Source organism: Leptidea sinapis, chromosome 18 (genome assembly GCF_905404315.1).
Source record: "Leptidea sinapis chromosome 18, ilLepSina1.1, whole genome shotgun sequence".
In the NCBI taxonomy this organism is placed as follows: domain Eukaryota; kingdom Metazoa; phylum Arthropoda; class Insecta; order Lepidoptera; family Pieridae; genus Leptidea; species Leptidea sinapis.
The window spans coordinates 13,759,047-13,896,052 of NC_066282.1; the positions used below are offsets into that span (position 1 = coordinate 13,759,047).

Here is a 137,006-nt window from a genome sequence, read left to right on the forward strand (position 1 = left end):
AAAATATTGTTGAAACTGTATTGTAGGCAAACAGACGGTAGGCTGCAGTGCACATGTAATTTCTATATAGTACCTTAGTTGGGCTAGGTACCAAGATAATAAAGATTATAATTTATAGACTACCACAATAATTCTTAGATGATACGATGATATTCTAATTATAATTAATGAAGGTGAATAAAAGATAATTATTAGTACAAAAATTAGTGTTCTTTTAATTTAAACATCATCATTTTAATTTCCCCTATCACTTAATTGTGAGTTTTCTAATGTCAAGTCACAATTCACAAATAGGTAATAGCCGATAGGGGATGGTGATTCGACAATTTTTTTTTATTTATTTAGTGGCACGGGATGCAAGTCCATCGGCCAGTGTCATAGTGCTGCCATTGTGTATATTCCATATTTCAGGTTAGATAAGTTCATAAACTTGACTAATTTGCATACAAAGTTTTGGTAGCATGTTGGTGTAATTTTAATCAGTATTGAATATTTCTTTAATATAAATGTAAAGTATCATCACAAACAGTGAGAACAATCTCCACCATAATAAGGAGTATGGCAGGCGCGTGTGTCATTCTGTGATTTAGGTACGAAAACATACCTACAGACGCGAGGAATCGTAGAGGAAGATACGCGCTGTTTTTATTCTAGGCATATGTGGATATTCTCCTTCCTGTGTTTATTTGATTTGAGTAAGAGTTTTGTCAAAGATGTGGATGCGTAAAAAGCAGTGTAAAGATGAGAACCTATCGACTGGAATTCGGAGTAAGGCAGGGTGAATTGATTTTAACTACGCTCTTCAATATTTATGTGATGACCTTATAAAGGGCCTCAATAGTTCTAGAGCCGATTGTTATATAGATGGCGTTAGCGTTATGGTTATTATATTACGCTGATAACATGGTGTTAAGGCTTCCGATCTGTTAAACATACTCGACTATTCATGGTCTTTATTACAACAGTAAAAAGTGCCAACTGATGGTTTTTGATTATGATAGTATATTGTAGATTAATGTAGTTATGTTTTAGATTGAAGTATTTTGATAGTATACCGCTAATAAAGCTAAATGATAGCACACTTCGAAGAGTGGAAATAATTTAATAGGTAGGTTCAGCAAGAACCATATTAGAATATGTTTAAGTCCATATTCTATTTGCAAAATGAAATGGGTGAATGTGCAGGTGTGCGAACAGAAAAAGACAACAGCACACAATGCTAGGTGATATTAATAGGTACTATGATTACATTATTTATACATACTGACATTATTTATTGTAAATACATTATTAAGGATTTATTAAGTCTTATAATAAAATTGAAGTTTTGAATAGTATTTTCTTTACATTAATAGAGAAGATGGTCGAAAATTATCTAACACCTGGGATCAAATAATCTCTGAATTAAAACCCATAACTACACATACCAAAAATGAAGAGGACACTGTCAGTAAATTTTACCATAAACCATCTGTGTACAGCAAATACCACCTCCGAGGAAATAAATGGCGCTAAACTTCATAATGACAACTATGACAAATACTATCTTTGACTCACTTCATCTGCAGTCCCCCTGAAAACGAGATCTGGAAAGGTCTTGAAACGTCGGGTTAACTAAAATAACAATGTAACGTTTACGCAAACATCTAATGTAAAACCGTTACAATTACACGCGTTTTAATCCTTTAAAAGTGTTTTATTTAAATGAAGTTTTGAAGTAATGTATAAATAAACTCAGGCCTATGCTATTTATTTCTTCCAGACGTAGTTATGCTACGAAGGCATCGACCTTAAAACCCATAGATTCCTAACAAAGGCAAATATTCAGTTACCACTTGATCTGTTTATTGTTTGACTAATAACGATATGTTCGGATTTTTGATGACCGATATTTTATTACTGATAGTTTAACCAGTGGCTTCTTTGTACAGAATGCTGGCTAGATGGGTGGGACCACAGTGGTGCCTTTTTCTGTCCCAAGTGTTTAAGAATTATTGTTTCGATTGATTGACGACGAAGCTAGTGAAATTACTGAATTAGTGGAATTGTGTAATGAACATCTTACGTCTCAAAGTGATGAGCCACTATGTGGTGATGAGATTACCATCTACCATGAGGTCTTACGACTTGCTCGTCACTTTTTTTCATAAAAATTTATTTACCAAGAAACCTAAGTATCTACTCTGTTATAAGTTTGATGTACAGAGGATTTAGGATTGGTGATTTATATTTCATTGTAATTGACAATTGCAACACACAAAAACTTTAATTTTAATCCTGGAACTTAAACTATTACAGATATTTATAATCTGCTCTGAGGCTTTAAAAATTATTCTTCACTAACTATAATATAACGAAAAAGTTAAACCGTCAATTAGATATTATACATACAACGTGAAACCCCTATTATCATACGAACGATTATTAGAACTGGAAGAATGCTTAAATAAAATTAACTATGATATAATGGGAATTTCGGAAGTTAGACGACAGGGTCACAAAATAGAAGAACACAGCACTTTTATTCTTTGTGACATGGGGTCCACACCCAGTCTATACGGGGTGGGATTCATAATACACAAGTCACTTAAAAATAATATAGAAAGCTTTATTGGCATAACAGAACGAGTAGCAATTTTCAATATGGTCATCATCGAAGGTAACATGATACCAATAATACAAGCATACTCACCCACAGAAGAAGCAAAAGATCACGAAAAGGACGAATTTTATAAGACCATAGAAAAGGCATAAGAAACAGCACACACACACACATTATTCTAATGGGAGACTTCAATGCAAAAGTCGGAACCCCCAGAAAAAACAAACATATTATTATGAGAAAATACGGAAACGGTGTAAGAAAAAAAAATGGTCATAGACTGGTTAACCTCGCCCTAGAACATAGGCTAACAATTATAAATACTTGTTTCAAGAAAAAACAAAACCGCAGATGGACGTGGCGATCACCAGACGGCCAAACCAAGAACGAGATTGATTACGTCCTCTCAAATCACCCAAAATTATGCCAAAATATAGAAGTTTTGAACCTCAACTACGCATCAGACCATCGCCGACCATATCAGGTGTAAAATCAAGCTTACTACGCAAAAGAAAAATAGAACTAATTTCACAAATAAGAAAATAAGTCAACTTAAAAACATAGATGAAATAACAAAATACAAAGAACACCTAATATGCTTTCTTTCGGAGACACCCAGTCAACGCACCAACCATGAGAACAAACCTGTGCAGAACGCCTACGATAAAATAAAAAAGGCCATCCAGCAAAGTCATATCCTTACGAAAAGTAATAGAGAAGGTAATAAAAACCACAAAATATTACAAGAAAGCACTCTAAAATTATTAAAAAGAAGACAAGAACTACAAAAAACTAAAAATAAAACACGCTCAATGAAAAATGAACTCTCCGCACTGTATAAACTTATTCATAAGTATATCAAGAGGGATTATGCAAAATATAGACAAGAAATAATAGAGAAATATCTTCAGCTTTACGGTAGTTCAGGAAGAGCATACAAAGAACTTAGAATAAACAGATCTTGGATAGAAGGACTAAAAATCCTTGATAAACACATATATAATAGAATGGATATTGTCAGCACGGCAACCGAATTCTACTCAAACCTCTATAGAGACAATACACGAATTACCACTACTGACAAAACAGAAACAGAAACTGTAGACTGCCACTCTATACAACCAATCCAAGAATTTGAAGTAATTAACTCAATAAAGAAACTGAAATTCGAAAAGAGCCCTGGATCTGACACAGTCACAAATGAAGCACTAAAATATGCCTACCAAATATTAGCAACACCACTAACAGTACTCTTTAATATTGTACTTCAAAGTTCTGAAACGCCGATAGAGTGGTCTGAAGCAGATATCATACTTATATATAAAAAGGGTGACCCAAACTCTACGTACTCTACTATCGACCACATTCACACCATCGAGTTAATTATAGAGAAATATTAAGAGTTCCAGAGACCTCTATACATAAGTTTCATCGACTATCAAAAAGCTTTCGACTCGGTTACACACTTAAGCATATGGGAAAGCTTAAAAGAACAAGAGGTGCCAGATATATACATAAACGTTATTAAAAGTATATATAATAACAACATAGGAAGAATAAAGCTTGAAACCTTAGGCCCCGCCTTCCATATAGAAAGAGGGGTAAGACAGGGGGACCCGCTTTCACCCACTATTTTCATATCCATCCTTGAAAGCATCATGAACAAGTTGGACTGGAGTAAAACAGGACGCAATATAAAAGGCGCCTACTTAAGTCACCTTGAGGTTCGCCGATGACCAGATACTTTTGTCCGAGACAGCCAACGAGCTGCATTCTATGATAGAATCTTTACAAAAAGCGAGTATGAAGGTAGGACTGGAAATGAATCTAACGAAGACTACGATAATGACTAATACACGAAAAAGACCTATAACTATCAATGGTAATCCCTTAGAATATGTGGAAGATTATATTTACCTGGGGAAAAGGATAAGATTCGAGAAAGGCAGCAAAACCAGAGAAGGATTCAACAAACCTGGAATAAATATTGGAACCTAAAAGATATATTTAAAAGCTACTTACCAAAAACTCTCAAAGCTAAAGTTATGAACACATGTCTACTACCAAGCCTAACTTATGGAAGCCAGACCTAGAAATTCTCACATGCATAAAATTAATACATGTCAAAGAGGCTTAGAGCGTAGCATGTTAAACATAAAGAAAATGGATAAAATACGACACACAAAGATAAAAGGCATCACCAAAGCTACAAACGCTTTGACCTTCGCCCAAAAGCGGAAATGGCAATGGGCTGGACATGTAGCGAGAATGGCTGATAGAAGGTGGACCATAAGAGTTACCCAGTGGAAAGGTCCTTCAGGCAAGAGGAGAAGGGGAAAACCCTTAGCCCGCTGGGAAGATGATCTGAAAAGATTAGCTGGCATAGACTGGTGCTCCATAGCACAAGACCGACAAGAATGGGCATCTTTGGAGGAGGCCTTTACTCATACAGGGGTTCTTGTTAACCCATAAATTGTTTATATTATATTTTAATTTAATGTTACACATTACTAAAAAAATAACCAAAACTAAATTACAAATACAATGTAAATTGGTGTTTACTGTAAAAAAAAACTATTGTTAACAAGAAATAAAAAGGCTTATTATTATTATTATTATAACTATAATATGAAACCGAAAGCTGATTATTATAGTGAAGCGTGACAATAAAAAGATTTTTTATTGGAAATATACTTGGTCACTCGTGATTACGGCAACACCAAGTTTTAGTTGTCATCTATCATTTATCTCTTGTCAGTTGTCAGTGACTGATTCGCCAGAGTTTATTGATAGAATAACAAAAATAAATTTCTGAATTTGCATGTAACTAGTTGTAGTAATAACGTATTAGTGGCAAAATAATTTCTGTAAAATCTGAGCTTAGAGTGGTATTAGTTTCATACTTTCATTAATGATATGATACATTTCATGTTCTAAGATTAAATAGACAGTATAATTCAAATTACATCTAGTGATTTTAATCGATTTTTCTCGTGATGTGATATTGTCAATAATTGTGCAAGATGAGTCTTTCTATACGTTTTTCAAGTTTAATTTTGTACTTAATAGTGTCATGTGATGCCTCAGGAACCGATATAGCTCTTGACGCCAAAGCTACATTGCTACATAGAATAGACAGTTTAAATTTGCTTATTTATACATGTCTTCTGACTTTAACGGTATTGACTATTTGGGTTTTTAAACATCGTCGTGTGAGCTGGCTACATGAAACTGGATTAGCTGTGATATATGGTACGACATAATAAATAGTATTACTTCAATAATATGCTTTGCAAGGCCAGTCAGAATATAATAATGATTACTAAAGCTACCTTTTTTAATATATCTATTGGATGGAATCAATAGAGTATTAAAATTTGATATATAAAAAAATTGAATCTAATTTACCTAACTAGAGACAAGTAACCCTGTAAATGAGTTATTATTCATATTACTTCATAGTTTTACCGTATTTTTCATAAAAAGTGATGATCAGCATTATCTCAAAACAAAGACTAAAACTTTTAATTCAATAATTTTCACTCTTAATAAATTTTTACTTGTAATTCATTCCAAAATATTGCATGTATTTGCAGCAAATACATCTAGAATATTTTATAATTTACACTACTGTAGTAATGCAATTAAACAAAATATTCCAAGTGCTGTAAGAATTCTGAATGATGACTGTTTTGTATTATCATGGCACTTGATTCTATCTAATGTTAAATAATCAAAAAATCTCTCTGTTTTAGGGCTCATTGTCGGTGCAATAATTAGATATGCAGGCAGCACCAATGAACTCACATACATTGATGCTCACCCAGATCCTGGTAGCAAGTACAACTTATCTGTTCCACCAGATATGGTCAGGTTTCATTTTCCAGATAAAATACAAATAACAGGAGGTAAGTATTTATTTTAATATTATTATTATCAATCTGATATATATATCAATGATGTTCTGTACATAATTTAGACAAATAACATCATATAAAAATGTAACATATCACAAAATGATGTATGTAATGTAAAATATAATCACCATAAGAAACTTCGACTGCTGTATACATTCATTGCTGAATTTACTCCAGTTGTTTAAAATATGTTTGGTCAATGAGCAGCAGTAGAAAACATTTATTCAGTTCAGGTTTGATGTGGACATTGATAGTTTACACATGACTAAGGAGAAAAGTGTGCTTACATTGTCTTTAAGCACACTTGTACTAGTCAAGGAGTCTTGTTTAAGAGTAGTAGGTATGCAGTCCTGGAGAATCCGTCCCTGGGCACCCACAATTAGGGTCTGTACTTAATAGTTGTTGCCCAGGCTGCCCACCGTATTCTGGAAGGGGTAAATCTGAGCTGACTCGGGGCAAACAGAGCAGGAGGTTGAAATCCTCCTCCTCACTCGCTGCGGACTTCTGCAACATTAGGGGGCTTCACTCAAATTTAAATGCCACTTTCACCTGGAGACGGCGAAGACGGCCCTGCTCTTTTTAACCGCGACACAGATATCCTCCCTGGGTGATTCATCTTACCTTTCATAACCGGGGTATAATTAGGAACACTACTTGATACCACGGGCTGGCATTTGTGTTTACGTCAGGGAGGATGTCTGTTCTCGACGCCTGAGTTTTCTTGAAGGACAGGACCTATCTGACTGCAAACAAATGTCCTTATAATATGTGCATAGAATGTCATCGTAATATATACTTAAACTTAATTTTACTGCAATAGTATAATCATTTTTTATTGTATATAATGTGTAGAAAAGCTCAGAATGATACTCCCTTGCTACTTTAGACTACTTCAGACTACTTCTTGTACAGTAACTATAGAATTAATTGTTGTAGATACACCAGTCCCTAACAAAACTTATGCATATAGCTTCAGGGGAGAGATAGTAAATGTTGAACAAAATGAAATCGACTTGAAGGCAACATTTGATCCTGAAATATTTTTCAACATAATATTACCACCAATCATATTCCATGCAGGATATTGCTTAAAGAGAGTAAGTATTTACATTTCAAAACTTTGTGTTATTTCTGAGTGATACCACTCACTTCTGGCATTAAATATACAAATTTAATTTGTACCAAATTTTATGGACAATGTGGGACTCTAACTGCACCGCTTGGGTTCCATTCGAGCACATTGACTGTAAAATCTTGGTACACCTTGTTCAACTCTCAGGTTGTGGCACCACCACCTACAGCATCTATCTTACAGTTGATAACCTACTCAACCCCAATAATTGCATACTAGGAAATTGAATTGAGATGTCACTCTTGCAAATCTAAACTTTTTCTAATTTTTAAGTGGACATTCAGATGGAACCCGAGAGGTGCAGGTTTGAGTGCCACATCATCCATAAAATTTTGGTGTAAATTATATTTGTATATTTACATTTCAAAAATAGTAATAAGGTTTATGTTAATATATTTCCACTCTAACTCTTGTGCATGTCTTTTTTATGCTGGCAATTAAAAGATCAGTGTTGGACTTACTTGAAGGTTGTGCTGTGTTGTTGATAGATGGTTTTGATTTTTTAATTAACTGCAAAAGACCCGAACTCAAGTTTTGAGAATTTAGTGAATAATTAAATATGCAGGTAGTGCAAAAAAGAAGGTTCTGGTGCAAGGTGGTTTAGAATGGCAACCTTGTGGGGAGAAGTGCCCAAGATGAAGACCAAAAATGTGCTATAAAGCAAGCTAAAAGATTAGACAGGGCAATTTGGGTGCATGTATGACAGGTATACAAGGCACCAGAATAAAAAGACCTACACCATATAAAATAATATTGTTGTGCTATTCCTTTTTGCATTAGTTTCTCATAGAGATTATTATTAACGAAAATAAACTGAAGAAAGCTGATCATGTGAATGTTGGACTCATACTATGATCCAATATTTTGTGATATGACATATGAAGTGTCCTCTTCCATCATACAAGATATAATACTACATTCTCTTTAAATACTTTTGTATTTGCATAGTGGTCATTCTGGAATACACCATTATTGTTTTTTTTTATTGTTTCTTTATATAGTGGCAATATAAAGATATAGTCAATATATCAATTGTTTAATGAGTATTAGAAATAGTAATAAATTTCCCATTAGTTGTGTAAAGAACACTCATACCTAGGTAACACTGAAAATGTTTAGAAAATTAAAAACGGCTTAATGTAGAAAGTTGCCAATACGTTTATTGTTTTTCGAAGTAATCTCCGTTCCTCTCTACACATCGTCGCATGCGATGGAACCACTGAGAAAAGCAGTGGGCCCACGCAATTCTTCCTTAGGGGTCTCTTTTATGGCATTTTCGTACGCTTTCACCGCATCTTCAGGGCTCGTAAAGCGAATACCTCAAAGCTAATTTTATGTTTAGTTCTTGGGAATAAATAAGACTTACACGGCGCCAGGTCAGGACTGTATGGCGGATGACTCATTATCTCGACACCTGCCATAGTCAAATATTCAACAGTCCGTTTTATGGAGTGCGCTGAAGCATTGTCGTTGTGAAGGAGGATCCTGCTTTGAGGGCGCTGCTGTCGAATTTTTTCCAAGACAACAGGCAAACATCGATTGACATACCAGTCTACAGTAACTGTCCTAACGCGAAATGACCTTTCCGACCAATGAATGAGGCAATCATCTTTTTTCCTTGACTTCTTCCTTTCTTTACTTTAGTACCGATCCTCGAAAGGAAACACCCACTGAGCTGATTGTCTTTTGGTTTCGGGTACGTAGCGATATATCCAGCTTTCATCACCTGTGACGATGTCAAATACAGCATTGGACTCACCGCCGTTGAACTTTTCTAACATTTGGCGACACCAGTCCATGCGAAGGTGTTTCTGGTCGTCGGTTAAAGTATGGGGAATCCATCTGGTACAAAGCTTCCTGACGCCTAAATGTTCGTGTAATATTTTTTGAACTTGACTCATACCAAGGCCTAGACTTGCCCGTATCTGCTGATAGGTCACTCTCTTATCTTCCTCTATCATGCGTCGCACGGTACTGATGTTATCTTCAGTAGTCGCTGTTAAAGGACGTCCTTCACGCGGATCGTCATTAAGATTGCTACGTTCACGCTTAAACTCGTTAAACCAATTGTAAATAGTGGCACGAGATGGGCCTTCATTAAAAAATGCTAATCGCAGCCTATCATAACTTTGTTATTGAGTAAGCACACAACGAAAATTTTCTCGCGTTAGGTTCACATTCACGTGTAACAAGAGTTTTAGATTTGCCGCCAATTCACAAAAACAAATGACAAATGCAATACACTACATTAGGTTACCAAAGAGTTCTAAAATTGAAACTTAAAAAAGTTTTCATTCGCAATCTTTCTAACTGGTCAGTTCTAAACATTTTCAATGTTACCCACGTAATAGATTTTATGTCAGATTTAGCTATGGCACCTTCAAAGTAGCTTAGTCTTTGAATGTTAAAAAGTAATTTATTTACAGAAATATTTCTTCCGCAACTTGGGTGCAATCTTGACATTCGCTATGGTGGGCACAGCGCTCTCTGCCCTTGTGATTGGGTCACTGATGTATGGCTGTGTACAGTTGATGCCAGCATCATTGGCGTCTAGTTTCACATTTCTGGACACATTGTACTTTGGGGCGTTGATATCTCCAACAGATCCCTTGACTGTTCTTGCTATTTTCTCTCAACTAAAGGTAAACAACATATTTACAATTAATTTGTTTTGTAGATTTGATAATTCTAGACTATGTATTGTGTTTAATGAAACATAAACGAGAACAAAAGCTATGGAGCTCCACATAATAATTTAAAACTATGTAGCTTCCAAATAATAATTTCATTTCTTACTTTAAAATTTTTAGTTCTTCAAGGAGTTAAATTAGCATTGCGAGATGTTATGATTTACACATAATTCAGGACTTCTTCTTCTTTATTTTATATAATTACTTACTATTTATTTGCCAGCGTTATTATTTCATTATAATTTAATCTGCCAAACTTTGTTAAGGGCAATACATGTATATAGTTTATAGAATTAATCTGTAGTATAGAAATGCTGTAAAGTTTGCTTAAAATAAATAAATCTTATATCTTTAAACGAGCAATACTTGTATATATATATAATCTGAATACTCGGAAACGGCTCCAACGATTTTCATAAAATTCAGTATGCAGGGGATTTCGGGGGTGATAAATCGATCTAGCTAGGTTTCAATTAAAAAAAATGGTTTTATCCATGTTTGAATGAGAAACAGCTACAATAACATTAGAATACAAAGGTAAATTTCGCCACTATATACAAGACTATTATAGCTCAGATGGGACATTGGGTGATCCGGAAAGCAGAAGACCCCGGTTCGAATCCAGATGTCCTATTAGTTTTTTTTTGTTCAAGTTTTGTACATTCTTAAAAATCTGAGCAAGGCTCGGTCGTCCGGATATTAAAAATAAAATTTTCAAATGTTTGTGTGACTAGTGTTCTTACTTTCAAAAAAAAATCATCACTAAATTTAAATTAATCATAAATCCTTTATTTTGCTAGAGAATATGTAACAATGGGTGTAAATAGTTTTAAGGTATCAATGTTATCGGCCATTTCTGGCATGCCAAGTCTGGACTGTAAAAATATTACCGCGGTGCCATGAATAATGGTGAACTAGATTTATATCTACTCTAGTCTAGTCTATCTAACTTGTCTTGCTTATGATGAAGTGGAAAATATTCTGATCAGACTGACATGACAAACACACGCATTGTATAGATGGACCCAATTAAAGGTCCAATTCAAACCCACATGCACACACACAACACACACAATTAATTGTAAATTTGGTTTTTAATCATTCTGTTTATTTCTATATTGTTTACTAAATAAAATGTATCTGTTAATGAAGTTGCGAGATATTCCCAATACAAGTGTCCTAAGACAACTTACTGGGAAGTCTCAACCACTAAAAAATGTATATGTAATCTTTGAAGTAAACGAAGTTTATTTATTATTATCTGAAATCATAATAATTAAGTATTTCTATAAGCATGCCAACTATTTTAGAATTTTAAGTGAAGTAAGTTCAACTGAGATGGCACACATAGTATTCTATTCTTTCTACTGTCGCGTCTGTGGTAGACGAACCATAATTTAGGCAATGTCACGTTAAAGTTAACTACCAAGCTATGAGTGTGTGTTTTCTAATTTTATAGTTAGCAATCGAAAAATAAGATTAAACAAAGCTTATTGCTTATTATACCTGAAATAAATATACTGTTAAAGGACATAAAAAAATACTTACATTCTTAAATATATGTGCTTAGTAATATCTACAACTTAATCTTGCTTTCTGGGCAAGGGATTTCTCATATAAGTATATAAGATATCTTAAACATGATATTTTGGTAAATCAAATCAAAATCACTTTATTAATCTATGTCAAGGAAATGATACTAATGAATATAAAAAGTTTTTTTTTATTTGTATATATCGCCACTTCGGAAAGGGTTGAGCTTAAATGAGAAGTATTGGCAAGAAACTCATTGCCACTCTTTTAAATCAACATTTATAGCTTCATCTATTTACAAATCAGTGATGCAACAAAAATAGGTACTCAAACGTCAAATACTCAACGCCGTACACGAGTAAGTCAAAAAAGTAATGTTAATACGTAAAAACTATTCCCGACTCGTGGTCACACCAGTTTATCACACCAGTGTGACTACGAGTATTTTTTTTTCCTCGTCGTCACACCAAGGGTTTGACTACACCTTGTTGGTAATTGATATTATAAGTGATGTGTCAATTTCTATTCTAATGATCTCGACATTCTCGATAGTTTAGATAACGAATGACTATGCACGGAAAATGTTTTTTTCCTCGTCTTCACACCACGGGTTTTACTGCACCTTAATTAACGTAGTATTTACGTAAAATGGCCTAACGATATATAATTATTAATAAGTTTCGTTTGCGTATTAATAATCTAATTATCATTTTAAATATTCTTTATTAACTTGGGCTTTTTTCAATGTCAATGTCCACGTCCTCTTTTAAGACAGTTAATAGTTTATTAACTATCACACAGTTTTTGTTAATTATACTGTTTTATGAGGAGTGCCTGCAATGAAACTTTCATGTTTGAACCCGTATTTCTTCATGTACGTTGAAACATCTTTTACTCTGCCAACCGAGGCACTAAAAACAAGAGTTATTAAGTACAATGGATGCGTCAATCCTCACACACCGCAAATAGATTTTTTTTTATGGATTAGGAGGACAAACGAGCGTACGGGTCACCTGTTGTTAAGTGATCACCGCCGCCCACAATCTTGCAACACCAGAGGAATCACAGGAGCGTTGCCGGCCTTTAAGGAAGGTGTACGCGCTTTTTTTGAAGGTACCCATGTCGTATCGTCCCGGAAACACCGCACAAGGAAGCTCATTCCACAGCTTTGTAGTACGTGGAAGAAAGCTCCTTGAAAACCGCACTGTGGAGGACCGTCACACATCAGATTGTGAGGATGATATCCTAACATGTGGCGTGTCGTGCGAAGGTGGAATGGATAAAGGTATTTTGCGATCATTTAATTTTATTATCATCTTATTAATACCTAGATGTTACAATGCTACTAATAGTGGCGTAGAATGTACTTAGGTACCATTAAGAGGTCAAGGAAAAAATATCAAATCAACGGAGGCGTGAAGGTCTGAATCTCCTTTAACAATTGGCAATCATGTGAAACATTAATGAAACAAATATTTTTTTGCAGGTGGATGTTAATTTGTATGCAATGATATTTGGTGAGAGTGTCTTGAATGATGCTGTGGCTTTAGTACTTAGCGGGTAATGTATTTTATTTACGTTTGATACACTTATTGATCTTACACTAAACATTATATAATTACTAGCTGACCCAGCAAACGTTGTATTGCTATATAAAGTATTAAAAAAAATTGGGGTGTATTAAGTAGATGCAACCGATTCTCAGACCTACCAAATTTATCGTACTACAATTATTGTAAATATTGATCCATTGCCATCTTGCAACACTATAGCGGATTAGTGGATGGAACAGAATAATATTAAAATCGCGATACAAAAGTAACTGTTGATCGTAGATGGGTGAAAATTTGAAGTTGTATGTATTTTTTAATGCAGACTCATACTCAAACAAATTTAAAAAAAAATCGTGTGGACCCTTAACATTTAGGGGGATGAAATAAAGATGTTGTCCGATTCTCAGACCTACCCAATATGCTTTCAAAATTTCATGAGAATCGGTCAAGCCGTTTCGGATGAGTTCGGTACCGCACACCGTGACACGAGAATTTTATATATTAGATTCATATTCATTTCACTTTTCACCAAATCCTTTGCACAGGATGCCGTCTAGATTAGATTACCACAACGGCCTATTTCTGCCGTTAATCAGTAATGTGTAAGCATTATTGTGTTTCGGTCTGAAGGGCGCCGTAGCTAGTGAAATTACTGGGCAAATGGGACTTAACATCTTACGTCTCAAGGTGACGAGCGCAATTATTGTAGTGCCTATCAGAATTTTTGAGTTTTTCAAGAATCAAGAGAATTGGGCAGGGCGTATCGCAGGGCTGCACATCCTGCTCGTCTCGTCCCTTACTGTCAAATAATATAATATAAAAAAAAAACTGAAAAACTAAAGTTCGAAGTGAAATATCAATTAAAGTGTGTACAGTATTCACAAAATAAAAACAACAACACGTTAGTTAAAAACGAAAAATATTGAAAAATAAATAAAAAAAACATTAAGCTAGTTTATGAAATAATTTTCAGATTTTTATATAGAGACTGAATCTCTTATAAACCTAGACCCTTTATTATATAGGAAGATATCGATACTCAGGGGTGTGCATATCATATAGGGAATAAGGAAGTGCCTACTTCGTTACAAACTTAAATAAATATAGCACAAAGTTAATTTAGTTTAATTTGGTACCGTTATTTTATAACCAAACTTCTATTGATAGATTGCTAGATACTAAACACCTACGGTAAGCAATTATTCACATTCCAAAGCTCAACTAAGTACGAATAATTAAATCCACAGTGCCTACCTTACTAGAAAAACAATGCACGCCCCTGTCGATAATATAATGAATAACCCCCTTATTCATAATGGTCCGCTGACTTTAAACAGTCGCTTAGGAGTGTTTTTTCTCATTCTGGCTTAGGTCAATAGAAGAAGACAGAGTCAGAATTAGCAATGCTTTAAGGTAGCAGACTATTATGAATAAGGGGGTAAGTAGATAACTAACCCTGTGAATCAACAATATAAGTTGTATTTCTTTCTCCCTCACACTGCATACATGTATTAAGAATAATGATTAGTTAATAATATCGAAAAATATTCCTACTTCACGTGTGACAATGTTCAATAGACATTTTGACGTGTCACAAGGTTTATACGACTCGAGGGTCGTCTAATAATCTCATGATGCCCCATATTGTAAGATATAAGAATAATTATGGAAAACACTAAGAATGTGTATTGAACTGTGTTACTATCAATCGTCTTATGTGGTTTTAATTATTGTAATTAATTAATTGATATGTTATCAAGTAGGCACCTAGCATAACTTGTAGATATTGGGAAATAAAACCTGTTTATATTATTGACAACGAAGTATTTTAATAATCCTATTTGTATAAAAATAAATTTATTAAAGATAAGACGGATAAAGATACACATTATAGAATTAAACAATGTTACTCCATCAAATCATTAATGAGCATATGCCATTTATGGCCGTTTAGAATAACCTATCTATCCTTAGTTTAACTTACTAGAGGTAGACAAATCTATCCGTTTACGCTTACTTACATTTCAATAACCTATCGAGTATCGACACATAGCATTGGACAATAGCTAATAATATAACTATATTGGACATTACTATTGATAGATAAGATCTTGTCATTAAACTGTGATACCAATGTATCCGTAACTAGAGATACGTTATTGAAAACGACCGTTAGAAAATCGCTTGTCCCAACCATTATCCGTTATCCGTCAGTTGGTAACTAACAAAAACAAAATATCAATAGAAAGAAAATTAGCTATAGATATTGTAATATATGTATCAATTACAGAGCAATACAAAACTATGAAAAGAGATATTCGGTGGACGGTGGATTTGAAATAACGGCGTTTCTGGCAGCCATCGGTGACTTCATTGGAATATTCAGTTTGTCACTTCTTGTTGGTGCTTTCATCGGTTGCTTGACAGCATTGATATCCTTTTTATAACTTATATAGCTGATCTGTTTGTCGCATCGCCAAACTTTAAGATTGCTCTGAAGTTACAGCGCACACCTATCGCTCTGAGACTCAATTTTTTAACTGTATAAATAATCGCAACAACGTCAGAGCGAACTAGAAGCTTGGCGAGGGCCAACCCACAGACATGGATCCAAATGGATGCCGCGAGTGTATGTACTTCGCGTGTCATAAAGACGACAAAAAGAGGAGCAATGCTCTTCCTTTGACGTTTTTTTTATGATTTATAATACATTGCCGATTTTAGTAATAAGCAATACCGACTATTGATGTACTGAAAACGTCAACTAATGATGAGGTAAGTGGCTAAACTCAGCTGCTGCACTGGCAATTTTAACGACGTCACAGTAGGTACAAAACAAAGGGCACGCTTGGTTTTCATACAGACGGAGGGATTTGCGTTATCTACTTGGATGTATATCTGTGGGTTAACCCTTAAAAATAATTTATTTTTGTTGCTAACAAATAGCATGTATGGCTTATATGGTAAATGGCGTGTAGATTCTGTAATAGTGCAGATGAAACCCCGTTATACAATATCCTATCTATAAACGTAGCCTCATTTGGGTTGTCCAATTCTTCAACCACTTGAGATACCTTCATGAAAAGAATAGCTATAGTTAACAGTGGCTATCACAGTAGATCTCATTGGTCGCAGTGAAACAGGGCTGCACTGAACTGTACTAAAGCCGCTTTACAAACCCACGTAACTTAAAGAGTATTTGAGTACCTACTGATCACGCATCTCGGAGGGCGTTACTAGCTTCTTCCGTTTCACCGCATACAACGAGGAGCGGCTCGAATCATCGAAGATCAAGTCATCTCCAATCGGCTTGATTCTTTGGCATTGCGTAGAGATGTTAGTTCTCTCTGTATCTTCTACCGCATTTTACTACCAGCAGCCATTCCACCACCGGACATTATGTCAAAATGCGAAATTCCACCTACATCATGTTATCGTCTGGAATTCTACAACTGCGCGTTTGCGAGAAATTTCTTGCCTTGCACATCCACTCAAAGGAATCAATGATCGGCCGCAGTTTTCCCGAACCAATACATCTTAGAGAAATTCAAGCTTAGAGCATACTTCCACCTTAAAGCCGACAACGCATTTCTTGACCCCTGCTGTTGTGGATCACTTAGGGTATACGGGCATGAGGCTCATATAAAAAAAAAAAGGCTATAAAAAATATTGTTTAAATGTTTGGCCGGTGTGTTCCTTCTCTTAAATCGAAGTGGTAGCAAAATAAATAAATTCCGAGGAAGCCTGTTTCGGCTTTAGTATATTAATATTAATATTGACACACTTTTCACACAAATTATCTTGCCCCAAGTTAAGCATATATAGCCTGTGTTATGGGTTGCAAGACAATGATATATTTACTACAATATACAGTTTACTTAAACATACATAAATTCATATAAACATACATAAATACATTTAAACATCCATGACTCGGAAACAAACATCCATATTCATCATATAAATGCTTGCTAAATATATTGCTAGGGATTCGAACCCAGGACCTCTAGCTTAGTAGGTAGGATCGCTAACCACTCGGCTATACAGGTCGTCGTATCCCCATACGACGTTGCCCGTATGGGGGGATACGAGCAAGAGGCTCATATATAAAAAAAATTAAAGACTATAAAAAATATTGTTTAAATGTTTGGCCGGTGTGTTCGTTGTCTTAAATTTCGATTTTTTTATGGAATAGGAGGACAAACGAGCGTACGGGTCACCTGGTGTTAAGTTATCACCGCCGCCCACACTCTCCTGCAACACCAGAGGAATCACAAGAGCGTTGCCGGCCTTTAAGGAAGGTGTACGCGCTTTTCTTGAAGGTACCCATGTCGTATCGTCCCAGAAACACCGCACAAGGAAGCTCATTCCACAGCTTCGTAGTACTAGGAAGAAAGCTCCTTGAAAACCGCACTGTGGAGGACCGCCACACATCCAGATGGTGGGAATGATATCGTAACTTGTGGCGTGTCGTGCGAAGGTGAAATTCGGCGGCAGGAATCAGGTTGAACAGCTCTTCGGAACACTCCCCGTGCTAAATGCGGTAGAAGACACACAATGAAGCGACGTCTCTACGCAACGCCAAGTGATCCAGCCGTTCACAGAGTACTGGGTCCCCGATAATTCGAGCTGCTCTGCGTTGCACGCGGTCAAATGGATCGAGCTGATACTGGGGTGCGCCAGACCAGAGATGACAGCAATACTCCATGTGAGGCCGGACCTGCGCTTTGTAGAGCGCTAGAATGTGGGCTGGCTTGAAGTATTGCCGTGCTCTATTTATGACGCCCAGTTTCTTTGAAGCCAGTTTGGCTTTGCCCTCCAGATGGCCACGGAATTGGCAATTGCTCGAGATTTCGAGACCCAGTATTCCGATACTAGGCGAGGCTTTAAGGGAATTGTTCTCGAAGAGCGGTGATACGGCAAATGGGGTTTTTTTTGTGGTAAACGCGCAAACTTGAGTCTTCTGGGGGTTACATTGGACAAGGTTCAACTTACCCCATTCCGTGACCTTCTCGAGAGAGGACTCGATAGAAGACACAAGTTTCTCCCGGCACTGGTCGACGTTTTCCCTAGAGAGACCTGCATGGCCCGTGTAAACGGCATCACCAGTGCTGTCGTCTGCATAGCAATGCACGTTGGCGGTGTCCAACATATCATTGATATGCAGAAGAAACAGCGTGGGAGATAGCACACAGCCTTGGGGCACTCCAGCGTTCACGGGCTTGGGATTCGAGCAGAAATGTCGACAACGACCTGTATGCTGCGCCCAGTGAGGAAGCTGGAGGTCCACTTGCATAAGCTCTCGGGAAGTCCAAATGATGGAAGTTTTGCGAGGAGCGCCTTGTGCCATACACGATCAAAGGCCTTCGCTATATCCAGACCAACTGCCAGGCCTTCCCTCTTGCTTTCAATAGCCACCGCCCATCTATCTGTTAGGTATACCAGAAGATCGCCAGTCGACCGACCATGGCGAAAGCCGTACTGCCGGTCGTTGATCAACTGGTGACCCTCAAGGTATACCAAAAGCTGGCGGTTAATTATGCTCTCCATGATTTTGGAGAGTAGGGAGGTAATAGCAATAGGCCTGTAGTTCGCCGGATCCGAACTGTCTCCTTTTTTTGGGATCGGATGGACAAGGGCTGACTTCCATGAGTCAGGGACTACGCCTTTTGAATAAGAGTGCCGGAATAAACGCGTTAGCACCGGCGTCAACTCAGGGGCACACGTTCTAAGCACGGAGAAATGCCATCCGGCCCGCTCGACTTCCTGACGTCCAACGAAAACAGAGCTCGCCTAACAGTTTCTGTCGGAACTGTACTTCAGGCATGGAGCTCTGACACCGCGGGATGGTTGGCGGTGTTTTTCGTTTTCGGCAAGAGTCGAGTTGGAGGCAAAAAGAGTGCACAGGAGATCGGCTTTCTCTTTTGCCGTATGGGCCAGGGTGTCATTCCTCATGTGCAACGGCGGCATGGACGGCTGGTTGAAGTTACCAAGAGCAGCTTTTGACAACGACCAGAACTTGCGTGTTCCGGTCGGGTAACTGGAAAGATGCTCGCCAATTTTGACGACGTGCTTCGATTTCGCACGGGCGATTTGCCGCTTAAAAAATCTGGAGGCACGGTTATATTTCCTCTTCAGAACTTTGTAGTTCGGATCCTTTGAGCCCAGCGCCGCAACCCAAGTTCGATACGCCTGTTTTTTTGCAGTCAGATGCTGCTTTAACTGACGCATCGAACCAGGGCTGTGATCTGCCACCGAGCGGTACTACAGAGCTTGGTATAAAAATATCCATGCCCTGCAGTATCACATCGGCTACTGCAACGGCGCAGGCACTAGGATCATCCGAAGGGAAACAAACCCTGCCCCAAGGGTAGGATGCAAAAAAGGAGCGCATCCTATCCCAATCTGCTGACTTGTAGTGCCAAACGCGGCGGTTCGCTGGTGGTCTGCGAAGTTGGCGTCGGATAGGCACTACACTCCTGACCAGGCAATGGTCGGACGTTCCGAGAGGGGCGTCGACAGAGACCTGGTAACCATCGGGATGTGTAGTCAGTAGAAGATCTAATAAGGACGGCATGTGGCTATCCACATCCGGGAGCCGCGTCGGCGACTCAACCATGGCCTCCGGTCCTCGACACTAACCTATGCAAAACATAGCGGCACTAGGCCGCTACTTCACGCCGGTATTCTGTGCGAGTGTGGTAAGTAACCCGGACGAGTCTGGCCCGATTGTGCTGACGTCATAAGACAGCAGCGTGACTCTCCCACTTTCAAAAAGCCCGTAGTCGCCTCTTACGACACCCTTGGACCTGGGTCTACCCTTTTCTTTTTACCCCGGGGCAGCACAGGGCAAATTTAACCTAAAGAAAGAAGTGGTAGCAATTAATAAATAAATTCCGAGGAAGCCTGTTTCGGCTTTAGTATATTAATCTATCAATATAGTTGTACAGTACATTGAGCAATTATTATTTCTTGTGGTTGTCCTCATTAACTTAATTATAATATGAATATGGATGATGTAATTATTTTCGTATATCTATCGCAGGAATTTGAATATTCGTTTATGTGGGTACTGTTAAATTTTCTCGAATTTGGCACGTGGTTAATCCGTAGGTAATAATGTTTCTCGCAGTCACTTCTAGTAGTGTTCTGTAATTTGTGTTGTGACACATATCTTAGGCGTAGATCTAAAGAGCGTTACTTAGATTGCTCAGACTTTACTTACAAAAACTTAGGTGAGTGTAATAAAACGCGAACTTGACTTTTCCATTGAGCTCTCTAAGCTTAAGATCAGTGTAATTTCAGCTCTCAATATGAGTATAATAACGAAATTAAAGAATATGCTATGCTTATACTCAGCTAAGTTTCACGTAAGTAAAGTCTGAGCAACGTCTAAGTACGCTGTATTATTATAGATCTCAGCCTTAAATTGAACGAAATAAGTTTACATTGACATTTGGTGTCTAAAATGCATTTTATAAATTACTAGCTGACCCAGCAAACGTTGTATTGCCGATATTAAAATCGCTATACAAAAGTAACTGTTCATCTTAGATGGGTGAAAATTTGAAGTTGTATGTATTTTTTAATGCTCACTCATAATCAAACTTAAAAAAAATGTCAAAAAAATTTGGCGTGGACAACCCTTAACATTTAGGGGGATGAAAAATAGATGTCCGATTCTCAAACCTACCCAATATGCACTCAGAATTTCATGTGAATCGGTCAAGTCGTTTCGAAGGATATTAACTACAAACACCGCGACATGGGAATTTTATATATTAGACAAAACATACAATTATTCAAAAGGATAGGGCGAAATTAAAGTACATCAATTTCTCTCAATTTGTTTTGAATTTTTTAAGTAATAAATAAAAGCTTGTTGTTAAACTTGCGGGACATCTAATAATTAAGTCATCACTGCCTTCCACAGGCTTTCTCTGAACGTACCCATGTCATATTATCGAAGGAAACTGGGCCGGGAGAATACCATTTCAATTTATGGTTGTGAGTGGAAGAAAGTACTTCAAGATGCGTGCTTTGTCCATAGCCGAACATTCATCGGAATAGCACATATCCAGATAGTATACTTATATAAGTTGATATGTATATATGTGCCTGTTGAGAAGGGGACAGGCCGATATCTTAGGCTGAGGTCTATAAGACCGAACTAAATTCTCAGACTTTACTTAAATAAAACGTAGCTAAGTATAAGTTTAGCATGATCATTGATTTCGTTTTTACAGATAGCCCAATGCAAAACACTCGGCTAAGTTTTACGTAATTGAAGTCTGAGTAGGGTCTCTAGATCACAGCCTTAGTGTCCAGTCATACATAAAAACAACCAATCAAATGTTCCAGTTGCAAACTGACTATTACTTGCTTACGCCATGAGGACGATTCAAGGGACAATTTTTAGTCCACTGTTTTAACGCTTAGTTATAACTGCTAAGCTATATTTATCCCAATAATCATAACAGCTCAGGGTCACAACAGCAATCAAATCCTTATAAATAGTTTAATGAATCAAACAGAATTCCGAATGTTTTCCTTAACTCAGCGCGTACATGACAAAGTACACACACGTTCGTGATTGGCCGTTGCTGGAGTCGGCTCTATTCGTGCTCATGTCGTACGCTGCTTTTCTGATCGCCGAAGTTTGTGAACTAACAGGTGAGTGAAAGTCAAATAAACTTTAATTAATTTGGCTAAGGCTTACCCCGTTATTCATAATAGTCTGCCAACTTAAAACATTGCTAATTCTCACTCTGTCTTCTTCTATTGACCTAAGTCAGAATGAGAAAAAACACTCTGTAGCGGCTGTTTTAAGTTAGCGGACCATTATGTATAAGGGGGTTAAACTAAGCGCTTTTGAATCGTCACTATAAATATCTCTATTAGATTTCTGAATCAACCATATGTTCGGAAAAAGCAGAACTCGTGAGAAGAACATACAAGAAACTCAACGGTCACTGTATTCAATCAATAGAGTATTTTACAATAGCTGTAATATATAAAACAAATTAGTTCTTAATGCGCAGCATCCAATATATGAAACGTGTTTAAATAATATCAAATATATCAAAAAAAGTAATAAATAATAAACTGTATCGAAAAAAGTTATCGTTTATTGGATGAATCAACCTTTAGAGCTTGAATTCATTGTAAGCATACTTCATAAACACAATGGTCGTGATTACTGTCATAGAAACTCGTAGCTGTCACTGCTGTTTTTAGTATTTAACGTTTAAACCGTTAAATACTACTGGAAAGTGATTCTAGAGAATATCTGCTAATAGCAGCCCAGTATAAAGAGAGGTCTGTCCCCAAACTTAAAAAAAACTTAGTACCAGGTCTGTGGACTTACCAGAATGAAATAAGGCTGCTTACGGGCACAATAAAAGAAACTTAGAACATTTATACGTCTAGATAGACTATGACAGCTGTGAAACGTCGAATGTAATTGAGGTTGACTGTTAACCTCTATTTTGCACAATGCATGCAAACTAACACAAAGTGACATACAAATTAATAAATTCAATCCTGAGCGGCACTGCGTTGTAATGGGCAGGGCGTAGCAAATACCATCAACTGAACGTCCTGCTCGTCTCGTCCCTTATTTTCGTGCGCTAGTGCGTTAGCTAGATTAATAATATTCAAAATACTAATGCAAAACTTGGCTCTTTACCAGTTGTCAATCAAAATCGTTTTTTTTTATGGAATAGGAGGACAAACGAGTGTACGGGTCACCTGGTGTTAAGTGATCACCGCCGCCGACATTCTCTTGCAACACCAGAGGAATCACAAGAGCGTTGCCGGCCTTTAAGGAAGGTGTACGCGCTTTTTTTGAAAGTACCTATGTAGTATCGTCCCGGAAACACCGCACAAAGAAGCTCATTCCACAGCGTTGCAGTACGAGTAAGAAGGCTCCTTGAAAACTGCACTGTGGAGGACCGCCACACATCCAGATGGTGGGGATGATATCCTAACTTGTGGCGTATCGTGCGAAGGTGGAATTCGGCGGCAGGAATCAGGTTAAACAGCTCTTCGGAACACTTCGGTTACAGTCGAAATAGATGCGCTTACCCTTTCTATCTTGACGTTTCTCCGTTAGAGATGTCTCTGTCTCGCACGCTATGTTTGTGTATACGCTAGCATATAGTTGCTTAACAACCAAGAGCGGTTGAAAAATCACCAAAATCGCCTTACATAATTAATGGATGCTCTTTTTTTTTATGGAATAGGAGGACAAGCGAGCGTACGGGTCACCTGGTGTTAAGTGATCACCGCCGACCACATTCTCTTGCAACACCAGGAATCAGAAGAGCGTTGCCGGCCTTTAAGGAAGGTGTACGCGATTTTTTTGAAGGTACCCATGGGACATGTCGTATCGTCCCGGAAACACCGCACAAAGAAGCTCATTCCACAGCTTTGTAGTACGAGGGAGAAAGCTCCTTGAAAGCCGCACTGTGGATGACCGCCATACATCCAGATGGTGGGGATGATATCCTAACTTGTGGCGTGTCGTGCGAAGGTGGAATCTTCCCATGTTATGACGGATGCTCCCATGCCTTGATGGTCAGGTTGATGACCCGATTTTTCTCTCCCTTCCAGATATTATAGTGCATTGAAACTTCAGTAGGCTCAGTTTAACCAGTGGGAGGCTGATTTGCACAAGATGCCGGCTAGATTATGGGTACCACAACGGCGCCTATTCCTGCCGTGAAGCAGTAATGTGCAAGCATTATTGTGTTTCGGTCTGAAGGGCGCCGTAGGTAGTGAAATTACTGGAGAAATGAGACTTAACATTTTTCAGGAATCCTGCGTGGCACTGCATTGTAATGGGCGGGGCGTATCAATTATTATCAGCTGAACGTCCCGCTCGTCTCGTCCCTTATTGTCATAAAAAATTGTTATTACTTATAAGCTTTAATTAACTTTTTAATAATTATTATTATTACTTTATGATTATTTCCAGGTGTTGTAGCAGTACTGTTCTGCGGTATTTGCCAAGCACATTACACGTACAATAATCTGTCTGCGGACTCCAGGAACAGAACTAAGCAGCTGTTCGAACTCCTCAATTTCTTAGCGGAGAACTTCATCTTCACATACATCGGAGTGTCCATGTTTACGTTTCCGAAACATCACTTCGACCCCTGGTTCATTATTGCTGGATTCGTATCCTTTTTAACTGAAGTAAAGAACAAATTAAAATTTGAAAAATTAAATTTTTACAGTAACAGATGACAAAACAAATTTATTATCTGCTATTTTATGACTCTTTCTTAACTTTCGTGGAACTTTCTACCATTGTTTTTGTATTGTTTTCTCGCATTCTTTTCGAATGGACACGTGTGCCTGTGTACCTTGGGACTTACTCAGTTATAGTCGAGAAACTCGCGTTAGTGAGAAACCTCTATAAGCGAGAATGAGATTGTGCTCCCTTGAACTCTCGCTTATCCAGGTTCGACTGTACATGGTAAATATGTACGTATTTTTTCGAGTCTTTATGTTCGACTTATTTTTTTAAAATATATTTTTTAAAAAAATTTGAACTTTTCACGACTTAATAATTTCTTAAACGTATATCCAGCTAACTTCGATACTGGGGCGGGCTATCAATATATACCCACTATCATTCCTATTGAACCTGGGCCGGAAGCCTCCAATACCAATGAATTTCCAACACATGCTCTTCTTTGCTGGTAAGTTGTTTATAAGAATCTAATTGATTGGTGCACAATAGTAGATTGTTAATCGAGGGTCAATTCCCGGGGTATTTAGACGCCCGAGCGCAGCAAGGGCGGCTATAGTCCGAGATGAGTAGAATAAAACTATTTGTTTATCTAAACTATTCAGATAATATGTAATAATATTAGTAGTACCTATTTAAAATAATTGTCAAATTAGGACAATTTATGTCGACTTTTTGAATTTTATATATGGATCTCACCGCGTAATTGTTGCGGCTTATTACGCTCAAAGAAGTTTGTGCTAAGTTCACACTGGCTGTTTAGAAAGTCACATGGCCGCAGCATTTTTTTTAATAGTTTTTCTTTTACATAAAACTCTACACAGCTGACAGCAGTTCTATTTTTAAAGCTCATTCCGGCCCTTGGGTGGGTAGTAATTTGTATGAGTTTTTCCCTCTCTGTGGAGGGAAGCAACATTTTCTACCCAACAATACTTTGCGAGTATGAGAAATGAAAATATATTTGTTATTGTATTTTATTATGGGTCTGGATAAAGTCTTGTATGCAACTGTTGATAATTAGGTATTAAAACACCCATGTGTTACTATTATCACATGATATGCCCACATTCATGTTTTAATACCCCTTATTACACAACAGTTGCATAAATAACTATTAAAGGTGCTTCCAGTGACTAAATATGAATATTACAGGTAACGGAATTGCCAGGCAAAACAGAATGAGAGCTTATTAAATTTTATTACCTACCGTACTGATATAAAGGGAAGTATTTAGGTAAAACTGCAGTTTATGCAATTACCTAATCTTTACCCCCTCATGTATGCAATGAGTGTATATACCTATATAGAAGCAAGTTTCGCAAGCACGACCTGTGCTTGCGAAAGTGTTTAGTCTTTAGCTTGTCAGTAGAATAAATTCAACAATAATAATAAATAAATAAATAAAAAACTTTTATTTGGAGCAATTTAACAAAGATAATACAAACAAGTAAAAACGATGATAGCTGCAAAAGTATAAACTGCAGCGCAGCTAACAACACCCTTCTCCGAATACAATAAGGACTGATGTTCCATGCACAAAGATCTAAATAGTAAACAGAGTACGGTAATTGATAACAAGACATTAAAAAAATTGTACAGGATATGTGATTTGAAATGTATACATTATTATTATTATATTATGTGTTTAGTTTTGGGTGAAGTGTGTAGGTGAGTGTTAGAGATATGTAGGTATATAGTGATTGTGAAGTTTGTTACATTTGTGCTGTGTGTGGTTTTGTTAGGTGTGTGAGGGAGTGATGACAATGTGGCAACTCTTTATCCAAAATGAATTAGTAATAAACTGTTTTGTACTAAAAAGGACGCGCTTTGTCTATGTTCTGCGAAAGTAGTATTTCTTCTTAAATAGAACCAAACTGACATACTTACCGAAAGGAGACACTTCTGCTGAAACAGTAGACGATGGTACCTGACGGTTGGATGTAGTTGCACCATACATTAGTATGGTGCAATATGTTAATAGGTAGATAGGTGTGTTAACAACAACCAATTAAAACAACACGTTTATTTCTCTGGCTATCATAAAGGCCGTTACTTGTAATCTACTACTTATTTGATATTTTGGAGTAGTATTCACACGATACGCAACAAATTATTATATCATCCCCACTAATGCATGTGTGGCGGTCCTACATAGTGCGGTTTTCAAGGAGCTCGTTCCAAGAACTATAAATCTGTGGAATGAGCTTCCTTGTGCGGTGTTTCGGGGACGATACGACATGGGTACCTTCAAAGAGAGCGCTTACACCTTTTTTAAAGGCCTTCCTCTGGTGTTGAGCACTTACATCAGGTGACCCGTACGCTCGTTTGTCCATAAATTACATTCATAAAAAAATATATAGCGTGTGGTACTGCCTTAAGGAGTTATTAATTATCGGAGTGAATGTTACGTAGAGCGACCGTTAGAGGCGCTGACGGAAGTTTGAAGGTCGCTTCGCCGGGCGTTGAGAAATGCCCGCGTTCGCGCTGTTGGTTATGTGTTTTAGCTATTTTAACTCTTTATTGTGTGTAATATCGTTTCTCGTGTTCGTACGAGTAGTATTGTTAACTTTAAACTTATATTACTAACGGACCAATGGGAGGCTCCTATGCACAGGATGCCGGCTAGATTATGGGTACCACAACGGCGCCTATTTCTGCCGTGAAGCCGTAATGTGTAAGCATTATTGTTTCGGTCTAAAGGGCGCCATAGCTAGTTAAATTACTGGGAAAATGAGACTTAATATCTTATGTCTCAAGGTGACGAGCTCAATAATTTTAGTACCGCTCATAATTATTGGGATTTTTCAAGAATCCTGAGTGGCACTGCATTGTAAAGGGCAGGGCGTATCAATTACCATCACCTGTACGTCCTGCTCGTCTAAGTGGATTCCAACTGTACCTACCCATGCTATAACAAATAACATAATATTGCAGGTCTGCGAGGGGCCATGTCTTTCGCTCTGGCCATCCGCAACACGGTGTCAGAGGCGCGGCAGGCCATGTTAACCACCACATCACTCATCGTGATCGCGACCGTCGTGCTGCAAGGGGGCGCGGCCACACACGCGCTCGCATATCTGCGGATACCTACCGGGTAACTTATATATTTTCACCTCTCCAGCACGAAAAGGGCGCTATTGCGACGTGAAAACTCGCAGCAAAAACGCTTCTGCTGCGAGCGTGAGGCAAAGTGATTTAAATTTCGAACCCCACGTGACCATACATCCGGGAATTAATCCGCGTTAAAAAAATAGACTATGCGGTCCGGTGCGTTCCGAAACTCATTTTAGCCTTGCGTATTATCTCATTCTCACAAAAAATTATTATCTTAATTGATTCTCTTACTGCAACCTATAACACTTTAAATCACTCACTACCTCAGTAGTCTAAATCTAGTAGAATCACTCGCTACGCTCGTGATTTAAAGTCAGCACTCGCAGCAAAAAATAACTTGCTCACTTGTTGAACAAATAGCTATTTTTGCACTGCCTTGTATTTTGACCTACTTGCTTATTAAGACTGTAGGAAAATGAAATTAAGATGGGTCACTATTCAATTTCATCGATAGTACATATGTTTGTCACTGAACACCACATAAAATGCTTAATCGGTTTTTCATAACTCTTGGAATCTCCCTTTAGGTTTAACAGAACTTCTTTGATAACTTTGTGTTTTTATTCTTCTTCTTTCATGCAGTCAAGGTCAGAGCGATGAAAGTGACGCACTACCGTACAGAGATGTCAGGAATGTAAGTATTCATTAACATAGTTTATTAGATATGTATATTTTGATGCACGGCACTATTAAAGTATTATTATTTAAAAAAAAAGAAATAGGTGATAGAAATAGATAATATATAATTCTGTAACTATTCTAGAGATTTTTAAAGGTGTGTTAAAGGCTTTAATAATTTTCTGTCTTTGGTAAAGCTAATATTTATATTATCTTCTCGCTTTGTAACATTGTGCACTCATGTAGTGTTGGCATACAAATTTTGACATGTTATGTCAAGGTCGTCATTGCACATTCATACTGTGTCAAAACCAAATCATTCGTTATCGATTCGCACCGATTTTGGGATATGTTCGCTGAATTCAACACCTTCATATATGAGTATTAGAGTTGCAATTGCTGTTTTATGCACTATCTACTAAGCTTCTCGAAAAGGACGCGACAGGACAGCGTAAAATTATAAAAAGAAATCGTCCGACGGCACTTTTCCCCGATCACAGACCCAATAGCGAGTGTAGTTCCTATAGTTTTTTCCCTGGACTGTAGCGATTTAAGTAACCAACAACGAAACACTTTAAAAATATATTTATTCAGGCACAATAACAAGTCAATCGTTTGGTGGTATAATAATAATAATATAAGGTTTCTATAACATAAATGAATTTTTTAATGATACCACAGACTGGGAATGGAGCGAACGCCCTCAGGCTTTTTTTCATTATAAATTTTATTCTACGATTCTTTCCAGTTCTAAGAAATGTACTATTTCGAATAGGTGGTAATTTTTGGCGTTCAATAAGTGATTTTAAATCCTATTATGAAAATAAAATATATGAATTTGATTTCAACAATACATTAACGCAGATCTAAATTGTTTGTTTTTGTTATTCTTGTAGACAAAGCTTATTTGTGAATATTAGAGTTCCTTAACTAGTGCGACGGTGATTTCTCGCACTAAAGTTAAAATGGCCGCTTGGAGTTGAATGTTTCTGATCGCCTAGTGAACTTTTTCAACTTGTTCAACTTTGCATTCTCTAGTCGAATGTATGATTGTTTGATCACAGAGAGCAGTGCATCTAATTTCCGCACCTGAAAGTGTGGCGCGACTAGTATATACAACAAAACATATAATAATGATATATATAACTAATTTGATAATCTCAGCGCTGAATCCGCTTTCGAGACCCGAAATGATCTTACCATGAGTTGATAATCGCAATCGCACCATCGGTGGCACAAGTGCATTAGGACATACTATCTTTAAGCTGAGATCTAAATAGCGAACTTAGTCTTTGCTCTGACTTTACTCACGTTAAACTTAGCTGAGTGTGAGAAAAACGTGAACTTGACTTTTGCATTGGGCTGTCTGAGACCAGATGTCAATTGACTATAAAAACGTAATCAACGATTGCGCTAAGCTTAAACTCAGTTAAGTTTTTCGTAGGTAAAGTCTGAGTAAGGTCCAAATACGCTCTATAGATCCTAAAAGCCTAAGTCTCATTGCATTACGCTACGATTTAGATTATGCGCCTACTGTGACAGGCAGAGTTCAAGTTCCGTCGCTAATACCTTATAACTCTGGTGTAAAAGATATAAAATTCGTCTGAAAATGTTTTACGAGTGTGAAGCACCGTAGACGCACATCGACGACGATTTCGACTCCACCACGTTGCCGTTCTTTAGTAATCTTGTAGCATTTGTTCTTCATTTTATCGTTTGTGAGTTTTTTATATCAAACATCAACATGTGTGTGGTTTTGGTTACCGTCATCGGTGTATGTATTTTTGGTCCTTTGAAGCCGTGGGCTTGTGCTGTCGGATGACTAACTTGCGTATTTTTTGATAGAATAGATCTATTTTATTGGAGCCCAATTATAATAATTTCAATCAAAACCTACACATAAATCAACGCTTATTGTAGACGATAAAATTAATATTATGTGTTTGTGTGCATATATGCGTACCGTACCTCAAAAGTGCCGCGCATGTGATTAACAAGTAATTATTGTGGCAGCTGTACCAGGCCACGGAGTTCGGCAGCCCGGTATGTATATGTTGTGGGGGATAGCTGGTCTTAACGTCCGTGTGCTTTCATTACTGACCATAATCCATTGTCATATTCCATATTATCGGGATAACGTTACATTTAGTAATGAATTAAGCATATTGTATTGCAAAATTGTGCTATAGGAACCTTCCAGAGGTTGTTATAAATCATCGAAGACATTAAATTATACCTATAACTTTATTCATGTTATTTACATATGACTTAATAATTAATAAAGCTATTTATATAAATAATAATAAAATAAAACTTAAATAATCTAACAAAATTAATTAATTACAAATAGAAAATATCATTAAGATCGCTATCGGCAGGTAAGGTGCCCATGAAGCTGGCAACGTTACCTCTTTGTATAGCCAAACTTATCCTTTGACAGAGGTACGTATCAGATCTTGGGTCACCTGTTAAATTAGACATTATATAAATTAAAAAAAAAACACTAACTTTTTGGGTTTTGGATCGCAAAATTATCACAGAAATGCTTACTACCTTACTTAATGTGCGTGGGAACCAGAAAAATTTCCGTATACATAAAATATATGCTGTATTATTATAATATGATGGAGGTCTAATTTGTTAATTTGTCAGCAGCCGCCTGAAATTAGTTTGAGTCTTCAAAATATGGACGAACGAACCGCAAACTTCGACCGGGTTGGTACAAGCATATTTTATAGCATGCGGAAATTTTGATGGCTACTAATAATACTTACATACTATACCTTTTATGGCATATTTAATATACTTTGCATGTTTGTTCTAATACTCCTTATTTCTTAAACATATACATATAATATGTCATCAAGTACAATTCATTGCAGCATATGCATGCAATATATATTGAATCAGCAACAAATTCATACTATAATAATGCTTAGTTGCATGTATTTTTTTTTCTATTTATTTGATTTCAATATCTAGACTGGCCGCATGGTAGTTAAGTGGGGCAAAGGAGAAAACGGAGTTAAAATGCCTTGGCAACTAGAGTTCCCTGAAGTATGTAACTTTTATTCTTCTTATATTTCACTCATTTTTATTTTTCCTCATTTAATGTCTATTATTTATTCCACTGGTATTTTAAATAAACTCGTAACTACCTTACAAATTAACTTAGTTTAAAGTTACACCTGAGTATAAGGCAAGAATATGCAAAATATTTACTAAATAGACATTACATTTGACATTTCCAACGTTTAGTGCTTCCCGCGTTTATTTGCAAGGCTGCCTAACAATCGGAAAACTTCAGATTTTTTTTTTAGTTTATTTAGTGGCACGGGATGCAAGTACATAGGCCAAGAATTATTGTATTGACAGTGTTGTCAGCGATATAGTTAATATTTTGCATATTCTTGATTTATTCTAAGGTAGAACTTTATACCAAGTTTATTTGTAATGCCGAAAACGTTTAAAGATATCCATTATACTTTATTGTACCTTTGAGAAGTTCGTAATAGTCACAAGTTCTACAATAATAACTATCATAAATGTTACTTCCATTGAAATACTAAAGTGTAATGGATGCTATAATAACCTATTGTTGTTAGTTGATGTTTGAAACCTTACGAGTCAAATTATATTATTAAAAATAATCCTTCATCATGATTATTTCATAAAACATTTAATTTATAACCGCGTGTACCATGTTAATTTGAACTAATACATTAATGGCCATTTTAAACTGGGTTTACTTTCTGGCTATGCTTAATTAATTATATATAATATTTCAATATTGTTGAAAGGGAAATATTGTCGTTCGTGAGATATGAATACATTTTTACATACAAAATTACCAATTTTGTATTTTCCGAAGACAATCTTTTTCTTTATCCGGCGTCCCGCTGTGTCATTGAGTCGGTTCACTTCTAGGGCTCACAGATTATATAACTCTTATTTCTACATAAAGCAGCAGTTACTTCTGCGTCTATCGTTATAGTGCGTGAGAACTGTATTGAGAACCAAAGAGGATGTAAATACTACGTAATACGAGGCAGGACAGCCTAAGTAAAAATTGAAATTTAGTTTAGTATGAAATGTGTACTAATTAAGTAATTACAGTATGGCGATTGGTGACGACGTATAATCCGGCTTCGGCTATCTCCGTTTTTACAAGATTGTAGCCGTCATCTGTATTGTCTGCACGTTTCAAACAATCGAGTGAATCGCTTTTTTCGTCAACCTTTTTTATTAATATATAATATTTTTTTTCATATTATTCTTATCAAAGGACTCGCAACGTGGAAGTGGTGACGCTGGCACAGAAAAGGCACGCCTCGCTAAACTCTGGGGGGCTCTAGACTCGCGCCTTCTGAAACCATTGCTGACCCATTCTAGACCACCGCTCACGGAAACTATGCCGGCTTTCATGGGACCTCTGGCGCGGCTGTTGACTACCACTAGGCAGTTCAGTGACGGGGTTAGTACAAATAATATTTTTATCTTTTATTATAAATAGAGTAGGAGCTCCTGTTACCGCAGTTAAACTACCTTAATATGACAATAAAGGTCAAGACGAGCAGGACGCTAAGCTAATGGTAATTGATACGCCATTGTTATTACAATGCAGTACCGCTCAGTATTCTTGAAAAACCCCAAAAATTCTGAGCGCACTCATTTGCCCAGTTATTTCACTAGCTACAGTGCCCTTCAGACCGAAACACAATAATCTGATCAATGGACGAATCTCTTTGAGCGATAGTGGAAGTATCGAGAGAGCGATTGTATCCAAGAACAAATTTGGCACCCATTATAATATGTGTATATCTGATGTCATTTTGACTATGATTTCCCGCCATCTTACCGTGGGTGTTTCTAACTGACAATAACAAACTCGCGAACACAGACTACAAATGTTTCAACATTTCTTATGTCAAAATTAGCCGACTATAGAGGTGTACATACTTATTGATAAACATGGAATAGCATAGTTAGCTACAATCTTAAACAAACGACCTCTAGTCTCTATGCGACCACTTGTTTCCTTTAATATGCTCCGTTATTTCCCATTCAATTTTAATTATTTTTTGTATCTTTTGGAGCAAAATATTGCCGAGTACGAAACCTTGATTTTTGAGTTTTATACTCCTGATTTTAAGTCGGAGCTGCAATTGTCCTTATTGCACTTAACACCGGGTGACCCATACACTCGTTTGTCCTCATTTTCCATAAAAAAAAACGAGTAAGTTATATTTAATTTATTTTTCTTTTCAGCACAATGGTTTGCGCAGAACTGACTCTGATTCTGACCTGTGCATCGATGAGGTGCAGTCAGCTCCGTCAAGTATTGATCCTCAGGTGCTTCTCACTTATATTTCCCATATTAATTAAATGTACCGGTACAATGGGGTGTATAGAAACTTCTAGAAGTTCCCTAGGGAATGGACAATGACTTTTCATTCAATTTAGTTTATAATGGAGAAAATTTCTCACCAGCTATTAAGCCAGAAACTAGAGAAGAGCAAGATAACGATATTTTTAATACAATATCATCATCATCATATCAGCCGGAAGACGACCACTGCTGGACAAAGGCCTCCCCCCAAAGGTCGCCATAACGGTCGGTCCTGCGCTGCCCTCATCCAACTTATTCCGGCGATTTTGACTAGATCATCGGTCCGTGTGCGTTTGGTTAATCGAACCAGAATAGCACCACCCCATCTCCCATGGGTGTCGTAAGAGGCGACTAAGGGTTACAAAAAACGGAGGATGGGCAGCAGTCTCTGTACAAGAAAGCACCACCATCAACTGTGATCGCCAACCCGCCTGCCAAGCGTGGCGATTATGGTAAAAGCCCCCCAAATAAAAACATGACAGATAATATCCATACATACCAGAAAACAAACAATTCATATTTCCATCATACAAATGTTTGCATCTACTTGGATTCTTTCCCGGCCAGGGGGGTTTAGGAGACAAAAGTTTCACCTAGTCACCTTTTAAAGAAATACTACTTTAGCTGTCCGATAATAAAACTGCGTTGGATTTGTAACACATTGATAGATCAGTTTACGACCTGTACGATTTACATACTCTTATTCAGGGCTGAGGCGCGCGAATAATATACTTTTTATTTGTGCCTGTAAGGACGAGGACCAATGACGCAAGAAAGAATTTTCTACTTGCTTTGCTTAATTAGACACCTAGGTGTAATATAATAATAATTTTATTTCAGAAAATAATTCCATAATAATTATCAGTAAATGCCCTTAATAAATTAATTTAGAATATAATTATAATTAAACAGACATATAAAGCCGTATAAATGCCTTTGCCTTTATAATTAGCGCATCGTAATGACTAACAATGGTTTGCAGAATGATGTTAGGGCTACCCCGCAACCTCTTCAACATGTATGTTTCTCTTGTTTATCTAAAAAAAAATATAAAGAAGAAAGAAAAACATTTATTTCACAAAACACTCACAGGTTACACTTAATAAAAAAAGATAAAAGTACAAAACAAACCAAAAAAGAATGTATTTAAATAGAAGTTGATTTAATGTTAGAGAGTTCCTGTGCAGTGCAGGAAATGGTCACCGAGTCAGGATTATCTGTGACACGGCCGTGGCTATGAAACAGCACTGATTTTCAGCGGTGCCTGTTTAACTTTATACTTCTCCGTGTTTGAGAAAACGTATATACCATTCAAATAAACGATGAAAGAAATATATGTACATAATAAATATAGAGTCGCGATGGGTGATTAACAACCCACAGCTTATCTACCTCGAGGTTTCCGTACGCCCATACGTATGTTTTCAAACCTAACGTGTACTAGCTTATTAATAAACGCAATGTAAAGTTACTCCGAGTTTAAAATTACTTCTCCCTGTCATGTAATTCTGTAGTGACCAAGATAACATAAAGATAAACTTGACATCGGGTTGTCACAAGGATTTGGCAGTTATTATATGGAATTCTACCAGTTTTCTATCAATTTCATTTGAATACGAACAAACCAACTTGTTTTTTTTACACCCCATTGTACAGTATTTGTTGAATGTTTATTTAATTTTATATTTTTGGTTTCAGCTTACATTTAGTGTACGGAACGGATATGGCAATATATGAAATTTTTAGTTATAGACATCCCACGGCTGTGATATAAGGTCTTATTTTTTAGGAAACTTTAGAAAATTAATACTTTTCTCTATTATTGCACGCAGCAATTTTGGCCAGGACTTGTGGATACGCGGATTTCTGTCGACGGAATAACAGGGAGTAATATATAAAAAATGCTTTTAATTTATACTCTATGTGCCACGAATTTTAAATTCTAATTTTAAGATTATTCACCTGCGGGCCTACCATGAACTCTTATTGCGATTCAATTGGCAACCTAAAATGAACTGCTTTGCTATTTCGTACCACGACGTGATTAGAGCTATCTAATTTAGGTTGACGTCAAATCAACCGATTAAATCGCAATGATTAGTGATTCAGTTTAGGTACCTAAACTGAACTGCATCGGAATCGCATCGCTTATTAAAAGTTGATGGTAGGCCCTCTGATATTTATTTAAATGTTATTCAAATTGTAGCTTCAAAAGTAAAAAATATAAAATTTGTAGATAATATTTTAGTACTTAGTTTATTTGACGTCTATATAAAAGACATTCTATTATGTATGAACAGTTTTCTATTGCAAATTTCTTAAAATATGTACATCTTAGGTGTTTTAGTAGCTTTTAAGGTTTTTAGAAAATGTTTTAACCACGTAACGTGTGGAACCACGGGTGTTATCGGAGAAGGTAACCGCACCATAATGCAGCTATAACTTAAACTTCTACTTGATTGTGCAATATATAATGCATTTATGATAGTATGTATTCGGTGCTGAGGCACGGGGCATTGAAATGACCTGACCAGAAGTTTTGTTTTTTTTTTCTTTCATATTTATGAATTGTATGTAATAATGCAGCTAACTACTATTTAGTAGTTAGCTGCATTATTACAATGACTATTAGGCTGGGTTGCAACATACTAGCTTTTACATTTACCCCCTCATTCATAATAGTCTGCTAACTTAAAGCATTGCTCATTCTCACTCTGTCTTCTTCTATTGACCTAAGTCAGAATGAGAAAAAACACTCCTTAGCGGCTGTTTAAAGTTACCGGACCATTATGAATAAGGGGGTTAAGGATTAAGTCAAATTTAGCTTTAACAGTAACGCTGACTTTTACACATTTTTACATCCTTCTCGTATTCCTTGGCATAGTTAAAGTTAAAAAGTGAAATATCAAGTCAATATCCAGGTCGCTATTTAACATTAACAATAGCTTTACGGCCGTTTTGAATAACGTATCTCTAGTTACGGATACATTGCTGTCACCGTTTAATGACAAGATCTTATCTATCCATAGTAATGTCTAACATAGTTATAGTCCAATGCTTTATGTCGATAGGTTATTGAAATTTAAGTAAGCGTAAAACGATAGATCTCACCTCTAGTAAGTTAAACTAAGGATAGATAGGTTATTGAAAACGGCCGTTAACCGGCGAAGATTGGACGGTTACGGTTGAAGTTATAACGTCATCTGAAAATTGTCAAATGGTGCAACCCATTTTTTGCTTAACCGGTACTTTAACATGTTTGTTATTGCTAAAGTTAGTTGGTGCAACCCAGCCTTAGATAATTTATACGTCTAGATAGAAACTCTTGCTGTTAGGCAACGCATAACAAATGGCCAGGCTATTACTTTAGTGTGCATGACAGCTCTACAGCTCAGCTGTCAGTCTATCTAGAGAGTAAATTATTTGTGCAATTACTATGATTGTATGCTAAATAAATTAGGCAAATATTCTTCTAGCAATTCGGGAGTGGTCTCCCGAAATGTAATGTTCCTATGAGTCCAATTAAACGAAATATTCTTATAAAACTGAAGCAGGTACAGTGTAGACTTTATTTAACGAAAAACTCCTTAAAACGTCCACATTATTTCATTTTGGTTGTTTAATTGTACATTCTATGTAAAGTTATATGAAACGAGCGTGTGTTAATATTTTGTCGTCTCTTTCTATGTCTATGTGTGCGAAGAGAGACAACTATTTAGTTGCTTTGCCCCTTCTTGATTTGTGTGTGTATTTTCTGTGTATTATAGGTACAGTATCTTAACAGAAGAATAAAAGCAGTAGCTAAATAAACAAACGGAACAAACTCAAACCGTTGATATATTATTTTTGGTTCGGACACTCATATTGAAATATAATGTTTTGAGTGACAGCCCTATTGTGAAATATGCAACAGCATTGAACCCCACCCTCCATTGAATAGACGTAATAAAATAAATACAAAAACTTTAGAGCTAAGAATATTGTTAACTTTTATGCTCTAATGCGCGTGATAAAAGTAATTTGCGGTTTAGTTTGTCTTAAATGTATCCAATTATTGAAATACATCAGGGTTGAACAATATTAAATTTGTATCAATATAGAATGCGCATAAAATGTTATTTGTTTTTTGTTTCGTCTCGTGAAAGTATATTATGTTTGTTTTTTAAAATTGGCGGCCATTTAGTAGAAATTTACGGTATTCACCCTTTGTTACCACCATTAAGCCTTATAATACCTACTTATTATAACTTACTAGCCGTCAATACTGACATACGGAGCCAACTTAGCTTGGCTTAGCGGCACTAAATTAAATGAAGTTATTCAAATACTGGGACGTAACATAGTCTTTAAGGGATGAGCCCATGGCGTGGTTCAGTATGATGAACATTTTACTCGATTTGTTACATTTTATGATTAAAAAAGAGTATAAATTATTGTAATTTCCATTCATTTTGTTGAATTCAAAATAACATCTATACTGAAGACAGTCGTGTCAGGAGGTACTACCCGTTACATTATCTCTGGACCTGACGTCGATGACGTCACATTCTTGCTTTGTTACGGTGTGCAAAACAAGCATCACTAGGATATTATTATTAATAAATAAACGATTTATTTTTTCAGTATTATATATTGATGTAAAGGTGTTGTGTTGTGATGCTGATTATTATTATTGTAATGATTAAAAATCAAAGAAAGAATCTGGGTTAAATGGGAAAAAATATTTATTTTTCTGGCAGTACTAGAAATAGAATAACAGAAACTACAGAACTATTAACAAAAAGCGTAACAATTAAAACTACAAAAAAAAGCAGTATCACTGCTCTGAATATGCTATGCTGAAACTGCACGAAAATATCACCACATGTATTATGTAACTGCAAACCGTACTGACTCAACAGGACAAGCACGAGGAGGTAAAAGCGGAACGGGAGGGGAGGGGGGTTAATGTTCCATCGAGGTCCAGAGATAATGCGGCCGTGTAGAAACGTTTCTTGCTTTTTTCTCCCCTAATTACTGTAATTAGTAGGTAGTCTTTATGTAGAAGTACATAAATATATATGTAGTGAATTTACTTTTTTTCAAACAGAGTGCATTATAACTTGCACCGCATCTGTAGTATGTTGCCATCGGCAGTGTGCTGCAGAAATGTAAATATTTTGTAGAAAATCTTAATAAATCACTCCTATTATACATAACTACAACCTGTTTCTATCGGTTGTATAACTATGATGGAATTATATTTATTTATCTTATAATTATTATGAGAATGTTAAAAGCTTTTCGCTTTTGTGTCTTTGTTATCATTTAATATTCAAAGTGTATATATATAAATATTGCTAATATAAAATTCCTTCTGTGAGTTTATGTGGGCGAACGCTGAAAAATAATTATAATTTTTTCACATTATTATCAATAAAGTATTTTAAATTTGTAATTAATGAGAAGTGATAAGATAGCAATTGTTTGTTACAGAAACATAGTTTTATATATATACATTTTTAATATACTTGAATACTACTTACCACTGAATTTTTATTGAAACAAATTTGAAATATTTAATAAATTTTTCTCTGAGAAATAGTGTTTTAATATGCGTAGTAATATTGAATTCTACTTATCGAACCCGAGGAATAGATAAACAGATATTATGTAGAGCAATGACAGTCTATCTAATATATAAAATTCTCATGTCGCGGTGTTTGTAGTTAAACTCCTTCGAAACGAAAACTTCATTATTTTAAAACCTTTAAATTTAGCACTTCATAAATACTTAGCCTAAAAATCTATTTTTCTGCTGCACAAAAATAGAATCAATATCAGCAGCATTACCCCACAAAAATATAGCATTTGACATAATGCTGTGAAATTAAAATATTACACTAAATGTACTAAAATAAATCAATCTTGCAGTCTCAATGTGTGTTAGGGAAAAGGGTTCGAATCTTTTTTACTACGCGACGTATGAAACAGAACTAAGTCTGCTCACTAAGTTGCCTATATGAGGGCTCTGTTGGAGTTTGGCATCTAACGTTATGTCAAAAAAATAGCGATATCAACTAAATGTATCTAATAGCCCATTTTCAAGCTATACGACGATTGAAACTTATTTAACGTAAGGTAAATTAAATGCACTTCGTTTTATTACCATTAGGTAAGTAATAAGTTATTAGCTTATTTACCAATGTACAACTTTAGTGAAAGCATTGTTGACATCATCAAAATTTGGTATAAAAGGCATTTCTCAAAATTGATTCCTTTAGAAATCTTTTTGATGTCATTTCTGACACTACCACCGCTTCGGAAACAATTAATGGCGCTCTGAGATAGAAGTAGCGGTGTTATAATAAAATATACAAACAAAAAACACAGGTGAACAACGCAACTGCATTTGTAGTCTTTATATGAACAATAAATGTATACACTTTTATAATAAAGTCCCAGCCACTGTTCAGTCATAAATTTACATGTTTTATTAAAAAATGGCTCTGTCCTAAATCATACTATGCACAGCTGAATATCTAAGTGATCCGACAGCCTCGGACTAGATTATGATTATTTTATAGCAATAGCAATGACATTACAATATTGTAGATTTGATTAAAAAAGAGCGCAAAATAAATGCTGGGAGAGCTTCTTGCGGGGCTTCTTCTCACTCAGAGCGCCATTTAGTTCCGAAGCGGTAGTAGTGTCTAGTATTATAGAAATGACAACAAAAAGAATTCTAAAGGAATCAATATTGAGAAAAATAAATAACTCTTAATCACTGGATCGATGTTTTTCATCTCCGAATCTTTATCACCCGTCGAGATTGAATTTGTTGACTACTTCTGTCTCAGTTCTGTGCTACACTTATCCTACATGATCCTACGCTCTCTATAGCATTCGCATAATAAAAACACATTTATCCTCCTTTTGTGCTGGTTTGCCGCGAAAGCAGAATGGACGCGGAAAGCTGAATCGACGCGTACACGTCTCCATACAAAATTGTTGTTTTCTATGGACAAATTAGCTGAAAAGAGCTGAATAAGAGCGCGTAGTCCCGAAGTCAGGGTTCTGTTGAACCACAAATCGTCCTCCTTCCTAAAAAGCTTCTGGCGTATCATCTCACTACTTAACCCGCACACCTGCTGATCCCTGAGGCTATAATCTAAGCGCTATTAAAATTCGCAATATTTTTAGTTGTGAATTAGTCCGCTATCGATTCATTACTTAGTTGATGCCGCTGTCGAAACATATATTTCCGATAATACAGAAGGTTGAGGCTGCATACGGGCAGCTAATAATCCCACTGGCCTCTTATATAAAAGTCCTGAAGGTTTTAAAGGACTGGCTAACGTAGAATAGTTCATAAGCTTCCTCACCCATTACTGATATTGATGTCGGTACCTTCAACTGGTCTTGCTCTTTATTTACTAAACTCTACATTTCCAGTATTTCAATATATTAATAACTTTCCGTTTTTATATTAAACTCACGCGCTTTTCCAACTGTCATTTTATCCGTTAAACAATCACACGCTATTTGATTAACTTTTTTTATCCTCGTCGCCATTGTTAAATAAAATACAGAGTGATCGTTATCGCTAGTGATGTGCCCAGTACGGCTTGACTTGCCTACGCAAATACCAATTTATTTTGATTAGAGTACGCCTGACACGCTTCTAGTACCCTAGTACCCAATTCTATAATATCTTAAATAGCTTCTAAAAAGATCTCTTTTTAGTGTAATAAAACTTAAAGAATTTGATCTCATGTCTAACCAGACACCAGGAACCCTGAGTTTTTTTTTATTAAAAAAAATATATTATTGTTGTGTACGTAGGTACATGTTGTTTAAACTCCATTTCGATTTTTTCCTTGTTATTTCTGAAAATTGGTAGCGACCCGAATTTCTAGAGTAGTGTTCTAGACTCGAGTCAACTCAAAAACTCGAGTACTGGGCTTGAACCGCGAGTTCGAGTCATAATTCGAATACCTTATATATCGACTGGAGTTGACTCGATCCACCAAAACAAAGACTCGGCACATCACTAGTTACCACGTTTATTTGTCGACTAACCGGTTAGTTGCATCGCGCGCGCAGGTACATTCGACAAATAGCTATGTACTTACATACATAACAGTAACAAAATCGCTTCTTTGAGGTTGAACACGTCGAACGAATCGAAGTCAAGGAGACCACGCACACATATACGCACCAGAATAATCGACCGCCTCATTTTTTAAAACAATGAACAAATAGTACTCGCGCGTTGCTCTATCGTATGCAACTGATAGAATGCGAGCGCATCATCCGCGCGCAATTTGATGACGTCATGCGAATTCGTCTAGGATTATTGCAAATTCGGGCGATTCGACGCGGAGAAGTTTGTGAGGTTTCATGAGATTTCAAATACAGAATTCTAAAATTCGTTTATTTCGACGCATTCGGCTCGGATAAGCGTGCGTTCACCTTTAATATGACTTCGCCAGACTTAATAGCACGCAATAGTATAGTTTGATGTGATTTGTGTGGGGGTATGAAATGCCTGACTTTGAGGTCATGTAAAGAGGCATTAATTAAATCATGTGTTAACTTTCCACAGCCACCTAAAAAGCCAGAACCAACAAAAAACAAAATTTCATATAAAAAAGGAAATTAGAATTGAAAACAATTTAGCAAATATACACTCATTTGTTTATATCAATAGAAGCTTGTCTATTTAAAGATTCTCTTATTTCAGGTGTTACTTTAAACATTGGCCCATGGCCAGGTATGATCCAATTTGCCATATTAGCAATCATTAACCTATTCTTCCTTTGTAGGACGGGATTTTCACTCCCTGCTTCTTTCCATATAGAATCTTTCTCTATGTCCTCTGATTTCTCAAATAAATCACCTAAAAATCAAAACATATTATACACTTTACATTTAATATTTTTAAAGGAATACTTGCTGTGTGTTCCGCAAACAACTAAATCAGTTTTGCCAATAACAAATAATCTTAGAATATGTTTGTCCATGTCTGTCCGGGGCAAAAATCTGTCTGAAAATGACTGAATACATTTATTAATATTAACAAGAGGTCTGCAGTTGTCCAGTTCACTAAATGTTGTTGTAGTCTACATTTAAATCAGCAAAAAAAATATTAAAATTAAATATTGAGCTACATCGGATTTCTCATCTATAATTGTTTATTTTTAATTCAAAACGAGGGTAGTGTTTAGTTATTTTTCCACTTTCTTTGTTGTTGACATTCCCTATGGTTTCAATTTTACTACTCAAATTCTTCATTTTATTGCTAATAAAGTAGGTTTTAGCTGCATTACATACAATTTCAAATGTCTTATAGTAAACCTTCACATATTGAAAAAAATTAATCTGTATTTTGTCATACCATACAATTCATACAACTTTTGTTGACCTTTAAAAATTCCGGGGCCTCTCATCACAATTACAAAATCTTTACATGAGTATTAATAGATTTAGTTTTAAATATGTTTATAAATTCAGTCCTTATAATGTTAAATATGGATTGATATTTATCATTAGGATTTTGATTATGTTGCAAGGTTCAGTTTGGTGATCATATTTTCTTTGAACCTATGTATTCTACTACCATTTGTAATAGGTTTGCACATTATCTCAGTTGAACTCTTCTTTTTATCACCATCTTGAAATATGGCCACAGTGGTCCGATATTAAGGTACTAATAACCATCCTGATGAACAATGAGGCAGCAGCAGCTAGTATACAAAAAATTTACATGCCTGCAATTGCATGGACTTTGCGATCTTCACTTGTTACTAAAACTGTTACATCTGAAAGTGTATGTCCAGGTGTTGGAATAACTTTGACATAATCATTTATTATATATTCCTCTCCTGTAATTAAAGTTTTAAATTTGAATGTTAAGTTTCTTAATTTTTTCCATACAAAGGTTACTTTAATATTATAATCATTGATTCATACCATTTTCAAAGGGGTGAATATAAAATTTGTCTTTGTGTGATATACTGAAACCAACAATGTGAGTTGCTTTAAGAAATAAATTATTATTTCCAATATGATCTGAATGTCCATGTGTAGAGACAACATAATCTATCTGGTCTGGGTGGATATTCTCTTTTCGGAGGCCTTAAAAATTAAACAACATTAAGGTTTTCTGTGTCTACATTAAATTTGAATAAGGCATGAGCTTTAATATACTCATATCCAACCTCTTAATATAACTTCAGAATCCCATGCAGTCATTGTATCTATAATTATATTATGTGTTCCTTTTATTAAAGTGCATGTACAATTTGCAAACATTTCACCATTATTCATAAATGAATATCCATTGTGTATTATTGTTATTGCACACATTATGATTTCAATTTATATGACAGTTTATTTTAATGAATAATTTAAAGAGATTATATTAGTTTGAGCAGCAAATCAAAATCAATATACAAAATATAACATCTCAGCCTGGCGGAACTCTCTATTATACTCACACTTCACAGACTAATATGATGCTTATACTGGAATATGTATGGCATTGCACTAAAAATAATGGCGTCAAACGCTGTCTCGCTCTAACATATATTCGACTCTTTTGTTTGTTTTGAGTGTCATGTGATATGTCATTCATTCAAAATAAAAGTGATTGTTAACAATTTTTGTTACGAATTTTCGTTTTCTTTTACTTTATTCGTGTATTATTCAGGGTAATGTGTATAATTATTTATATAATAAATGCGTAAGACTTTCTAAGCTATACCATGTAATTAAAAATGTTTAAAATATGTGGTTTTAAATCTGGCTGGTCTGATGTCAGTAAGAGAATTTTCATGGCTAAATTCTTTTTGATAAAGTAGGTAAGCACTTATGAACAAATAATAAACTAATAAAGAATGCTTAAAATATAAAGTATTGATTTAATTCATCTAGAATAAAAATTATTATAATATTATAATCTATCTGTAGTGTTTGACACTTTTTTTTATCGATTGTCGATATTTTAAGTTATTATTTTTATTTATTTAATTTTTATGGTATTTATATTTTTTGATTAATTTTTTATTAATTATATTGTGGTAATGATGTGCAAAAAATATTTAAAGCCTTAAAACTAGGGTTAACTAACTTTTGCTAATATGTATTCTGTTATAATTTCAGATTCAAGACCCTCGCCTACGACTTTATTACAACATATGAAAAACGATTATGTCGGCATTAAGCAAAGGTTTTCTCGATCATGGTACATCACAGTGAAATAAAATACTAATAATTTCTTAGTTTTATTACTCACAATTACTAGTATAGAATTCAACTAAAACTGAACGTAACTACGAAATGCAATTAAGAAAGACTAATTGCATAAAATAATAAAGTTTGATACATAATAAGGATATTAATTCTAATACAAATTAATTTAAACATTTACATAGTAAATTAAGTATTTTAACATCTTCAAAACATTCAAACAGTCAAAATAGTGTCTATTAAATATCAGACCTTAATAAAAAACGGTTTTATGTTTACAAATAGCTATTTGTAATTAAATCCTATATATTTCAGATATATCTATAACAATTATATTCAATTTAATGATAAACTAAAACACTCTTATAGCGCCCATAAATACAAATGACTTTCTAAACCGAAACTACAACGCAAAACAAAACTATTAATAAAATATTAATTGTTTTTTTCTTTGAGATAACTAAAACGTATCCCTTAGTTTAAACTAGTTAGACTTTGATTATGTCAACATTAAAATTAACAAAAGAGAACCTTAAAATTAGACATTATTTATATGTTTTAATTTATATATATATTAGTTAATCATCGATAAAAATTAAGTATTGATTCCAACCCTATATATTTATTATATTGTCAGCTCTGATATTACGTCATGAGTTGTTTATGTTGGTATGCAGATTTAGTGCAATACAATACAAGCGACATTTCTCATTATTTTCTATGGCACTCCCGTCTCTTGAACGTGGTGTTTAAATTCTCTTTGTAACGTCTCATCAACTTCCCTATATATTATTATACTCTTTGCATCAACTGAACAGAACACTTTTACCAAAGAGAATTTAAACACTAACTCTTAAAAGTCAGTTAGGTATGTAATTCGAGATCAAAATGTAAACAAAGAAATGTCATTGTCAAAATGACAATTCAGAGATTATCATTATGTTTTTATTTGATAATGGTTACCAAACATAAAGTAAATTATTTCCACATTAATATTCCCTATCTGATTCGGGTTCTGAAAAGCTTGATGTCGACGAATCGGATTTGAAAAGTTTGATAATTCAATTTTTCTCTATTTACAATTTCTAGTAACTGAGCTTTTATCATATCTTCGTCATTATTTATATTTTTGGATATGAGCAGTTCAATAATTTGCGCTTTCCATCGGACAGTTGTCGGGTTCGATTCTAACCTTGGGGAGAGGTAAGGGACATTAAAAAATATACCGAATTGGTTTTTAGCTTTGGCAGTATGCTCTTTAACCACATTTCATAGTGAGCGAATTTTCAGTGATTTTTTTGGATTCGAACTTTTATAATGCTCCAAAACCAAAACAAACCCGTTCTCGCTGCCTATATGAGATATTCAAATTCAAATATTTTTATTCAAAATAGGATGTGACATCACTTATTGAAATTGAAATTCAAATATTTTTTATTCAAAATCGGATGTGATATCGGATCTTATTGAAAGTCAAAAACTACCACCGATTCCAAAAAGAATGCCTAAGGCCTGAGAAGAATGGGCGCAACCAACAGACGCCTTCCTTTTCTGGTTCGCTAGTGGATGTGCAGGTGCAATACTTATACTTCAATATTCAAAATCTCTCGTCCAAGCAATATTCAAGATCTCCCGCCTTTTTCTGGTTAGTTCCAGTGGCACAAACGGGCGCTAGTATGGAGTTGCCTTTCGTCGTCAGAGTTTTTTAGTTTTATTTTATTCAGGGTAGCTCTATCTCTTTCTTTAGCTGTCTTTGCCGGTTATTTTTAGGTTAATTCTAAAATAATACAAGAAGGTACAAGAGCATTCAGCAGGTATATATACTATGTTTGCCATGTAGGTTATTTTAATGTTTTAACGTGCGCAATTTGATAAAAGGTTAGACAAAATTGCGCACAAAATATTTAATTCACTTTTTAAGCTCTTGTCTCCAGCACAAGAACTTGGTGTATAGTCTTTTTGTTATGAAACAATAAGAAAGGGCTTCCACTTTGAGCGTTAAGAAAAATGTCAGGAGATGTCCAACCAAGGAAAAGGAAAGATAAAAAGAGAAAGAAAGGTACACAGACAATTATTTCTGGTAACTAGTAACTTAAAATAATACGGAAATAAATTTCAACTACAACAATTTCAGACGATCTGGGCTTAGAGGAACCTCGTGGTACTTCTGCAGCACTTGGCGAGGGTGATGTGTTCATCCATTCTTACCAAGATCATGGAACTGGCGGACACTGGTGTGCTAAAATCATATTCTTTTCTCTAATGGCTGTGTTAATAACTCTGATTGGCCTCATTATCTTGGAAAACAGAGGATTGAGCGAATGTAAGTGTGTTCATACCTTCTACTAACTACTTGAAGCTCTTGATTCATACTTTAAACTGATTGTTGTGGTAAACACCAAAAGTTAAAATAGTACTAATATAGTAATAAGTACACATATATCCTGTATATTATAAACATCAATTCCCTTTTTCATGCTGAGACAATCAGGCAGATATAAAGAAGAATATATAATATTATATTGCTTTTGAGGGGTCATGGTAGTGCTTCCTCCTATTTTCCAAATTCTATAATTCTAAATAGGTGTTGTTATTAATGAATTGAATGTACCTTCATTCCAATGAAGATAAGCAAACAGTTAATCAAGAAAAAAGCTGTCCAATTATTATGTTTTTTAATTTATAGTGGAAGCAAACTCAGTTGAATCTCGTTACTCTGGTGTACTAGAAGGTTGGATTGATGATGGAATAGATGACCATCACGATGAACACACATTAGAATTGAAACATCCTGTAAGTAATTGTGCTAATTTATCTTATTATACATAGTTTTAATCATATATACGTAATAGTTGTATAACATTAATATTATATAATAAAAATTATTATATAATATTTATATAGGTCCTGATATAAATTACCCAAAATATAATAAAAAATTATTTTTATCAAACCACCACTACACAATGAAATAAAAAACAAAACATAATAGATAATATAATTCTTATGAGAGAAATAAAGATTCATAAGCCAAACACAATAAAATAAATTAAATAATACCATTCAATGACTGTCACATCTCAGTGTAAGCTGCTCTGGAGTTGTGCTGATGTTGCGCCAACAATTAACTTCTGGAGTAGTAACTGATATGTTTTATAGATAATATAAATACAATGGTATTAACATAATAAAATCTGTAAATATACTAGACATAGTAGCCGGTGAAATTACTGGGCAAATGAGACTTAACATTTTGTGTCTCAAGGTAATGTGTGCAATTGTAGTGCCACTCAGAATTTTTGGGTTTACAAGAATCCTGAGTGTCACTGCAATGTTCAAGATGTATCAGTTACAATCAACTGAATGTCCTGCACATCTCGTCCCTTATTTTCATAAAAATAAAATAAAATAAACAAGAAATGGCAATTAAGAATATTCATACTATCTTTAAGTAAATACTATTAGTTGCTAAACCTTGTGTGGCATTTTTAATAATTATTTCTTATGGATGGCAAAGGATGAAATTGCTCAAGGCCACAGGAGGGTTTTGGAGTCTTAAATTCATAATTATTTGTAATTTATAATAATGTGTGTCATAGCTATCCATCACATTTGCTACCCAGCCTATAAATTTTATACCGTAACTCTTTGGTTGGCTGTTTTTTTTCCATTTAGTATTTTTTATATGTGTTTTTTATTTTTATTTTTTTTCTATTTCATTCCATTCTACATTATCTTGCTTAGATACAATATGTAATAGGCATAATAATTGATAGAATCTGGTGGTTATGTCAAAGTGCAGGGTTAAATTATGAGCAGATGTATTATTTTTTCAACTTTGTTACATCTGTAAAGATGATGTCATATCTCAAAACCTTTAAATTCACTTTCTGATTATTCAAAACATATCTGAATAATTATTGCTATTACAATACAAGTAATTCTGACAAATTTTTATTTGAAATTGCAAGTTTGATTTATGTAATATAGGATGGTGATGATGATGAGTTTCATAATGATAATGGTGTTGATAACACTGGTGATGAAGAAGATCTAGATGATAACGATGGTGAGAGTGAAGAACATGACAATGATGTTGATGAGGATGATGTTGAAGACAATGATGACGAAGATAATGTTGAAGACAGTGATGATGAAGATGATATAGAAGATCAGACCATAGAACAAGAAATTGATCAAGAATTTGAGGTGACTTAGGCATTTAGAAAATAACATTTTGAATTGAGAATATTATTATGAACTAACACTTGTAGTCAATAATTCTTTTAAGATATTTTCTATTGAGCAGGATGAAGAGAACAAATTCAGTAGTTATCAAGAGGAGGATGAAGATACTAACAATATAGAAGAAGAGGATGATGCTAGTGATGATGAAGATGATCCTGATGATGTAGAGGATGATCTTCCAGACAATGAAGATGATGAGAATGTCAGTGCTGAAAATTTTGATGATAAATATTCTAATTCCAAAGAAAATGATGATGACAATAATTATAGAGATGACATTAATGATGACAGTAGAGAAGATGAGCATGATGAAATTTATGACAATGATATTGAAGAGGTGCACAAAACAGTGAATATATTATGAGATTTTTTGTGATTTACTTGTGCTTCTAATCTAAATGGGATATTTTATAATTTAAATATGACAACATGAAATATTTGTGAATACAATATCTACCTATGTATTACTGTCTAATTGAATATTATTAAATTGACTAGAAAGCCTTTAAGATATCCCAGTTGCTATGAGTTGTAGAGTGTTTCCTATATAACAATTATTTATCAATTAATTTGTTTTCATTATTAACGATTACATGAAATTATACTGTTTTGTTGATTGGCAACTAACTGAAATAGCTTTCTAAATTTAATCTGTTGTTTATTAAGTTTTTTTTAACAATAATTAATGTAGTTTTTTTTTAATAAAATTTATTTTTTTAAATAAAGAATCACACGGTGCGAAACTACATGCTATAGAGCCGTCAACCAATTTACCACTTGACACAATTTTTTTAAAGGACATGTAACCCAAGATAAATAAATGTAATATCATGATCTACCAAATCTCAAAAAGTGACAGCAGTACTTCAAGTTGTAAACGAAATTAAAATGACAAGCGAATGAATGTGTGATGATAGTTACACGGCCCCATCTAGACCTCGCTAGGACGTAAAGACCTCCCGTTCCCCTTTCACCCCCTCGCGCTCGTCCTGTTGTATGAGTTCGGTTTACAGTTTAATTACCGTAGGTACATGTCGTGATATTTTCGTGCTATAACTTTGTTATGCTTTGTTTTTGAAGTTTTCATTGTTACGTTTTTTTTTTTTTTTTGTTAATAGTTTCTGTTGTTATGTGTCGCTATAATATTACTACTAGAAAAATATAAACTTCTATAACGTAACCCAGATTCTTTAATTGATTCTTCATCATTATAATAATAATAATCAGCATCACAACATAACACCGTTACATCAATCTATAATAATAAAAAAAAATCATTGTTTATTTATTAATAATAATGTAATAGTGACGCTTGTTTTGTACACCGTAACAAAACGACGATGTGACGTCAGGTCCCGACAATCTTTGAATAATGTACTTGTTCTATAAGTAAATTTTGTTTTATATGTTGTGTACATACCAAATTGTACTTACACGTGAAAAAACATTTTATGATCTTTCGCTAGTATTTCAATAAAACAAAAAAGCGCATTTTCTCAATATTTTCATTATGTTTTTCACTTCGATATCTCGCATCATACTAGGGCTATTTTTTTATATTGACACACTTTTTCTTGCTATTATGCTCAGTAAATGGCTCGAGGGTAGGGCTGACAACCCTACAATGAATACTATAGTATCATACTATTTAATGTCAACCTACTATTTTAAAAATCTAATATAGTAGCTGAATCTTCTATATTTTATTAGCGTAAAGATATAACATAGTGGAATGCACGAGTAGAGCAATTAGATAGGTGACGAGCGCAATTGTAGTGCCGCTCAGAATTTATGAAATTTTCAAGAATCCTGAGCGGCACTGCATTGTAATGGGCAGGGCGTATCAATTAGCATCAGCTGAACGTCCTGCTCGTCTCGTCACTTATTATCATAAAAAAAAAATCAATAGAGTATTTTACAATGGCTGTAATATACATAACAAATTAGTTTGTAAGCTGCTGGATCCAATATATGAAACGTGTTCAAAGTAAAAAGGGTTTTAAATATCAAATATTTCATAGAAAGTGATAAAGAATAATCTGTATAAATATAAATTATCGTATATTGGATGTATCAAACTTTAGAGCTTGAATTGATTGCCAGTGTAAGAATGCTCGCGAACATTTGGTGGTCGTGAATCAAAATCGATTAGCACTTAATGCAGATTTCGTGTAACTATATTCCAAATAATATTTATTTTTTATGGAATAGGAGGACAAACGAGCGTACGGGTCACCTGGTGTTAAGTGATCACTGCCGCCCACACTCTCTTGCAACACCAGCGGAATCACAGGAGCGTTGCCGGCATTATTATCTGATTTTGATCAAAATTAATGTCAAACTTATGTAGCGGTAAATGTCTCTATAGCAAATTTGTGTGCTATTTTTCGGCTAGAAACTAAAAACTAACAATGTTTCCACTTCTAATACATAAATTATATGTGCATGTAATGAACTTTGTCGGTTTGTCTGTGCACGCTAACCTCTTAAACGGTTAAAGGAATTGAATGCATTTCACTGATGATTATTATATTGTATATGTATATATATATATTAGTATTGTGGCGAAATTCCGTAACATTATTGGAATGAAACAAACACTTAATTGAAAAAAATAAACAATTAATTGAAATAATACTTAAAAATAAAAAAATAAACAATTTGTTATGTTTTTAAAGTGATAACCCTCACTTCTATGATTAATACACAAATAAAATTTGAAAAACAAAATTTTATGAACCATGCGAACCCTTACCTCAGTGGTTTAGAGCACCGGCACGGAACGCCGGAGGTCGTGGGTTCGAATCCCGCATCGTTCATAAAATTTTGTTTTTCAAATTTTATTTGTGAATAAAAAAATAAGTAATTGAAATAATACTAGGAATTCTACGCGAAAATTCATTTATATAGAATTCGTTATTTTGTTTTTTTGTGATTGATTGTATAATAATTTATATAGGTGCCTAAACAGAAATTATTTTATCATTATCTATATATATATATATTTTTTTTTATGGAATAGGAGGACAAACGAGCGTACGTACCTGGTGTTAAGTGATCACCGCCGCCCACACTCTCCTGCAACACCAGAGGAATCACAAGAGCGTTGCCGGCGTGTACGCGCTTTTCTTGAAGGTACCCATGTCGTATCGTCCCGGAAACACCGCACACGGAAGCTCATTCCACAGCTTCGTGGTACGAGGAAGAAAGCTCCTTGAAAACCGCACTGTGGAGGACCGCCACACATCCAGATGGTGGGGATGAAATCCTAACTTGTGGCGTGTCGTGCGAAGGTGGAATATATATATATATATATAAAAAGCGAGCGGGAAGCGGGCGGGAACGGCTAGTAATATAATAATTACAAGCGTTTAAAAGCGTTATAGAGAGCATCTTTAATGTTGACTAACCAGCGTTTCAATACGAATTCTTTGAATATTAATTATTCGTTATAAACAGTTTGTAGTACTACACTGTACATACCTATATAATAATATAATTTATGTTGTCGACCAAACTAGTTTAAACTATAACTTTAATTTGGTCTAAAATCGGGTTTGTTCAGTAACATTATGATATGATGTAATGTTCAATAGAAGTATTTACTTAATTCAAGTAAATATAATGCTATACTCTATGCTCGGAGTTTCCCTGCGAGATCGAATCAGAAATGAGGAGATTCATAGGAGAACCAAAGATACCGAAATAGCACAGATGGTTGCGAAATTAAAGTGGCAGTGGGCAGGGCACATAGCTCAAAGCAGGGCAGGTGGCCGTTGGAACATTAGTCTTCAAATAGCGACCACGTACCGGAAGACGTAGTGTTGAAAGGTCCCCCACAAGGTGGACCGACGATCTGGTCAAAATCGACTGAATAGATTAGATGACGGCAGCGCAGGACCAATCGTCCGCCTGAAATGATAAAGATGAAATAGAATTAGTTTTACAAACTAGATTTGATTAAAAATACCAGCTACGGTTATAGGTTGAAGATCAAAATGATGACGATGGTGAAGATGATGAAGAAATCGAAAGAATTGTCCGTGAGATATCTGACGAGGATATACTGTCTGCTGAAGAGCCTTCAATGAGTCGGAATGAGGAGTTGGGTAAGTTGACAGTCATTTATGAAAGACGGCTTATTATTGCAATACTAATTATATTTACTTAATCATTTTATTTGCTTAAAACAATAGTAATGAAACAAGGATCTTTAAAAGCGTTTCTTTGAAAACAAAAGTTTTATTTAAACACTTCATTGATAACATTTACAAAGATATTAATAAGACCTGTAAACACCAAAAACAACATTTAATGCCTTTATTTCAGGATATCTTATTTCTTTCTGTAAAATCTTTTTCACAATTTACGTAAAATTGTAGTATTTTCTTTGATATTAACGCGAGTGTTACACATTTAAATTAAACATTGTTTAACGTTCTCTCTATAGCAAATACCACCTCCGAGGCAATAAATGGCGCTAAACTTTATAATGACAAATACTATCTTAACTCATTTCATCTGCATTGAAAATGAGATCTGGAAAGGTCTTGAAACTTGGATCGGGCTAACTAAAATACTAATAAAAATGTAAAGTTTATGCAAAATTTAATGAAAAACAGTTTTAATCATTTGATAAGTGATTTATTTAAATGAAATTTTTTTATAATTCAAATTTATTATACAAGTCAGACAGAAAATGTGTAGTAGCGAATAGCGATATCTCATGACAATCACTTCTCATCCTGTCAACCGTCAAATGTGGAACTGTCACCTTGAGCAATATTTAAAAATAAAAAGCTACTACGTTTATACGTCATAATGATATAAGATTTTTTTTAACATTTATTTAAAGTCAAAGTTCAATTTCAGTTTCTTGTGATTCCTCTGTTTTAACAAGAGAGTAAGGGTCGCGACTCGCGGTGATTACATACCACCTTGTCACCCGTTTGTGTGCTGGTGAGGGGAGTAAAAAAGGGGGAGGGCCTTTAAAAAAATTAAAACTTAACCGACGAACATGAAACTGAAACGTATTGAATAAAACATCTTTTTTAAGTTTTCACAAAATTTGACAATTTTTAGAGCCCACTGTTTAAAAAAAAGCGCGTTCTTGACTTTCATTTCTCAACAATAGGTATATAATTTGAACTGGCGATTTTAAACAAAAATAATTTACGAATCGAAGTTTGTTTGTTTTTTATTTATTAAGTTTATTATTTATGTAATAGATGAATCCAATGAAGACACGAATACTGATGAAGATCTGCTGAACGATGAAGACGAGCCCCCAGTCGAGAAAATCACCATCCCTCCTGCTGGTAAACCCTATGATGAGGTAAATATAACGTAATAAACAAGAAAGTCGATATTCGTTGGACATAGTTTTCCTAAGTAACTGTTATCATTTTATTAGACACTGACAGTTCAACATTGTCAAACCTAACCATTTTGTGATTTTAAAAGTATTATCAGCAAACTAGGCCATGAGCCAATTTTGTCGATGGTACACTTAGCTGCTCAAAAACGCACTCTATTTATACTTATCGAATTTCTCTACCTGAGATCAAAGTTGGATAAGAAGTCCACAGATCAACCATAAACGAGATATTTATTGGTTTCGATCAATTACGTTCTATACACTTATAAGGACATATCATTCGCAGTCTTATAGAATAACGGCAAAAGTGTGCATAAATTAAATGTAAGCACACTTTTCTAACTTAGTCGTGTGTCAACTGTCACTGTCCGAATCGGGTTCTAACTTCAACATACGTAACCTGAACAAATGTTTGAATAATTGCTGCTTATTGACAAATAATATTTTTATTTTTAATTTATTCAAAACTTTATTACCTTTCGTTACTACAACTAGCAATAAAATAGAGTATTGTCTCTATAATCTATATCATGTAGGCGTACTCTATAATCTATAACACTAATAGTATATACTAGTAGTTGCCCGTTGCATTCGCGTTTATCTCAATACTGCCATTAAGTAAGCCTTTAAGTAAGCATAGCGAAATCCCATTCTGCACGGACGCACGCCTAGAAAGGGAAGATATTAGTAGGATAGTATGCTAAAATACTCTTTTTTACACAATATTTACACTATACTAGTGTCAGTCATGTAATACCTTAGTATTATGCGAACCCTTTAAATAACATAACCAAAAAAGTCGACTATTTACTCTTAATATGTTAAAAAAATACAAAAATACCTTTTAAAAATATAGTGATATTCTTTTTTGGAACGTACTCTTTATTTACCTCCTTTGAAATCAGATATACTCTATATCTTCTGATAAAAGTTGGCAACCCTAGGTACACTACACTGTCTATGTAGATATAGATAAAAACTTTTAAATTTGGAATAACTTTACTTCACGTTTATTAATAAAACAGAAAGCGTTCTATGTTCTATCTAAACGTACGTATGAATTTGAAAACAAAACACATGGGTTCGTTGCGGGTGAAGATCGAACCAGGGGCACCGTGGTCAGACTCAACGGTTCTACGTGTTGCACCATCAACTTTATTAATCATATCAGAAAAGTCTCCATATTATGTGTTAAGTATTGTATAAATGACATTATTTCTTATGAAAAAATTTTCACATTATGTTTCTAAGAAATACTAACACTTATGGGCCAACAGTCTGAAATAAACAGATTTTTTTATTCATTTACTAGCTGACCCAGCAAACGTATTACCATATAATGTAATTAGAAAAAATCTATAATTAAATTAAAGTTTGCTTTTTACCTCCTGAGAAAGTTAGAATGGTATAATATAGATTTTAATTAGTTATTCATTTTTAACTATTCTTTCAATTCGATTTCTGAACGACAGGGGACACAACAAAGGAAAAAAACGTTGTTGTTTTTATTTAATTACGAGCATTTTCATATTTATGCACCTTTTAAACCTTCTCTGGACTTCCACAAGTAATTCAAGACCTAAATTTGACAAATCGGTCCAGCCGTTCTCGAGTTTTAGCGAGACTAACGAACAGCAATTCATTTTTATATATATAGATTATTTAGTATTAGTACGCACTTAGATAATTTATACGTCTAGATACAACTTCTTGCTATTAAACGACCAATGAAAACAGGCCAGGTTTATTATTTTTGTGTGCGTAACACGCTGCGTCTTACACTCGCGATTTGTATGTCACATTGTGTTAGTGTGAGTGCATTGCTCAAAATAAAGGTTAACTTTCGATCTCAATTTTAGTTTTCATAGCCGTCACAGTCTATGTAGACGTATAAATAATTTAACACTACGTAGTAAAACAATGAATATATTAATATATTGTTACATACAACTACAAACAGATCGAGGAAGACCCGTTACCCCAAAAGACCCGGGATAACTTAGCTGATGAAGAATTGTATGAAAAACAACAGGAGGAGTTGCGCAGAGAACAAGAGGCTCACAATACGAAAAGCAGTAAGTGTAATTGTATATTTGTTATTTAATTATTATTAACTTATCAATTCCTTGCTATAAAGCGATGATCTGGTATCCCTAGATAAACCCTTTTCCGTAGGATATTAAAGTTTGATATTATACATTTTACCATTTATAATCACATAGGAAAAGTTGAGCTATGAGAATTAAATCATTGCCACGCTTTGTGATCATTGTATACAGCTTTAATTTTACAAATATTTTCGATGAGTGACGTATGCTGGCAACTAGTGTTTTATATATTCTGTAGGTCTATACCTACTTACGACGGCTATCCGTTAACACCTGCTACATGGGGTCAACTTTGAAAGTAACTAACGTTATAATACTTTAGGGCTTGTATTGCAAGTGTCCCGGCTACCTGTCGGATATGCTTTTGAATCGTGCCCACTTTTTGAATACGCTACACCAGATACATAATCGATCTCGCTATAGAATCATTCTCCCAAATGTACGAGTGAGATCGTTATATTGGTAATACCGCTCACGCGTCACATTCCACAGTAGGAAGTATGTTTATCTTTCTCTCTCTCTCTCTCTCTATTCGTTCCCTCATATACTGAGGATCGTGGTCATCAACAAGTTGTCCACACTTGGAGTGAACCATTTGTTTCCATCGCGGCCGACGGAGTTGAACCTCGGGGCCCTGGAGTCTTATTTGGTAGGTCCATCTGGTAGGAGATCTGCCTCGGGCTCGCTTGCCATTTGTGTTCCCAACTACGATCAATTTCTCCAGGCTCTCATTACCCCTTCGCATCGTGGGTTTTTATCTTGAGCTGTGAGAGGATCGACACATTTAATCTCTTGGCCATCCAAGGTATCCTCAACATACGCCTCCAGCAGCACATCTCCAAGGCATAAATCCTCTGCCTTTCTCGAGCCCGTATCATCCATGACTCCACGCCATACAAAAAATGGGGAATGCTGATCTTTACAGTTACTTAATTGATACAATTACTAAAGCAAAGAAAACATGCACTCCCTTTATGGATGTTATAATATGTACAAGTAAAATATAATTTCCTTTGTTAATAGAAAGCGACGAATATCTTAATCTATGCTTTAAAACAGGGAATTGGTAAAAATTTACATAATATATTGATATGATTTGATGTAACCTTGTATATTTGTTTGCTTTTTAACTTTTAATGCCTTCGTATGATTTTCCATCCTAAAAAATAACAATTATTTAGATTAGTTATTGCATGTTGGGGTTTCTTATGTTGCACATTATTAATTAATCTTCATCGTTTTTAAACTTATTGTTTTTTTTAAGAAGTAAAAGAATAAAGATTAGAACATTAATTATGAAAAGTTTTATTTTCCTTTACGAACTAAGTAAGTTAAAATATATGACGACATTTTCAATTTGTAAGTATGTATTACATTTACGTTGTTATTTTCTTTCATTACATATTTTTACTCTATGATCTGTTCCTTTGTCAGAAAGAGTAGGTAAGAGGTGGATAAGAGTTAGATTAGATCGTAATGTGCGTAAACTAATCTTCGATGTGTTACAAATCCAACGCAGGAGCTATGAGTAGGATTTAAAATGAATCTTATTTTCCGATCACCAAAGTAGCTATTTCTTTAAAAGGTGTAATTAAGTTGAAACTGCTAACAGTTTGATAAATTTAAACATTTCTATATAAGTTCCAACCGATGCTATGTTCAAACTGATAATCCTCTCCTATAAATCTTATTAATGACTCATTTTCGCACTGCCTGGGCTAGTCCCATTATGTTATTTTTTTTTTCAATAACTTACCTATATACAGCATTGTCTAATTCAACTTTTAATGGTAATAACAACAAGTAATACTCGTTGACAATCACATAAACAAATACGGTAGTACATAATTCGTCATACACCTGCGTAGGAGAACCGCACTTTCTCCTCCTAAACATTACTTGACACACTAGGAGAAGAATCCCTATTGTAGCCCTCTGATTCGACTCGTGCCTACATATTGCAACCTTGTTGAAACCTTACACATTCTTCATTACTTTCCGTGACTCAATATCGTCTCAGTTCATTACGGCACTTTCCGAGATGTTGTACATTACTTTGACGTTTAGGCTAAAAATTTATGGTATTTTGAAATATTATCAAACAAAAAAATAATGTCGCTCTTCTTGCAAGAAGATATTTTAAATTCACTAAAACACCAAGTAGCTACATCATTTATCACGGGGAGTGTTTCACCTGATTCCTGCCACCGAATTCCAACAAATTAGGATATCTTCCCTATCATCAGGACGTGTTCGTACCACGTACTACAAAGCTGTGGAATGAGCTTCCTTGTGCGGTGTTTCCGGGACAATACGAAATGTGTACCGTCTAAAAGAGCGCGTATACCTTCCTAAAAGGCTAGCTCTTCTACGCTCCTGTGATTCCTCTGGTGTTGCAGAAGAATGTGGGCGGCGGGGATTACTTAACACCAGATGACCCGTATGCTCGTTTGTCCTCCTTTTCCATAAAAAAGCTACACTAATAATAACGCGAAATAAAAACTGAAAATACTCGCAATTACTATGTCGTTACGTTACGACCAGCGTAATAGCCCGCCCACTCGCGAGTCGTGAACCAAATTCGCTTATTTGTGTACACTCGTAGGTACTCCACGTACAAACTATTTATATTCGTTCCACTAAATACTTCAAATAAACATGAATACAATCGTTGCTTTTGGTTTAGATATTTATCATGGCATCAGTGGTGTGGAAGGTAATATTATGTCAATTTTTTTAATTACAACAAATGTATGAATCTATTCTTTCTAATGTGGCTTCTGTGAAGGGGCACCACAATTCAGCCAATGTCGCGTTTCAGTAGCTTAGAGTTTGTTATTTGATCGGTGTTAATCGGTGAATTTATAAGTGTTTACGGTAATGATCGGTGCCTAAATTGAACACATTGAATTGTTAGATTATAATGGACAAACACAGATCTTATTACTTATATACAACATTTATTGTGTTAGTTATAACTTAATATTATTTTGTTTGATATATTTACATAAAATGTTTACAAAAGGAATAATAACTAGGGAGATGAGACATTTTATGTGGGGCTGGGGGTTTCGCAAATGTTTATTTCATACTTTAACAAGTTTTTCATTACGTCAACTCGCGAGAGGCCTTTTGCACAGGATGCTAGCTAGATTATGGGTACCACAACGGCGCCTATTTCTGCCGTGAAGCAGTAATGTGTAAACATTGTTTTTCGGTCTGAAGGGCGCCGAAGCTAGTGAAATAACTGGGCAAATGAGACTTAACATCTTGTCTAAAGGTGACAAGCGCATTTATAGTGCCGCTCAGAATATTTGGGTTTGTCAAGAATCCTGAGTGGCTCTGCATTGTAATGGGCAAGGCGTACCATCAACTAAACGTCCTGCCCGTCTTGTCCCTTATTCTCATAAATATAAAAAAAAAATGTACGCCTAGAGTGGTTTTGTATTTTAAATTATATTCATCTCGTTCATAGCTCACGCTTCTAATAATCTTTTATTATTATTTGCGATTCGAAGCTGTAATATTTACACAAGGTGGAACTTCCTATCTGCTAATCCATAATATTTTTTACCCAAATTTTTATCAAATATCAATGCATTTGCACAAATAACACATGTTTAATTAATACCTCTAAGACGCAAGCATACTCTTACGGAGTTTTTTCAAATGCCTATGTAATCAATGTCAAAACATTAATCGATTAAAATAAATGTTGTATTCTTCAACTCGTAGGGTTTTCTTGTATGTATAAAAACGTCCACCAGTATCCATTTGTTTCAAATTCAGATCAGGCGAGTCGTACTATGATTATATTTTGAGGTGACATGAGTTTTAATCTCCAAAATATTACAAAATTATCGCTATTATTATCAATTCTCTAAACCTACAGGGTATTGAAAGTACATATTAATAGACGATTCACGATCGGCCAATAATATGTTGCAGTGTGGCTGAAGCTGCTTGTGGGCGGTGCTTTATTGGCGGCTACTCATGCTGTCGTGCGTCGCGCCACAGGCCCACGTGGTTCGTACCCGATTTGTCCAAATTTTTAAATGCTATGAGCAGACTTTAAAGAGATAGGATAATATTGAACTTGTTTTTAATAAGATTGATCATGAAATAAGAAATTTAGCATACAGTAATAACGGTCTAATTCATAAACAGATGAACCTGAAGTCGAGGAACAAGTTCTTAGGGAAGAAACAACTGTAGTGGATAGACGTATGACACTAATACCACCCGAAGTCACAGACATATTACCGATTACGCGAACAGTTCCAATAGGGGGTGAACCAAAGGAGATAGTGAAGGAAACTGTTTCAAATGTTCATTCTACTCCTTTGTCAAAACAGGCTACTGAAAAAAAAGTAGAAACAATAATTACAAGGAAGGAAGAAGAGGTGAGTGCAATTAACTATTATCCGTTAAACTTTATTTTAAGAGATGAAGTACATATAAATTTTACTTTTTAATAGGAAAATGAAGATGTTGAAGAGGATGAAGAACTCTATAGCGATGAAGAAGAGGATGTGGAAGAAGAGCAGATTAAAGAAGTCCCGAAGAAGGTTGAGCCTCAATCAATGAAAAGTGTTACAGAAAAGAAGACAGAGGTGGAAGAAGTTGTCGACGATGATCCCGAAGATGTTGAAATTATTGAGGAAGAAGAAGAAGAAGAAGTCGAAGATGAGGAAGAGGAAGACGAAGAAGAAATATCAGATGTTGATGACGAGGAGTTATTGCGTCGCTTAGAAGCGAAGTACGGGCGTCTGCCTGAACCAGAAAGACCATACAAAAACAGTAAAGAATTCTGTCTGCGTGTATTTGCTTCCCTGTAGACGCCGTTTTCGCATGAATATTAACTATAACATCTCACTTGACTTTACTAACATAATGTGAGTGACAATAACAATTTTAAACGCTATAAATGTCTTAATTATCTGTATTTTCTAAGATTATAATGTCAGAATTGAGGAAGTAGTGGTTTGGATTGGTATTTAACAAAGTATTTTTTTCACATTGTTGCAGAAGATGGTGGTAACAATATAGAGGATGAGTGGCCGGGGGAACCTGATGATACTTACTGGCGCCAACAGCTTGATCTTGCGGAAGATGAACTGAGACAGGTATTTTTACTACTAGGCGAGAGCAAGCTACCTGTCACTTTGTAATAAAATTAGCTATTGGCCTATTAAAGCATATAAATTATTGTGTCTGTTAGGGATTAAGGGTAAACAAGTTGTGATGTGATATTATAAACTTTAGGAGCTCTGTTTGGTGTAAAAACTAAGAAAAATGTGTTTTAAAAGAAATGATACTTAATGAGATCAGTTTTAGGCCCATAAAACCACGTTTAGTAAATTTCACCCAAAATGTATTTATTACGAGTACAAGAATTGCTCGTTTAACTATGATTTTCGTTTACAAAAATTGTATATATTATTATTTAAATTGACTTCTCATATTCTGTCAATTTAAAAAACATTCGCAAATGAATCCATTTACCGAAAAAGTGTGTACTCACTGAAGAAGTTATTCTTTTTTGGCGTAAAAAAAAATCAAAAGTCCTTAAAAAATTATGACTATTTTTAGTTTGTAGAAAAAGCAATATTGTAATTATGAAGGTATTAAATACAACCAATGAAAATATTATTATCCCGCGCAATTTAGTTAAATAATGTGTCATTCAATATCATTTAATTATTTTTGTACAATTAGAGATTTTTATTTTTTGTAACTTGCAGGTAAATTTAAATTATATATTGAAATTTATTTAATCCTCGTCTATTGGTTGTGGTTCAGTAGACATATGAGTAACAGCACATTGATATTAAAGATGAACATGATACTAATGGTCTTGTTACCTCAGGGTGTCGAATTTTCGTGACGGTGTGCGCGCGCATCGCGTAAATTCACTCTGATATTTTTTCTCTAAGGCGCCAAAAGAAGTAAAACTTTAAAAAGTGAATGCCAATTTTCACATAGATATTCACTAATGACTAATCTATTAATTTTAATAGATTCAGTTTTAATTTATTGTTTTTCAGTAATTTATATCTGGTTGTTGGTGGTGTCTTGTTTCTATTTTTAGTGACTGCATGATCATTTTGGAGTTATTGTAACAGAGAAGTGATTTTTTATGTATAACAGTTACTAATTTAAGTTTTATCTTCTTGAGTTTTATATCTAGCATGTGGTGTGGCATGTATCAACATATTATAAGACACTCCAACAATTATTACTTCTTAACTACTTGTCATTTCTACAATAATTATTTTAAATTATTATTTCATTTGATTCCAGGGTTGGCTCGAATAACCCGCTTTAGTTTATTTGCTCGTTGTGCCATTTTTTTTTTAATCACTCGTCCTAAGACCCGTTAGATAGATGTGTGCGCCCGCACCCTGCGCGCATGTCCTCTAGCGGTCTTTAGACGATTTTTCGTAGTTTTTTTTTGTATTTAATTAATGATTATGTAGTTGTTTGAATGTGTGAGTGTTTTACTAACTTATGGAGGGGGCGTGGTCAGCGTGCGAGCGCCGCGTGTCTGTAAAGGCGCTGATGGACTGCGCGCGTGCTCAGTACCTTCTGGCTTCAGCGTTGGATGGTATGGCGGAGGCTCAGAGAGACAATCGCCTTCTTTCCCGTGCTATTACAGCCTATCTTCAACTGCTGAAAAATAATGAACGACTTTCCGATACGAAACTTGTGATGGTCGCTAATCGAGCTATAGACAGGATAAAGTTTAGAGGTAAATTAAACATTCTTTACATCATGAATGAGTTATTTAATTAATACGGCTTTACTGACGTTTTTGTCGGTGTCGGTACCGACTAGTATCGGACCATTCGGAAGCCCTTCATCAGGGTGAGTGGGTTCGCGATAACGTCCCACCTCTTACTGAAAATGCCGTATTAATAAATAATTTAATAATCACTCACGAAAGTCTTAATAATTTAATCACGAATGAGATCTAGTATAAGTATAAATGTAAAGCAATAATGAAAGAGTCTTTAGTTTTTGATTTTCTTGCAAATATTTATTTCTACTTATAATACCGTTTTGTAATTAATTGTTATTTATGTTGATCTTTGTATTCATTATTATAATAATTTTAACTTTGATTGATATTTTTAGGAGTGTATCTGAATGCAGAACCGATATACCGATTATTGATTCGTCGATTTCCAAACGAAGTTTATTACAGAAATAATTTAACTGTTTGTTTCCTTATGGCTAACAGGTAATTATAATTTATTAATAATACATTATTTGACTGGAGAATCATTAAATCACATTTCAGGAACTCTTAAATTTGTAAGTTCCAATTAACATTCAAATGTCTAATATATTCCGTAGTATTCGTCTTCAGTGACTATGGGCGTTTAAACGCATTTTAAACACACATCAGCACAGTTACATTGTATGTAAAAACACAATTATGTTGTGTTCTGGCTGTTATAATGTGTTCAATATTAGATACTTGAAATGAACTTGTAGGTCTTTCTGTTACTGAGATGTTAACTATGAGATCATATTATATCAATTACTTATAATGTAGTTACAATACAATACTTAAACTGCGTAATTAAATAACCGGAAGTAAAGTTATTGCAAGGATAAAACTTTTTCGGCCTTACAAATAAAATTTGCATAAAGTTATAACTAATCATAAACCAAGAATATGCAAAATGTTTACAATTAGACATTTTGCTTACGATTGGTTTATTTGGACGTATAACGTTTCCCGAGTTTATTTGTAAGGAAGCATGTCATTCGGAAAACTTCAGAATTATCATTGTATTAACAGTGTTGTCAACGATATAGTAAACATCTTGCATATTCTTTGTTTATGCTTAGTTATAACTTTCTACCAAGTTTATTTGTAAGGCCGTATGTCTTCATCTTTGACACTACAGAATTACAAGACAGGGAGAAGTAATTTTAAACTTGGAGTAACTTTACACTGTGTTTATCAATAAGACATCATGTTTACCTATAGTAAAAAGTGTATTGTAGAGTAAGTTTTTTTTTAATTTGTAATTTTTCCAGAGTGGATCTTGCAGAAGAAGTTTTGAAAGAAACTCTCCGATTGTGGCCCGACGACCGCGTCGCTTTAGGACATTACGGTTTCATTTTAAAAAATACACACAATAAGCATGAAGAGGCCGTTGAATATTTACAGAGAGCTCTCGAGCACGAAAGCGGACCCGCTAACGAACCTCGCTTTTACTATCATTTAGGAGATGCACTCTTATTACTTGGGAGGTTAAAGGAAGCCGAGGAGGTTCATAAACGTGGTGCAGCTCTAGGGCATTTCCTATCACCTTCCCAGCGTTCCCTGTATAATGTAGATCGGTTAAAAGGTCGGCCTTGGTGGCCGATAGAAGACACACCTTACGTACAACTAGCGAGAGCCTTAGAAAAATCCTGGCGAGAAATTTTAAAGGAAGCCCTAGCTGCGAAGGCTCTTTATGAGAAGGAGAAAGAAGGATTGAGCGAGAAGGGCTGGTCCCAGTTGGATTTGTTTGTTCGAGGGCAGGAAATCCCTGGCAGATGCAAGACGGCTCCGGTCACGTGTTCGATAGTTCGTTCGGAACCGGCTGCGGCGGGATGTAGGCGGGGCCAAGTGAAGTTCAGTGCGATGGAGGCGGCGACTCGCGTGCGGCCACACGTCGGACCCACTAACTGCCGTCTCCGAATGCATCTAGGCTTAAGCAACACACAAAATACTTTTATTAGAGTGGATAAAGAAATTAGGTAAGAAAGCAAATCCGGTTTTTCACCTCGTTTCGTCACTTGTAATTGACCGTCATTAAGCACGAAGTAGGTGTCAGTGCCTACGGTAGCGCGCGGCTACTAGATTTCTTACAGGTTGTTCCAAAACGATATTATGAGAAATTGATTTATTTAGGTTAATTATTATTTTATTTTTGGATTTTTTTTTTAAGATTACTGTTAAGTAGTTCTACCCGTGTGTTTATTTCATATCGCCATTGTAGCGCCACGCTGTATGTGTTGTCTCCTTCGAGTATAATATGAAATATTATAAACTTCCGTTCAAGCAACAGAGCGAGTTCAAATAAAATTTTATATATATAAAATAAAAGTGAAAACAAAAAATATTTTTCGGTTGTCGACATTCTCTAATTATTTTATCTACACCCATGCTTTAAATCCTCTATTAAAGAGTCTGAAACAGTTAGCTTATTGCCAACATTAAAACACCCAATGTTCTAATAACCATTACATCATCCAAACGAGTGTTGTAATGTTGTACTGAATTTCATAACAACACTGCTATGTTTTTTTTTCGATCCCTTCTTGCGCAAAGAGTTTGAACAGACAGCCACATTCTTATTGCTCGATGCGTGGTATCTGTATGAATTTCAAAAAAAGAACCTTTTCGTTTACGCGCGTTCCACACTACCAGAACGTCGCGCGCCGTAAAAAAAAGTAGGTTATTCGAATCCCCGCCATTTTGCTTCGATATTTTTATTGTTTTGTTTGTTGACATGATATTCGAGTGAATTTTAATTATTGCACTATACAAAATGTAAATTACTACTAAAATAAATAATTGTTTCAATACTTAGTTTATATGTATATAATCAGTAATGAATGATATTAGGTTACTACTAGGACCGGTGTTTTAGTGTTAGCAGTAAGCTAACTGTTTTAGAATCTCTTAGAGGATTCATATTCTGGGTGTAGATAAAGTCTTGTATGCAACTGTTGATAATTAGGTATTAAAACACTCATGTGATACTATTATCACACAAAGCTTCGCCTCGTGTGATAAATCCACATTCGTGTTTTAATACCCTTTATTACACAACAGTTGCATAAATAACTATTACCGACACGTATCTACACTATTTGACATATTTAATATATTTCAACTTTCCAGGCAATGGGAAGTCGGCAAGGTGTTCATATTCGACGATAGCTTCGAGCACGAGGTGTGGCACAACGGCACCAGTCCGCGCCTCGTGTTGATCGTGGACGTGTGGCACCCCGACCTCACCGCGAAGGAGCGCCGCTCCCTGCCCGCTATCTGATTACCTTTGCTAGCCGCTCACTGGCAATACTTTAACATCAGCTTGTTGCTGAACTCTACAAATTAACACACCAAAGATCTGCTCATAGACATCTTGTTAAATCTAACGTAAAATATGTTAAATTATGTAAAATATGTACAGTTATGCACGTCTCACACAATGGTAGGCTAAAACTACGGAATGTTTTGCCACGACACTCCTACACTTTCTTATTCCTGGAAGGTACTATTGAACTAACCCCTACCAGTACATCCGATAGGGTTGTGAATCTACGACTAGGTTTACCCTTTCCAACCCACATGGAATCTGGTAAATACACCGCTATTTATTGTCTAGAAAAGTAATCGCTTGACGGAACAAATCGTCGGGCTCGAAGGACCAAAAAATACACTACCGCAGATTCGTTAGTACCGTACCGTAGTTACAAAATTTGTAGAAATAGTTTCTAATTTTTATCTTTAGCACGTTTAATATAACGCAAAGTAACGCCCGTGACGAGTCAATCTTACGGCAGCCTTCAAATTGGTACTTGTATAACCTATTCGGGTTGGTACATTACTTAAGTCAATATTGTCCTCAAATTGGGTATAGGATTGCATAAGTCATGGTATAATATTGTGGTTAGTTGTATAGTTAGTATCCTAAGCTACTAATGTAACTGTACATAAGTATATTTTAATGTTTGTTAATTATCATTACCAAGTTTAAATATAAATACAATGCTCGAATGATTGCTTTTTATTAAATCACTAATATCGATCTTTTTGTGAATCACTAAATTGATTAAGTACTTAATTAAAATAAGTAGGTACACATACGGTTTCTGCTACTAAAATCCAATCAGGGTATAACCAGAAAGCTATCGGCATATAATGTGATAAAAAACCTTACCAACGCTTCTTCTCTTCTACCTTACTCAAAGTTTTGCTTCATTCATTAGAAATAAAATATAAAGCTACAAAAATATCAAAACTTATTATTGAAACAAGCAATTATCGTTGTAAATACTCATTTATTTTAAAATATAACTAATTTACCAGTTTTTGTCGTAAGAAAGGTTTGTGTAACAAAATAAAACACAATTTGAATTATTTATACACGGCAACAGCTTGTTTCAATAACTTTCAGATACATGCACAGAATATAACAAGGCCTTACATTATGGTAACTGATAATGCCCTTTACAATGCAGAGCCTCTCAGGATTCTACCAAAAAACAACACTCGACTCCTTGACACATAAATGTTATGGCAGTAATTTAACTATTTTAGCTACGGTGCGGTAGAGTTGCCAACCCTACTATATAATATAGTATACTAGTGTATTAGAGGCCCGACATATTTCTAAATGTTTACAGCAGGTGAAACTACTATATTTCTGTCTCTTCCACACTTTAAAAGTTTAAACATTATGCAATATCAAATTTTAACACTAAAAGGCCTAAAATTTCACTTCTATCGGTAGTCTCTACAACTGCAATTTTTTTTTCATCTGTTCGTTATCTACTATTTTCTTGAGAAACAATTTTAGAACTTTAAAACTATTTTTGACCTAAAAAGAGTTGGGAACGCTAACGGTGCCGTGCTACCGTACCATACAAGGTATAGGTTATTCATTGTAATGAACAGGGTGTCATGACTTAAAACTAGCTATCTATCTTACTAAAAAAAATCGAGATCTTTCTAATGTACTGGGTTTTAACTTGATCGGACGTGCAATGGCTTGGCGGGACGGGTAGGTTTTTGCACGTAGTGTTCGACGAAAACAGGTTTATTCAGTCTTACGACTAATGTTGTACTGACAGATTGCTGTTTGTTTGTGAAAAACGGTTTTTTAATGAAAAATTGCTCTGTTTTTGTGAGGTAAGTCTAATATTGAAATATTTTTTCAGATATAAATAGATTTATTTGAGATAGTACTTCTTTTTGCAATATTTTCGAATTCCCTTTTAGCACGACATGCCACAAAATTGGATATTTTCCCCACGATCTGGATGCGGCCTCCACAGTGCAGTTTTCAAGGAACTTTCTTCCACGTACAAAAGTGTGGAATGAGCTTCCTTGTGCGGTGTTTACGGGACGAAACGACATGGGAACCTTCGAAAAAAGCGCGTACACATACCTTAAAGGCCGGCAACGCTTCTGTGATTACTCTAATGTTGCAAGAGAATGTGGGCAGCGAAACACTTCGTACTGATTTTGCTAGAGATTCTGATGCTATTTTTTTGTTACAGCTTCATGGGTAGTTGTATCATAATGTAATTATTATTATGTGTCCTTGAAGGAAATTACAATTATAGACAACTTTTACTATGTTAATCTAACTCACCCGTATGGGGTTCCGTACTGTAATCACGTCATATACGTATTTATTTTTGGAAATATTCAGAATGATGGTTTGATATTACAACTCTCAACTTTTAGCATTTATTGCTAATATTTCCTGTATATCTATATATATAAAAGAGAATGTATGTTTGTATGTTCCCTAATAACTCCTAAACTATTCGACCGATCTCAATGAAATCTTTTGTAATAGATTCGTTTAAGCTCAAGGAAGGTTTATATAAGTATATCATTTATATAGCAAAACAACGTTTACCAGGTCAGCTAGTATTAAATAAGACAAAATATTTTATGTATGTTGTATATTTGGTATAAAAAATTATACAAAGTTCTGAATAAAGTAAAATCTAAAACTAGTAAAGCTCCTTTTGTATTTAGCTAAAACACTGTAAATTTAAAATCAGGTGAAAATGCTGTGTCAGTCATCAAGTAAACAACTATTCTTAAAATATATTTTATAATACATTATTGGACGGATATTTCCCTGTCGTGCTTTCATCGGATACTGATGTATCCGGATCTGATCTGGATCTGATGATCCATTCACAAAAAAGTGTTGACTTAAGCATTAAGTAATGTAGCGCACTGAACACAACAACAAACATTTAAAAAACGAGTTCAACTTAACAACTAGTTGTCAACAGTTTATTCTAACTTAAAATCTAAATAACAATCTAAATTGCTGCTTATAAACAACATTGAGCTTCAAAAAGTTACTGGAATGGCTAAAATTAAGGCACTTGAGTTTTGTATTCAGAATTGGAAACTCTCGGATGAAAGTGATCAGATGAAATGTTGTTCATAGCTTCATGACCTTTCTATATTATAATTATCATTTTGCTGATAAGCTGGTGGCCCTGGCGCCTGTGGGGTTGCTCTGGCTGAGTATGGTGGGGCAGGGGGCGGAGGTGCTTCCCATCCGCAGTCCCCCATCGGATAACTATTAGTAACATACCCATTAGCTCCATATGGTGAATCACATGGTGGTATATCAACTCTGCTCTCATACCCTTGTCCTCCTTCATAGCCCCCATATGGAGGCACATTTGTGTCATAATGCCTCGGGGGATCATACCGGCTAGGTTCATTGAATGGACCGACAACATCATGGCTGGGCTCTGCTCGCACACTTCTTCTGACAGTTTCATACCTATTTGTCATAATTGGTATAGATTCAACTGGTGGTGGGGGAGGTTCATATGTATCTTGAGAACGCAATGTCCCATCCCTGTCAGGATGGTATGAGTTTGGTCGTGCAGCATGGAAGTTTGAATAGGATGAATGTGCTGATGTTGGTCTTGAAGGCCGTGGGTCTGAGGGCAATGAGGCATTCGATGCGGTATACCCAGCATTCCTATAAGAACGACGTGACCTTTTCACTGACGATCCATTACCTCTCGATCCGGACCGGCGTTTGACGCGACGCGGTGTCATGGGCTTAAGGGAACTCTCACTTATATTTGTTTCTGTTGGACTCAATTCGAGTGTATAAACCTGCCGTCGAGGCAAGGTGGCTTTGTCTGTAAATATAATTATATAATATTAGTGGTAGGGAATTAACATCACCGATTTGGTAAAATAATTTTTGAATTTGAATTAAATTTTCTTTTTCAAATAACAATCCGGTAACTAGTTATGTTTAGAATCAGTTTTGATCACAATATACCAATATGCAAAACAAGTAATTATTCGGACACTGTTGAGTACGGTTCGGCTTCAATGCTTTACATTGAAATTAATTAATTTGGTAAAAATAAAAAAAAATGCTCATCTTATGCTTGTTTATCCTCCTCTTCCATAAAAAAAATCATAAAATGTGTGTGGATTGATGCATCTACTGTATTAAATAACTCTTGTAGTTTTTAAATTAATTTACATATTAATTTTTTAACTTATACTAGTGCAAGTCATTACGTGAATTTTTGTTGCACCACTTCACATAGAACGTAATTAATTTGTAAAATTAAGAAGCTGTTAATATTGATTCAAAAGAGTGACGGTGAGTTTATTGCCAGTTTTTCTAATTAAATCTCAAAGTTTTCCGAAGTTGTGGTAAAAGGTTCTTTCTACCTTTTGTTATTCATAATATTTTTATATTTTTTTAATCTTTATTATTATATTATATTTTAATTTAAATAGTTTTTTCTTGTTAAATTTTTGCTGAATAATAAATATTAAATAAATAAAAGTGCAAGAAATTCGCGCGAAATATAATGCATCGAAACGCAATGCTATTGGTTGAAACGCAGTGTGACGTCAAAGTCTCGATAAACATAATCACTGGTATGGTTCCAACATATTATTTTCGGTGGTAAGCGATATAATTATGTATTACATTTTATGTTCGTTTTTTATTATTAAATGATCTGTATAATTATTACTTACAATGACTGAAAGCGGATTTGTTAAAGGGCAATGTTAAGGGCATATAATCATCTTCCAAGAATAGACGCGTTTATGATCCTATGTATTTCATGATGCGTGATGAAAAAAAATAGTTTCCAGATAATTATTCACCAAAATATCACTAAAACCTTCTCCGAAACACGCTGCATGTAATGGTACAAGAATTATTCCGATGGGTTCAGTAGTTGTCGCAGTATAACCGAAGGAAAAAACCGGCCATACATTTATGAGTACAATATATATATAAATATTCTTGGGATACACTCTGAGGTCACACCGCGCAAAATTTTTGAATAGCAGAAATATATTACCCGAAAGGAATATTAATTTTTTAAATAAATAAGAATGTATTTATCTATAATTTGATGTGTTTGCTAACTTTTGGAATGTAAAAAATGAAATTTAAGTATTTTTAAAAATCATGCAATATAGGGTATATTGTTAAAATTTTTCAACCTAATCGAATAAATCTGATTTCATTTGATATAAAGCTGACCTAATGTAGGCTTCTGTTTCTTCAATGAGTGAAAAATAAGTAGTACGGCAAGTGGCAAGGCCGCTACAGTCAATAATGCTGCAACTATTGATTGTGCTAACTCAACATGGTGCCATTGAAAGAAGCATCCATCAACTCGGGCTGGCCTCCAAGTGCCAGGGCCATCTACTTCTCCCCACACAGGTTGACAGCCCCATCCATTGCTTTCCCACCAGCTTACACTGCCCGTTCCCAAGGACAATAAACCATTCTCCTGAAAATAGAAAAGTAAACTAAATAAATAAAAGGAACTGGAACTTTATTTTTAATAAGTATATTAACTGTCAAATAGAATGAATAGGAATTGATAGTGAAAAATGGGGATTGACACAACAACTACTTTGATAATCTTCAATCACATACTATCAATTGGCAAAAATATATTACATATTTATGTCTTGACCTAGCACCACCTGTTTAACATCAAGTTAGAAAAATTCAAAATAATTCGCCAACACTGCAATTAAAGATTCTTTTAAAGTGACATTTTTCTTCATGGTTCAGCAATAGTTTTACTGAAACCACACCTTTGGTATTTAGGGCGAAGTGGCAAAGAATGCTACGTTTTTCTAATTACAGTAAAAAATGATTCAAAAATATCATAAGATCTGTCCGAGTTTATATTCTTTCCTTACTATTAACTATATCAGCCAAGCTGCAATTTTATACCAATAATCTTTTTTATTATAAGTAGCTTTTACCAGTGGGAGGCTCCTTTGCACAGGATGTCGGCTAGATTGTACCATTACAGCAACTATTTCTGCCATGAAGCAGTAATGTGTGCTTAAGCATTAATGTGTTTTGGTCAGAAGGGCGCGCCGTAGCTATTGAAATTACTGGGCAAATGAGACTTAATGTTTTATGTTATAAGGAGATGAGCACAATTTTTACAATAATTGTAGTGCCACTCAAAATTTTTGCTGTTTTCAAGAATCTTGAGCGGCACTGCATTATAATGGGCAGGACATATCAATTACCATCAGCTGAATGTCCTGTTCATCTTGTCCCTTATTGTCATTAAAAATGCTATAAATATATAGATTTCAAAGAGTGGCAATGAGTTTCTTCTTGGCTCTCCTCATTAAAGAAGTGGTGGTAAGTGGTAAAATGTCTAAGTTTGACATTTATAAGTGACATTTTCTTACCCACATTAATAAATAATTCTAGAATTTGAGTTTATCATCACATTATGATTACTGGTGGTTAAATTTCTAATCAACACCATACTTTGGTACTTATACAGAACTTATTAATTATATAATTATCTATTATCCATTCTATCAAAAAAATTTGAGAAAATAATGTACAAAATGATTTAAACTTATTTTCTGAATTAAATGTTGTACAGAATAAATATACTATAATTTCTTATTATTATGTACATTAGTTAAAAATTAACTAAGACTGTGTTGACTTTGAAATTCTTATAAAATAAATGTAATTTATATGGGCTTATAGAAAAGGCCAAAAGAATCAACCCAAGCAAACCAAAAATACATTACAATAATTATTATCCCTGATACAAACTCATACAGTCCAAACCACTCTTATAAAAATATGATATAATATAACTTATAACTTACTCTATCCAATGTTCCAACATTTAGGTAATAGCATATAAGAAATATGTTCCATGAAAACCAAATGACACTCCATATTGCATACTGAAAAGATTTTGAAGTGTGATGAAACAAATAGTTTTTAATAAAAACAGGTTCAAATATTTTTTAATTATTTTTGTACAAAACTTCTTTTACCATCAACAATGGCAACTAATTTATACTTCCAAAAATTCCTCCTATACTTTTTTCTGTTTTTCTTTTTACCATAAAATATAAATATAAAATGCACATACACCAGTAGGCTTCTTTGCACATTTGCATGCCCATTAGCAGGTCAGTACCAGAGTGGTGCATTTTCAAGGGTGTAGGAAGATCCGGCCAAGGTGAGACTCAGATATTTGTGTTCAATTAAGGTACTGAATTGTTAAGGACAGGGCATATGACTTTTAATCAGGTGAATGTATTGCTCGCCTGGTCACTGTCTTTCATAGAAAAAATATAACAAGTATCAACCTTTTAATAAGCACATCAATTAAATAGTATAAATTAGGACATCAGAATTAACAGTTCCAATACTGTTTTTTATATCTGTTTTTGTTATTAATTTTCTAATCAGAATCATGTATAAAAAAATCCCTTCACATATTACAGATGTGAAGTCTAAATTACTTAGGCCTGCATTTTTTAACTTAGTAAAATGTATAGTAAATTCTTAAAAAGCATACACTTTTTTAGAAGAATGATAAAAGTTTGACAAGGACATTTTAATAATTATTATTTTAATTAAATATTACTTCGGCTTAATAGTTTTTTTTAATTATTAATTCTAAAACAATATATCTATTACTCACAGCTATAAGATATTTTGTAACATATTGAACAGCTCCAAATGATCCAAATATTATTAAAATAATATTAATGAAGTTTGATGTTATTGGTAACCACATATAGCCAAGAAAATCAAAAACTTGTCTTTGTATTGTGATTATCTGAAAAAAAAGGTAATTCATAGTACTTTTTCTAAATATACTTCTACTGACCCAATTTTTTTTAATGCTTTTAAGAGGTCAAACTTTTGAATCACATAATGATTCCATTTATGATTTATTCACTCATACTCTCATTCCATTAACCTAAAATGTACATAAACAAACCAGCTCAAGAATGCAGACGATCAACAAAAGAGTTCTTAGCCCACAAACAGCCATTTTATGACTCACGGGACACGGATAAATATAATGTATGACTATTTCAAAATATTGTTGAACATCTTCACTATCTTAAGTCTTCATTATAATACATAAATCCAAAAAATTCTTGTAAATAAAACTTTTGCAAAATCAGAATTTGATATTTCGTACAAATTATTATGACACGGATATCCATCGGAAAACACAACCTTGAAAATATTCGGTTACGTCAGTGTCACAGAATGTCAGTGTCTACGGCTGCTGTATAGTGAATGAAGGTATAGTGTACCCTGTTATCAGCTACTTTCTCAGACGAATGTGCTAGCGATGAATGTAACGACTTTTATTATTCACAACCTTTCGTTCAACACAATTTTCACTGTAGCTATTTTATTTAAAAGGGAGCAGATATACTATTAGTGTGAGTTATACACTGTGTTAAAATATACATGTACGATGTTTGACAAGGATGTGTAGTAAAATGCCGAGACACTATTAACAATAAAACCCCTTAGAACGCTACAGTAAAAAGAACATTTCATATTAAATGTTGTCAAAAACTTTAAAGAGCCCCTAACTTATTTATTCTACCAGTAAACTGAGCCCTGGAAAGGTGTATTTTATATACCTACAATAAATTGTTTTGATTTGGGTGAAGCAAGCTGCGGGTAGTTTTAGAATTAAGTAGGGACATTAGTTCTGATAGTGATTTTAGTTGTTTTGTATTGTGGTAGACGGTTGAGCTTTACTCCTTTACACAGTTTTTATAGGGCCATTAAACAAAGTAGATACCTACCCACCAGTTTTTGTACTATACTAGAACTACTGACTAACCTACTAACTAGTATATTATATATTTTATCTGTGGTCTGAACTCTCAACTCTGTGGCAAGGAGTGATTTTTGATAATTCATTTTCTAGAAAACTTAAAACCGATAAAGTGAGAAACAGAGAAAGTTGGAAACATCAAGGAACATAAATATTTAAATTCGAGTTGAAGTTTCGGTAGGTCTCAATTATTTTGTATTGTAATTCGAGATACTTATGTCCTAATATTTTACCGGTAACCTAAAAAAATTTATCCAACAGGAACAATGGCGACTGAAACGTTGGTGCCTTTGGAATCGAATCCAGATGTTATTAACAAATTCCTCCAGAAACATGGTGTCCCCACTGCCTGGAATATCGTGGATGTCATGGGATTGGAATCTGAGATGCTCTCTTGGGTGCCAAAACCAGTGATTGCTGTCACTCTTCTATTCCCACTTTCTGACGCTTATGAGCAGTTTAAAGCTAACGAAGAATCCGAAGTGCTTGCAAAGGGCCAAGAAGTATCCAGTAATTTGTTTTACATGAAGCAATGCATCAGTAATGCATGTGGTACCATTGCTCTAATACATGCTGTAGCCAACAATACTGATAAGATAGAGCTTTCTGATGGACATCTCAAAAAGTTTCTGGATGCAGCTAAGGATCTGGATCCTAATGCTCGGGGCACTCTATTTGTAAACAATGATGGGATTATTAACTCTCACAAAGAGCTGGCTCAAGAGGGTCAAACACAGGCTAACCCTAATGAGCCTGTAAACCATCATTTCATTACTTTTGTTCACAAAGATGGATCCTTATATGAGTTGGATGGTCGCAAAGCTTTTCCTATCAATCATGGACCAACTACTCCTGAGACATTCCTTGAAGATGCTGCTAAAGTTTGCAAGGAGTTTATGGCTAGAGACCCAAATGAAGTTCGTTTTACTATTATGGCACTGGCTGCTTCAGATTAAAACATTTGCTATGTTTAAACAGCTTATTATTTATTTTCATGCTTAAGACTGTTCAGCTTATAAGAATTTCATAATTACATACTTTGTTGTAAGCTTTTGTGATATTAAACATTTTTATTTACTTGTATAAGTGTTTGGTTTTCACACCTATTAATTTTCATGTTTAAAAAATACTTGTAAAAAAAACATGTTTTGCAACTCAGTTCTACTGTATAAAGTTGTGAGATCCATATACACCTAGTTCGTCAATTATTTAGTATTTAGTTATAACATATTAGCTAACCTAACAACATCTTATAGTGAACTTCTTCCCATCTTATATCAATATTAAAAATCTTGTTTAAAATAAATAGATTAACTTGGCCATCAAATGAAAATACTATCATTTTTATTAAAAAAAATGTATCTCACAATTAATACATATTAAATGGAATAAGATTCTTAATTTGATTGATTTGTGATTCCTCTGGTGGAGGTAAAGACATGTGGATGGCGGTGATCACTTTTCATTAGGTGACTTGTCCCCTCTTTCATAATTTCAAAATGTATGAATAAGTGTGTATAGTGATGTACTTACCATCTCAGTACAGGCCTGTCTCACTCCCCGTGTAGGTATCGAAATCGTAAGTAGATACGTGCAGCAACCTCTCGCCAAGCCAGCCAGTCGAGACGGGCGCATAATTTTATTCACCTACTTCACCGGTCCGACCGATCTTTTAAAAATGGAGAAACATAAAAAAAGCAAAGAATGTTGTCATTGCGATCCATATTTAATTTTTTTAAAGCTTTCTAAAGACCTTAAAACAATCTAATTTTAAGTGATTATTATTACCTATAATGTAATTACCTTTCATGATAGCTAGGTAGCTCATTATTTCCTAAGTAGGAATGACTATGTCGTGGTCTTCATACGCATACATCACTCTAATCGTCTGCAACTAATCTAGGTTTGACAACGAAACAATGTTGTTTTAAAATTACTATTACATACCTATTTATATAACAGAAAAAACAAAGCATATTTTAAAAGATTACTAGGTAGGTAGGTATAGTTTTGGGTAAAGAAGACAGCCCTATTGTCGTCAGAATAGGTAAGAGTCACGCGATAGAAAGAGAGACAATTTCTGGGTAAATAAAAATGTAGGTTAATAGCGCTGTGCGATCTGAATTACACCTTATTGTATAAACCGCAAGAGCCCCTATTTCTTTAATTGGTTTCGGAGAGTGAGACTTCTGTACTTATACTACATATTTTATAATCTTAGCTTAGTACAACAATATTTTAAGAATGATTAACTTGGCCTTCCCTTCAAAAGGACTGAGTCTCGATAGATATATGACATGTATGAAGGTTTCCCCTTAAAGGTGCGGTTAGAGGAGAGTTCTCCAGTTGATGGGATATGACGCAAGCAAGGCTTGAGAACAATGGAAGCAAACATAATATGAATAACAATAAATGATCGGGTTACTGGAAACCCAAGTGCTGGCAGCTATTGCGGTCAACGGATCAGGTACCCGGAAATGCTGCCAGTGTTCTAGGAACACTTCCCCTTAATGATAGTTTTAATTTGATGTAATCAGTAAGTATTGAAAATATAGTTATAAAACTTTAGATGTATATATGTATTCTTTACTGAAACCCGAGCCAAAAAGACCTTTATTGTGTGACTTGATGAAAGTACTTCATATATATATTATGTTATGTTCCAAATAATGACTATCTTCTATGTGTAGATCTTGTTCTGTAGAACAAGACAATACACTGTTTACTGTTTTCTCTTGCTCTGCTTGGAAATAAATAATAAAATGACGCATTAATTGAATACCAATTCATAATTATTCTTTAATATCACAAGAAGATACTTATTCTATTTCTATAATTTTTACTACTTACAATCAATAAATAATTTTCTAAAAAATATATTAATTTAACAAATTTATCTACTTAGGTACGCATAAAATTTGAGCTATAACATTTTTTTTCTAAATAAACATATTAAAAATATGACGCTCAGGATTACTGGAAGCTGAAATGGTAGGAGACACCGGTATTACCTAGTCACAGTAATTTGACAAGCTACGGCGTCATTAAATCGATACCTATATGAATAGTGATTAAGTAAACAGTTAATTAGGCCGCTTACATATTTTCATGAATATCAAATTAGGGAAAAGTTATAGAAATACACGCTTTATGCAGAAAACTCTATGTTATATTAAATAACAATATTCTCTAGTTTATGGGTACATAGATAGACTTAAAATATACTAGAGTATAGGCGATCTGACACACATTTTGATATATCAATGTGTGCGTAGTTTAATATTTAAAAGAGTAAGGCGCCAATTCCATGCTTGGTCAATAAAAATTGATTACAGTAACAATATTACAATTGTACATAGGCACATAAGTGAATTTGCTAGAAACTGTCATACATATATTATGTCATATTTCTATTCGTTTCGGACGTTGTATGCTTTCACAACAAGATCCCAGATAATGTTCAAAACAAAAGTAGGTACCTATTAAGGAAATTCAAAAGAATTGTTAAAAAATGTTAAAATAACAATAACTAACATATTTCTTAATACTAAAATATTTCTTTCATCAAACCCCTACGTGTGGGGTATCTCTGAGGATAGGTCTTCAACAGTGGTAAAATGTGCCCCTCCTGTAACTTCTAAAATAAGAGAATGATAAAACTAGAAAAAATATATGATGTAGGTATATTAATTACCATGAAAACTTCCACCGAAAATTGTTTTGAACGAGATCTAGTAAGTAGTTTTTATAAATAGATACAAATGATGAGAGCTCATTTGCACTGTATGATTTTGCGCAAAGATTTTTTGCCTTTTCCATTTAAATAATTTAATATAATTTTCCTTTCTATAACTTTTATACTATGTTCTTTGATGCTACGGAACCCTTCATTGGTTGAGTCCGACTCGCACTTGGCCGCTTTTTGACTTTCAATTATTATTATTATATTTTATATTCTATTTTTAATAAAAATATTTAAATTTAAATACATTTGCGTTCCAATTCTATCTTGCTGTGTCTTCCGTTACAGATTCTTCCCTCTCGCATGCATTTTTTATAAGAAGTAGTATATTGTAAGTCTATAAGTTCATACGCATATAGAAAAGTCATGGCTTAATGGGCTTCATCCAAAGCCAAAGCCGTTGATTGATTAAAAAAAAACAAAATAAATATCTTATTGAGCAAAGGCATCATTAAAACAATATAAACATTAATGATTCAAAATATTGCGATTCAATATACAAACAAAATCATTGTATATATATTAAACTAAATATTATTCATAACAGATCATGGAATAAATTGTCCATTGCATGATTAACGACGTACATAAAAACTTTCTCATTTCAAATTTGATGATTTGATTGAAAAAGGATCAATCTGTCGTACCTAACGTATGTTTGGCCCATGTTCTTCCGCTTCATAATCTTCATTGTTAATAGATGGCGAGTCTGTAATCAGAAAGTACCTACATGAATAACAAACTTTAAAGCAATTAACAGAAATAGAAGACTGGTGGTGGGACTTAAGGTAGAGCCATAAATCATTTATACGTCGAGATAGACCATGACAGCTGTGAAAACATCGAAAAAAATGGAGTTTAGAGTTCATCTCTTTTTTGATCAATGTACGCACATAAATACAAATGGAGAGTGTGAGACGTAGCTTGTCATTTTGTTTTTTTATCGGTTGACTTACAGTTAGAGACTCTATCTAGACGTATTTATGAAATAGGGGTAGAGCATTCTATGGTTCTATACCAGAGACAATATGAAAGACGTACGCGGAGGTTTCTAATATTAAAACAATTTCACTGAGTGTGATTCCTCAATAAGTAAAATCTCATTACATGTACTTTTTTCGAAACGCACAAAAAATAGAAGAACTCTATATCAACCGTTCATTTCCTCTTAATTAGTTCTTTCTGTACTTCAATCCGCTAATTAAAAATAAAAAATCTCTCCTTGACGTTGGCTAAATTGTCAACAATCAGTCGACGGAGCCATTTAATTAAAAAAAAAACACACGCAGCCTTGTTTAAATACTTCTTTGTTTAAATAGCATGTAGCTACATAAATGTACATTTTATGTTATTGGGCGCTGATATACCTACTTTAAATAAATTTGAGAGATTCACTAACTAAGCATCAAAAAACCTTACTTCACGGCTATTATATTTGTGAACGGTAGTTCGTTGTTCCAACATGAAAAGTACCTAAACGTTTTCCATAAGACTTTTAATAACGAATTTTTGACGACCCATATGGGCCAGTGGTTACTTACCCTGACTGACTACTAAGCTATAGGTCGCGGGTTTGAATCTCAGTAGGTGCAAACAATTATTTTATGAATATGGATGCTTGTTTCCGAGTCATGGGTACGGATTTATGTATCTTTAAGTAAGTATATTGTATTAAATACATTGTTGTCTTGGACCCATAGCGCTATATGCCAAGTTCGGGCAAGATTTTCGTGTAAAAGTGTGGCAAAAACACATTTTGGCAATTACTGGTTTATTTTTTTTTGGATAATGAGAATAATAGAGCGTTCAGACCTTCTGATGTCACAACACCAGCACAGTCATAAGAGCTTTACCAGTCATACAATCTCGTATCGTCTTGAAATCGCAGCGCAACTAATCTCATTCCACAGTTTGGATGTATGCGTGCGAAGGTGAAATTTGGCGGTGGGAATAACTTCAAACTACTCTTCGGAATGCGGTAGAAACTCTACGCAACGGCAAGATACCGAGCAGTTCAAAGAACTCTAGAATTAAAGTGCTGCCGTGCCTTATTTCATTACTCACACAGTTTCTTCGGAACCACTTTGGCTTTGCTTTCAAGATGACCACAGAATAGCAATCCTTCGAGACACAGTATTCCGTGACTAGGCGAGGCATTAAGGGGAGTGTTGTCAAAACGCGGTGATACTTGATGAATATGAAGCCTAGATTTCTCACCTGCAGTTGACAGTATATTGTGTGTGGGTTTTGGTAGAAACACAGTCAATATTAGTCCCAATAAACATGCCGAGCCACACACAAATACCAGCACATCCCTGTAGTATGTAAAAGCAGCCTGCTCCGCACTAAAATACAAACAATATGTAAATACTTAAGTTAAAGCAAAAATCCCGACCACTGCTAAATCGATTGACGTGAAAATCATCGAAATGGGTGTACTTCCCTAGGGAACAGAAGAATAGCTTATTATTGCCCCGTGTGGTCTCTAAACGCGTTCGCCCTATAAGGCCTATCGCAGATGACACACTTTTGTGCTATCGGGTCTGCCGCACACAAAATGTCTTTGGCAGATATTTCACAGATTCAACGCACTTGACGTACACTTTCGGTCATTTTGTTGTCAGAACTGCAGTGATGTACACGCAATGGAAGTACAGAGATTGCAGTGTTTTATTTCGTAAAAATTAGAGTCATTTCATCCTATTCTTTCAGAAAGATTATTAAAGGGACTGTTTCATATTAAACATTCAGTTCATCATCCCACAATTTTCTTTTTAAATTTCTGTCATGATACACTGGCAAAGATGTATGGTACACAGTGGTGGTCTGTTTTCTATTTCTTGAATCAACGCTAGACATCGATATATCGATTATCGATCTCTAGCGCCATGATAAATGTCAATCACTAGCAAGTGCGGACTGCAGACTAAAGTGATCGTCGTCTGCGTTAGCGTTTGTTAACGCGAACGCTATATTTTATGGCGCACTTTTTGTGCGGCGCGGTCTGTCAGACTAGGATCAGGATATTTTGTATGTCAGACTTTTTGCGCGTCATATGAGGTACTGCATATAATTCTATATATCTGTGGTCTGGTGCTAAAAGAGCCAATATCAATTTTTGCTATTAATAGTAACTGTAATGGTTATAATACTAGAAAATAAGGAATTGTTTTTTACTGGCTTCATTAGACACAAAATAGCTCTCAATGGTAAATACATACACTTCTATAATAAAGTCGCAGTTGCAATTAGGTTGTTATCTATACTTACATAAAATTATTTATTTAAAGGTCACTAAGAAATCATCTTAAGATCTTATCTTATGATTAAAAATTTATTTGGGCCTTTTAGCACCAGACCACAGATATTTATTATCACAGACTAAAAAGTGCGTTACGGATAGTCTGTCGTCTGAGATAGGCCTAATATGCGTCTGAAGGCTATAAGGTCGATGACATAGTAACTAACAGTTAGTGTTGATCATTGACAGGGCGGTTAATTATAGGCATGTGAAACGTTCATCTTAGGATGACGGCCGCAGCACTATGCCGCAGGTAATGAAATGTGTTACGGATCAAATCATCAAGCATCTAGTTATATCTATATGTATAGTCACAATGTTAGTTGCCAAACTCCTCCGATACGGCTTGATCTCTTATTATGAAATTATACAGGTTGTACCTAATCTATTTTATATCCCAAAAACTTTTATTTCTATAAATATCATATGCATTTCCAGTTTGAATAATAATTAAAAAAATTCTTACTATAGTTGAATGATAACAATAGCTAAACCACAGGACAATTTATCTGCAAAACTCATCAATCCATACACAAACGCCGAGGTCTGTGTATTTTCTCCAATAAGATCAGCGGTGAGTGATAGGCTTGTCACCAACATTTTTGCACCACCAAAACCTAAAATAATTTACAATTGTATCACTGTCATAATAATAGTAAGCAAAGAAAGTAAAAAAATCAATAAGTAGAACATCTTCACAATAAATGGACGACACAAATGGGAAGATGCAGTGCGGTGACAGTCATGTTATGATCGCCGGCAGAGCAGTCGTAGTTATCACTTTTGAGGTGTTAAATCATAAGGAATTAATAGATTGGATGAAGGCAGCGCAGGACCGATCGTCATGGCAATCTTTGGGCCTTTGTCCAGTTGTGGACGTCTTCTGGCTGAAATGATTATAATTATTCATAAAGGGGCGAGGAGTGGAGTTGCTAAGCATTCACCATGGCGGGTACATCGTGTCGCCACAGTCTACCAAGGATTTGTGCCCATTCGTCAGCTACACCCTCACATTCCAGGATTACGTGGATCTTCAGTGTTCAGATATCCCTGCAGATTGGCAGTGACCACTCAACATGCCCACTATTGGATTCACACTTCACATCCATCACCTGATCTGCTTGAAGGGGATTAGTAGATATTGAATGGTTATTAGTGTAGGCACTTTTGGGTTTAACCAAAATATCAGGTAAAATAAATGGTAGATTACAAAATTCGGTATAAATGGTTTAAAGAGGCTAATTTGCCATATTTCTTTCCTATTAAGAAGTTTAAAATCTTTATATCTAATTTATAAGTGACATTTATCTATTTATAGAGAATGTATGTTTGTATGTTCCCTAATAACTCCTAAACTATTCGACCAATCTCAATGAAATCTTGTAATAGATTCATTGAAGCTCAAGGAAGGTTTACATATATAATTTATATGGCAAAACAATGTTTGCCAGGTCAGCTAGTAATTATTTAAGTCATTGTCCTGAGCACTGATAATACTTACCTAATAGAACAGCAACCACATAAACATAATACTCTTTAAAATTGTCATCTGATTCCAAATAAATCCACACATAGCCACACACAGAACATGCAGATCCAACAAAGTAATTTAATTTGCGAGTTATGGATCTTGGTGCCAACCTCTGTACACCCGCTGCGCTAAGACTTCCAAGATACATAGCTAATGGAACCACAGCCAGGGATCTTGCGGGTAGTCCTAGAGTCCTGTGAAGATATAATGGTATAAGAACTTGGGATACATTCACCACAAGCCTTGTACTCATATATATGCCTGCAATCTGTTGAAATAATGAAAAATATTATTAAAAAAAATTATTATAATCCATACTGTAATGGTTAATAGAGGCAAGCAAAGATGAAAGTGTATATGAATTCATAATGGTGAATAAACTATTTTATAACGGTAAGTAAAAAATAAAGTGGTTCTGCATTAGAAAGTCGCTTCCTTAATTTGAAGGGAGGAAAAGCAGGGGGAGTGATATATCACCCCTCTAGCCCCCAAAGCGCGGAAAGGAGTAGTTTTATTTTCATTGAAACTTTTTAATTTGAGTTTATGTTATGTTACTTTTGAAAAGGGTGTGCAAGCTATTTACGGATATCTTTTGAACCATTATCGTAATAAGATTTTGAGACTAATTCGGGTCTGGGCAGCCCCTCCACCCTTGCATAGCTAGGAACGAGCAGCCTTGTGTGCTGGATCCCCTCCGGCTTTTATAAAACTCTCTATAGGTAGGGCAGACTAGTACCAGGTGGAAGTATGATCCATTGATTAGCTTCTATTACTATAGTAATAATTTATAGTTTTTTTATAGTAATAATTTAAAAAAAAAAAAAAAAATATATTTTATTAATTTTTTATAATTTTTTTCATAACTTTTATTAGTTACAAAAATCATAATAAAAAAATTTAATTCCACTGTCACACAATGTTTTTTTTTTTGTTCTTACTACTTGAATAATTGTTCCATTTTATGTAACTTCAAATGCAATTTTTTTTTAAAACATGAATCACCTTGGGCTAATAGGGGTGTTACTTAAAAGAGGGAAAAAGACCTCTGTAAAATAAAACCCTTTGCAACCCCAAATTCGGGATACGAATTTCTAATGCACACTAAAAGTAAGCTTTATTCATCTAATTATGTCAATCACAGGCCACCAATCAAATTATTTTAACTTAAAGTAAAAGTGTGGTAGTTCAGAAATAAAAGTCTTACTTTTATTTCTGAACAATGGTTTATTTTCCTATTGGAATTCGTATATAGATACATTTAAAATAAAAAGAATTAATTTTGTCTTTAAAACGGATATTATAATATAATATGTCAAAATACTACAAAGCTGTGGAATGAACTTCCTTGTGTGGTGTTTCTGGGACGATATGACATGGATACCTTCAAAAAGAGCGCGTACACCTTCCTTAAAGGCCGGCAACGCTCCTGTGATTCCTCTGGTGTTGCAAGAGATTGTGGGCGGCGGTGATCACTTAACAACAGATGACCCGTACGCTCATTTGTTCGTCTATTCCATAAAAATAAAAAATACTATAAATGTTCAAAAAAAAATTATTTTTATTTTAAGTTGTTAAATATATGTTATTAATACTGATTACAAATCTCAAAAGGGAGATTTAGGGTCCGTTCACACAGACCGGCTCGGAGAGCATCGGCCTGCTTTTTTCTTTTCACACAGACCGGGTCGTATACGCTTGGAATTGGCCGGAGCGGAGCCGCCAACTATTTCACATCGACCGGCTGGAAGAGATCTGAAAGCGGGTGCGGTTGGATGTGCTCGGAGCCGGTCGGATGCGCTCGGAGTCGGGTGGATACACTACAAAGGCAGTGCCAGTATTCCGCGCAGTCTAAGTTTTGTTTTCGGTGTGTTAACGTGTGCTTTTCGAAACATGGATTTAGATAGCTCCGACGAAGAAATATATTTGTTAGCAAGATTACTTGAAATAGAACATAGGAAACGTAAGCGCAAGCGGAAACAAATATGGGTAAAACATATTTGGAAAAACAGACTAATCCATGGGGAGTTTCACACCATTTTCGAGGAATTGAAGAGAGATAGCCTAAAATTTTATGAGTATTATCGTATGGAATATTGGCAATTTTTGAAATTGACAGATTTGTTAAGAGTACATATAACAAAAAAGACTACAAATTATCGTTGCACCATTACAGCCGAAGAAAGGTTAACGGTAACTTTAAGGTAAATAAAAAACAATTATTTATACTAATCATGTTATTTAGATCACAAAATCACAGCCCTCCATTTATTAAGCATTGTTTACGTTAATGAAATGTAAATTACTTATACTAATCATGTTAAATAACACAAACATCTAAATAGATCACAAAATCACAGCCCTCCATTTATTAAGCATTATTTACGTTAATGAAATGTAATTAAATAGTACAGATTTGTGTGTGTTTAATTATTATTATTATAATTATTATTGTTTTTGATTGTTTATTATTTTGTATTTTGTGTGCTGGTATTGTACCCGTAAGTAGTCTGATCTGGATAGTTTTGAGGAATATAGGTTTCGTTTGACACTAGGTAAGTAGATTGATTAGTCGATGGCGGTGAATTTATAGGCAAAGAATAATTCAAATCTGTACTATTTTCATACAGACTTAATTCAGCTTCATTAACAATGTTAAACACGCGCCTTTTAATTCGTGCTTGGACTTCTTTTGGGAATGTTTCCACTGTATCTGACATAGACAAAAAAAAATTACGTAATGCCTTGTCACGGGGTGTAGTATTTCTTTTTTCTTCAAGATACTCTTCGAAAACCGTAGCAACATCTTTGCTTAAGCGTGGTCTCTTTTTCGAGCCAGAAGTACTTGCAAGCGATTCAACTTCAGAATGGTCAGAACGTTTAGATGATGTCGATGGTGGTGGTATTGGTGTGCCAGGCTCTGAATCATCCGATGATAATGTTACATTAGATATTTGGTTTCGATTGCGAAAAAATGGTATTATAAAAGAAAGTTCTTTTTCAAATTTTATCAATTTGGACGTAGTTGCACCATCGCCACTCTTGCCTTTTCGGTTATAATAGGCTTTTCTGAAGTTATCTCGCAGTTTCTTCCAACGATCCTGGCACTGCGTCACTGGAAAGAACAGAAATGAAAAATTAATAACATAACTCTTTTTTATTTTATAGTTCGTTTTGGTACGGCAGTCTTATATTTCTATTTTGTGTGTTTGTTTTATTTTTACAGATTCCTCATCACTGGTTGCAGTTTCAAAAACTTGTCATTTAATTTTCGAATGGGAATTTCTACAGTTCATTCAATTATTCATGAGACAATCAGAGTAATTTGTGATGTTTTGATGCCCATAGTTATGCAGATGCCAGATGAAGAAATGTGGGAAAAGGTTTCACGTGATTTCTTTAATATTTGGAATTTTCCTAACTGTTTGGGCGCTATAGACGGAAAGCATGTCAATATACAGGCACCAGATAATAGTGGAAGCTTATACTATAATTATAAAAACTTTTTCAGTACAGTGTTACTAGCTGTGGTCGACGCGAAATACAGTTTTTTAATTGTTGATGTCGGATCATATGGTAAAAATAGCGACGGCGGAATTTTACAGAATTCAAAATTTTGGAAAAAACTCAACACCAATAAGTTAAAGCTGCCCCCAAATAAACCTCTACCTAGTACCACTGAAAGCTTACCACATGTTTTTATAGGAGACGAGGCATTTCCTTTGAGCAATAATATATTGCGGCCGTATCCAAGAGAACAAGCAAGAACAGAATTATCAAAAAAAGTATTTAATCTGCGTTTAAGCAGGGCAAGAAAAGTCGTAGAATGTGCATTTGGAATGCTAACTCAAAGATTTGAAATTTATCAAAAACGAATGAAAATTCAGCCGAAGTACTGTGATTTAATTATATTAGCAACTACATGTTTACATAATTTTTTAATAGAAAATCGGACGCCAGGACAAGAGAATGAATTTCACAGCAATATAAATTTATTAACAGCAATAACAGACAATAATAATGAAAACAGTTCTAATAGCGACGCAGTTCTAACCACAAGGAATAAATTTAAGGATTATTTTTCATCAAGTGGTGCTTTAGATTGGCAAGATCAAGTGGCTACGCGAGTTTCTTAAGTTATATTTAATAAAAATTGTCTACTACATAAGTATATTCTAACGATCAGATACTCAAACGAGTTTTTAAAGTAAGGGCGCATTTAAACTCATGTTATTCCTATTTTGACTTTGAATCTAACACGTCGCAGCACGAGTTTAAGAAGCCCTTGCTTTAAAATTCGTTTGAGTATCTGGGGGTAGGTGTAAAACAATGAAAACCTTACTTACCACTTATTCCGAGACATTTGCTAATTTCCTCCCATGCATTGTCTTTCATTATCCGATCGCTATATGATGGCTTGGTTATGTCAAATAAACACTCATATTTTGACACGAGTATTATTAATTTTTCATCATTCATCTTTTCGTACAAGTACGCACAACTATTACGTTCAAATGTTGCTATCAAAATGGCAGTCGGCGCGGCCGCAGCGGGCACGCAATCGGAGCCCATCGGCTGCGCGAGCGAGAAAGAGCACGCAATCGGAGCCGACAGGCTGCGCAAGCGAGAAAGAGCACGCAATCAGAGCCGATCGGCTGCGCGAGCGAGAAAGAGCACGCAAGCGGAGCCGGTCGGCTCCTTTTATTACTTCACACGAAGCGCGTTCAGGCATTTTTAATGACAAAAAAGGTGCAAATGCAAAAATAAACTTTACTACAATCACTCAAAACACTGTTTCCAACGTGATAAAAATCTGCTCTCCTCTCCGAGCCGGTCTGTGTGAACGGACCCTTATATAGATGAAAATTCTCAAAATTTTAAGCACAAGTACATCAAAAGATAAAGTACATACAAAATTACCTGATAGAGCAATAATTTTCTGAGTATGGTGCAGTGTTGGACATCACTTTCTAATTCTTGTTGTGTTATATTAGATTCTTTAACAGATATATGAAATATAACAGATGCAAACAATCCTACACTCATTACTATTAACATAATTTGTCTAAATTTCCAAGCATCTCCGGGACCCACTTGCTAAAATATAAATTATTTAAATTTAAAAAAAAATATCAAAGTATAAATAAATAAATAAAAAGTAAGAATTAATTACACTACTTTTCCTTAGTTAAAATAATAAATGTTACACAAATTAAATTTGAAAACAAAATTTATGAATGATGAGGGACTCAAACCCGCAACCACTCACATTCCGTGTAAGCGCTCTTGCACTTTGCCAACCGTTTGAGTGAGATCACATTCATAAATCTTGTCTTTATAAATAAATCTCTTGTTCAACTCTCAGGTTGTGGAAATATATATTAAGTATTTTTTTTTACCTCCTTATCACAGTTTCCAGTGAAATGTAGAATAGCCCATGTTATTAAGTATACAAATAAATTTGAGAATACTGTAAATCCATATCTGAAATCAAGTTAAATAAAAGGTTTATTGAAAGTAGATTTTATTACATAATGATCTAATGATGCTAACATTTTATATTACAACTAGCTGACCCAGCAAATGTTGTATTGCCGATATTAAAATCGCGATACAAAAGTAACTGTTGATCGTAGATGGGTGTAAATTTGAAGTTGTATGTAGTTTTTAATGCTGACTCATAATCAAAATCAAATTAAAAAAAAAAAATGGTGTGGACAACCCTTAACATTTAGGGGAATGAAAAATAGATGTTGTCCGATTCTCAGACCTACCCAATATGCACTCAAAATTTCATGAGAATCGGTCAAGCCGGTTCAAAGGAGTTTAACTATAAACACCGCAACATGAGAATTTTATATATTAGATATAAAATAAAAATGAATTGCTGTTTGTTAGTCTTGCTAAAAGAACGGCTGGATCGATTTGGCTAACTTTGGTCTTGAATTAGTTGTGTAAATTAATATGAAAATGTTCGGAATTAAATAAAAACAACAATTTTGTTTTTCCTTTGATGTGTCCCCCGTCATTCAGAAATCAAATCGAAAGAATAGTTTAAAATGAATAACTAATTAGAATCTTTATATCGTTCAAAATTTCTCTGGATGTAAATAAAAAACTTGGTAGATTTTATGAACGATTTAATATTTGGTAGGTCTGAGAATCGGTTGCCATCTATTTTTTATACCCCAAAAATTTTTTTAATGAACTTTTTTATTTAATTACTTTAAGGCAAGATGTTTGCTGGGTCAGCTAGTTAGATATAAATTTCTATAGACTCAAAACAGTATTCATTCTATTATTACTATTAAATTATTATTCTATTATAACTATTAACTAAGCAGTACCTTGCCCTCTTATATATACATATTTATATAAACCATTTACATACAATAAATAACTACTCATAATAAAACTAAAATAAATTTAAAAGCAAAACTCTGCATATCCTCCTTTAATGCAATTCTTAATTTATTTTATGCATATGGAAAAGGTGGACAAACAAGTGTACCTAGTGTTAAGTGATCACCACCACCCACATTTTCTTGCAACACCAGAGGAATCACAGGAGTGTTGCCAGCTTTTAAGGAAAGTGTACACACTTTTTTTGAATTTTCTTTCATAGGCTTTGAACATTACTGCTACAAAATAAGGTGTTAATTTGAATGAATGTTTAATTGTTATCTGTGTAAGTTAATGTCAACCCCACTTTGTAGTTTTTTTTTTACAAGAAGCTTGGGAGTCTAGATGTTTATAGTATGTCAATGAAATCTTGTAAAAATCTGTAAGTGTAAACATCTGCCAATAATTTTTGAAGCCATACTTAAGACAATCTCTTCAACTATGATCACCTGGTACCAAAACATTGTATTATGCTTCCTATCTTATTATCTCCCATGTTAAATATTATGAATTGATGTGACTGCTCTTTTTACTGCCGCTTTTTCATTTCATCGACTTTGAAATCACAACAATGATAAAGAAGTTTTCACTTGAATAGTATGCATATTTCTGTCTCATTCTTTGCCGGCTTCATCCTACACATTTTTGTCTCTTACCTGTCGTTTTTTCCGTTGCATTAGGTTTGAAATCACAATGATTCTAAACAAGTTTCACTTCAATAACTTGAATGAAATATAAGCATAATATATAGTCTAACATAAAGTTTCTAAAAATAAAAAGTAGGTAATTATAAATACCTTATTGCTGTTAGCTGCATTCTAACATGAGAATCTTCAGATAACTCAGGTATCAGGCTTAAGTGGGATATTTGCACTGAAGCCCAACCAATTTGAAAAATTATGATAAAAGCTGCATAATAAAACATTTGAGCCCATTTATGTGTTCCTGAACATCCAACACATTCAGAAAATATAAACGGAAAGGACATGACTACACAAACTAATCCTGAAAATATAAAATAAATAAATTAGTTATTTAGAAGTTTAATATTAATTACTTCTAATTCTATCTGAGAGCTACTTACCAAAAAGGTGCCAAACTTTACGCTTCCCATACCAAGCACTGAAAGCGCCATTTGAATGATCAGAATTATAACCAACAAAAGGGGTGGATAGTGCATCCACAATTTGACCAATTAACATAAGGTACCCAGCTTGCGATGCCGAAAACTCAAGTACCAAGTGGAAGAACACCAGAAAATATGTAAACCATAAACTTGCACAGACATCATTCAATATATGACCAATACCATAACCGATTTGTAGTTTTATGCTTGTAGAAATATCTATAAGTTCGTTATCCATGATCATTCATTAAAAATACGTGTGAGGAATGACAATATTTTATATATTATGAAATTAATATCTTTGTTAAAACATGATCAAATAATAATTTATTCGATCCGTCATTTGATGACCACACTCCACAGTTGTTTCTGGATGACTTGATTTTTGTTAGTAAACATAAATTGGCTCAAGGCTGTTGGCATTTCTTTTTGGGATTGACACATAAGTTGGCATTTTTTTTTGGGATTTTATGACCTGGTAACTAAGACCTCTAAGTCTTACATAAGTTGGCAGTAAACACTAAACCAAAGAGCACTCACCAACTTTATATCGAAATGACAATGACACCCACAGTTTTCTTTATTTATTTAGAGAATTGGCAACGAGATCAAGACAATCAAAAGACATTATAGGATATTTGATTGGATTATAGGACTTGGATTGTTTGGTGGGTGAGTGCTTGAAACAAGTTTATAGCAATTATTTATTATTAATTAATTTTTGTGGGTGTTTGCTGCATTTTAATTTCTGTCGATTATCTAATCAGTAATAATTTGTGTGTTTATATATGTGTGTCATCTGAATAATCATTGAAAGTATTACATTTGTACAAAATATATGATTGGTGGCGTCCCTCCCCCCGATCCCGGGGGAGGTTACGTTTCTGATCAAAATTCCAATAATATCCCATCCCCCATGGATATGGACTCGACCCGTCCTTCCAGGAAACGACAAAGTAAGGTAGACCCTGCTTCTTCTCAACTGACAAAGAAAATTCTGTTTTGCAACCAATAGGATCAATACAGTCGATATATACCTTTCCAGAGTATGAAGGAAATAGAAAACATTATTCGAATCAAGATGTTGCTCCTTTTTTGGTACACGTGAGTAAAGATTGTGAACCTTCATCAAACACTATACTTCGGCCAATTAAGTATGGACACTTTTTACACCGCAATGAGATTAAGGGTGTAGTCAAGGATGATATTAAACGCAAAGGCCGAAACCGAGTTTCTGTTGAATTTAAAACTGCTGATGCCGCGAATGCATTTCTGGAACACAATAGTATTATTGCAGCTAAATATGACGCCATTATACCATCATATAATGTGACCCGCATGGGTATTGTAAGACGTCCCAGTGGAGTTGACATTAGAGGATCTAGTCTCTTCGATTGAGATTCATGAGGGGTTTGGGCGTGTTATTAGGGCACGCCGGCTAAAAAGAAAGTCAACTGACATCAATACTACTATTTGGATTCCAACCCCAACGGGGTGGTACTAATATTCATAAGGCAAAAGCTCCCAAATAGGGTGTATTGTTATTTGTTTTCATGCCGTTCAAAAAAACGTTGCTTCATCTGTGCTCAACGTGCTGGAATAAATTGTAAAAGTGCTTCTTTGACCCCTACTTGTCTTTTGTGCTCAGGAAACCATAAAGCCACTGACCCAAAATGCCCCGAACACTCAAGACAGAAATCAATCAAATTAGTTATGTCTCAGGAGAATATTTCATATTCTGAAGTATCAGTTAGATTCCCACAAGTGAGAAAATCCATTGCTAATTTTTCTCAATCTTCTCCTACTCTGTTGCCTCGTCAAACCTCCCAAACTTTGATTCATTCTCCAATCCATCAACAATCCACTCTCACTCCAGTTTCATATCGACGAACATATTATACCCAAAGAACTTCTCCAGCTCCAGCTTCTTCCTCAGGCAAGCTCATCAAGCTCATAAAACCTCTCAACTACGAGAGTTAAGCAGGTTATCTACTGTAAAGTAGATCCTGTAGATGAAGCCACAACCTGAGAGTTGAAGAAGTATACAAGATTTTATAACGATACGTCACCCGAACGGTTAGCTCAGTTGGGAGAGCGCTGGCACGGGACATCAAAGGTGGGTGGGTTCGAGCCTCGCATCGTTCATAAAATTTTGTTTATCAAATTTTAAGAGGCTTACATACATACAGATGTACGGACACCTTCGCGTGAATAGTGAGGGAAGCTTCCTAGGACCTTAAAACGTTGAGATCAAATAAAAACTCAATTTTCGAAAAACGGGGTAAAACCAATAACTTCGCGAATTTTCAAAATTTTCAATTTTCTTAGCGGGAAGTTAAAAAAGCGACCCTATACTTTTGAATGACTTTCCGTATACAAAATACAATTTTGTTAATTATTGTTCACTGGGCTATTCCAAAAAAGAGCGATTCTATACTTTTCATTTCTGACTATGTGCTAGTCGCGTCCTTTCATCTGTCTGATTCTGACAAGCGGGAGAGAAAGGGATGTGAATACTTGTCCATATGTGTAGAACGTCATTGCCTATGCATATTGATTATGAATTATACATTTCTTTGTATACAAAGGCAGGCTATGATTCTTTGGCTAACAAAAATTCTCTTTGTGGTAAACGTCTAACGATAAGTATGCTAAAAATTAGAAGTGACCATTATAGTGTCAATATCACTCGTTACTTCTGGTTCTGTGGTCAATAATCTAAGGATTTGCTAAGGATGAGATGTTACGGGCAACCGCAGATTTGATTTTGTATTCGGGACATATTATATACAGTAAAAGTGTCGGCCTCGCAAATAATTTATTATAAATTGTAAACTCTTTACTTACAGCGTCAATATTTTATAAAACTTCTTGCCTGACATTAGCGTGTTTACAATGTTTTTGAGTCGGTGCATGTATATTTTCGTATTTCTCCTTAGTTTACCATTTCTAATTAGTGCTGATGATTTTAACGAAGAGTTATTCATAAAGCCGTTGTTGCCTATGCATTTATATGTTTATTTTCAATTTACTACTCTGACTAATGGAGAAACACCTTGTAAGTAGATTATTTTTATCAGTTCAGTTGAGTTCTTATAGCCTGTTGATATTCACATATTATTTTTTTGAATTACAGTTGAGCATTCACATTTAGCACCTCGCTCATTAAGGGAAGTTATGTCACGTTTTCAAGTTGAAGAATTACATTTAACATTGACTGAAGGCCAATGGAGGCACAATCAATGGGGATATCCAGTGTTGGATGCTGCTCCTGGTGCAGAGCTATATGCTTGGTTTTCACCTGAAGTTACCAACATAGATAATCAATGGAAGAAATTAACTTCAACACTAGCAGGACTCTTTTGTGCTTCCCTTAATTTCATTGAAAATCAAAATACTATAAATCCACAAATGTCTCTATGGCCATCTGGAGCCACAGAACATCTTTCAAATTCTTCATCATATTTAAGATATGCATCATTGCCAAGAGAAATTGTATGCACTGAAAATTTAACACCATGGAAAAAATTATTACCATGTGAATCTAGTCATGGATTTTCCTCTCTATTAAACTCAAGACTGATCCATAATACAAATTATCATTCCGTTGGAGTTCATGTTAGAAAAATTTGTGCAAATACTGCATGCACTGAAACATTTATTGAGATCAAACAAACTGTTGCACTTGTATATGATTTTAAAATACTGAATAGTATTAATTGGTCATTTAAGTTATTGTTTGGGCAAGGTTTACTTGGTGGATGTCCACTTGCCTCATCAAGTAAAATTTATATTGATATAACTTCAAATAGTACTACACACTTCAAGCTGACACCACCTCCAAATAAAATTGTTGAATCACACAGGGGTGGTAGTGAAGTAACATTAGCCATTTATGAAATAAAGCCAGATACAGCAATGCTTAATATTGCAGCCAAACAAGGAACAAACAACAGGGTTATTTTGAATATTCCACCTCCTTTATATTTCAACCGTTATGTGTTAGGTTACGGTAAAGAATTTGGAGGTATTGTAACTGAAATTGTTAACAATTATTGGGCACCAATTGATATTGTTTTGTTAGAGAATGCACCTTGGTGGCTACCTATACAACTGAGTACCCTGAGAATTAATGGAAAGGCTAAAAGCAAACTAGTCATGGGTCAGTATTATTCACCTGGGAGGAGTAGACAAAAACCATATCATTTAGAGTTACTTCTTCGGCTACCTCCGAAGTCCACAACAACAGTAACAATAGACTTTGAATTTGTTTTTCTGAAATGGCAAGAGTATCCACCTGATGCAAACCATGGTTTCTATATTGGTTCAGCACTAATAACTGCCAACCTCCCAACTGCAAAAAACTTTACAGGTCTCCCTATTGAAGGAGTTACATTTGATTCTATTTTTAATGCCTCCAAGCCATGTAAGTATACAAAACTATTAACAAGGTGTTTTAGTGTTAGTTTCATCATATTTTTAATGTTTCCTAGCCAAATTAGTATACACAATTATAACAAGATGTTTTAATTTAGATACATTTCATTATATTTTTAATGCTTCCAAGCCATATAAGTATACACAATTATTCAATTATTTTTCAAGTTTGGATATCATGATGAACTCTTTTATATTCAATTACAGGGTACCCAGCTGTATTCAGAACAAATGGAGCAATGGTGTCTCTGCCAACACCCGATTTCAGCATGCCATATAATGTTATATGTCTTGCATGTACTGTAGTTGCATTAGCTTTCGGACCTCTACATAACATATGTACCAAGGAGTTAGTTCTCAAGGCAACCGGAGCACCACTAGGACTTCGACAGAAACTTATAAATTTATTTAAAAAAAAGCAAGATTAGTCATATTATTGTTATTTAGTTAGGTGTATTTATTAAAAAATTTTTGATCATATAAAAGATTTTCAGTTAATTCACAGAATTGTTACTATAAAAAGTTATCATACTTTGCAAAACAATATCTTTACAAGGTAATGTAACAACTACTTGGCTAATAGATGACACAATGGTAGACCATAATTATGTACCTGTCTTATATCAGTATGAGGAATGCACATTTAAGAATGTAGAATGGGTTAAGAAATGCTAATGTCCATAGGGGAATTAAAGTAGGTTATACCATTAAGATATCCATCTAAATGAAAGTAGACCAAAACTAATCTCAGAAAGTGTCTGTTATGTCTTGGAAAATACACAAACTGTGTCTTGTAACAGAGAATCTTGGTAAAAGTCATATTTTATGGTAACAATTTTTTTATATACCTAATTCTAACTCTATTCTTATCATGTGGATAAGCAAAAATAGGTTAACATTTATCCTTAATAATCATGTAATCAAGAAAGGTGGCGTACAAGTTTTAGTTGACCTGTCTCATTTGTGCAAATAGCCATCTTCTACAGCACTTTTTATAAATATTGGCAGCATTGCCCCATAGTAATATACAATAGGAAATAATATCTACTATGAAAATAACTAAAGTAAACTAGTATCTATGGCAAATTAATGTATAATCTTTTTAACCGCGTATGCTGCAGAACTAAGACTAAGGCATTCCATCAATATATGGCCCCATTGTAATTTTGAATCCAGTGTAATGCCAAGAAATATAGCAGATTCATACAGTGTTATCACCTCTCCGTTTAACAAAACACTCACATGCACATTTTTGACATTTAAATGTTACATATTTCGTTTTCTTGTTAATTAGCATTAGCGCTAAACCAGTACACAATGCCTATCTGAATAGAATATTGTTTACTTCGTCATACATAACTTGGTTTCTTTTCAATTTGAATATATGAGTGAAGTGTGATCCGTAAACAGTACTACTTTATGTTTTTTTTTCCATGAGGTTAGGAAGATTTCATTTGTCATTTAAGCAGATAAAGAAGAGGAACGGTCCAAGAATAGAACCTTGTGGTACCCCCATACTGAGAAGAGTCCCAGGAAATCTCCTGCCATTCACGTCGACCTTCTGTATTATATTGTTTAAATATGATATCAGAAGGTCGAGCGCAATTATCATAAAAGTATGATATAGGTAGTGCCATTGCTTCCTGACCAGTGTTGAATGTTGAACACTATTAAGGCCTTTGATAAATCACAGAAGAATACAAGTGCATTTTGCGATTCCTCCCATGCATTAAAAATATTCTGGATAAGCTCAATACCGGCATCCGTTGTTGAACGTTTATTAGTAAAACAAAATAATAATATAATATGTAACGTCTGACAGTTAAAGTAAGAAAACATTTGGCTTATAGTTAATTATTATTTGAAAAGTTTTGCTAAGGGTAGGCAAAACCTTACCAATGAAATAAGTCGTAGGCTCAAATTATTATTTTCGGAAGAAATGGCAGGCTTATGTTGTGTCGCTTTATAATTTAACAGTGATAATAGGATTGTTCTTCCCTACTCCTATAAAGGAGTAGGGAATAAGCGCGTATGTAATTGTGTTGATAATTCATCCTAGAATTCTCAAATTCTATTAAAACCAAGGTAGATAGCACAAGGGATTTGAAATTTTGCAAATATTCCCGTGAAATTACGTAGGTACCCCGTTGTTCGATGCAATATGCTGTAAGAAAACATCAAGAGATTCGTGCTTTGTTGTTATAATTTTCAATATTTAACTACTTTAGTCGACAAAAATACTAAATTTTTCAACTCAGCTAACAATTCGTTTACAATTACTACATTTACTATACTTCATACCGTAGGTACTCTGTGCCTGCACCAGCGCCATTATGGAAAGTTTTTGAACTGTTATTTACTACATAAGCTGGACACTTTCATGACACTCCTTACATCTACCGTCCATATCCCGTGCAAAGGGCCTTTCCACAATATAAAACCACTTATAGATTAATAGATTTCAGTACGCCATATTTTTCATTTCATGAAGCAAAAAAACTTTCAACAGCACACACAGGTTTTGAAGATATACCTAGATTTATTCTATGTCCGTCAAACAATTTTCATTATCTATCAATTAGGACGAGTTCATTACCTATTTAGTTAAAAAACCCTCCTTAAACGTCGAAGACAGTGGTTAAAAAATATAAGTGTCAATAACATTGTCGTTTTTGAATGGACTATTTGACGTATTATTTATTTGAGATTTCTACTTGTATGTATGTATTTTGTTTATTTTTTTATATTTTAAGGATTGCTCAATGTATTATCTTTGACTAAAATACAATTATCATGCAATAATTGTGAAATTAGTTTTAAATCCTTATACCTTAGCACCCTTGACGACAGTCTACAGTAGTTTCATGCATGACATTTATGTTGTTATTTTGTTGTTGTTTACAAAGTTTTTGCAAATTGAACTAGACGCGGCATTTTGGGCATGATGTAAGGTAATTGCCTTGCTGTTGTTGGCTTTTAACGAACCATTGAATAGAAATGTTTTTTTCCCAATTCAAAGGGGGTGAATTCTGCTACACAGAACAAAATACATTGGAGACCTGCGTACTTATATGTAAACGTAATTTTGATCTTAATCCTTTTCTTATTCTTCATTTGTTTAAGGTAACTAGGTATATAAATAGGTAAAATTTATATCGAAATATTCGGTTCGGTGATAACCATGTTCCAACACTCAGCCACGTACATATATAGGTACATATAGTCTAAGATCCCGATACATAACGACCTATACCCAGCTGGTTAATGGATGAAACGTATTTTATATTCAAATAGCTGACCCGGCAAACGTTGTTTTGCCATATAAATTATTTTTAGAGTTAAACCGTTTCTTGGACATTGCTTCATTACTTTATTTTTCTAAAATAAACGTAACCTAGGTTACTCCATATTACATAAGCTACCTGCCAATAAAAGTCCCGTCAAAATCGGTCCAGCCATTTCAGAGATTAGCCGGAACAGACAGACAGACAAAAATTGTAAAAAATGTTACTTTGGTATATGTACCGTAGATATATTCATTCACATGTAGTAAAAAACGGTTATTTCAATATTACAAACAGACACTCCAATTTTATTTATCTGTAGGTATGTATAGATTTAATATTATGTTAATAAAAATATTGCATGTGGGTTGCCTAAAAAAATTAAATCCAGGATATGATTAAGGTCAACTGAGGGAAATATGTCATATTTTTCGTTTGATGATTTTGATGGCCCATAAAAATTAAACTCCTAAGTAATTTTTAACCGACTTCAAAAAGGAGGAGGTTATCAATTCGATCGGTATTTTTTTTATGTATGTACACCGATTACTCTGAGATTTATGATCCGATTTACGTAATTTTTCTTTAGTTCGATGCAGAATAGATGCATTTCGTCCCATAAAAATTATACATAGTTTGGCCCAGTAGTTTTCATTTTATGAACATTTTTTATGAAATTTATTGTTTACTTCGATGATATAATTGTTTTTTGTGTACGGCTTTTTTAGGAGTTTTCATTCAGATTGATCATATATTATAATTATTAACTGACACTAAAAAGTAAAAAATAAAAATAAAACTACGTTTAAAAAAACCGACTTCAAAAACTGAAAAGTATCAAATACTTAACTAAAAATTTTATTTAATACACCTTTACCTTTAATATTAATAAAATACTTTTATTTGTATGTTTGTATTAAATTAAATTTTTAGTTATTTGATACTTATCAGTTTTTGAAGTCGGTTTTTTTAAACGTAGTTTTATTTTTATTAAGGATCTCATCAAACATATGTTTTAACTAATCATGTTCAAGATTTATTAGGTAGTCACCTTCAAGGATATCGTATAAAAAGTTATTAAGGGTTCTTTAAAAATGTAGATTTTTGACGCATTTACTACATTTTTTTTTATGGAATAGGAGGACATACGAGCGTACGGGTCACCTGGTGTTAAGTGATCACCGCCGCCCACACTCTTCTGCAACACCAGAGGAATCACAAGAATCCATTTTGGGTAAATGCGTACTATGAATAATTTTCTAACCAGATAGTGTTTGAGGTTGAAACGATCTTTAGTAGCTCTTTTTTTAAATTTAGACTTCACATATACGTCCCTATGTTAAAAAAGAGCAAATAATTAGTCTACTAGAGGCATTTCAATTCACATGGGGAAAATGCGTTACATTTCTCTATGACGCATTTACCCAACGATCAATCCAGGTGCTCTGAATATTTTCGAAGGTATGTAAAATAAAGAATAATATAAACTCATATTAAAAATTGAGCTAAAGCAAGAAGTACATCATTGGATAAGAATATTTATCATAAATATAGCATTTTTATACAATCTAATTTTAATATTTAACTAAAACAACATACAATTTAACTATACAAGCTAGCCCTGTAAAGTATTGTTACATTATTACCTAAATGAACACATTAAGTGTCAAGTCTTTCAATAAAAAGTACGTATCACAATATTGACACCGTAAAATTAAGCTTCTTAATACAACCTTCCCAACCCAAGTTCACAGTTAAAATAAAATGACGAGGACTGTTTCCTCGTTTTGGGTTTCACCATATCCAAAATATTTGCTCGATTGAACGAAGTGGGTTTTATGTCATGGCCAAGTCGCTGATTTATGTAATCTTGCAATCATAGGTTGTAAAAAATTTACCTAAATCCATATAGGTTAATATCACCATCATTGTAATCGTTTATTTTAAACTTATCTACTCGTATAACATGTATCTGAAATCGATATAAAAATATGGTGAAGTATTTGAGAAAACGATGACTACTACATCTGCACTACAAAACGTTAGTTTCAGAAACGTATAAAACAAATAAAAACTATACAAGTATTGACTTTTAAAAAAGGTTGAGCTCCCATGATATCGGGGTAAATGCTTTACACAGACGCATTTACCCTAAAAAACAAACGCATCAAGCCTAAAATTTCTTGTCATAACATAAAATTTACAATCATAATACCTCAACTATTACGATGTTTTTAATTAAAATAACTACGTTTACAGACGGGCAAACATGTACTGCGTACTTGGAATATAAAATCTTCTTAAAAATCAATCAGAAACCATTGATTTTTATTGATTAAAAGCACTCTCCGATCGCTGCTCTACTTGCTTAAAAATAAGTAATTTTTAAAATAGTAGATTTGTCAAATTTCCGACGTACAACGCGATCTGTTTCTATTTTAACTAACGAATATAGTTCAAACGGCTACCTCTAAATACATGTAGTTGCTGCATTTCGATTAGTTTTTGAGAAATGGCGAAATGCAGAATTTACCCCATTGACGCCTTTCCGTCAGTTGGCCTTCGTCTCCTTCCCTTATATACGTGCGAAGGAAACGATGGCTGGTCCATGTGTCAACTCATGTACGGATGCTGCTTTTGGTGCCAGGTCCACCTGTTATAGTTAATAAATCATTGTACTTGTTGGATACAATTACTAATTGTGACAGTAATCACGACCATCATGTTCACGAAGCATCCTTACACAAACAGTGAGTTCAATCTCCAAAGGTTGATGCATCCAATATACGACAATTTATATTTATACATTTAATTCTTTATTGCTTTTCATGAAATCTAATATATAAAATTCTCATGTCGCGGTGTTTGTAGTTAAACTCCTTCGAAACGGCTTTTGAGTGCATATTGGGTAGGTCTGAGAATCGGACAACATCTATTTTTCATCCCCCTAAATGTGAAGGGTGGTCCACGCCATTTTTTTTTAATTTTTTTTACATTTTTTTTAAATTTGTTTGATTATGAGTCAGCATTAAAAATACATACAACTTCAAATTTTCACCCATCTACGATCAACAGTTACTTTTGTATAGCGATTTTAATATCGGCAATACAACGTTTGCTGGGTCAGCTAGTAATTTAGGTATATTATTTAAACGCGACGCATATATTGGATGCAGTAGCTTAATAACTAATTTGTTGTGTATATAACAGCCATTGTATTGAAAAGAATGGCCGTTGAGTTACTTGTCTGTTCTTCTCACGAGCTCAACTTTTTTCGAACATTATATGGTAAATTCAGTAATTTAAAAGAAGTATTTGTAGTGACGATTCAAAAGCGCATAGTTAAAGCCTATTTGAATAAAGTTTATTTGACTTTGACTAAAACCTATTGAAACAAGAATATAAGATCACGCTTAAACTATGGATATTGTGTTGTTGTTGTTGAAAAAAGTTATATTTTAGACTAAGTGAGTATTTTCATTGAAAACAGTTGGTTTTATTTATTAGTGTTTATGGTTTTATAATCAATTTCATATTTTCTTTCTAAAAGAGAACGAAAATATACCTACATGCTTTCATAGTAATAACTTGACATATTCATTCCGAAAGACTAGGATCCCTTGACCTTGAGCGACCTTGAAGTCAGAGATTGCTTGAGTATGTTTTGAAATGTAACTATGCTATATAATTGAATAATAAAAGGTAACATTTTATAACCATTATGTATGCAACAATGTGTCTTTATTTTAATGCTTTGACACCTATGTATACACAGTTTCAATTGGTGAGATTTTAAAAATACAGCAATGTGTTTATTTTTTTGTAGGAGGTTTGATACAAGCTGCTGAAGGACCAATAATGGGTAATAACGATGACCATATTACAAGTATAGGTACGTATAAAAATATGTTTTCAAATCGATACAATATACCGAAATATGGCAAGGGAAAGGAATCATGTCTGTCTGTCTGTAAGTCATACGGGCTACGCCTCTGCTACTGAAATAAAGCTGAAAAGTATTTTATTTGTTCGAAATAATCTGATAAAGACCAAAAGTTACACGCCGTAATATAGCTTTCAATATGTATTGACCATTAGTACGTGGGTAACACTGAAAATGTTTAGATCTTGCAGATTTCTTGATTCTCGCCTGATTTGTTCTTTTGTCAATAACTGTATAATGTTTAATTTATATTACTTTTTAGGAAGCTTTAGGGAATGCCCTCGGTGTGTTCATAATGTTATGCGATTTCGCCATAAAGCTGTGGGAAGTATAAGCCTAAGAAAAATTATTTGTGACCATTGCCTTACTGCATACTTGTTTCGTAAGAGAATTAAGGGAAATTATTCATATAAACCAAATTATCCACGGAAATATTCAACTCTTAAAAAAAAGAATAGTAAAGAGACTGTTACAATTTGGCTTTCAAAAATGATTGAATTATTGGAAAGCAATTTAGTTTTGTATAAATCCGCTGACATGTCTAAAACATTTATTCATAAAATGAAATTATGTCTAGACATCGTTCAAAAACGTTCAGAGCAATCTACCATAGAGCCGATAGTAAAGGAATTAATTGATGGTATGAAAAAACAACGCGATAGAACTTCTGTAGCCAATCAGAATGGAAAACTGACACCTTCTATCGATTATAAGAGTGATAGTATTCCTAGGATAGATACAGCTGCATATCAACATGAATATCGTAAAGGTTTTGAAAATGATAATAACTATATTATTGCTGATGAGATGCCTTTAAGTATGCCTGCTGATGCAGTAAAGGAATTAATTTATGATATAAAAAATGACCGTTATGGAATATCTTTGTCTTACCAACATGAACAAAATACTCTGATCAACGATGACGAGGAATATGTTATTCCTAAAAGATTATATACTGAAAAAAGTGCTGACATAAGTGAGTCTATCTATAATATGAATAAAGAACGAGATACGACATCTGCGCCTAATCAACATGAAAACTTCGGAACTTTTAGGGGTTATAACAGTCATAAAACTCTTGATAGAATATCTACCACTGAAAAAAAGCCCACGATATCGTATGATGATTCTCTTGTATCATTAGAGAACTTTAATAATGACGCAACTACCAGTAAATTAAATTCTCTAAATGATCTTAAACGTAAAAATTACAAACAACCTTTTGGAACATATGAAAATAAAAGGTTGTCTCTATTAAGACGGCCTCAATCAATTTTAAAAGCCAAATCTAATGACAAAGGTAATGAAGATATACATAATGAATTGCGTGGTCACTTTTCTGAAGAATCCGTTTCTAAGTCTGTTTTTGATGTAACAGAAAAAAACCTAGAAAATCATCTAGGCTATTTTTTTCCAAAAACTCAAGGAAAGATACAAATTTCTAAACGACATAAAAGTTCATCTGAAATCATAAAAGAAACTAATGATATGATAATTGCTCGAAATATTGAAGAAAATCGTAGGATAGAAGAATCAAGGCTAAGAAAAATAAAGAATGACCAAGAGAAACGCATATTAAAAGCGAATAAAAACATCGTCGAAAATGAAAGAAAAGACAATAATATGTCACACGATGTAAAGTTATCCGTAACTTCTTTTAAAAAAAGGAAGGAAAAAGATGAAAAGAAGATGTTAGACTCTACTCTGCCGATAAATGTGAAAGAAACAGCTAAAGCAGCATCTAAAGACGAACCACATTTAATCAAGGAAAAAACAAAAAAAGGCGAAGGTGATTTATTTAAAATGAATGGAGAAGAAAAAGCAGATCAGTTGAAAAGGGAAAAATATGAAAAGGATAAGCTTAAATTACAAAAAGCGGAGCAATTGCAAAGAGAAAAAGAAGAAAAAGAAAAACTCAAAATTAAGAAAGCAGATGATTTGAAAAGGGAAAAGGAAGAAAAAAATAAACAAAAAATACAAAAAGCAGAGCAGTTGAAAAAGGAAAAGGATGAAAAAGATAATCTAGCAATAGAGAAAGCGGATAAATTGAAAAGAGAAAGGGAAGTAAAAGAAAAACCAATAATTGAGAAAACAGATCACTTGAAAAGAGGGAAGGGCGAAGAAGAAAATGTAAAAAAAGACAGTAAAAATCAAGCGATTAATCGCGTTATTAATAAAAAGGAAGAATTAGATAAACTCAAAACGGAAAATGATGATAAAGATAAGCAAAAGAAAGGAAAGGTCGGTACTTCAAAAAAAGAGGAACAAGATGATGTTAATTATCAAAGTCTAATTTCTGATCAATTGAAAAATAAAAAGGAAGAAGAATGGACAAAAAGAAAAAATGATGATTTAAAGCCAGCAGACGCGGTGAAAGAGGAAAAGCATGAAACCAAACTAAAAGCCGATAAGGATAATAAAGTCGACGATAAAATTGATAAAAAAAAAGAAATCAAACCTAAAAATATAACAAAGGAAGACAAAAATATACCAAATAAAGAATTAGATATAAATAAAATTCAACTAATGAAAGATTCTCAAGATGATCTCATATTACAACTTGTTAAGCTAAAAGGTTCATCAGCTGGACCGCGAGTTAAAACTAATCCCTTATCGGATGTCAAGTTAAAGAAAGCTGCAGTAATTCATCAAGGTCATACAGGTACAAAAAGTGTTGGCTGCAAAATATGTGCTGATTCCGAATTAGAACTAGATATCCAGGATATAATGTATAAGCAATTACCGACCCAGAAAAAAGAAATTATTTTCGGGAAAAAAATTGTTGAAGGTGTTATTCCAACTTTACACTTGGAAAGTGAAAAAGGTTCAGTAGAACCGATGTTTTTTAAAACTGTATATGATGAAGACGTCGCGCCTATATCTGTTAAATTTGAAGAAAACGTAAAAAATGATGTTCAAGTAGGTGGAACTAAGTCTGTAAGTATAGCTAAAGGTAATTAATATGCAATACTAGGTCAAACGAGTCGTCTGATGGCAAAATTGTTCACCATCATCGCCGCCGAAGTTGTGAAATACAAAACGTGTGAAATAGCTCTGCTTCAGAAAATTTATAAGATACTTATATCTTATAAATTTTCTGAAGCAAGCAAGAAAAAGTATTACCTAAGGGTAATACTTTTTTTCGGTTTCATGTCGTATCAATCCGAAAACACCGCTTCATGGAGACCATTTAATATTATAGTTGTATGTGAAAGAAAAGAAAGAGGATACCTCCTTAATTACCTACTTGAATCGTACAGTGGATTAAAAAATCCAGGTGGTGAGCACTATGAAAACTTATGAAAGGTCGTAAAAGATAGTAAAAATTAAAGAATACCATAGTGACATTACTTAAATATTTTCCCGTATATATTTTTTCATTATATTTTCTATTAGTTTTGATTCTGGATATAGTGGCATGAAAAAAATCGCCCACGTGTTGTAACCCAGAAAGTATTTTATTTCTTTTGGCAATCTAAACAGATTACAATAATTTCTAACCTATAGTTTTAATTACATTTAAATTAATACATTAATACAATATAAATTAATGCAATCCTACAGCTTGAATAAGATTTTAAAAATCAGGTGCGCGAAATATTTATCATATATAAACTACAAAATTCCTAATCTGTCTTGAATCAAAAACATCTATGTCTAATATATGAGCGACACATTATTGATTGGATTATAATACGAGGTGTTGAGAGCACACCACTTAGTGCGATCGAGTTTAATGAGAATATGGAAAATGTGCTCAATAAGTACTTCTTATTGCATCTGAATCACAAATATCAATGTTTGCCTACCATTTTAGCTTCATATCCCGATTTTTTCTTGCTCAGCTGACAGCAAACTTGATCGGACGTGTACAAATGCGAGGAAAAATGAATCCATCTGTAACCTTTTTAATATGTGCGTACCTACTACTTACGCTATTATTAATTATTACATTATATATATTATTATTATTAAACTATTACGGTATAAAACACGGAGAAGATATCATATTAACTCAATTATTATAGTGTCTAATTGATGGAGAAATTTTTACAACATATTCGAAATCGGCAGAACTAGAATTTTGATTGCGAATTTTTATTACGATGTAACTCACGGACGTACGGGTGATTGCTCGGTGAGCGTTGCACTGAACGCACTTATTTATCGCCAAGCGCGTCAGCGGAGCGATGTACGCCGACGAGCTCGACCGACGATGCTCGCCAGCGCGACGTAGCTGCATGCGCTGGATTGTACACGTTCATATTATGTTTTCATTGTTATACCTACGCTTGACCGAAGTCAGCGCTCTTCGTTGGTCGATTACTATAACCAGCCTTATGTCAAGTTATCTATGCAAAAACCGGATTGTATTACCGGGCTTTTCGGTCATTAATATTTTAAAAGTACTCATTATGAAAAGTCTTATAATTAACTGAACTAATAATAATAAAACCATTTCCGGCAGCAACCTCCCACCCCCAGCAATCCTAGAGTGCCACTTCAACCCTGATTTGAGTTTCTATGTCAAGCCTATTCTCATGCACCAAGATTTAAGTCAATTGTTTGCTGTAAAAATATAAATTAATACAATAGACTTTGTATATAAAATTGAGATACTATATTTGTAGGGAAGTTGAATAACATTTGGAAGAAATTTAAATGGTTTTAAATTCTTCTGGTTATTTGGCTTTTCGGTTATTCTTCTAACAGCTTGCATGCGCTAGTTTGCATAAGGCCTAAGACGGGGTAGATAATAATTTTGCTCGTGTTGACATATTTATAGAAACTTTTTGAGAGTTGCTACTGTCTATCTTTCAGCCGTCACGATTATTTTTGCGTCAAACGAGAAATGTGCAAATTTTGATTTAGATTGCTTATACTATGCTTTTATAATATTATTTATACACCATTTCAAATTAATAAACATTAATCATAATATTACAGCAGTTAACCTTGATTTAGCAAAAGATTCTTAAAATATGCCCAAAACCAATAACTCTGGAGATGATAAGGTATTTACTTTTTTACCGTCTATATAAACATGAGCTGCGGTTATAGCGTTTTTGCTCTATAATATTACCGACATACATAAATAAATACCTAAATTTTATAAATTAAGTTTTGGAGATATCCCATAAAAAATTCGCAACAGTATCATATAGCTTTTACTTCCTTTGATTCTTTAATAAAGTATAACTCATAGCAATATACTGTCTTAAGTCATAGCCTATCATACTAATGAGCAATTGCCCGTAATGACGATATAAAGGCAATGCTAAATATGCTTAGAAGAAATTGGGTGTCAAACAGATCACGAAAACAAAACTTTTTACAGACCGCAGCTCACGGACTTGAATTTGTTTCTATTAGATGCACCTTAGAATGTATTTAAATTACTTGACCACGTGTACGCTCTCTACAAATTAAACCTGTCGGCGGCGTTACGTTGCGGTTGCAGACCAATTGAAATCGAATCACCTTTGCCCTCCGCTTTGTCAGAAGAATGACTACGTCCAAGCACCGGCTGGTACGAGGAGTACATGCAAAGAATAGTTTTACTCTATTACAGGCGGCACGTGGCATTCACCGGTGCTACCTCCCGGTTTATTGGATCCAAAACGAGGCCAGTGTCCTAAGCTGTCCAGGGCGCTTTAATGCTTAGGGTACGCCACCTATTACATTAAGAGCTGTTCGTTAAATTGTCGGAGAACATGTACTTTGTGATCCGCTCAATCCCTTGGCGGTGCTTTTTTAAGTCGCTAAATTGTGCTTCTTCTGCATCTTATTTTATTCCTATCTCCAGATTCAATTCCCACCAATTCTCATACATATAATATGCGTTTATTCTTCTATATAGGTACAAACATATTATGGAGCCACCTTCTTTCGAGTTTCCAGGATGATATGACATGGAACCTACCTCTTTATGTTGGTAATTAGGACCTTTTTTTTAATTAATTTAGTGGCACGGGATGCAAGTCCATAGGCCTAATTAGGACCTTACTCCTATGGTGGTGCCAGATAGCGGAACAAGTGCCGACTCATCGTGATTCGCAGGCCTGATTGACCTCTTTCTGTTCTAGAAACTAAATGTTCAAAAAGTCATAATCTTATGCATTATTATAAGTTGATTTAAATAATTTTTGATTATTTTGATTTTATTTAGGTCGAGCCGGTTGGGCGTAGTACCAAAGGTATTCTTCGATATGAATTATCAAACAGATCCTTTATTGAGAAAGGTTGGACTATGCTGCCAACGGAAAAAGTCGTTCGAAAGGCTAGTTATAATGATTTATATTTTTAAGTATATACTTATGTAGTTACTTAGATAAGTTTTAATATCGATTTTTTCTTAGTGGTATAATATTAGTCTACTTTGGAATGCAGAAATTTTGATTTTTTATGTTACACATCTCTTGCGACGCCGATTAGGCGAAACCCTTCGAATTACAAAGCTATGGAAAGAAATATTGTTATTGCTCAACTACTACTACGACAATCAGTTAATTTTAGCGGGGTGACAAACACTGGAGCATTATTACAAAATATGCGGTTACACTGTACTCAATTCCAGATCTTTTTCTCTTAGCCTCATGTATAGGTAAATTATGTACTCTTTTATTTCGCAATTGCGAATTCCCATAACAAAATCAAATCCCAATTAAAAAAAGGAATATTTTATTAGCACCGTCTTATTCATTATGACACCATGATGGTGTTAATATGAACAGAGATTTATTGCTTATAAATTTTACCAAACAAAATTTCTCGTCAAAGTTTCAATGCTATAGTTACCGTGTCTCCAACTGGAAGGGTGAAATAAAGTAGCCTCGACGGACGGAAGGCTGGAGAAAAAAATTACGGTATTAATCCCCTACAGGCGAGGCGACCCCTGCAATATTCCGACGTCATTGAATCTGTGGTCTTTCTAGTTGGTATTGGAACCCGTAGCACTAAGAGCTGGCGATTCATGATGATGTTCATGTTTTTCGACTGCAGGAACATTATAGATAACAAACTAACAACTGAGCACAAATGAAATGGATACGCTGTGGTGGACAGCGGAAACGAACACACTAGATAAAGATCATATTAAGTGCATCAGAGGATGTTTTTTAAAAGATGATGAAGAGTTCGTTGTTAAAAAAAATTGATCTTTACACATCATCGATAACAGATAACAATTGTATGGAACATTAACTTCTGAATACATGGACATCCATGAACATAACCTAACCCTGTTCGTTACGAGAACCGACCTAAGGTAAGGGAACGGGAAGGCAAGGAAGAAGAGAAATATAATTTTAAATTAGTGAGCGATATTGAAACGGTGAAAAATTTTAGACTGTTCAAATCTTATCAGTATTTTAGATCAAAATGTAATGGACTTTCCATATTCATGCTTTTTTGGGTGAACTGACTTCAAAAACTCTTCCTAGACAAAGGCCCAACGCCCAAAGAACTTCACTCCTTAGTCTAGTAGTAAGAGAAAATTTCTTGAAAAGCGCACTTCCATAGTGAAAACCACACATACATATGCTGAGGATGATAATTGGTGCAGTAGTCAAAGAGCGGTAACGGGGATACAAGAATGTTATAACATTATTGTAATATTGTCGAGTTGTAAGTTCTAAGTTTTTTGTCGGGCGAAATGATTACAACTGTGGGATCCCAGAAAATGTACAAAATAAGTGTGAAGTGAAATTTAATAGAATTGTTTCATAAAAATATTAGTACGGATAAAAGTTAACTCTCTAAATAAAACCACACCTTAGGAACGGGATGATCGCCAAAGTTCATGCACCCGTCTAGTACTCCAAGGCATTTGATTTGATAACTATATTTTAATTTGAAGACAATTTAACGATTTTTTTAATATTCAGATGAATGTGTATCGCATGAGACCAGCACATCCCGAGTTTGATTGGTTTGAACATAATAAAAATAAACGGCTTATGACCTATGATAGTGGAGAAAAATTAGCAGAATTTGACGATAATGGCCGAGGACGCTGGTTTTATCGAAACGGAAGAATTGCACTTGACTACTATGATGCTGAAGGTACTAACCAAATAAGGTTTACCTCACATTAGGCTAAATAAAAGAATTTGCAAATTGCAGTTGCTGGAATCGGGCATTCATCGGACATGTTCGTTTGTTTAGCCTAATATTTATTATTCAACCCCCATTAGTATCTATTTCAATAAAATACAATTTGATTTGATTCTTCTCTCTCAGAGTGCCATTTGATTCCGACGCGGTAGTTAGTATCTCCTCCTCCTCGCGTCGTTTTCCTCGTTACTGAGGGTCGTCACTCCCCCGCTGCATCAGTTTCTCCCGTATGATTCCCCTCCATCTGCTGCGATCCTTAGCCTTATGAAGGGCATCATGGAAGTTGATGTTTAGAGCAGATCGTATTAGTCCGACCATCTCGTGGGACTGTGTCCTCTGGGACGCCTGCCATTTACCTTGCCTCTCACCATCAGCTGTTCCAGCTGTTCCAGTTAGTACCTAGAAGATCTATTAGAAATAACATCAAAAAAAAATTCTAAAGGAATCAATTTTGAGAAAATAAATGCCTTTTAAATCTTTAACTAGGAAGTCTTCTCCTGATATTACGATTTACCCAACTTATTTTTTTTATCATGATGAGTCATTTATTTTGTGAAATCTAAACAAAATATTCTGACTACTATTCAATTTTTTCTTAATATTTTAGTTTACTTATTTTCAGTTATAACACTACTTAATTTCAATGGTTTTTAGTCTTGTATACGATCTCACAAACTTACTACGTTTTGTTGTTTTACAGAAACACATGCACAACAGCGGTTTGTTATTTATGGTAGTGGTGAGCCTGACGAACGTGGTCGATCACGCCCTGCATCAATTCTGGCCACTTTCGACTATTTAGGAAGTGGTATCGTATTTGATCATAGTGGAAAAATAAGGTGCGTACAGTATAATGACTGCAAAGAGCATTTATTCATTCGGAGTAAACTCACACACCTGTAGACGTCCCACGATTTCCATATTCTTTAATTTTATGCCCGTCCTGAGGCACCCTATGAATAACGACCTGTGCCCATCTGTCTTTGTGCAGCCAACATACATGCCTAGCCCAGTTCCATATTAGCCTGGAGGTTTTTTCTTCCAATCAGCAATGCCTTTAACTATAGTATTATATTAATTTTGAAATTCAAATATTCTTATTCAAAATAGGATTTAAAATCACTTATTGAACGATAAAAACGACCATCTATTCGACAACATATGCCTCAGACCTGAGATGAACGAGCGCAAGAAAATATTTTTTTTTGTCACAATACAATATAATTAAATAGCCTGAGGGCGGTCACACCTTTCCCAATCTATGGTGTCATCAAGAAATTATAAGGTGCGAAACCTCTTATTCCTTTACTGCTATTGTCACTATTTATATAAAGCGTGAGCACCGATTAGCTTCTCCAATTACATAAAATGATAATTAACTAAATTTTTAGGTTAAAATACAATCAAACTGAAGGTGTGGTCTTAGATCGTAGCTTAGGACCCGCTACGCATTGGAAATGGCATACTCTAAACGACCCTCCCGTCTTACAGCAAGTTATGATTGATACACAGTTAGCTCACAAGGACCCCAATATAATGAGAATGGGAGGTCCAGCTGATAATAGACACAAAGAAGATAATGAAGAAATGCTAGCAATTGAGTTCGACAATTTTATAAAAGAAAAGAGTAAAAAGTTGTCACAAAAATTCAAGCCTTTTCAGATAAAGATGAAAGCGCTTAGAATTAATGAGAATTTCTCTTTGAAAGTATTGGATCAAGCTACTATATACTTAATTTTTCGTGACGGCTCAACAAATTTAAAAATGAACATTGGAATGATCTTGGATCATAAAGAGATTGTCGACACAGATACAGCTGAAGTAGGGGACGTTTCGAACAGCTTGTTAAGATATCCAGCTCGAACAGAAAGTTTGGCAACTCTACAGCGCAGTGTCGCGCATGCTCAGAGTGTAGACAGAGCTCGATTAGAACGCGAACACCGCATCCGACCATCAATAAAGCGCGCTAGTGTTGATAAGCTTAATGAGGCGGCATCTAGACCACTAAGACCACCTTTTCGCACTGTTTCTTCAGTTAATACAACAACCACGGAATGTCCTTGTACTAAAAAAATCAGAAAACCTACTTCATATGTTTATTATGACACCGGCCTAGTGTAATTTAGAATTATTTCTTTTTAATAAATTTATTTGATTATAAATTATGTTTTTTTTTATTTATTACTCAGAGAGAAAATTATAAATATAGAGCATGACTGGTGACATGACTAACGATACCCGAAGACTTTTATTTGGCGATCGATGAAGAAAATTGTTAATATTATTTACGCAATGCATGGTCAACGGTCGAATGCATATAAAACGCCATAATATGTCAAATTCGTGTGCGACTGTCCCATCGGCGATATTGGGGGGGAATGGCCTCCGGTCCTCGACACTAACGTATGGCCTAGTGCCGCAATGTTTCGCATAAATTCTATAAGCTATTCATTCTAAAAAGCTCTTAGTCGCCTCTTACGGCACCCTTGGGCCTGAGACTCCCCTATTCTTTTTACGCCCCGGGAAGCACAGGGCAAAAAAACAAAGGATAAAGAAAAACAAAAGATCCTCTGGAATGACTTTATAGTAATGAAAAAAAAAGTGATTGACTGTCAAAGACTATAACATGTTTAATTCCAAAATATAAATAAAACTGCATAGATATATATCAGGGAAGACGTAATAAGATTTAATCATCACCTTTCCACTTATTATTAGAGTTTAAGAAAGCCTTCAGCGAAAGGATTGCCCGTTAAATGTAATTCAAAGGATAATATTATATACATTGGACAATAATTCATGCGAAGGATTTTCTAATTCGATGGCTGAAAAAATATCGGAATTTAAAACAAAACACCTAAATTTTTATAAATTATGCAAATCAATATTTAAAATAATGAATTTTTATTGCAGACAAGATTCTAATCGTCTTTATTTACTAAGTAAGTTTAAAAATATTTCAAATCTTTATTGTATACAATATATACTTTTTAGTTCCATTCATTTAAAACCAATATTGGATTTTAAATTTTATCAAAATCTTAATGTTCCTGATCCAACAGTGATTTGCAAGCATCGTAATGAAAAAAGAAAGAACTTCGAAAGACCATAGAGAGCATGTTCAGTATTGTAATTACAGTTTTTTTAATTAGCTACGTAGTTTTTAACAATGATATTTTTTAAATAATTTAAATGTTTAAAGGGTTGGTGAAATTTGTTTTTTACATTTTTGTTTAAATTGAATAAATACCTTTTTTATACAATAGCATTTTATTTGTACGATCCCAATGGTCGTAATACTAGTTACAACATATCGTAAAAACACTGCAAAATAAATATTGACTTAAACAAAGTAATGCTAATCATTAAATTAAACATTAGGTACAGCAATTTTACTGTCAGTCCATTTGAACAAATTAATGGTGTTCCATACATTTATCTTTTGAGACACACCATATTTTCTTTTTGTATTTCAAAAACGGATTGCTGTATCTGATAATTAAACCAAATACAATAATCTTAGAATAATTCCATTAATTGCATATAGAATATTTCAGCTTAAAATTTTATCAATAGAAAAATGTTATTGGTAAGTCCTGTAGCTTACAAGTTAGGAAATTTTGAAATAAATAACTATTTTTTTTGGCTCTGATGTAAAGCTGCATTTTTCGAGTTACGACAAGATTGCTTTACGGCGTCGATATTACAATACATACCTACATTACATTATAAATGTATATTGTATAATATGCATGATTTTCAAAAATTCTTGAATTTGAAGTTATCTAAAAAACTATTCCATAAGAACATTATTATTGAATTAAAAACTAAATATTTTTTTCAGCAAATATTATATAATATTCCGGCTATTCAAATGCGCCATTTTGCGCTGGGTTTCTTCAACAATATAATATTATACTTAAAAATAGAGAGCCGGTTTTTTCTTTCAGTTAAACTGCGAAAACAACTGAACCTATCGGAATAATACTTATACCTTAAGACTGTGTCGGAGAAGGTGTTAATAATTATTTAAAACGTAGAAATATATCTTAACATAATATATAAATTACGTGACACGTTGTTTGTCCGCGATGGACTCCCTAAACTAATGAACGGATTTTAATGGGGATTATTTCATGGGGTGCAGTTTGGTCCAACTTGAGAGATAGGATAGTTTTATTTCGATTTGGGACCTATAATTATTTTTATTTTCAATATTTGTTTTGTATAGACATATTTTCTATAAGAGAATTTAGTGACGCTCGGTGTGACAGTTCCGCTGTGAAACAATTTCATTATAACAACGGGGAGCATTTTTAATGAAATAATTCTTGATGTTTTGAAATATTATTGCAAATCTCTATAAAACAGTATTTTTTTTATTATCTACAGAACCACGTCTGTCGGGTCAGCTAGTATACATTCATCTAGATGAAATTTCATCACATTTGACAATTCAACTCGACTTAACCGAGTAGTAGGCATAACAAGTTTATGTTTGTATTAACATTATGATTGTTGCAGTTTCTAACAAATTCCTCATTGTGCTTATAAACATACAGAACATTAACAAGAATATATTGATATGAAACAGTCAAAATGTTTCCTAAAATTTTTAACTTAATGATTCCATAGGATCTAGGTTATAAATGGCGCGAATAGCCCTGTTCTGCAGCATAAAGCTGGTATTAATCGGTTGCACTACCCCATAACAATATACGATAAGACATAATACTATAAAAATAACTAAAGCAAAAATGTCGCGCCGTATCTAGGTCAGTTAACTTACTCATTTTTTAACCACATATGCTGCAGAACTAAGCCTATTCGCCATTCCTTCAATATGGGGGCCACATTTCAAGAGAATCAAGAGTATTGGCCAATAAATATAACAGACTCGACCGGTTTTACCACCTCACTCAAAAAAAAAAACCCACTTACATTTTCGACGTTTTCACAGCTGTCACAGCCTATCGAGACGTATAAATGATCTAAGGTGGTATCATTAAAAATGTAATTTCCGACCTGTATATGAGTGGTTAGCGATCCTACCTACTAACTAAGCTAAAGGTCCCGGGTTCGAATCCCGGTAGGTGCAATCATTTATAATATGATGAATATGAATGTTTGTTTCCGAGTCATGGATGTTTATATGTATTTACATATGTTTAAGTAAGTATATTGTATAAAATATATCGTTGCGTTGTATCCCATAACATAGGCTATATATGCCTGATTTGGAACAAGATAATTTGTGTAAAAAGTGTTAATATTATTATTATTATAATAACCATTACCATAAACATTACAGAAACGTATTTTAACAATTCTTTCTATTTTCGTCCCACATTAGTCTTGAACATATTCTGGGATCATCTTGCAAAAGCAGATACATTAAATAAAATATAAAAGACTTACGTATTAATCATTGAATGAAAATAATACGCGGCTCTTGCGACGTTGATATAATTTTCGATTGACACAATTTTCAAGAAACGATATTTTCGAACGAAAAAAATACTGACCTATAAAACGTTATAATATACTGACAATAATTAAATTGAAGTGATGAAATAAAACAGTCTTACACTTGCCAACAGATGGCGCTGCGCTATGCTGATGTTTAAAAAGGAACGCGCGGCTCATCAAACTTAGCCCCCCAAAAAAAAAGTTTTTTCTATTTTTGAATTTTCAATATCGCATATTGTTAGTTCGTAGTTTGTTCTTAATTGTTCGCTATAAATAATTGTTTGTTCTTTTGTTGTTTATTTAAAAACAATTACTTAAAAATGGGGGGAAACGCCTACTATTTGGTTCTGGCACTCACCGGCCGCTACCGCGGCACGCTACGCTCGGCTCGTGCTGTTTTAACTGTTCAAACATAACCTAACCTAACCAATTTTAATGAATTGCAAATTAAAAAAAAATCGAGAACAAACAAATGTTTATGGAGAACAATCAAGAACAAATGGCGAACTAACGATGTAATAAAAAAAATAAAAATAAAATAAAAAAATCTGGGGGGCTAACTTTCTTGAGCTGGAACGCGCTATGTAAGTTTACTGGCACTGTATGACTATCATTTATTGCCATGTTTACATTAATCTCTGGCGACCCAGTCTAAGATATTCGAATCTCTCCTGCTGTCACTCCTAAGACCCTACATAGAGCTTAGGGAAGAACAGTTTGGATTCCGCGCTGAACACAGCACCACGCTCCAGCTGTCCAGGGTACTGCATACCTTCACCGCTTCTCTCAACAAAAGAGAGAAAGCTGTGGCAGTATTCCTGGACATGGAGATGGCGTTCGATCGTGTTTGGCATACTGGACTCGTGCACAAGTTAGCTGCAACCTCGACACCTCCCCGCCTGGTGAGGATAGTCGCCAACTTCCTTGAAAACCGTCGGTTTCCAGTAAGGGTAGACGATGCCATTTCAGCTTCCAAGATTATCTCTGCTGGCGTACCGCAGGGGAGCTGTCTGTCTCCCCTGCTGTACGCAAAATACACAAATGACATCCCGCTCGAACCGTCGGCGACTCTGGCGCTGTATGCAGATGATGCGGCGAATATTACATCGTCACTCAACCTAACGCACGCCGCCGTGAAGATGTAGCGCCAGCTGGACACCCTGCCAGAATGGCTCAAGAAGTGGCGGCTATCGGTGAACGTGGGCAAAACCCAGGCGCTCGCGACTGGGAGTGTGCACACTGGCCAGCATAGGTTGCAGCTAAACGGACAGGACATTTCGTGGTCCCCAACGGTAAAGTACCTCGGGGTCACCATCGACCGCCGGCTCAACATGAACGAGCACGTCACGAAGACCATCACGTCGACAAGCGTCGCGATGGCCTTACTTCGTCCAGTGCTCTCCTCAAGCCTCCATCTGAGGGTGAAGGTCTTGGTGCACAACACCCACCAACGCAGCCGACTCACGTACGCCGCGCCTGCATGGTACGCGCTCGTGAATCTAACTTACCGGAAAAGGTTGCAAACCGTGCAGAACAAGATCCTCCGCCGCATCACGGGCGCACCGTGGTACGTGAGGAACCAAACAATCCAGAGGGACCTAAGAGTCGAGGGCTTGGGCGACTTCACTCGTCGTCTCGCCGTCAACATGTTCGCGCGTGCCGACTCGTCCGATCTCCATCATCTGCGAGATCTGGCCCCCTGGCACGCGCGGCCAACTGACAGCCGCCGCTACCCGCGTGATCTCGTGCGGGCCGAGGATGAAGAGTGACGTGTTTGCGCGCGGCTCGGCTGATCGCCCTCCCTCTTCTTCGGGGCTGATCGTCAAGGCCCGTGCAAACCGGCAACAATCACCGGATTTGAGCTGAGGGAACAGGCGCTCCCTCAGCTCCAAAAAGATGACAACAAGGGGGGGCATCCGCTCCCCCAACATATATACCATAAATTAAAGAAGACGACCGCAGAGAGCAACGAGTCTCACCCCCAATGACCCGCCCGTTTCAATGGGCGGTGAGTGATCCTTGCTGCAGGGGCGAAAAGTCCTGATCAGCATTCACCCACCGCGCCCATGTGGGCGCGGCGAGAGAAGACCACGACGTTACATTGATCATGAGGGCAGCTCGAAAAGCTGCTTTAGAGAAGAAAGGTTATGTTTTTTGTAATGGAGACTTATGAGCGCTAATGCTTGTAAGTACTCTGATAATTGGTTAAAATTTATAGGTAAGTAAATAGTAGTTAAATATTGTTAACAATTTACACAGTTATCAGTATTCAGTACATTTGCTAGGCTACAATATAGCTGAGAGAAAATTCAAAATACGAGTTGAGTTGTTACACTTACTACCCAACGTTTTACGTTGGCATGAAATAGAAATTAGTCGGTTAAAATAATGTTCATTTCAATCGTTCACGAATAGTCTCTATGGTTCCGAACTTCGTCGGTGTGTCCGAAAACATATTAGAGTAGAGTGATTAAACTTTCCGCATCGGCGCGCTCCGGATCTCGCTGTACACTGTAGATCGGCAAGCTTCCGGCATTTTCGCGGCATTTTCCCCGTGTGTATTATTTTACGTGTAGTTATAAAATGCTTATAACTAGGGTGATTTGAGTGACTGTCACTGAAAGCTATTGAAACAAGCTATAAGACCATGTATAAATTATTCATATTGTCTTTCTTTTTTATTTCACAAAGACTTTTCATTCGAAAAAAAGTGTAAAAATAGGTATATTTTAAAATAAATATTGTTATTATTGTTAATTACTTGTTTTATTTATTTCCTTTTATGTTTTTGTAATGAATAGTATATGTTAATTATAAAATTAAGCTTAAATCTCCACAAAGAACGATCTTCGTGTAAAGTCTTGATAACGACCGCTCGCTGCGCCGGCCGGGAATAAGTGGACACATAAGTGCTTTGTCCGTAAAGCTATGACGTCGAATATTGGTGGCCTTGAATCGTAACGGATCGAAATGTGTTTGGGAATTCACTCGTTCATAACTGCGTAGGCAAATAAACCATCTTGTACACCTAATAAGGGTGAAAACTGGATGAGGTAAAAGAGTGCCCCGCGGCACAGCCGCTCTCATTGTTTTTTGAATTACCAGTGCCCGCGGGCACGGCCGATGCGGAAAGGTTAAGAAACTTTTCGGAAAAAGAGAGTAGACCCCCATAACCGATCGTGACTTTAGACTATATATATATTTATATATGTGTTTGCTGATAAATTTCAAAAGAAAACACAAGTCATACAACAGTTGACACTGACGGTTAGTGACTAGTGTCAAATCGCAAACTGTAAGTACTAAGTAGTCCATCTCCGTGCCCGTGGTCGTGGACCGTGGTACCAAGTACCTAAAATTATAAACTATTCCACTTTAATTCTACTAGAGAATCTAGATTATAAAGTATAAATATTAAATTGCAGTTTAGATATAATAACACGAAAGCTTATGTTTTCCATTATGTCGTAATTCGTAATAATTCATTTCATTGTTAATTTTGTTTAATAACTTTAATTGTAAAGTACCTAATTGGTATTCTTATTTGAAATTTTTAAAGCAGTATTTTATTATAGGTGTACATGTGAGAAAATTAAGTGATAAATCTAAATCATCGTCACTAGTTGTTGTTTCTTTCATACAAGTCTGCTTGTTAGAACAAAATGGTATGTTCACTTAAACCTTCCTTTTTTTATATAATTTGAAACTTTAAACTCCTTTAAAATGTGAGATTGATAGTTTAATCATTATAATAGTCTGCAAATCCATTGTTATATTGTTTTTTAATTATTAATTGTTAAACTTTTAGAGTTATCAAGATGAATATGTTGGATCTTTTCCAAAGGATTTTAGTTATGGTCCATTTGAGCAAAATGGTGACAGTGATAATACATCGCTGCAGGAAGATCATAAGCCAAGAATACTTCTGATGGGCTTAAGAAGGTATATTCTATTACATATATTTAATATTTAACACTCCTGTGTATGAATTTAGAGTAATTTATAGATCATATCATATTTCAGATCTGGAAAATCATCCATTCAGAAAGTTGTTTTCCATAAAATGTCACCAAATGAAACCCTGTTCTTAGAATCAACAAACAAAATAGTTAAGGATGATATAAACAATAGCAGCTTTGTACAATTTCAAATTTGGGACTTTCCAGGTCAGATAGATTTTTTTGATGCAACATTTGACTCAGATACAATATTTGGGGGATGTGGAGCTTTGGTGTTTGTGATCGATGCACAGGTATCGTGTTATTTAATAATTTCTGTTCTCTTTTTGGCATTAGTTATCAAATTATACTTATTAAATTACAATTTTATTTAAAGTTTGTAATTGTCAAATAAATTTCAGTATTAAAGTAAAAGGCAAACAATTGTGCTATTTATAAATTGAATATACAGATGCAGACTCTAACAACAATTATTATAACTTATACTTTCGTTTTCAGTTTTATTTGTGTAATTAATCCCAGAAGTGAGGATTATCACTTTAAAAACATAACAAATTGTTTAGATTTGCACGAGAGCATCTCAAGTTAATTTCCTAATATGCAAATATTGGGGTTGAGCAGTTATCAACTGTAAGATGTTGAAAGTTAGTAGATCATGTTGATGAAGCCACAACCTGGGAGTTGAACAAGCATACAAGATTTTATAAACAATATGTCACTCGAACGGTTGGCTGAGTTGGAAAGAGAGCTCACATGAAACATGGGAGGTCTCGGGTTCGAGTCCCACATAGTTAATAAAATTTTAGTTTTCAGTTTTATTTGTGTTCATTGCTTCACAGCAGAAAAAGAATAAGTATAGGTCTAAAAAAATTGCAAGATATTTTTTTGGTATAAATAGGGCCAAAGCGGCAGTGTGCTGATGTGATGGAAAGAAGTGAAGTAACCATTTATGAACACCTGGAACACCATAGGTCAAGAGATGTGTAACCAGCCTTTAAAGTAGGAAAATACTCTAAACTTGAAGGTTTCTAAGTTATATGGTTCAAGAACATGTGCTATATTTACAGCACCTATTGAAATTGAATGTCAGTATTATTGAAATGATGTTACAGGAGTTGAATTTTAAACGAGTGGCTTTGGAAAGAATTGATTGCTTATTTCTTGATATGTTTTATATTTTTTTAAGGATGATTATCAGGATGCCCTAGACAAATTACAACTAACAGTTACAAAGGCATATCGGGTTAACAGCAATATAAAATTTGAAGTGTTTATCCACAAAGTAAGTTTACTGATTTTATATAATATTAATATAATGTATTAATAATATTTTAGCAGGGGGAAGCTCCTTTGCACAGGATGCCGGCTAGTTTATGCGTACCACAACGGCGCCTATTTCTGCCTTGAAGCAGTAATGTGTTAGCATTATTGTGTTTCGATCTGAAGAGCCCCATACCTAGTGAAATTACTGGGAAATTGAGACTCAAGGAGACAAGCGTCAATTGAGCTGCCAATGGTAGAGTAATTGTGAAAAACAGACAATAACCTTTGAGGTAGTTCAGATATAATGTAACAACCTGCCCTCAGAAATAAGAAATGCCAAAACATTGACTTCTTTTAAAGCAAGCCTTCAAAGGCACATACTCAATAATTATGAAATGTTTCAATAACATATGTAGGTTATTTTATGTCTTATCTGTTTGTCTATCATTGAATTGCATTCCGTACCTACCAAAATCATTGTTGTTAAGTACCTACTTTAATTTGTAAAATATTAATTTCTCATGTAAGTGACAATAGGTCTTAATGAGAATAAAGTTATTTATACCTAAATTGTATATGGTATATATAACCCGGTTACTTTATCTCTGATCCTGAGGTCGATGATGTCATGTGGTCACTTTGTTTCTGTGTGCAAAACAAGCATTACAAGAATGGTATTATCAATAAACTATATTTTTTTTTTTTTTATTATTGATTCATGTAAGTGTTGTGTTGTGATGCAGATTATTATTATTATAATGAACGAATCTGGATTAAGTACGAAATTATTTATGTTTCTATTATAATTTAAATTATTAGAACTATCATAGTGACATAGAACAATACAAAATACAGAAGCAGTAACAGCAAAATGTTAAAATGAAAACTTTTAAACAAAGCAGTGATCCCATGAAAATATTATGTAACACTAATGAAACTGCAAACCCTACTGATGCAACAGTACGAGCACGAGGGGTTGAAGGAGCTTTATTTAACGAGGAAATTATAATGGTTGTACTTTTACCCCATTTTTCTTCTTCTTCCCTGACTATTCCCGCAATTGTGTCCGTAGGTCTGTATGTATGGATGTATGTAAACCTCTTATTGATCTTGAACGGCACAACCGATTTCATCGCGGTTGGCGCCATTCGAAATAACTTGACCAAACTTACATTTTGAATACAATTCGGACTGGTAGATTTTAAAAAATCTCAAAAAAAAAACTACCAGAAAAAAATTCTAAATGTGTTTTTTTGGAATAGTTTTTAAACGGCTTTACCGATCGTCCGAACACGGTTTATTCCTTCAAAAGTAATTGGTAAGAGCTCAAAATCGTCAAAAGTACAATTTACGGTCAACGATGTTCCTTCAAATCTAATTATTTTTAATTATTTTAGATAGTTAAATCAAAGTAGCTTAACATTTCGTATTCATTTCTAGGTTGATGGCTTAAATGATGACTATAAAATGGAAACACAGAGGGATATACACCACAGAGCCACCGAGGACCTTGCCGAAGCTAGTCTAGAACATGTACATTTATCTTTCCACTTAACATCTATATATGATCATTCAATATTTGAAGCATTCAGTAAGGTGGTCCAGAAGCTGATACCTCAGCTGCCAACTCTAGAAAACTTACTCAATATACTTATATCGGTAAGTGATTTTTTTTGTTATATGAAATTTATAATTTTTTTTTCACACTTTCACACAAATTATCTTGCCCCAAACTAGACATAGTCTGTACTATGGGTACAAGACTACGATATACTTAAACATACATAAATACATATAAACATCCATGACTCGGAAACAAACATTCATATTCATCATATAATTCGGGTTCGAATCCCGGTTGGTGCAGACCAACCGGTTGGTTTGCACCAACCGGGATTCGAACCCGGGAACTCTAGCTTAGTAGTCAGGGTCACTATATATTCTCCTATATGAGTCGTCATTATTACCAATAACCCTGTCGACTCAATTCAAAGTATTCCCATTAGGAGATGATAGGGTTGAATATTTGCTATAATTTAAACCCCAATATACATAATACAAAAGTGAACCATTTCAGAATTGTCAGGTTTTTTAGCTTTTTTTTTAAATTAAGTCACAAATGCAAAATCAAAATATTATAAAAAAGTAACAATCTAAATAATTCTAATTTTTCTTTCTTATTTATTAAAAACAATCTGATTTATTAAACACTAGTTATTTATCAATATAAAAACAACAATTATCGGAAGAATTTGTTATTTTTGAGTGATATATTTATATGATATCACTTCTGGGATAAAATTTTACAACCAAAATTTATGAACGATGCGGGGTTCAGCGGAACGGAAATTAATTTAACAATTATCGGCCCAAATTTAAAAATGCGAGATGATTAAACGGTGAAAAATTATTTCAATTTTTTTTATATATTCTTTTCACTAAAATGCCAAACAAATAAAAACACAAACATCACCGGTTTCTTTCGTTCTCCTACAATACATATCACACGCAGGCGAAAATTTGTATCTGAACTAAACTTAAGGTTATTCTTTAAAACTTTAATAAAATTAATTCTAAACAATACCCAAAGTAAATAAAAAAAATTAAAATAAAATTAAGAACCGGCAACAGTTTCGTTCTAATAACGATTAACAATTATTAATAATAATTCACCGTTAATACATTTTGTAATTTAGCCTAATTAAGGTTTTGCTCATCAAAGTTGTAATGTTCCTCGTTTGCTCACGAGTGAAACAACTAATCTTTATTGTGTAGCACTACACCCGGACACGTCCGCACGCAACCAATAGCCGATTAAAACTGGCATTCCGCTGTACTGTGCATTCCTCAACGTCACACGGACAGTGACAGTGACAATGATAGTTAACACATACTCTATTAAAACTAGATGTCAGTATACTACAAAAGTGATTGTCTTATTGCATTTACTGCGTTTATACTCTTGTAGTGACTTTTTCTACGAATGACTATAGGCGAGACATCGTAAGCTTGTAATTTCGTGTGACCTCAGACAAATAAATCGACTAGAGCGGGCGTTAAGTCCAGACTCTACGCGGACCACATAATGGGTTCTCCTCACTCTGTCCTATGATTAGGAAAAAGGCTATCGGGCAATGGCCTAACATTGACACCGAAATGTTGAGGACATCTGTCTTGCAGCCAAAGGCATGTCTTCGTTGAGATCAAACATTTCACTGAAAAAATCGTTTCTGTCCTATCCTGTTCAAAAATAAGATACATTAATAATTTATACATTTTTAATAATAACTACGTTTTTAGCTAATGATGAAGAACTTCTTCATTGTATATCATGTATTTGCCGTATGGACAGATCCCGTGAATTATAACTCATTTATTTGTTCACTGCTCGTGTTTCTGTCATAACCATATTTGGTATATAGCTGTTAAGTTAACTAACGTTGCAAAGTGATTTCTGACGGACTGACTGGCTGTTTTGACTGGTATATTACATCCTGCATCTACTTGTATGGTTTATATGGCATGGTAATTAGTAGGCGACTTATTAAGTATCAGTACTTATGTGTTTTTATTTTATTTATTTCATAATTTATAATTTGGTCTGAAATATGACCTGCATTAGGAATTAACCTCTAGTATCCTGCTTCTTATTGCATATTAAGAAGTAGGCGTTACTTTGCGGAAATCCATGATTATACAAATGATTTAAGTTTTCTTTAGTGTTAATTCCGTCAATATTTGTTTTTAAACAATTCGACACGTCAAGTCTAGTGCCGGATTTTGGCGAGACAGCACGTCCTGAGGATGCCTCGTGTAGAGGCGAAACACGTGTCGAATTGTTTAAAAACATATATTGGCGGAATTAACACTAAATAAAACTTAAATCATTTGTGTCCTATTTCAGCATTAAAATCTTCCACGATAAGCAGATTTATTTCATTCTGTTAATATCACTTCGCAAATTCTTTTAATCATTTTTTTTTACTTGCTATGGTAATGTATATTTGTTTCCAATGATACCATGAGCTCTATTTTTAGCGTTTTTTATCCACAGGAATTATCAATAAAGTCTGGTCTAATTGACGACATGTCCCAATCAGGTTCTGTACGAGTACCTAAGATTGGATAATGCTTGTTCGTAGGATTTACCATGTGCACTCTTTAATTAGTTTTTTTTTGTCGTTTATTTGAAGTTAATCCCATTTTAAAAGAACTTAAAACTTATAAATAGCCCAATTTAGGTCTTATGGAAACTCAACTCAATTACAACAATCGGGGAGGACGTAGTAATTGCAATAAGCACTTCAGAAAATTTATTGGAGTAGGCGTAACTCTGCAGAAATCCATGATTATACAAATGATTTAAGTTTTCTTTAGTGTTAATTCCGCCAATATTTGTTGTCTCGCCAAAATTGAGTCTCGTGCCAGGTTTCGGCGAGACAACACGTCCTGAGGATGCCTCGTGTAGAGACGAAACACGTGTCGAATTGTTTCAAAACAAATATTGGCGGAATTAACACTAAAGAAAACTTAAATCATTTGTATAAGCACCACACATCCATATAGTCCGGTCAATCTAGATAAAAAAATAGAGTGAAGGTGTATAAAATCACAACGAGCTGAAAATCAGTAAAATTGTTCAAAACATAATAATTATAAATAATAAATTAAAGCTCCCCATCATTCCCGTGTATGGAAAAAAAATTGTCGAGGACAAAGTTAGTTTTTCGCGATTATCAGCCAAACGGTATTATAATAAAAGTGCTGCAGACAAAAATTGTAGATATTGAAATCTAATATATAAAATTCTCGTGTCATGGTGTTAAACTTTGAACTCCTCCGAAACGGCTTGACCGATTCTCATGAAATTTTGAGTGCATATTGGGTAGGTCTGAGAATCGGACAACATCTATTTTTCATCCCCCTAAATGTTAAGGGTCCACACGATTTTTTTTTAATTATTTGACATTTTTTTAATTGGTTTCATTATGAGTCAGCATTAAAAAATACATACAACTTCAAATTTTCACCCATCTACGATCAACAGTTAGTTTTGTATCGCGATTTTAATATCGGCAATACAACGTTTGCTGGGTCAGCTAGTTATCTATAAAAATATACAAATAAATACTTTTTTTCCTACGAGCCACGTTTCTGAGATATAACGATAAAAAAAACGCGCTAAGTACACTACATACCTCATAGGTAGCGTGAAAACGTGTGCATATTATGACGATAGTAACTTTTACAATTTTTTGAATCGTTATATCTTAGAAACGGTGGCTCGTAGGGAAAAAATATTATTATCTATAATTTTTGTCTGGGGTACTTTAATGATAAAAACTTACCTGAAAATCGCGAAAAACTCATTTTTATTGACCTTTGACCTGAGTAATTTTGTTTCCATACACAGGAATGATGGGGAACTTAAAAATTTTATTTATAATTATTATGTTTCGAATAATTTTACTGATCTTTCTAAGTCAGCTTCTTGTGATTTTATGCACCTTCGAATGTCTAGATTTGCCAGCCTTTTATCTATTTTCCATAAAACAAGAAATTAAACCAAAAAATTAATATTTTCAGAACTCTGGTATAGAAAAAGCATTCCTGTTTGATGTCGTGTCAAAGATATACATAGCAACAGATAGTTCGCCAGTGGACATGCAAAGCTATGAACTATGTTGCGATATGATTGATGTTGTTATTGATATATCTTGTATATATGGGTATGTATATACTACTGTGATAAGTTATCTATAATAATTAATGTGCCTCAATATTGCGACTGATAGAAATAACTTTTTATGTGTATACAGTTACTAGCTGACCCGGCAAACGTTGTTTTGCCAAAACAACTGTTTTATATTTCAAAACATCAAAAATTATTTCATAAATATGCTCCCTGTTGTTAGAATGAAATTGTTTCACCGCGGAACTGTCAAACCGTGCGTCACTAAATTCTCTCATAGAAAATATGTCCATACAAAACAAATATTGAAAATAAAAATATTTATGGGTCCCACATCGAAATAAAAACTACCCTATCTCTCAAGTTGGACCAAACTGCACGCCATGAAGTAATCACCATTAAAATCCGTTCATTAGTTTAGGAGTCCATTGAGGACAAACATTGTGACACGAGATTTATATATATTAAGATAAGATAAATAGCCTATGTGTTAATCTGGTGGGTAAGCTACATTATTGTAAGTTTCATCAAAATCCAATCAGTAGTTTTTGCGTTAAAGAAGTTCAAACATACATCCAGACATATAAACTTTCACATTTACAATATTATAATACAGTTATGATTTGTAGATGAGAAATTTACTATCGGTGGTACTTTGAATATGTTCCAGTAGTAGAGTTTTCTTATGTAAGCCATATTATAACTAAATATCCGGACGACCGAGCCTTTTTCGGATTTTTAAGAATGTACAAAGCTTGAACAAAAAAAACTAATAGCACATCTGGATTCGAACCGAGGTCCTTCTGCTTACCGGATCACCCAATGTACCGTTGTATTCTAATATAGTTATAGCTGTTTCTCGTTAAAACACGTATAAAACTACATTTTTTTTAAATTGAAACCTAGAGAGATCGATTTATCGCCCCCGAAATACCCTGTATACTAAATTTTATGAAAATCGTTGGAGCCGTTTCCGAGATGCAGATTATATATATATATACAATATTCGCAAAGTGGGCTCGAAACATACAATTACACTTGACTGCTATTGAAATTGTGCACAATGTTACTACCGCGTCGTAGGTCATAAGGGGCCATCCATAATTAGTCACACGTCAAGCGGGAGGGAGGGCGCTCGACGTAGTGTGACATTGTGTCACAAGGGGTGAGAAGGGGTCTAATTAGATACATCAAAATATAATTCCTACTAATATTATAAATGCGAATGTAAGTTTGTTTGTTACGTAAATATTTTTTTTTACTCTATTTTCAATTTAAATTTATTAAAATTTATTTTCTATTTTTTAGTTGAATTTTATATAAAGCGTGTTTAGAGTTTTTAAACTATTATTTATTTTTCATTTTCTAGTTAATTTTTTTAGATTGATTGAAGAGATTTTAATATTTGCAAATAAAAATATTTTTATTTTATAATGAAAGATCACTTAATGCAGCTAGCCGGAGATCACCGAACTAGCTCTTATAATAATTAGCTCAGTTAAATCACGCATTTATAATTTATAATGGAAACTGATTACTTAAACAACGCCATCTTTTCGTATATAAAAACATTACAGAATCATTTGCACGTTCCATGATATCATTTCATAATTGCCTTAAGAGTTAATTAAAATGCTGCTAGATGGCGTGAAATACAAATTCAGCGCCATCTACTCGCTTCTAAACGAATTAGATACTATAATTTTGTGGAACTGTCTTGACATGTCGCGTGGTTCCTTTGTAGTTTACAATAAATTACTAGATGGCGCTTATAAGTGATTTATTTATTTAAAAATTACATAAATTCGCAAAATCTTATTTTGCAAATTGAATAATGGAATAATCTTATCAAATTAGTGTATTGTCATCGGTCCTCAATAAATCTTCAAAGTTTGAATGAAATCTGGCCTTTTAAAGTGGATCAAAATCGCGTCTAAAGGAGTCAGTTACAAACATACATACAAATAAACATATAAGTGATGCTAATATAAACCGTGTAAAAAAAATACACAAGAAGAAGTTAAGACATTATGGAGAGGTATGAAAAGTAGTGACAATATTGAAGGTGCAGTCGAATCTAAAATCAAAGAATTGTAAAGAATACTGAATATAAATGGATATAAAAATTATGTCACTTTGTGTTAGTGTGCGTACAGTCTGCGTCACCCATTGTATTGAAAAACATGGCAACACCCATCTTTACTATAAACATCGATTCACCGAAAATGACCAAATAGATAGTAATAGTCAAATATATCGGGACACCATAAACGTCTAGATTTCTAGACGTATTAACGATCTAAGTTTGTATGTATATTTTGTAGGATTGTCGATGATGCAGAGGCAAACACATTTAATAGTCAGAGCTCGAGCCTCATCAAACTAAATAATGGAACGGTCTTGTATCTGAGAGAAGTCAATAAGTTCTTGGCTCTGGTATGCATTCTTCGCGAGGAGAATTTCCAAAAGCAAGGTATTTATAAATATTTTTGAATATAACTATATTTATTTATCTGTTGGTAGGCCCACACAAGATGGACCGACGATCTGGTCAAGATCGCGGGAGTAGGTTGGATGAGGGCAGCGCATGACCGATCGGTCCATGGTTTGGGGGAGGCCATTGTTCAGCAGTGGATATTTATTTACCACACTTGGTGAACGTCATAAAGCTAAAGTTCGTAAAGGGTCTTTGACACGGGGAGAAGAACTGATGAGAAACTCTCAGCCCATCTTTTAAATCATATAACGACTTAGCCTATTTAATATTGTATTTTACAATTTTAGGTATTCTCAAATTTATTTGCATCTTTTGCTTTTTTGATTATCTAATGTACCAAATTCCTCCGAACCGGCTAAATCGATTTATATGAAATTTTATGTGCATATCGGATAGGTCTGAGAATCGGCCAACATCTATTTTTTATATCCCTGAATTATAAGGATGTATTACCCACCCTTAAATATATTTTATTTTTATCTTATGATTCAACATTTCAAAAACAAAAATTCATACAACTTAAAATTTTCATCCTTATATCAGTCCGTGTTTTTTAAACACGATTTTATATTATTCTGTTCCATCCACAGATCCGCAATAGGATTGCAAGACGGCAATCGAATACCATAATTGTTGTACAATAAATTTTATGTACGATAAATTTGGTAGGTCTGAGAATCGGTCGTCATCTATGTTTTATACCCCAAATATTTTTTGCCTCATTCCCATCCCGTGAGCCTCTTGCCCGTTTGCCCCCTCCTATATAAAAAAAAAATGTTTTTTTTTTTTTCAGGTGTTATTGACTACAACTTCTTATGTTTCCGAGACGCAATTACACAAGTATTCGAACTGCGCAATAAGGCACAGAACGCCATAGTACAGAGTGAAGAGGAGGTACCAAATGGATCAAACGATGCAGAAATAGTTGTAAATCTCCAATTACCAGTCCCATAGCACATTATGTTTTTATATTTTTTTTAATAGACATAAATACATAACGACCATATTCAATGCTCAAACTATATGTCTGGCAAAGCTTTACAATAATCTATTTTGTTTATTAAGTGTATATGTCGTTATGAATATTGTATGTATTAACTATGTGAGATATTTTTTATAATATCTGTATAGCCATAAATATGTTAGATGCATATATTTTTTTGAGAATAAGATACGAGACGAGCAGGACGTTCAGCTGATGGTAATTGATACGCCCTGCCCATTACCAATCCTAAAACTTCCGAGCGGAAGTACAATTGAGCTCGTCACCTTGAGACATAGATGTTAAGTCTCATTTGCCCAGTAATTTCACTAAGGCGCCTTACTGCTTCACAGTAGAAATAGGCGCCGTTGTGTTACCCAAAATCTAGCAAATCTTGAAGTAGGCGTTACTTTGCGGAAATCCATAATTACCCAGATGATTTGAGTTTTCTTTAGTGTTAATTCCGCCAATATTTGTCTTTAAACAATTCGACACGTGTTTCGCCTATACACGAAGTATGCTCAGGACGTGTTGACTCGCCAAAATCTGGCACGAGACTTACATTATCGTGTCAGAACACTAAAGAAAACTCAATTCATTTGGATAAGACTCCCTTTGTTAAATTCTCTTAGTCGCCTCTTACGACACCCTTGGGCCTGGGACCCCCCTATTATTTTTATGCTCCGGGGAAGTACCCCATACTTACATATAAATAATTAAGTTTTTTCTTGAAAATGTCATCCTTCTGTAGGATGATATTTGATAAAATTCAATTTTAACAAATAATTGTTACAAAATACTAGTTGACAGCTACCACAAAAAAAAGAAGTGTTATTCCCTCTTTAACCAGTTAAGCAGGTTAAAGACAAAGCTAAAATTTTTCCTATGTTATTATTAGTAAGCACTCTCTAACTGATAGTAAATTACTAATACGAGTAATATTAGAATAAAAATAATCATTTACCTGATATTTTAACTTACAATATAATACAACATTATATGAGCATCCAAATATAATTTCTGTATCAATGCTGCTAAAGTCTTACTGACAGGTAAATAATAGGATGCCGGGAGATTTTAGAAAATTTATTCAATAGTCAGCTTTAATGTTCAAACAATTTTAGAACATTATTCCAGAAGATATTTAAATATATTGCATCTATGACCAATGTATTTTTGTCACATTTATATAGTTAGTATGTAAATAAGATAAAAATACAGTTAGTTACATAGTTATGTGCCGCTGACAACAATGAACATCATCTAATATATTAAATTCTCATGTTTGTAGTTAAACTCCTTCGAAACGGCTTGACCGATTCTCATGTAATTTTGAGTGCATATTCGGTAGGTCTGAGGATCGGACAACATCTATTTTTCATCCGCCTAAATGTTAAGGGTGGTCCACGCCAATTTTTTTTTATTTATTTTTTTAATTTGTATGATTATGAGTCAGCATTAAAAATACATACAACTTCAAACTGCCACCTATCTACGATCAACAATTACTTTTGTATCGCGATTTTAATATCGGCAATACAACGTTTGCTGGGTCAGTTAGTAAACTATATAATGAAAATGGTCTTTGTTTGAGGGTCAATCACTCCAAAACCACTGATCGTATCGACATGAAACTACCACCATTCTATGCGAAATTTATCCTCGATGGTTTATGGCTACTAATTTTTTTATTGCTTTTGTAATACGATGAATAGAATTTAATTTATTTCGTTTTAAAATTCGAACACCGAAGCGGGCGGGAACGACTAGTATATTATATATCGATATCTCAGTTCCAAAGTGTAACAAGACTGCATTTTTTTTAATTTTATGGAATAGGAGGACAACCGAGCATACGGGTCACCTGGTGTTAAGTGATCACCGCCGCCCACATTCTCTTGCAACACCAGAGGAATCACAAGAGCGTTGCCGGCCTTTAAGGAAGGTGTAAGTTTGAGATAAGTATGAGAAATTGTTCCATTAACGATAACCCATAATTACCAAAGAGAAACAAGTACCTACATAAGAGAATGCAGTTTTTTAGTTGTTACTTCCAAATTTTCTTCATAAGTTTAGAATGTTTTCATTTTTCAAATGACAACTCTGTTTTTTGAATTATCTTTGAGAAGAAAGAACGTTTCTGAATTGTTACTCTTTGGTCACATATCAAGATGAAGTAGCCAGTACATAGAAAGCCTTAAAGTAGAAGGGGTTAAACCGATCAGACGAAGTCTGTGTGGGCGGTTACATTACCCCATTACATTTGCCCTTGACACTCTTGACGTGAGTTAGTGTGGTTAATCTGTCAAGAGTGTATCAACCGAGAAGAAAACTTCTTTGGAACTGAGGTATCATTATATATGGATCTTACTTACTTAATAAATACTGAGTGGAATTAGGCAAATATTATATTTTATATGCACTGAAAGATTTGTACCTAGTAGTTATTTGTAAATGGTTGTTGCGATCAGATATTTTGATACTCACCCAGTATGTATCTATACCTGTGTGATACATTATAGTTTATACTACATATCACCTGTATAAGTCTTTTGTTATTTATGCAAATAAGGGACGAGACGAGCAGGACGTTCAGCTCATTACAATACAGTGCCGCTCAGGATTCTTGTAAAAACCCAAAAATTCCGAGCAACACTACAACGGCGCTCGTCACCTTGAGACAAAAGGTGCTAAGTCTCATTTGCCCAGTAATTTCACTAGCTACGGCGCCCTTCAGACCGAGACACAGTAATGTTTACACATTACTGCTTCACGGCAGAAATAGGCGCCGTTGTGGTACCCATAATCTAGCCGGCTTCCTGTGCAGAGGAGCCTCCCACTGGTAAACCTTCATAATCTCTTTGCTTCTCTTTTAGACTAAGCAGTAATATGATAATGAATATTACCCCAGTATTCCTTCACCCATCCTTTTATTCTGGAGTAATTTATAATAAAAGTGAAGCTTTATTTTATAATTAGGAAAATAATATTTTTTTTTATACCTACATCAAAAAATTCCAGTAATAGGTAAACATAATGTAATACATCGAGATGTATATTAGATAATAATATATTTTAATAAATATGTATAAATTAGAATTAGGTTATCTATAATATAAACAAGGTTTTATTTCTGTTTATCACCAGATGTAGTATTATTTGCTACAAATGTACATTGATGAAGAATTGATGGTTGGTTTCTTATACAAACAATACATTTAAAAAAAAAATTCGCGTTGAAACCTTGTCTTATTAATCTCTTTGTGAAGTGTTCAGTCGTCAGACGTCAATATTCATACGCTACTTTTGATTGATTCTTTTTTATATTAATATAATATGATATGTGGTGTCTACAATTGAAAGTCTGAAGAAACAGACGGACAAACGAAAAAAAATTTTTCTGTTAGGTACTGGAACATTTAATCGCATTACATTGCAGACACTAACTTTATTTAAACATGTAGATGTTTATGAAAAACATGAAGCTGTAAATATTAATATGCCTAGATTGAAACACACCCAGTATCTGTTTGGGTTTTAGTATATTAATAATATTACTTTAAAGGCCGGCAACGCATGCTTTCCACAACCTTTCTTCAATGGTTCTAACTTGTATGACCACTTCCTATCCCATGAGTGTCTTGTCCTTTTGCCCCCTATATAAAAAAGTATCAGGCAATATTAAAAATGCATATCTAAGTCCGTTTTTTTATATTTAAGTACCTAGTTGTTTGTAAATGAGCAATATATACTACATCTGAAAATATTGTGTAAAAAATTAAAGTTTTTGTTATTATACTATAGTTTTATTTGTCTCTTTTGTTCCCTAGGCAAAGTTAATTCAAAACAAGTTGGTAGCATGAGCATGAGGTATCTTGCCGCAATATTAAAAATTGCTTACGAGCTATCATTACTATCAAGTTAATTTATTTACATTCATATTTTAAAAGCAAAGAAGGCAGTTTACAGTAGAAGGAAATAGAAAGAGAAGGACTTCGCGCCATCGAGTTAACAAGTGAAGCACCATTACGCTTGTTTGTGTGCAGTTACGGGGGATACCGGATTACATAATTTTTTTCCCGGTATTAGTCATAGTATTATATAGCAACGTTACTAGTAACTCTGTTTTTTTTTTAATTTCTGATAGATTGTTTTCTTAAGTAAAAATAAATATGGCATGCATATGATGTTGTAAGCATTCGAAGTCAAATAATCTTAATTTAATTAGGCTTAAACTAAGCGCTTTGAATAGTAAATAATATAAATATTTCTTTTGAATTACTGAATACCTTACTGAATTACTGAATACCTTACTGAATTACTGAATACCTTACTGAATTACTGAATACCTTACTGAATTACTTTATACCTTAAGTTCGGAAAAAGATGAGCTCGTGAGAAGAACATCAACGGCCACTCTTTTTAACAAATAGAGTATTTTTAGCAATTATAGTACTATTTGACAATGACTGTATATGCATAACAAATTAGTTTGTAAGGTACTGCATCCAATAACCGTGATTAAATATTTTAAATTATTTCATAAAAAGCAATAAAGAATAAACGGTATAAATATAAATTATCGTATATTAGATGCATCACCTTTAGAGCTTGTATTCATTGTTTGTGTAAGGATGCTTCATGAACACGATGGTAGTGATTACTGTGATAATTAGTTATTGCATCCAACAAATACAATGATTTATAAACTATTATAGGTCAAACTGGCATCGCAAGCAGCTCCCGTTTTTAAGCGCGATATTGCAATTGTCAATGATTTACGTAGGTACCTATATTTACTTAAATGTATTAATTTTAAGATTTCGTTTGAATCACTCTAATAAGTATACATATTTTAAAAAGTGAATAGAAATAACAACTAACACAATATATTTCCTGATAATTATTACAGTTCTTACTGTAGTATATATATGTAGTGTATATATATATATACATATATATTATATATACCTATAGCATATAGGCAATGATAAGTGATTTTATGAAATTATTTTTGTTATGGTTTGGTCATATAATTAATAAGTAGTCATCATTACATGCTTTTCATTATTATTTTTAATTCATTTACATTCCCAATAATCTATTGAGTATGTGACATTATGTCATTATATTATCAGTTATTCCATGAGGGGTAATTATACTCTTAATAATAATATAGCTCAAGAGCAGCTCGAACTGTTGGAGACCCAGTGCTCTGTGGACGGCTGGATCACTTGGCGTTGCGTAGAGACGTCGCTTCATTGTGTGTTCCGAAGAGCTGTTTAACCTGATTCCTGCGCCACCTTCGCACGACACGCCACAAGTTAGGATATCATCCCCACCATCTGGATGTGATGCAGTCCTCCACAGTGCGGTTTTCAAGGAGCTTTTTTCCTCGTAGTACAAAGCAGTGGAATGAGCTTCCTTGTGCGGTGTTTCCGGGACGATACGACATGGGTACCTTCAAAAAAAGCGCGTACACCTTCCTTAAAGGCAACGCTCTTGTGATTCCTCTGTTGTTGCAACAGAATGTGGGCGGCGGTGATAACTTAACACCAGGTGCCCCGTA

The 137,006-nt window shown here is 34.5% G+C and overlaps 13 protein-coding genes across 30 annotated transcripts; 9 read left to right on the forward strand and 4 right to left on the reverse strand.

The window, feature by feature from the left end:
• Nucleotides 1-5,373: 5,373 nt before the first annotated feature.
• Nucleotides 5,374-39,386, forward strand: LOC126969351 (sodium/hydrogen exchanger 7). Of its 8 annotated transcripts, none has more exons than XM_050814711.1 (16): nucleotides 5,374-5,854; nucleotides 6,358-6,510; nucleotides 7,456-7,616; nucleotides 10,078-10,293; nucleotides 13,361-13,434; nucleotides 15,718-15,864; nucleotides 22,000-22,100; nucleotides 24,406-24,608; nucleotides 25,024-25,135; nucleotides 27,619-27,778; nucleotides 28,381-28,432; nucleotides 30,430-30,459; nucleotides 31,072-31,131; nucleotides 32,702-32,890; nucleotides 33,685-33,768; nucleotides 35,638-39,386. In XM_050814711.1, exons 1-16 carry the CDS (start codon nucleotides 5,626-5,628, stop codon nucleotides 35,701-35,703), a joined length of 2,037 nt encoding a protein of 678 aa, XP_050670668.1. In that variant the 5' UTR covers nucleotides 5,374-5,625; the 3' UTR covers nucleotides 35,704-39,386. The 8 variants fall into 8 exon arrangements, with proteins under 8 accessions (XP_050670668.1, XP_050670667.1, XP_050670671.1 ...); XM_050814710.1 differs by lacking the exon at nucleotides 31,072-31,131 and adding an exon at nucleotides 31,399-31,473; XM_050814712.1 differs by lacking the exon at nucleotides 31,072-31,131 and adding an exon at nucleotides 31,399-31,473 and having other exon boundaries at nucleotides 5,375-5,854; nucleotides 35,504-39,386.
• On the reverse strand, nucleotides 35,013-92,230 carry LOC126969354 (major facilitator superfamily domain-containing protein 12-like). Of its 3 annotated transcripts, XM_050814725.1 has the most exons (9): nucleotides 91,755-92,225; nucleotides 91,468-91,675; nucleotides 89,668-89,752; nucleotides 89,189-89,365; nucleotides 84,242-84,539; nucleotides 83,207-83,357; nucleotides 81,657-81,784; nucleotides 78,675-80,148; nucleotides 35,013-35,022 (listed from the first exon to the last, which is right to left on the reverse strand). In XM_050814725.1, the coding sequence occupies exons 1-8, from the start codon at nucleotides 92,038-92,040 to the stop codon at nucleotides 80,087-80,089; spliced, it is 1,395 nt and encodes a 464-aa protein (XP_050670682.1). In that variant the 5' UTR covers nucleotides 92,041-92,225; the 3' UTR covers nucleotides 35,013-35,022; nucleotides 78,675-80,086. The 3 variants fall into 3 exon arrangements, with proteins under 3 accessions (XP_050670682.1, XP_050670681.1, XP_050670684.1); XM_050814724.1 differs by lacking the exon at nucleotides 35,013-35,022 and having other exon boundaries at nucleotides 78,468-80,148; XM_050814727.1 differs by lacking the exons at nucleotides 35,013-35,022; nucleotides 78,675-80,148 and having other exon boundaries at nucleotides 84,382-84,539; nucleotides 91,755-92,230.
• LOC126969366 (metallo-beta-lactamase domain-containing protein 1) lies at nucleotides 42,462-44,319 on the reverse strand. Its single transcript, XM_050814750.1, has 4 exons — nucleotides 44,008-44,319; nucleotides 43,760-43,924; nucleotides 43,558-43,671; nucleotides 42,462-42,686 (listed from the first exon to the last, which is right to left on the reverse strand). Exons 1-4 carry the CDS (start codon nucleotides 44,153-44,155, stop codon nucleotides 42,478-42,480), a joined length of 636 nt encoding a protein of 211 aa, XP_050670707.1. The 5' UTR covers nucleotides 44,156-44,319; the 3' UTR covers nucleotides 42,462-42,477.
• LOC126969352 (glutamic acid-rich protein-like) lies at nucleotides 46,716-63,130 on the forward strand. 5 transcript variants are annotated; one of them, XM_050814720.1, is made up of 14 exons: nucleotides 46,716-46,851; nucleotides 46,959-47,096; nucleotides 47,172-47,360; nucleotides 47,724-47,830; nucleotides 49,028-49,246; nucleotides 49,329-49,634; nucleotides 53,271-53,394; nucleotides 54,514-54,620; nucleotides 56,623-56,737; nucleotides 60,719-60,796; nucleotides 60,938-61,173; nucleotides 61,249-61,570; nucleotides 61,799-61,896; nucleotides 63,074-63,130. In XM_050814720.1, exons 2-14 carry the CDS (start codon nucleotides 47,045-47,047, stop codon nucleotides 63,086-63,088), a joined length of 1,968 nt encoding a protein of 655 aa, XP_050670677.1. In that variant the 5' UTR covers nucleotides 46,716-46,851; nucleotides 46,959-47,044; the 3' UTR covers nucleotides 63,089-63,130. The 5 variants fall into 5 exon arrangements, 4 of the variants coding, with proteins under 4 accessions (XP_050670677.1, XP_050670676.1, XP_050670678.1 ...); XR_007730376.1 differs by lacking the exon at nucleotides 46,716-46,851 and having other exon boundaries at nucleotides 46,858-47,096; nucleotides 61,249-61,665; XM_050814719.1 differs by lacking the exon at nucleotides 46,716-46,851 and having other exon boundaries at nucleotides 46,858-47,096.
• LOC126969357 (aspartyl/asparaginyl beta-hydroxylase-like) lies at nucleotides 63,269-67,559 on the forward strand. Its single transcript, XM_050814730.1, has 4 exons — nucleotides 63,269-63,521; nucleotides 63,908-64,013; nucleotides 64,823-65,530; nucleotides 66,681-67,559. Exons 1-4 carry the CDS (start codon nucleotides 63,281-63,283, stop codon nucleotides 66,829-66,831), a joined length of 1,206 nt encoding a protein of 401 aa, XP_050670687.1. The 5' UTR covers nucleotides 63,269-63,280; the 3' UTR covers nucleotides 66,832-67,559.
• Nucleotides 69,719-75,083, reverse strand: LOC126969355 (uncharacterized). Its single transcript, XM_050814728.1, has 5 exons — nucleotides 74,834-75,083; nucleotides 74,531-74,668; nucleotides 73,701-73,781; nucleotides 72,079-72,331; nucleotides 69,719-70,696 (listed from the first exon to the last, which is right to left on the reverse strand). The coding sequence occupies exons 1-5, from the start codon at nucleotides 74,885-74,887 to the stop codon at nucleotides 69,984-69,986; spliced, it is 1,239 nt and encodes a 412-aa protein (XP_050670685.1). The 5' UTR covers nucleotides 74,888-75,083; the 3' UTR covers nucleotides 69,719-69,983.
• LOC126969365 (ubiquitin carboxyl-terminal hydrolase) lies at nucleotides 75,718-76,783 on the forward strand. The gene is made up of 2 exons (XM_050814749.1): nucleotides 75,718-75,874; nucleotides 75,959-76,783. The coding sequence occupies exon 2, from the start codon at nucleotides 75,964-75,966 to the stop codon at nucleotides 76,651-76,653; it is 690 nt and encodes a 229-aa protein (XP_050670706.1). The 5' UTR covers nucleotides 75,718-75,874; nucleotides 75,959-75,963; the 3' UTR covers nucleotides 76,654-76,783.
• LOC126969356 (uncharacterized) lies at nucleotides 86,162-88,722 on the forward strand. The gene is made up of 2 exons (XM_050814729.1): nucleotides 86,162-86,472; nucleotides 87,495-88,722. The coding sequence occupies exons 1-2, from the start codon at nucleotides 86,162-86,164 to the stop codon at nucleotides 88,402-88,404; spliced, it is 1,221 nt and encodes a 406-aa protein (XP_050670686.1). The 3' UTR covers nucleotides 88,405-88,722.
• Nucleotides 86,467-88,840, reverse strand: LOC126969367 (uncharacterized). Its single transcript, XM_050814751.1, has 2 exons — nucleotides 88,615-88,840; nucleotides 86,467-87,383 (listed from the first exon to the last, which is right to left on the reverse strand). The coding sequence occupies exons 1-2, from the start codon at nucleotides 88,838-88,840 to the stop codon at nucleotides 86,737-86,739; spliced, it is 873 nt and encodes a 290-aa protein (XP_050670708.1). The 3' UTR covers nucleotides 86,467-86,736.
• A 2,138-nt stretch (nucleotides 92,231-94,368) lies between the features above and the next one.
• On the forward strand, nucleotides 94,369-96,718 carry LOC126969353 (GPI transamidase component PIG-T). The gene is made up of 3 exons (XM_050814723.1): nucleotides 94,369-94,854; nucleotides 94,933-96,222; nucleotides 96,441-96,718. The coding sequence occupies exons 1-3, from the start codon at nucleotides 94,692-94,694 to the stop codon at nucleotides 96,659-96,661; spliced, it is 1,674 nt and encodes a 557-aa protein (XP_050670680.1). The 5' UTR covers nucleotides 94,369-94,691; the 3' UTR covers nucleotides 96,662-96,718.
• A 2,321-nt stretch (nucleotides 96,719-99,039) lies between these two features.
• Nucleotides 99,040-108,439, forward strand: LOC126969344 (reticulocyte-binding protein homolog 2a-like). The gene is made up of 5 exons (XM_050814698.1): nucleotides 99,040-99,179; nucleotides 103,344-103,409; nucleotides 103,723-106,397; nucleotides 107,306-107,375; nucleotides 108,426-108,439. Exons 2-5 carry the CDS (start codon nucleotides 103,376-103,378, stop codon nucleotides 108,437-108,439), a joined length of 2,793 nt encoding a protein of 930 aa, XP_050670655.1. The 5' UTR covers nucleotides 99,040-99,179; nucleotides 103,344-103,375.
• On the forward strand, nucleotides 108,310-113,740 carry LOC126969358 (uncharacterized). 3 transcript variants are annotated; one of them, XM_050814731.1, is made up of 5 exons: nucleotides 108,310-108,475; nucleotides 109,630-109,740; nucleotides 111,347-111,524; nucleotides 112,276-112,414; nucleotides 112,967-113,740. In XM_050814731.1, the coding sequence occupies exons 1-5, from the start codon at nucleotides 108,443-108,445 to the stop codon at nucleotides 113,694-113,696; spliced, it is 1,191 nt and encodes a 396-aa protein (XP_050670688.1). In that variant the 5' UTR covers nucleotides 108,310-108,442; the 3' UTR covers nucleotides 113,697-113,740. The 3 variants fall into 3 exon arrangements, with proteins under 3 accessions (XP_050670688.1, XP_050670689.1, XP_050670690.1); XM_050814732.1 differs by lacking the exon at nucleotides 108,310-108,475 and adding an exon at nucleotides 109,321-109,395; XM_050814733.1 differs by lacking the exons at nucleotides 108,310-108,475; nucleotides 109,630-109,740 and adding an exon at nucleotides 110,542-110,727.
• Nucleotides 113,741-120,354: 6,614 nt separating this feature from the next.
• Nucleotides 120,355-135,233, forward strand: LOC126969359 (ras-related GTP-binding protein D). Of its 3 annotated transcripts, none has more exons than XM_050814737.1 (9): nucleotides 120,359-120,449; nucleotides 120,620-120,709; nucleotides 120,853-120,986; nucleotides 121,068-121,296; nucleotides 122,190-122,285; nucleotides 123,707-123,925; nucleotides 127,853-127,995; nucleotides 130,283-130,431; nucleotides 131,249-135,233. In XM_050814737.1, exons 2-9 carry the CDS (start codon nucleotides 120,707-120,709, stop codon nucleotides 131,407-131,409), a joined length of 1,134 nt encoding a protein of 377 aa, XP_050670694.1. In that variant the 5' UTR covers nucleotides 120,359-120,449; nucleotides 120,620-120,706; the 3' UTR covers nucleotides 131,410-135,233. The 3 variants fall into 3 exon arrangements, with proteins under 3 accessions (XP_050670691.1, XP_050670694.1, XP_050670695.1); XM_050814738.1 differs by having other exon boundaries at nucleotides 120,368-120,385; XM_050814734.1 differs by having other exon boundaries at nucleotides 120,355-120,709.
• Nucleotides 135,234-137,006: the final 1,773 nt, after the last annotated feature.

What these genes read in the sequence shown, in the direction of transcription:
- LOC126969351 (XM_050814710.1), top strand. Translation starts at nt 5,626, where the DNA reads ATGAGTCTTTCTATACGTTTTTCAAGTTTAATTTTGTACTTAATAGTG. An exon ending in GTGGCTTTAGTACTTAGCGG is followed by an intron (nt 13,435 to 15,717) that starts GTAATGTATTTT and finishes TATCAATTACAG; the next exon opens with AGCAATACAAAACTATGAAA. An exon ending in GGCAACTAGAGTTCCCTGAA is followed by an intron (nt 31,474 to 32,701) that starts GTATGTAACTTT and finishes TTCTTATCAAAG; the next exon opens with GACTCGCAACGTGGAAGTGG.
- LOC126969366 (XM_050814750.1), bottom strand. Translation starts at nt 44,155, where the DNA reads ATGTGTGCAATAACAATAATACACAATGGATATTCATTTATGAATAAT. An exon ending in TTCTGAAGTTATATTAAGAG is followed by an intron (nt 43,925 to 44,007) that starts GTTGGATATGAG and finishes TTAATTTTTAAG; the next exon opens with GCCTCCGAAAAGAGAATATC. An exon ending in CAAAGTCCATGCAATTGCAG is followed by an intron (nt 42,687 to 43,557) that starts GCATGTAAATTT and finishes TTTGATTTTTAG; the next exon opens with GTGATTTATTTGAGAAATCA.
- LOC126969352 (XM_050814720.1), top strand. Translation starts at nt 47,045, where the DNA reads ATGTCAGGAGATGTCCAACCAAGGAAAAGGAAAGATAAAAAGAGAAAG. An exon ending in TTGAAGAGGTGCACAAAACA is followed by an intron (nt 49,635 to 53,270) that starts GTGAATATATTA and finishes CTACGGTTATAG; the next exon opens with GTTGAAGATCAAAATGATGA. An exon ending in AGAAAGACCATACAAAAACA is followed by an intron (nt 61,571 to 61,798) that starts GTAAAGAATTCT and finishes ACATTGTTGCAG; the next exon opens with AAGATGGTGGTAACAATATA.
- LOC126969357 (XM_050814730.1), top strand. Translation starts at nt 63,281, where the DNA reads ATGGAGGGGGCGTGGTCAGCGTGCGAGCGCCGCGTGTCTGTAAAGGCG. An exon ending in AGACAGGATAAAGTTTAGAG is followed by an intron (nt 63,522 to 63,907) that starts GTAAATTAAACA and finishes TGATATTTTTAG; the next exon opens with GAGTGTATCTGAATGCAGAA. An exon ending in TGTTTCCTTATGGCTAACAG is followed by an intron (nt 64,014 to 64,822) that starts GTAATTATAATT and finishes TAATTTTTCCAG; the next exon opens with AGTGGATCTTGCAGAAGAAG.
- LOC126969355 (XM_050814728.1), bottom strand. Translation starts at nt 74,887, where the DNA reads ATGGCTGTTTGTGGGCTAAGAACTCTTTTGTTGATCGTCTGCATTCTT. An exon ending in TCGTCTGCATTCTTGAGCTG is followed by an intron (nt 74,669 to 74,833) that starts GTTTGTTTATGT and finishes CTTTTTTTTCAG; the next exon opens with ATAATCACAATACAAAGACA. An exon ending in TTACAAAATATCTTATAGCT is followed by an intron (nt 73,782 to 74,530) that starts GTGAGTAATAGA and finishes AAATCTTTTCAG; the next exon opens with TATGCAATATGGAGTGTCAT.
- LOC126969365 (XM_050814749.1), top strand. Translation starts at nt 75,964, where the DNA reads ATGGCGACTGAAACGTTGGTGCCTTTGGAATCGAATCCAGATGTTATT.
- LOC126969356 (XM_050814729.1), top strand. Translation starts at nt 86,162, where the DNA reads ATGGATTTAGATAGCTCCGACGAAGAAATATATTTGTTAGCAAGATTA. An exon ending in AGGTTAACGGTAACTTTAAG is followed by an intron (nt 86,473 to 87,494) that starts GTAAATAAAAAA and finishes TTATTTTTACAG; the next exon opens with ATTCCTCATCACTGGTTGCA.
- LOC126969367 (XM_050814751.1), bottom strand. Translation starts at nt 88,840, where the DNA reads ATGGGCTCCGATTGCGTGCCCGCTGCGGCCGCGCCGACTGCCATTTTG. An exon ending in CAAATGTCTCGGAATAAGTG is followed by an intron (nt 87,384 to 88,614) that starts GTAAGTAAGGTT and finishes TGTTCTTTCCAG; the next exon opens with TGACGCAGTGCCAGGATCGT.
- LOC126969354 (XM_050814725.1), bottom strand. Translation starts at nt 92,040, where the DNA reads ATGATCATGGATAACGAACTTATAGATATTTCTACAAGCATAAAACTA. An exon ending in ATTGTTATCATTCAACTATA is followed by an intron (nt 81,785 to 83,206) that starts GTAAGAATTTTT and finishes TTTGTATTTTAG; the next exon opens with TGCGGAGCAGGCTGCTTTTA. An exon ending in CAATATACTGTCAACTGCAG is followed by an intron (nt 80,149 to 81,656) that starts GTGAGAAATCTA and finishes TTCTGATTACAG; the next exon opens with ACTCGCCATCTATTAACAAT.
- LOC126969353 (XM_050814723.1), top strand. Translation starts at nt 94,692, where the DNA reads ATGTTTTTGAGTCGGTGCATGTATATTTTCGTATTTCTCCTTAGTTTA. An exon ending in GACTAATGGAGAAACACCTT is followed by an intron (nt 94,855 to 94,932) that starts GTAAGTAGATTA and finishes TTTGAATTACAG; the next exon opens with TTGAGCATTCACATTTAGCA. An exon ending in TTTTAATGCCTCCAAGCCAT is followed by an intron (nt 96,223 to 96,440) that starts GTAAGTATACAA and finishes ATTCAATTACAG; the next exon opens with GGTACCCAGCTGTATTCAGA.
- LOC126969344 (XM_050814698.1), top strand. Translation starts at nt 103,376, where the DNA reads ATGGGTAATAACGATGACCATATTACAAGTATAG. An exon ending in TGACCATATTACAAGTATAG is followed by an intron (nt 103,410 to 103,722) that starts GTACGTATAAAA and finishes ATTACTTTTTAG; the next exon opens with GAAGCTTTAGGGAATGCCCT. An exon ending in AAGTAGGTGGAACTAAGTCT is followed by an intron (nt 106,398 to 107,305) that starts GTAAGTATAGCT and finishes TTTCTTGCTCAG; the next exon opens with CTGACAGCAAACTTGATCGG.
- LOC126969358 (XM_050814731.1), top strand. Translation starts at nt 108,443, where the DNA reads ATGCCCAAAACCAATAACTCTGGAGATGATAAG. An exon ending in CGGAAAAAGTCGTTCGAAAG is followed by an intron (nt 109,741 to 111,346) that starts GCTAGTTATAAT and finishes TTTAATATTCAG; the next exon opens with ATGAATGTGTATCGCATGAG. An exon ending in TGACTACTATGATGCTGAAG is followed by an intron (nt 111,525 to 112,275) that starts GTACTAACCAAA and finishes GTTGTTTTACAG; the next exon opens with AAACACATGCACAACAGCGG.
- LOC126969359 (XM_050814734.1), top strand. An exon ending in TACTCAATATACTTATATCG is followed by an intron (nt 123,926 to 127,852) that starts GTAAGTGATTTT and finishes TAATATTTTCAG; the next exon opens with AACTCTGGTATAGAAAAAGC. An exon ending in GGAGAATTTCCAAAAGCAAG is followed by an intron (nt 130,432 to 131,248) that starts GTATTTATAAAT and finishes TTTTTTTTTCAG; the next exon opens with GTGTTATTGACTACAACTTC.